Consider the following 144,179-nt stretch of genomic DNA (forward strand, 5'->3'; position numbering starts at 1 on the left):
AAATAGATGCAATTTTATTTGTCATTTATACTTTACTAAAGCTGAAAGAAAGAAAGAAAGAAAGAAAGAAAGAAAGAAAGAAAGAAAGAAAGAAAGAAAAAAGAAAGAAAGAAGTGAAAAGCAATCCAAAGACTGGAAGAGAAGCGTTGGAACATACATACATATATCTAGGCACATATCAAAGGAAAGGCCTAGTGCATAAGAGGATGAGAACAAGAAGTCAGTTTCTAAGTTTATGGAAAATACACATTGTACACTTCACAACAGAAGACATGAACACGCCAGGAAACATTTGAAAAGAGACTCAGCATCATTAGTCACCAGGAAAACACATGCTAGGAACCCAGTAAGATGTCGTATCATATGAATAACAAAAACTAAGAATGAGAAGTGGAACACAGTTGTAGAAAAAATGTAGGGCACTTTGAAAAGTGGTTTTGCAATTTCTTTAAAAATTGAATATATACTAATTAAATGATTCAGTAGTTTTTTGTTAGTATGTTTCCAAAAGAAAAAACATAATGTATAAATATTTAATGTAAAATAAATATTTTATATATATATATATATATATGTGTGTGTGTGAAAATGTATAGATGAATGTTCATAGCACCTTTAATGACAATGTCAAAAGGTTGGAAAGATACAATGACAAAATATATGCATTGATAAAAAAATAATTTGTAACTATTCATAAAATGAAATACTACTGACCAATATAGAGACTGGACTAATACAGTCAACAACATGGAAAAATTGTTGTAAGATTTTGTACAAAAGTATCTAAGTAGGGCTGGGGATTTAGCTCAGCGGCATAAGCGCCTGCCTTACAAGTGCACGGTCGTGAGTTCGATCCCTGGTACCGATTAAAAAAAAAAAAAAGTATCTAGGTACAAAAAGTACATACTGAATAACTCCAGTCATATGAAGTTTTAGAACATGTAAAACAAATCAAAAAGACAAAGGATCAGATCAGGGTTTAAATAGAACAGAGTCGGAAATGATTGTAAATGAGCACGAACTGGAGTGCTGGAAATGTGCACTTTAATTAGGGTGATGGTTGTGTGGGTACAAATACAAAGCCTTGTACCTTTAAAATCTGCACATTTTCACTGCACAGGATAGCACATGCCTGAGAGCTTTCACAGAGGCGGGAACTGAACTTAAGATGGCACAGGAGAAGGATTGAATGCGAAGGGAGAAACTGAACTTACTGGAGGAAGGAATGGGGACTCCAGCATGATCTGAACCAGGAGGAAACCATGAAAGGGAGTCCTAGAGGAGCAGCGACCTGTGAAGAGGAGGACCCAAGTCAGTAGTGGGCAGAATAGATAGGACTCCGTCACTTGGTCTGGCGGGACCTACAAACAAGAAATAGCAACAATGATAGCAACGGTGGCAACAACCAAAGTGCAACTATGTGAATCTATCCCAGGGAGTCTAAGAACCTGTAGGAGTAAGAAAAGCCATCTTAGTTAAAGTTACATATAGATGATAGATGGATGATAGATAGATGATAGATAGATAGATAGATAGATAGATAGATAGATAGATAGATAATATTGATGACAGATAGATAGATGGATGATAGGTAGATGATAGATAGCTATGTAAATATATAGATATATCTATCTATATAAAATTTTCTCTGTCCCAGATGATGGCAAAACTGGCAATCCTCTCTCCCTTTTTTAATTATAATATTTGACTTATTATGATTCTGTCACACTACTAAATTGGAAATTGTATAAAATATAGTAGATAGAAATTTTGGCTGAACCAATTAAAATATTCCTTAGAGAGTCTTTCTTGCCCAAGCAACATTATGAACCTCTGAATAAATTGGGTCTGGGCCTTGGTTTGTTATTTTAATTTGAACTAATGGAGTGGATATAAAAGGCTAAACTAGGAGCTTATTCAGTCACCCACCTCCTGGTCAAAACTCTTAACATGTGGAAAGTCACTGTCACGCTCACCATCTCAATTTTACTGTTACCAGTATTAGTCCTGTTCTTTCCTTTCCAAACATGAGAGCACAGAGTGCTCATATCTCGGCTTGCACCCACTGCATACCTTGGCTACTGTCTTTTTCTCTTATTCCTGTCAAAACCCACACTGTTAATGTGGATCACACATGAAGACAGCTCTGCTGTTGAATATATTGGGGACACATTGTGTTAAACATAGTCACGGGTCCTTGCTGAGAAACCCCACAAGGACTTTAATGTGTTCCTGAGCGCTGGGAATCTCCATGAGCAAGGTAAAATGTTTGATCATGGAAGCCCTGTCGTTCAAGCTTTACCTCAAATTCACTGTGGGAAACAATGGCCTAAATTGCAGTAACTGCTCCAAGCCCTTCTCTCTGCCTTCCGCCTCTCTTGTTCCAAATCATTATGAGTACCGCTGTGGGGAAATATCTCAGATCACATTTTTCTTTGGTTGGTCTTCAGCTACCAAAGACGAGGATCACACACAGTACCCATGATGCCACAGCCAACCCTTTTCCTGTGTGAGCTGCAAAGCTCCCCTCACTCAGCAGAGAAAGGTCTGTCCTGCCTTAGCAGCAGCAGCAGCAGCCACTGACCAGGGTGCTCACCAGAAGTTAGTGTTCCTAGAAGTCATTGGGTTACATTTTAAGAGGAGTCAGGAGTCCAGGTTACATTTCAAGAGCAGTTAATATGGACAAGTACAAGAAAGGTGCAAAAAGCCTGAATGACCCCTCACAGTTTGAAAAGACATCAGGCATACCCAATGATCACCATTCTGCTTCTAAATCCTGAGGCTTTATATGCAGCCTGCCAGATAGTTCCTGGGTCAGAGCCTGGACTGGTGAGTATCATTCGCCAAAATCTCAGCTCTCTTAGCTCTGTTGATAGTAGAGAGAAAACTCTGTCTCTCTCTATCTCTGTCTCTCTCTGTCTCTCTCTCTCTCTCTCTCTCTCTCTCTCTCTCTCTCTCTCTCTTTCATTAACCCCTTTATTTCATTCCAGAATATACACTCAACTACTCACTCAAGGCGAAGAAAGTTTCCACAATTAAGTCTTAGAAGCAGCACCACTAGGCCTTATAGCCCTCCAACAAAATAAGATTTGCCTTAACACTTCTTTCTCTGATTACACAATGTGCCGCTCTTCTTTTCAACACAGTGAGTTTAAAGAATGCTACATGTACCATGTAAATTACCTGGTATTTTGACCTAAAATTACTTGAATACATTAGATCAAAATGTCATGGATACCTCAATCTAGAAACTAAAGTATATAAATGGGTTTTTGGTTACAAGAGCATGTGACTGAAATAAAAAGAGCCTGTTTCTTTAAGTAGCTTTTACAAAGGATTTCTGAAGCTCTCTCCTGATTTGTTGATTTATTTTTTAAAGAAAGAAAGACATGTTGATGAATGAGTTCAGGCCTCTCCAGCCTCCCAGGAGATGAAGGAGAAGCTTGTGGGAGAGGGAGGGGTGGGCTGCTTTTTCCTCTGCTTGCAGAGGCTCCCAAGACTCCAGTCCGTCTGGATTACTCTCTAAGATGCTTCACTCACTGTTTGAATTGACTCAGTGCCAAGAAAACCCAAGCTGAGGGATAAAAAGTAAAGGAGAACAGAAACGTATAAATGGTAGGGAGGGAAAGAAAAAGCGAACAAGCAGAGAGAATGGGTACATTTGCAAACTAGGGGACTTCTGCATCCCCTGGCTGACTGGATACCACTGAGATTTAGAAATACAAGGGACAGTGCTAACATAAATTGTCCATCTCAGAAAGGTGACCCAGCAATCCCCCTGCCTCTGATTGGGAAAATAGCAGACTGCTGGGATACCTCATTAAGATAAAAAGTGCCCTTGTCCTAAAAAGACCAAGATTAGCGCAGTCACAACGCTGCTTTCCAGGAACCCATGGTCCCCAAGAGCCTTTTCTCAGGAGTGTGCAATAGGAGTTTTAAATCTGCCATTCAGGCCAACGGAAAGTACAATGGAATGATGTTATACAACCCAAATGGCAGGCACTAGGGGGCCGCAGGATGCTCAGCAAGATGGAAACATCAAAAAGAATATTTTTGATAGAATTTAATGTTGTTTAGAAAAAAATCAGCATGGGACACTGCATTGTGGTGTTTCAGGTGGCTTAAATTGACCCAGTTCTCCTAACCTTCCTGCTTGCTCCCAAAAATAATTATAAAATGCCCTTGAAAGTACTGTAGAATGCAACATCTTTAGTTAAGGAAGTGAGGAGGTGGTACCCAGAGAAATCTGGGCTCCATTCCAGTCCCTTCCTACAATAGAATACCCTTTGCCACTTTAGCACTGTGTGTCACGTGACCCCAAGGTATACCACTGATGGAAGAATACCTTTGGGGGTCCCTCACCTGTGGTGCCAGTGAGCCCACATACATCTGAGACATCTCTGGGAGTTACGTGAGTCTGAACACTGAACAAATCCTTGATTTCCTTCATCCTGTGCCACCTATCTCTAAGTAATAAATCCTCTTCATATAACCAGTTGGAAATGAGTGTGTTCAGTCTCCCTGAACTCAGATAAGTTTGTTATCCATGCACAAGGATATTGATTTACAGAAACTAGAAGAGAGTGTCTTTTATTTGTATAACTGTTTAATGTCCTGTGAATCAGCCTTTGTGTTTATAAGGGGGAAGGAAAAAAAAGTAACAAACCATACCAAAACTCAGTGACTTAAAATATCAGTGTCTGTGGGGCAGCTGGCCAGTGCCTCACCTAGGCTGGACTCAGCAAGGCTCTGCTCCAGGAAGGGGTGGTCAGTGCAGCTGCTTCACATGGTACAACTAAGCTGAGACAGGTGACTCTGCTATACTTTCTTGTCCACCAAGCCAGCTCAAGTATGTTTTACTCTTATCATTGACAGAAACACAAGAGAAGGCAAGCCCCAAGGTGGACGTTTCAGGTCTGCCTTAAGAACACAGTCGATTAACACGTCATTGGAGAAACCAAGTCATAAGCCAAGATTATGCACAAGAAGTAGAACCATATATGCCATGTTTTAGAGTAACATTGTGAAGTTACGTGGCAAAGGGCACAGATATGGGTAAAGGTAAACAATTATTACCAATAGTTATACCAGTCATGATGAACCAAAACTCTCTGCAGTTTTTAAGGCCTCTAAAGATCTCGAGATCACTGGTTCTTCGTCAGGCCATGGATAGCACTGCATATGTTTCTGTGGGACTTAGATTCCTCATCAGTAAAGTAGAAATAATATTTTGTTTTCCCAACTGACAGGGTTAGTGTGGAACCCAGGTGAGACCTGAATGGGTCTGAATGTTCTCAGCTATCAAGTACTACGCAGTGTAGTGCTCGACCATGCAGTAATTGCAATTATTACCAGATGGCAATGCTCTTTGTATACATTAGGCTTGTGGGTTGTACATTCTGTGTCTCATCTGTTTAAATCTGCTATGAGAGCAAAAACACAACTATGGACAAAATACGCACACCCTTCATTGCTGTGTTATTGCTGTACTTTGGACCTGGCATGTCCCCCAAAGGCACGTGGGTCAAAGGCCTGGTCCCTAGCCTGAGACTCTGTTAAGGCACTGGTCCCTTTTATTTTTCCTAAAGAAATAGCTGTTGCCTCTGAGAAACTTTTACAGTCCTTCTTGCTGTTTTCAGAATTGGTTTTGAGTTTTCATTCCCTGTCAGCCAGAGGGGACAGCAGTGACAGCTAAGAGCTATTCTTCACTGCAATCAGGTATAAGCCTCGCTCCAGTCAACACTCTTGGGAGACACATGTAAAAGGGAGACTTCTCATGTATAAGCCCTGGAATTCCAGTAGGCTTAACCTGGAAGGTGAAAATAAACACCAAAATAAGCTGGAGGAAAATCAAGAGTTGTCACACAAGTCCATGTTTTATACCTGAATTCTTTGTTATGCATTGGGAATGATCCACTATGAAAGTGAAAATACCCAATGAGAACATTACGGAGACTGGTGCAGGCAATTTATTTTACCAGAAACCAAACACCCAGACCTATCCATAAAATGTAAGCTGATTTCCTAAAAAGGCCTACCGTGAAAAAATTCCTTGTTCTAGAATGGACTTCTTCCCCAGCAATGAGGGCTTCAATCCTAACTATATTATATAAAGTTGCCTCATGAGTCAATGGAGGTATTCAGGACATTTTGGGTCATGGAGCTTGTATTTTCTTCCCCAGTATGAAGTTTAGAAGACAGGCACAACTCTGTATTGATTTTGTGCCATCTCGCCCACAGAGCTGGAAAGCTTCTCAGGGTACATTAAACTCAATGCAGGCATCGTGGGTGCAACCTTTGCAGTAAGCTGGAGCTTTTAAGGTCTGAGTTCCATTTATAGTTGGCAGGTGCCCAGGTTAAAGAAGTTGCTCTGAGAAGCAATCCCTCGTAGTGCACACCAGTTCCAAAGTGTTGGTGTTGGAAAGAAAGATTCCCTTTCCTTGCACTCACCTTAAATATAGATGTGCTGAAGAACCGGGTGACTGGAAGCTACGGCCCTTAGTGAGGACTCCCTTCACCAGGTAAAACCAGGCCTTTGTGACATCACTAATACACCCCTCACAGAAGAATAAGCAGGCCCGTTACTAATGCTCTGGGTGTACGAGGTATCTCCTGTCCACCCTTCTCTCTTCTCCTGCACAGGACTTCCTAGAGTTCCCTCCAACCTTTCTTTTCCTAAATATCCCCTCATGCTATCCCCTCATCATCCCCTCTACACCTTGAATCCAGTATTCAAAAGTCCATGTTTTCCACTCATATCCTTTCCTTACTCACATGTATCCTCTGTTCTAGCAACAGAGGCTCCTTGCTGTTCCTCAGAGTCACCACACGCTTCCCTACCACCTGTTTCTCTCCTGCCATTTTCTCAGCCAGAAGTGTTCTGCTGCACCTCTATCTACTGAAATATTTCAAGACTTAACTTATATATAGTTTCTTCTAAAAAAGAATTAAAATTGGTACTCTAGAGTCCCTTAAATTCTAGGTATAATTTATGTTTTTCTTATGTTATCCATGCTATTACTCATAAAGACACATCCTTGCAGCTTCCTTAGATTGGGAGCACTTCTATGTCTATGTCGTCTTCCCCCTCTCAAAAATAAGTCATAATAAATGCTCAGTTAATGGTTTTCACTGAATTAAATTATTTAGTACAAGACTTGAGACTTGACAGAAGTAATTTTCTTTCCTAAGTATCTAAAACATAATCAGGAAATATTTTAGATAAGGAATAGAAAAAAATATACGTTACCTTGTGTCTTTTATAAAATAAGAAAGGCATTTTACAACATTTTTACTATATTGATTATCAGATAGTTTTCTGAATCACATCCTGTAAATCTAAAAGAAATAAGTTAAATCTTATTTTCCCATGAAAGCAATCTTACAAAATAGGTTTCTCTTCCTCACCAAGGCCTTGTGCCCAGCTTCTTTTTATGAATGGTCTCAAACACTGTATTTAATCATTTATAAATGTTAGAACTGCATACTATATTACATAAAACTTTCTACGGTGTATGTAAATCAATTAAACAAGACAACACAGCAGCCTATAAAATAAAATTTCATTTAGTATAGACCATCATAAAGGGCTATCATATGAAGATTTCATCTTCTTTAAAATCCCATCTAAAATAAATCAGTAAGTAAAGATATCCCTTTGATGGTGTCATGGCTTCAGAACGATTTCTTTGAAGAAATTTTGTGAAGTATCTGAGGAAAACTTTGCAGGTGGTTAAAGACAGCAGTGACTTTTGAAGAAAATAATAAAAGTAAGTGGGTTTGTATACCCTTATTTCTCCCTAACAGTTTCCATAGAGCTAACACAGATATTAGCCAGAAAATTTAGATTTATCTCAATATGCAAGAAGAAGGTACAACAATTTTTGAACGATCTTCTCAATAGCTATAGCAATTTTCTTGTTGCTCGATTATGACTTGGCCATGAAAATTGCTTTGTGGTAAAATGGATCCATCTATTTATCCTCATGTGACGGTGTCTTATTATTTATCTGATAAAAACTTGACCTAGAATTCTTCCAATTTGATGACCTAAAAGTATTTGATGCCCATAGATATCCCTCCACTTTGCTGAATCCGAGGGATGCACTTTACAATTAAAGCTGATGTGTCTGCTTGCCATGAAACTATCTCTGACCCATAAGCACAGTCTTTTCTGCAGTCACTATGTCTCTATCAGAAGTACTTAACTCTGGCAACACATAAAAGACCTGATTGCTAGGTGCTCCTCTAAAAAAAGTTAATTAAATCAGATACTCAGAATCTTTGGGTATAAAATTCAGGCTTAACATTTTCTAAAGCTCCCCAGATATTTTTGATGTTGCTAGCAAGGCAGTAACTATCGGCCTCTGCAAACTTAAAACATCTATTTGATTCATTCAAAATTCAAACCAATTACAAGATCCTGGGGGTATTGAAGACTATTGGATTCTATATTTTACTTTGACAATAATGACAAGATGCCTGACTTTGGGGAATCATGGTCTCTCTCAAGTCGGAGAGTCCTCAGGTATTATATGAGAACAGTCTCAATGATGTCAAAAATTGTACAATTTTTTCAGTGAAATACTAGCAAATGCAATTCAGCAGCACAGCAAAAGCAATACACCATAACCAAGAGGGATTTACTTCTGCAAGGAAATTATGGTTCAACAAATGAAAATCATTGTGATAAATCACATAAATCACAGAGGTGTACAATATGAAAAATGTCGAATACAGAATGAAGAAAAGCACATGAACAACATAACAAGCATTTCAGGAAGTTTAGCATCTTTTCATGATATAAAGAATACTCACCAAACTGGGTATGGAATAAAATTAACTTAATATATCATGTATGAAATGTCAACAGCAAACATGATACTTAATGGTAAAAGATTGAAAGCTTTTCCTCTAAGATCACAAATAAGACAAAGATGTAACTTTCATAACTTTCTTTCAACATAATACCAGAAGTCCTAGCCAGAGCAATTTGACAGGAAAAACAAATAGAAGATATTCAAATTGGAAAACAAAAAAGTGAAATTATCATAATTTACAGACAACATGATCTTCTTTATATAAAACCCTAAACATTTCACAAAACCTATTAAACCCAATAAACACATTCAGAAAAATTGCAACCTACAAAATCAACAAGTAAAAAAATCAGTCATTTTTTATTTAAAGCATAATAAGTTAATTTGATTTAGTTTTGGAGTCATTAACAATAAATACAATTAATGAACTATCTCTAATTGAAATGATTTTCATTCTTTGCAGTAATAAAGCTGTTTTTCTAAATAGTGATAGCCACACAAATTTAAAGGCTTACACTTTTAAATAAGGTCTTGTCATAAAGCTACTTGACATCAGGAGTCTCTACTTTGTCTGAATGGAAAGTACTGATAGAGCAATACAAAGGACTTAGAGATCATTTCTACACTGAAACTAGCTTACCAACTGGGCTTTAAATTCAGTTTTTTCATCTACACCTAGAAGGATTTATGACACAGTTCCCTCCGAAAGACATTCTTTTCAAATGAAAGGAGACCATTGCTTAGTTCTTTGCACTAATGTACCATTCTCTTTTGCATTTTTATTTATGGGAAAGAGGTAAAACAAAATTTAATAACAAGATGATAGAAGAATAACAAAGTTAATACATTGCATATTGTTATCTTTAAAGTAGTTACTCAGAGTACTACATAAAAAATTCTTCAATTGACATTAACACAAACCCTCCTTTTCCAGGAACTAAGAGACCCTAACAGTAGAGCTAACTTGCATTTTTTGTCTCATTTTTCCCTTCCTTCTTTTTCCTTTCCTGCATCCTACCTAGTTTTTCCTTTTAAAATTTTTCCTATTTCACAATATCTCTTGTTAATTTTAGACCTTATTTACTCTTTAAATTTCTCAAACCAGGAGTACAACATGATGTTTATACATGTGAATCTAATTTATTTGACTTATGAGTATGTTCTCAAGTTGCATTCGTTTATCCTTCCTTATGTCTAAGTAGTTCTCCATTATGTAAAAATATCACAACTTTCTTATCTATTTCTAAGTGGATGGGCATTTGGGTTGTTTCCAGGACTTAGCTATTAAACATTGTGTTGCTAAAAATGTGAGTGCACATATATCATTGTGGTACAGTGTTTTTAGTCAAATAGGACCACTAATCCTAGCATTTTGAGCAATCTGCATACTAATTTCCACAAATGTTGCACCAGTCTGGACTGCCACCAACAGTGATGAAGGTTTCCTTTATCCCTATAGCCCTTCCTGCATTTGTTATTGGTTGATTTCTTGAAAGCCATTCTTTTCTGGAGAAAAATGAAATCTCCTCTGTGATGTTTTCATTTGCAACTCTAAAATAACCAAAGATGTTGAACATTTTTTATATATTTTGCCATTTGTATTTTTCACATGAGAAATGTATATACATCTCAGATGCCCATTTTTTAATGGTTCTTTAATTTAGAGGATCTGATTTTTTTTCAGTTCTCTGTATGTTCTACATAAAAGTCCGTGTGTGAGGAACACTTGGATAAAATTTTTGCCTACTCCATGGGTTGTCGCTCATTCTGTTGGTGATTTCTTTTGAGGCACAAAAATTTTTCATAGAGCAAGGAATATAGAACTGTGGCACAGAGACTGCCTGGGAAGCATGAGGTCCAGAGTTCAACTCCTGTTTCCACCAAAAAGAAAAAGGTTTTAATAAGATGAGATCTCAATTGTTGATCCATCAAAGTATTTCCCATGCAATTTGGGTTTTGTTATGAAGTCTCTGCCCACCTGTGTTCTCAACATTTCCACCTACTTTTTCTTCCAGTGGATTTAGTATTTCTGTTTGAATATTTAGATGTTTGATCCATTTTGACTTTAATTTAGTGAACGATGATAGATATGGGTTTAATTTAGTCTTCAGCATGTAGAGAGTCAATTTTTCAGCACTATTTATTAAAGAGGCTGTCTTTATTCCAGAGAACATGTATAGCCCCTTTGTCAAAGACAAGAGTGTTTGTAGTTGTGTCTGCACTTTCTAATCTGTTCTGCCCACCCTCAAGTCTATTTTTTTCCAGTACCACTTGGCTTTTACCATAGTAGCATTGTAGTATAATTTCAAATCAGGTATTATGATGTCTCATGCCTTACCTTTGTTGTCCAGAATTGCCTTTGCTATTCTACATCTCTTCTGGTTCCAAATAAATTTTAGGAATGCTTTCTCTAGTTATGTAAAGTATGCTAATAGTATTTTGATCAAGATTGCATTTAATCTGTATAATGATTTTGGGAGTATGGTCATTTTCACTGTTTGGTTCTTCTTATTCATGAGCAAGGGATATCTTTTCTATTTCTAATATCCTCCTTGATCTTCTTTTTTAGAGTACTGTAATTAATTTTCAATTACTAGATTTTTTGCTTCCTTTGTTACATTGATTCCTAAGTATTCTTTCTTTTTTTTTTTTTTTTTTTTTTTTTGGATGCTATTGTGAAGAGTATGGTTTCCCTAAGTTTTCTCTCAGTGAGTTAGTTGATTCTGTACAGGAATACTATTGATTTTTGAGCATTGACATTGTATCCAGGTATGCTGCTGAATTTGATTATTAAATCTAGAAGTCTTTTGGTGGAGTTTTGGTGATCCTCCGTGTAGAGTATCATGTTGTCTCTCAAGGGCAATTTAACTTCTTCCTTTGCTATTCTTATTCTTTTTATTTCTCTCCCTTGTCTAATTATCCTAGCTAATGTTTTCATAACTGCATTGAGTAGGGGCGATGATAGTACACTTCTTTGTCTTGTTCCTGATTTTACAGTAAAAACTTTCTGTTTTCATCTGTTCAGAAAGATGTTGGCTGTTGGTTTGTCATAGAGGACTTTTGTGAGATTGAGGTAAAGACAATCTATTCCAATTTTTGGTAGAGTTTTTTCATGGATGAATGCTGGACTTTGTCAAAAGATTTTTCTGTGTCTATTGAGATGATCATGCGATTTTGGGCACTGTTGGTATGATGTATTGTATTTACTGATTTGCATATGTTGAAACATCTCTGCATTCCTGCAATGAATCCCACTCGGTCATGACATATAATCTCCTTGATCATTTGCTTCATTCTGTTTGCTAGTATCTTATTGAGGATTTTTGCACTTATGTTCATCATAGAGATTTGCCCGTAGGTCTCTACTTCGGACCTTAGGGTAATACTTGCCTCGATGAACTCTTCCTATCTCACTTTCAATTTCATTAGCTGACATTGGTTTATTCAGAAATTTTATATTTTCTCGATTCAGTTTTGGTAATCGTACATATCTAGGAATCTGTGTATTCTGAGAGTAAAGATTCGCATGAGAATAAAGATTTTTGAAGTAAATATTGATGATCTGAATTTCCATAAAATCTGTAGCAATTTCACCCATTTTATTCCTCACTGCATGAATTTGAGTCCTTTTTTCTTTTCTTTTCTTTTTTATTTGATAAGGTAGGCTAAGGGATTATCAGTTTTAATTAAGCACCAACTCTTAATTCACTAGTCTTTGTATTGGTTTGTTTGTCTCCATTGTATTGCTTCTGCTCTGATCTTTATAGTTTCCTCCCTTTTGGGCTTTGGGCTTGACTTGGTTTTCTTTTTCTAGAAATTTAACTTTATAACACTAAGTTGTTTAATCATGCTCATTCTGTGTTTCTGAAGTCAGAATTCAGTGCTATAAATATTTTTCTTAGGACTGCTTTCATTGAGTCCCAGAGGCATTTTATCTGTATTTTTATTTAATTATAGATATTGTTCAATTTCTTCTTTAATTTCTTCTGTGACCCATTGGTCATGCAGGAGGATATTATTTAAGTTCCATTTGTATATAGAGTTTTTGCAATTTTTTGTCATTAATTTCCAATTTTGTTACACTACGGTTACATAATACACATGAGATAATTTCAATTCCTTTTCATTTACTTAAGCACGTTATGTGTGCTAGTATATGGTCTATTTTAAAGAATGCCCTATGTGTAGCTGAGAAGAGTATGTATTCTGATGTTGTTTGGTAGAACACTCTGTAATATCTACTAGGTTCATTTGTTCACAGGTATGGTCCAGTTCTGATATGTCTTTGCTGATATTTTGTCTAGTTAATATATCAATTTGTGACAATAAGTTTTCCAATTACAACTGTGTTATTGCTTATTTGATTTTTCATATCTATTAATATTTGTTTATATACTTGTATATGCCTGTATTTGTTACATTCATATATATGATTGTTATCTCTTCCTCTTGGAATTTTCCCCCAAAAGTATTACCTCTTGTCTCTGGGCCTTCCAACAAGGTTCACTGGATCCCAGCAGCCATGAAGAGTGGAGCCATTCTCTGGGCCTTTCCATGCTATTCACCTAGACCACAGTGAGGGTCAAAAAATTTTAGTTTAGTAGCATCCTAGGTATTAACCCTTTATCAGATCCATGATTTGATAATATTTGTCTCTATTCTCTAGGTTATTCTTTCACTGTTGAATATGCTTTTTGACACAGAAAAGTTTTAAGTTGTGTAGTCTAAGTAAATTTACTTTTGTTTCTCATGCTTTTTATATATTATTTAAGAAATCACAGTTAAGTCCAATGTCATAAAGCTTTCCCTTACATTTTCATCTTAGAATTTTATTGTTTTAGGCCTTATATTTATATCATTGATTCATTTAAAATTTTTGTTTATAGTATAAGGTAAAGGCTCAACTTTCTTTTTGCATATGGATGTACAGCTTTGTCAACACTTTTTGTTGAAAAGTTGTCATTTTCCATTTATTAGTCTTCATAGCTTATAAAAATTATTTGTTCATACATGTGAGAGATTTTTTCTGTAATCTTTTCTGTTTTAATTGATTCATATATCTGTCTTTCTGTTAGTAACACAGTGTTTTGATTGATGTACCTTTGTAGAATTTTAATATTGGAGATTTTTGAGACATCCAAATTTATTTTTCAGTTTGAACATTATTTTGGATACTTGATGGTCCACTGAAATTTGTTTTGAGTTTTAGGACAGACCTGTTCATTTCTGAAAAAAAATTTTGGGGGATTTTGATAGGGGTCTGCATTGAAACTATTCAATCCTTTGCTTACTACTGATAGTAATTTCAAGTCTTTCATGAAATGTTTCTCCAATTAATTTTCTTGAACCTTTTGTGCTCTCTGTGTGCAAGTCTTTTGACTCCTTGTTTAAGTTAACTTCTGAGTATTTTATGAGTTTTGATGCTATTTTAAATGGCTTTTAAAAATTTCCTTTATGGATTGTTCCTTTTTAGTATAATGTAATTACTACTGGGCACCTCCTATCACCTATATTTTAGGTGGATTATATCCATTACAACAATCTTTAAAATTGGCAAATATGCAATGATGACAAAACACTTAAAATTATCTAATACAAGCACATTGAGACTTTTATCACCTGGTTTAGCCTGAATTTCATGTGATTAAAAACTTTATATCTCTATAGTATCTCCTGTGTTCAGTGTAACATGAAGGGAATGCATGACAAATATCAGCTAGATTTTTATAAAACTGTTCATAATTCTCTCTGAGTGGTATCCTGAGTTTGCCCTGTGGATCCAGACAGATTCTTGCAAAGGAATCAGATGAACAAATGCAAGGAAACCATACTTGACATGACAGATATATCTGTAATAAGCATAATGTTTGGGGGTCACGAGAATTTTCTATCAGAACTGAGGAGATTAATGGGTCACATACAAAGGGCATGATGTGGTATAGTATGGAATCAGACAGAAGTAACAAGAAATTTAGGTGGGCCCTCTTTAGAAGTTCAAATAGACATGTGGTGACTATATTCCTGGAAGAAAATTACATGCCAGGAAGGATTCAAGAAATCAAGACAAAAACCTCAATTAAAAGAGTGGGAAATTTCTTTCAGAGTCTCAAATTCACTGAAGTATAAATTTTCAAAAATAGCTTCTTATACTCCTCTAGGTTTCAGTGATGTGTGTCAATTTTTTTTTCCTGTTTCATTTCTAATTATATTGATTTGGATTTTCTCATTCTATTAGTGAATTTGACCAACATTGTTTTGGTTGTTTTTGTTCTTGTTTTTAATCTTATCTTTTCAGGCGTCCACTGGGAATCTCTTTGATCTTTCATTTTATTTGATCTCAATTTCACTGATTTCCACTCTGATCTTTATCATTTCTTGCCTTCTACTTTATTTGGATTTGGCTTGTTCTTGATTTTCTAAGAACCTGAAATGCATCATTATGTTATTTATTTGAAATCCCTCTATTTCTCTAATATAGGCTTCCACTGCTTCCTTCTTAGTGCTTTTTTTATTGAGTTCTATACATCTTTATTTTTTTTATTTTCATTGTAATTTGATTGTAAGAAGTTTTTGAAATTTTTCCCTGAGTTGTTCTATGACCATTCACATGCATATTATTCAATCTCCAAGCATTTTGCATTTTCTGAAGTTATTTTAGGTGTTGCTTTGAAGTTTTATTGTCTTGTAATCTGAAGGAATGTAAGATACACTTTCAGTCCTGTTGTATTTATTGAGACAACATTTATGGCCCAAAATATGGTCTGTTTTAGAAAAGGTTTTGCATCCTGCTGAGAAGATTGTATATTCGGTTATTGTTGGATGAACTACTCCACAGATATTGGTTAAGCACTTTGTTCCATGATATAGCTTATTTATTGATTTTTAATGGACTGATGTGTTTATTGGTGATAACAGTATTAAAATACATCACTAGGATTGTATTGATTGATATATAACTCTCTTTTATATGGAAAAGCATTTGTTTTATGAAACTGGATATATCAACATTTGATGCATAAACACACTCATTATTTATTCTTGGTGTGTTGCTCTCTTTACCAATATGTAGTAGATTTCTTTTTCTCATAAGACAAGTTTTGCTTTGAAGTCAAATTCATAATAAATTAAAATAGGTATTCCTGCTTTTGTCCAGACTCCATCTGCATAACCAATATTTCTAATCCTTTTCCTTTTGGTGTTATTTCATTCTAGATGAGCAGAATCTCTTGCAAATAGCATAAAGTTGAGTTTTCTTTTTCAATATGGTCTTTCATTCTAAGTCTCTCAACCAGAAAATTGAAGCTATTTACATTGAGTGTAATTAATGAAAAGTATTTATTGTTTCTTTTCATTATATTTTTCCATGCTTTATTCTTCCTTTATCTTGCTTTTAACTAATTTCTCATATGGAAATATTCTTCATTTGGGTACTTTGGTGACATTGACCTTCATGATTTGTGTAGGGTTCCCTTGAATATTTTCAAATTTCCTAGATACAGACACATGATTTAATAAAATTGAACTAGGAAGATTAATAAAACCTGAATGGACAGTAAAAGACCCTGCAGCCAGGCAAGAAAACAAAACCCTCTGCCAACTAACAAAATTCCAAGACCTGACTGATTTACATTGCATTTAGAAAGAATTTCTCATCTAAAGATAGAAATGATAACCCTAATAATGGAGTTGCTCAGCATAGCTAGAGAAGATATAGATTTAAAAAAAAATACAGGAGCATGGGAAACTGAAACCCTGAATGAACAATATAGAAAATAAGTAGAATGCATGAAACAAATTCAAAGAGATAGCCAAGAAATAAAAAATTATATTGAAAGCTGGCAAAACCATTTAAATGAACTGTGGGTAGTATTTTGCACCTTGACAACAGGATCACAGCTAGCAATCATGAAAAGATAGAACTTTTAAAAATAACAAGGAAGGATGAAATGACAATTCAACAGGTTCAAGATGATGCCAAGAGAAACAATGTAAGACTAACAGGCATCAGTGAAGAAGCAGGAGTCAATGTGAATGATATGTGTAAACTAATCACAGAAGTAATAGCAGAAAATTTCCCAAATATGAGGAAAGAATCGGATATGCAGATAAGTGAGGCATACAATATGCCAAACAGTCACAATGAACATAAATCTACACCCAGACATATAATAACTTAAGATCCCAGACATACAGCATAGAAACAGAATACTAAAAGCTGTTAGAGAAAAGACACAAATCGCCTATCAAGGAAAGCCCACTAGAATCACAGCAGACCTTTCAGTACAAACTCCAAATTAACACAAGCTTGGAGTGAAGTATTTCAAGCCCCAAAAGAAAACAACTTTCAACCAAGATTGATGTGCCCTGCAAAACGTTCTCTCAAATTTAATGGAGAAATAAGATATTTCCACAACAAAGAATAACTGAAGCAATTCATGTCCACAAAACCAACCCTAGAAAGAGTATTGAGAGACATACTAGATGGAGATAAAGATGACTACAGTTTCCAGAAAAACAGAGAGAAACAAAAGACAAGGCAAGCAATTAAACAAGGTAAAGCAGAAAACCAACAGCAGGAAAATAATACGACAAGTTGAGCCAGTACATATCAGTTGTATCCATCAATGAAAATGGTCTCAATTCACCTATTAAAAAAATAGATTGACAGAATGGATCAAGAAACAGGACCCCATATAAGAAACGTATCTGATGTAAAAGGAAACTCATAGACTAAAAGTCAAAGGATCTAAAACAGTATTCCATGTGACAGAGACCCAGAAAAAAAATCAAGGGTAGCTATTCTATGTGCAGACAATGTCAACTTCAAACCAAAAATGATCAAAAGAGATAAAGAATGTCACCACATACTTGTCAAGGGAATAATTCAAGAAGAAGTGCTAATAATCATAAACATTTATGCAGCAAATACAGGAGCATTCAAATATATAATACAAATACTAATAAATATGAAAAACAGAATAAGCAACAACATAATTGCAATAGGGACCTTAGTACTCTAATGTCACAAAGAAATAGATCAACTAGACAGAAAGGCAGCAAAGAACTAACAACTGAATCAAATCTGTGAGCAACTGGATTTAGTAGATGTTTACAAAGTATTCCACCACATCGTATCAGAATACATTTTCTTATTATCTGCAGATGAGACATTCTCCAAAATAAACCATATATTACCCCATAAAACATTCTTAAGTAAATGTAAATTCAATTGAGAATCTTTGAAATTATCCCATACATATGATCTAACCATGGTGAATGGAAATTGGAAATCAATGGAAAATAATTGTAAAACATGCAAAAATACATGGAAATTAAATAACAACCTCTTGAACAATCAATGAGTTACAGGTGAAAATAAAGAAGAAATTAAGCAATACCTGCAATTCAATGAAAATGCATGTACAACATACCAAAACCTGTGGGATGCAATGAAAATGGTCCTAAGAGGCAAATGTATAGCAATAAATTATCATATTAAGAAAACAGAATGAGCAAAAATAATCTAATGCTACATCCCAGGCTTCTAGAAAAAGAAGAGCAAATAAAATCCAAAACTCATAGAGGAGAGGAAATTATAAAGATCATAACAGAAATTGATGCAACTGAGCCTAAAAAATACATAAATTAATGAATCAAAGATCTGGTTTTTTGAGAGAATAAATATAATTAATAAACTTGTAGTCAACCTTATCAAGAAAAAGAAAAAAATTCAAATTTATGCTATAAGGACTGAAAAGAAGAAATTACTACAGATTCCATGGAAATTTAAAAGATCATGAATACCTACTTTGAAAATCTTTACTCACATAGGGTGTGAAACACAATGTAAATGACCTCAATTCATCTCCTAAAAGAAATAGATTGACCAATTGCAGAAATAATGGCAGAAAATTTCCTAAACATAAGGAAAGAATCTGATATGCAGATAAGCACAAATGATAGCCTCAGAGGAAACAGACAGATCTTTAGAAACATATGAACTAACAATCAAAAGCATGTAACAACTTTGAATAACCCAATATCAGTTACTGAAATTGAACACATGATTAAACACTTACCAGCCAAGAAAACCCCAGGTACTGATTGATCCATAGCTGAATTCTACAAGAAATTTAGAGAAGAGTTAACACCAATACTCCTCAAACACTTCAATGAAACTGAAAGGGAAGCAATTCTCCCTAACTCATTCTTGGAGGCAAGTACTACTTTGATACCAAAGCCAAAGAAAGACTCAACCAACAAGGAGAACTATAGGCCATTCTCACTAATGAATATTGATGTAAAGATTCTCAGTAAAATACTGTCAAATAGAATGCAGCAAATCATCGAGAAGATTATATATCATGACCAAGTGGCATTTATATCAGGAATGTAGGGATGGTTTCACATTACACAAAACAGTAAGAGTAACACAACACATCAATAGCACCAAAGGCAAAAATCACATGATCATCCCAATAGATGCAGAAAAGCTTTTGATAAAGTTCAAAACTTGTTCATGATAAATAAAAAAAAAACTATAGAAACTCAAAGTAGATGATGTCTACCTCAATCTGATAAAGGCTATCTATGACAAACCAACAGCCAATATTATACTAAATGGACAAAAACTGAAAGCTTTCACTCTAAAATGATGAATAAGACAAGGATGCCGACTCCTTGTCATATTCCTATTCAATATAGTTCTAGAAATATTAGCCAGAGCAGTCAAACAAGAGAGTGAAATAAAAGGAATAAGGATAGGAAAGGAAGAATTTAAATTAGCACTATTTTCAGATGACATGATACTCTACATAGAAGACCCCAAAAACTCTATCAAAAGACTTCTACAGTTAAAAAAGAAATTCCGCAACATAGCTGAATACAAAGTCAACACTCAAAATCAATAACATTCCTGTACACAAACAACAAACTCACTGAGAGAAATTATGAAAATAATGCCTTTCACAATAACATCCAAAACAATGAAATACTTAGGAATCAACCTAAATCAACCAAGAATGTAAAATACCTAAATGCTGAAAATTACACCACTCTAAAAAAGGAGATTGAAGAAGATATTAGAAAATGGAAGGATATTCCTTGTTCTTGGTTAGGAAGAACCAACATTGTGAAAATGGCCATACTCCCAAAATTGTTATATCAATTTAATGCAATCCCAATCAAAATACCATTAACATACCTTACAGATCCAGAGAAAGCATTCCTAGAATTCATTTGGAAATAGGAGAAACCTAGCATAGCAAAGGCAATTTTGGGCAATAAAGGCAAGGCAGGAGCCAACCCAATTCCTGACTTGAAAATATACTACAAAGCTATGGTGATAAAATCAGCATGGCACTGGCAAAGAAATAGACCTGAGGATCAATAGAACAGATTAGAAGATGCAAACATTACTAATTGTCAAATATAAGGTGGCTAGCCACCTTATATTTGACAATTAGTAAACATGTTCACTCAAAAAAATGATAGCATCTTTAATAAATGGTGTTGGAAAGGACTGAAGACATGCTGAAGACTGAAACTAGATCCATGCCTATTACCATGCACTAAACTAAAGTCAAAGTGGATCAGGATCTAAATATTAAAACAGAAACACTATGTCTACCTGAAGACAAATTAGATAGCAATCTTGAAGACATTGGGTATCAAACAATTCATGAACAAAACGCAAACCACATAGTAAGTACTGCAAAGAATCAACAACTGGGATCATATATTATTAAAAAATGTTTTCAGTTCAAAAGAAATCACCAACAAAGTAAAAGAAAATCTACAGAATGGGAAAGAATTTTAGCCAGCAGTCCCTCTGTCAAAGGACTTAGATCCAGAACATATAAAGAATTAAAAAACATCAAGACTCCCAAATTCAAAGACCCTCTCCAAAAATGGGCATTGGAGATGAACACACATTTCTCAGACGAAGACAAACAAATGGCAAATAAATACATGAAGAAATGTTCACTATCATTGGTCACTTGAGAAATGCATATTAAAATAGCATTGAGATTTCATCTCACTCCAGAAAGAATAGCTGCTATCAAGAAAGAAACTGATAACAAATGTTGGTTGGCTGTGGGGAAAAAGGAACATTTCTCCACTACTGATGGGAATGTAGACTGGTGAAGCCACTGTGGAAATCAGTATGGAGATTCCTCAAAAACTGAATTCCATCCAATCCAGCTATTCCCCTCCTTGGTATTTTCCCAGAAAAATTGAAAATTTTATGTCACAGTGATATGTGTGCACCCATGTTTATAGCAGCACAATTTGTAATAGCTAAATCTTGGAAACAACCAAAATGCTCATCAACCACAGAATGGATGAAACAGATGCAGTATTTTTATACAATGAACCATTACTCAGCTATAAAAAAGGATGGTCTTGAAGCTTTTACAGGTCAGTGGAAGCAACTTTAGACTATTCTCATAAGTGAAATAAATCACTCAAATTTATAAATATCATATTGTCTTTCTAGTATAAAAATAATGATAAAAAACTGAAAGAGAAGTAAAATCCAAAATGTAAAACAGATATTGTAATAATGAAAGGGAAAGAAAGTGCTCTAAAGGATATAACTGTATGTATGTTTACATGCTCAAGATAGATAACCATACTACTAAGTTTTTGTTAGTTTATCAAACAGAATAGTTTGTACTGTTGTTGATTGTCCACTTTTTATGCTTTAATTTTGTAACTTAAACAACTACTTCTAAGATAATAATATGTAATTTATCAACTAGTGATTTCTTACTGTTATTTTTTTTAAATTCTGTACTTTCTATTCTTTTTTCTGTTTTGCTTTATTCTCTAAGTAAACAAAAAGACTTTAGCCAGATTATCAGAAAAGGGAAAGAAATAAAATGGATGTGTATAAGGGACAAATCAAACTAAGTTACTCATTCAGATAACATAATCCTTTACACAGCAAAGCCAAAATATTCCAACAAAAGACGCCTAGAACTAGCAAATTCAGCAAGATAAAAGAATACAAAATCAATACATAAAAAAATCAATAGCATACCTGTATAATAATAATGAATTTACCAAGAAAGAAATTAGGAAAACAATACCATTTACCATAACATCAATAAAAATAAATGCTTAGGAACCAAAGAAATGAAAGACTTCTATAATAAAAGCCATAGTAAGCTGAAAAAGATCAAAAAGGCCATCAGGACATAGAATGATAATATCTTGTTCCTGGATAGGCAGAACCAATATTATCTAAATGATCATACATCTGAGATTAACTCAATCCAAATCAAAATACCAACAGTGCTCCTCAAAGTACTAGAGGACAATCACAAGATTCATAGAAAATCAGAAGAGAATAGGAAAAGCAATCATGGGCAACAAAAGCAAAGCAAGTTGCATCAAAATCCAGAATTTCAAGCTATATTAGAAAGACCCAGCCATAGAAAGCAGCACAGCACAAAAACAGACACATGGATGACTACAACAAAATAGAGAGTACAGGAAAAGCCCCAGGTGTCTGGACACATTCGGTCACCTGACCTTTGACAAAATGAACAAAAATCATGTTTTCATTGTATTGTTTATTTTGGGGCCTTAATGTTTTTGAGTGGTTTATATTTGCTAAATGTTATTCCTCTGTCGAAGGAGAAGCTGGCAAACTTTTTCCATTCTATGAAAAAGATAGGCTCTAAAACAAATGGACCTGGAAAAACTGCTATTCACATGCAGCAGATGAAAACTAGACCCATATCTTTTATTGTGTATAAAATAAAATCAATATGGACCAAAGACCTCGGTGTTAAAACAGAAACAATGATTCTGCTGAAAGATAAAATATGTAAAACTCTTAATGACATACACACAGACAAGTATTTTTGAACAAAACCCCAATTGCATAAAAAATCAATTAATGAGATTATATCAAATTTAAAAACTTGTACAGAGCAAAGGAAACCACCAGCAAAGTGAAAAGACAACCTACAGAATGGAAAAAAAAAATTGCCAGCTATTCCTTGGACAGAGGAATACCACCTATAAAATATGAACAACTCTGAAACATTCATCTCAGCAAAATAAAAGATCCAATCAAAACATGGGTAAATAGAGACTTCTCAAAATACAAATGACCCATAAATACATGAAATACATGTTCAACATCTGTAGCCATTAGAGATGTTAGAGCAAACTAACATAGCACTGAGATTCCATCTTATTATAGAAAGTATAGCTATCATCAAGATTTCAAGTAGTAACAGACTCTTGTATGGTTGTCAGGGAAAAAGGAACACTTCTGCATTGTTGGTGAGAATATAAACTCATACAATCACTATAGAAACCAGTATAGAGATTCCTCACGCAAGTAAAACTAGCAATTCCATTCAACCTGATATTTTCCTTCTAGGAATTTTCCAGAAAGAGTTAAGGACTTCATATTACAGTGACATGTGCATATTCATGTTTATAGCAGCATAATTCATAATAGCTAAATGTTGGATCCAGTCTCTATATCCATCAACAGATGAATGGTTAAAGAAAATGTGACGTTAATGCACAATACAATAGTACTCTGCAATAAAGGAGGCTATATCTGAGTTATTTGTAGGAAAATGGATGTACTTTGAGTTCATAATGTTAAGTGAAATAACTCAGACACAAGGGCTTAAATATGAGAAACTTGAAATATAAATAATATAAAGAACCAAATAAAAGATAGGCGATAGGAAATAGTTAGATAGATCTTTTCTACATGAGCAGAAAGCCAAGAGATAAGGGAGGGGTATACAAGAGACACAGATGGGACAGTAAACAAGAATTAAAATGTGTTATGGACATGCACCTATCCCCACAATGAATGTAATCACTACATGCTGCAAAATGAACTAATAAAAATTTTAAATTTAAAAGTAACTAAAAGTCTATGAGATGGACTGAGAGATAGCAAAGAGAAAAAAGGAGGAGGAGGAGGAGACCTAGAGTAAAAGCAACAAAGCCGAAATCTACATTTACAAATGGACAAAGTAAAATTCAGTTCCTCAAGCCTGTTAGGTGTATTTTAACTGCTTAGTAGACACTCATAGCATGTGGCTACCATGAGGCATAAATATAGACCCTTTATTTCCCTGTAGATACATTGAATTGCACTGCTCTGGACAAGCAGTTGAAAGGGGACCAAGCACAATAACCTTACTTTTAAGAATTGTCAATTGTGTGGTCCTTTTCAAATGAAATATTAGTCATGCAAAGAAAAAATGGCTATGACTCTTTGAAGGTGTCTCACTGGTAAACTACATGCACTTAAAACACCTATCACCTCCTGGATACTTGATCTTAAACTGAATTTGAATTCATATATGATTATAACACTGTAAAGCAATGTCTCCTACAATGCAGAGTAAAGTGTTAGGCAGAAAAAGTTTCCACTTGAGGAATTTTCTATGAAAGGAAATTAAATCCATTAAATTCTTGACTTTGTAGTCAAAGACAATCACTATAGGTTGATATAACAGACTTTCAGGGAAAAAATTAAATTTTGAATAGCAGAGATACCATTGAGGTGAATTATTTTGCTCCAGGAGACCTCATGCTGAGATTTATTTCTTCTTCTTGGTAATGCATAACAAAGAAAATCTAGTGTGGGCTTGTATCAGAGGGACCATTTATGTTGATGAATTAGAAGGCTAGCAGTGGCTTTTACCTCATTCTAGCTATGGGCCTATTGATGTTCTCATTAAGAACTAATATTCTCTGTATTAGTTCATTAGATTACATGATTTGATTTGAAACTGATCATAAATATTTAAGTGGTATTACTTCTAAAATGATCGCTTCTCTGCCCTTTGTTCATAAAGGGGGTATAACCCATTCGTGACTGTTTCCAGTGAGGGATGCAACAGGTGTACCCACTATGTGGGTTACTCAACATGAACATAGGTCCGACACACCCTCTGTGACAATGAAACACACTAATCGTACCAACTGTACATGCCTTCCATTATCTTCTTTACACATCTAGATGTATTGAGGATTTATGGTTTGGCATTGCCCTTTTTTTGTACCATCTTCAGAATTTTATTTCAAGTTTGGAAAACACACAGGGTACTTAATTTCTGAAAGTTTGCATATTTATATGTGAAATGATTTAACAAGATCAGTGGTAATATTCATGTTAATTGAAGGAACAGATTCACTGAGCAAACCCACAATATGAGCCCACATTATTTTAATCCCTTAGAATAGATTGAGCTCATCAGGCTTTATCCTGGCTTCCTAAGGTGGCATCCTAAGTCTGACTGGACACCGTGAGTGAGCGTTACCCACTTTGAGGGGTAATATCACTGCTTTGATCACAGAGCTTGTGCAAGAGGCTTCCTGGCATGGTACCTAGTCCCAAACGGCTGCCTTTCCTGGCCTATTTCCCTCATTCAAACTCCTCCACTCCCTAGTGATATTTTTATTTTTTTATAAAATTGTTGACATAAGCTAGAAATACATATTTCATAAGTAGCCTCCTATGATTTTTCCATTCACCAGTTCACAGTAACTCTCAGTATAACCTCCAAGCCCAGCTCTGGTAATAGGCTAAGCATGATCCGTGCTGTTGCTGCAACCATCAGACATTCACCACTTTTTGTTTCACTGTTCTTGGTCTCGGTAGCTCACCTCCATGGGGTACTGTTCACTCCTTCACGGGGCAACGGCTGTCAGGAGTCACGCTCAGCTTTGGACCCCTGTGAGTCAGAGGCAATAGGATTAGGAAGAGAGGTCTGAACCAAGATGAGCCGGTCAAATTGTTTCTTTCTACGAATTTATAAGTAAAAGCAAGTGGTCAGCCTGACTCGGTTTTGGAATGAAAGAATTGAAAACCAGGAAGATGTGAGTTGCTTTTTATAGGAAGTAAGAGCAAAACAAAATGAAGTAAATTTTCAGAGGAAAAAATGAAATTTTGATAGTTTTTCAGTCCAAGCTACTATCTCCCCTGTCCCACACAACACAGCCTTCGTGGGCATATACAAATCATCTTCCTTCAAACAGGATTGAGTTATCCCAGATGCACTTGTATTTACCTCCTTTTCTTCTTTTAAATGATAACTTCTGTACATCCTTCACTTCCTTGTTAACTCTTCAGCTTTACTTGTCCTCATATTTTGTCCTCATATTTTGTCACTGTGATGGTTGGGTATGATTTGAGTGTGTCCAACACGGGTTCATGTGTCAGAGCTCTGGCCCTCCGTGTGGCAGCCTAGCGATGGGAGTGCAGTCTAGTGCCAGGCCATCAGATGCATGCTTTCAGAGGGATTAAAGTCCTTCTTCTGGGATCACTCAGTTATTTTTCATGAGAAAAAAATCATTATAAAGCATCATTAGGACCCTGGAATCTTACTCTGGCCTCCTGTCTGGCCATGTTTTCCGATGAGGATGCTCCTCTCAGTGCTATACTGCCCATCACAAGATTCTCAACAGAAATGGTTCCACAGCCATGGGCCTCCAACAATGAGCTAAATCAATCTCTTCTTTGGAAGTACTCAGCTTTGAGTATTTCATTAAAGAAACTAGAACTAATACAATGCTGTGGCTTTGTCTAGATGTCCTCCCAACAGTCATAGGTGGGGCTTTCTCATAGACGGTTGGATCTACAGTATGTGATGCTGGGATTGATTCATGGTGTGATGCCACAAACAAGGGCACTAGGATTAAGTGTATCAGCACTTCCTGCCTTAAGAGTGAGTAGTTTGGATAAAATAAATGAGGCAGAAAGGCAAAAGAGGCAGAAATGTCTCTTGCTTGCTTGCCTTCGCTATCTTCTGCCTGCCATGAACTTTTTCTCTATTAAAATGCCCTCTGCCAAGCCACTCTGTCCTGTAGTCAGTTAATAATGGACTGAAACCTCTATAAACTGTGAGCTAAATAAAACTTTCCTCCTTTCTCTTTGAGTATCAGGTATTTTGTCTCAGCAATGTGAAAAGTAAGGATGACATACAGTAATGAAACTCCTGGAGACACAAGCCCATACTTTGTAAACAGGAACTGAACTGTGGCCACTTGCAAGTCATGATGCTAAAAAATTTGTTTTACTTCACTTAAAAACAGCTCCATGTCATTCCCTTGAATGGTTTTACATTGTCTTGATATGTTTGGTGCTACAATATATGAAGTTATACTCAAAGATTTCAAGGAAAGAGACATTATGGTAACTACTTTTATGTCAGGATATCTTGTGGTGAAACACTATTTTGCTTCAATGGTTATGCTTTGACCTGCACTGTTTTGTTGTTATGCCCTCTTTTATCTCAGTCTCCTTTTTTTAATTATTTACTTTTTTATTTTTATCTTTTTAATTAAGGGAAAAATAAAAAATACCAGGATTATCGTAACCCACTTTGATTTCCTATTAACTTGATTTGAAACCCTGTATAGCCCTCACCATCTTGCTTTGACTGATTTTCCTCTATTCTGCTTTGCTTGATAGTACCAAGTTCGAAAGTATAGGCAAAACTGTGAAGACAGTAAGATTCATTATGACGCCCATTCCGGTTGACTATTATCTTCTTTTAAAGTCCTGTAATGTCTCCAATGTTTTGGTTTTATTCTTTACTGTTTTGTTCAATTTTATTATAACTGATGATATAGGCAATTCTTTTTAAGATAGCAAGAGGCAGTATGGTAACCATAGTTGATCACCTAGTATGTTGTTTTTACATTATCTATTATGTCCATCCTTTTGATTTGACTGACTGTTCTATCACATTTGGCTTTACTCTCTTCAAAACAAAAAAAGTAATAAGAACTGTGGGAGTAATAAAACCCAAAATGTGTAATCATAGTTGTACAAAAGAAAGGAAAAGAAAGTGCTCTAAAGAGTGTAACTGCATACATGTTTAAGTGTATAAGATAGATAACCATATTACTGAGTTTTGTTGGATCATTGAACAAAACTGTTTGCAGTCTCACTGTTTGAAAGTCCCCTCTATATGCTTTAATTTTGTAACTTGAACAACTATTTCTAAGATAACAATACGTAATCTATTAACTAGTGATTTCCTATTGTTTATTTTTTCTGAAATTCTGTGTAACTTGTACCCTTTTTCTATTTTTTTTCTTTTTCTCCTTAAATAAAAAAAAACAGCTCCGTGTATCTGCATGCTGCACAACTGCTTCCACTTCTGGTCTACTTTCATCCTTTATTGGGTATCTAAGGCTAATCACTTGTCCTTGACCTCTCTCCCAACCTCATGGTGGTTGTCATCATGTCTCCACTCATTCAAGAAATTAATTACACACAAAACTGAATTCATTATCTTTTTAAAAGATTTCTTCCCATCCTGGTACCCTGTTTCTTATACATGCCACCATTCTATCAGTTGTGCAAATTCAAAAATTCTAAATTTTCAATATTCTCATATTAAACCCCCTCCATCATTTAAAAAGTCTTCTATGTTTGTGCTTCCTCTTCATTATTCCTACTAACTTTCTGCAACATCAAGATATGAGGAATTCAGAATAGAGGGACCTAAATACAAAAGTTTAGCCATAAAGATGACATAAGAACCAGAAAACTAAATAATAGCGAGATAACCCAGAAATTAGTACAACAGTAAGTTTCTAATTTCATACCTTGGAGAAGCAAAATAAAAATAGGCTACCAAAGCTAGAGCCATAAAGCATTTGCCACAACTGCCAGAAGTCCTACCTGAGCTAGAGAAAGTAAAAGACACTGAATTTCTTTGACTTTCCCTCCATTCTTCCACCAGGCCTCTCAGTGACCACACCAGCAGGAAGCCAACAGCTGATATGAAGCCTGAGACACACAGACTGCACTAATCTACTTTCTTTAATGAAAGAAAGATAGAGAAATGGATGTGAAAGCATATGAGCTGTCAAGTGACATACTCACTCGAGACTCATCCCTCATTTCCTTCTACTTTGACTGATTGTAATGGTCTCTTAATTGGTCTCCTTGCCTGATGTGTCTCTTTATACAGTTACTGCCAAATTAGTCTTCCTAAAGCACTGGTACAATTATGTCACTTTCTTCTCCAAATGTTTCAATAGCTCCCTTTTACCTACTGAAAAAAAATCCTCATCCCAAAGCATAGTGTAGTAACTGACTTACTGTGGTAGACTCAAATGAATCAAATCTCAGAAACCACTTCCTTGTGCAATCTTCTGTTATACTAACTCTGGGCTTGACCAATGGGAAATTTGGCAGTACAACCAAAGCAGAAGCTTTATATACATTTGTACAGTGAGACTGATCCTATTATAATGCTTTTTCTTAGTGTTCAACCACCATTAATCTAAACTTGTCTGAAAGAATCATGTTGAGAGAAAGAGAGAGAGAGAGAGAGAGAGAGAGAGAGAGAGAGAGAGAGATTCTCTCAGATATCTTTGCTAAATATTAGACCTATGAGTGAAGCCACTTTAGCTATGACCTATCACAAGCACAGGAGAGATTCCAGGTAAGATTCCCAAAAGAACCATTCCATTGATCACCATTAAACTCAGAACTAGGAGCAGGTAAAATGGTTCTTTTTGAGCCTTTAACTTAAAGGATGATTTACTATATACCAATAGGAAATCAAAATACTACAGCTTCTATCATAACCACATGAGGTCCAATAGCTGTTATAAATCATTATTCCATAAAATTTGTTCTTATCAGAACAAACCTTGATTGTTACATCTGGCATTAAAAACTTTTCACTGTCTTGCCCCCTCTAGGCTTTACGTCACAGCTGACCACTGTCCTCAGTTACCTTTTACTGTAGCCAACCAAGTCATAGGTCCTCATTCATGGCCATCACCATCTAGATCTTCATTTTGTCTACCACTGCAAGTGATAAGTGCTGATTTATCAAGTGCAGTAGAGAATAGTATCAAAGCTCCACAAATAATGATCTCTTTTCTGACACATATTTCATGCTTGTTTGTACCTGTGATAGTGGGCTGATTGTGTCAACTCGAGTAACAAATGCCCAACTAAATTGGCTCAGCATGGTTCTGGATGAGGAATACCCAACCTAAGGTGGTTTGTCACCTGGATGGCATTAAAGGAAAAATGAAGAAGGATGGATCTGCTTCTGATTTTTTGGAGAAACTCCAGTTTTTACCTTCACCTTGCACATCATCTCCTAGCTTCCACTGCAGACTCTTCAGATATCAGTGCAGATTCATCAGTCTTCCATCACAAACATTGTGACTTACTAATAAGGACTCATGCAGGACACTACACTGAGCACCAGAGCTTCCACTGGATCCTTCAGGCTTCAATGTGCAGAGAGATCCTCTGCACTCTTCCACACCTGACTGTGGGTGGCCATTATAATACAATCTTGTAAATTCTTATATATCTTGCCTTATATATATTTCTCTGGTAAGCACCTAGTGATACCCTATCCTTTCATACTCTTAGATCCTTTTCAGAACTGGTAGTTCCCCAAGAATGGAGTTGGAATTCTTACTGCTTCTTTTTCAACATATTTGAAATAGAATCTTCTATAACAGTATATATGTTCTTAAATGTTTGTGCACTGACTAACTGGTCCAATTAAATATCAGTTAATCTGATGATTAAAGAAAATAGAAATGTTACCATATTTATGTGATATGTTATGTGAATCTTATCTTCCTTAGCGTGGATCTCAAAGTGTTTGAAATATTGAGTTATTGCAAATTTCCCTTCTTTTATACAATTAATTTTCTCTGTCTTTCATTATTGCATCCCTTCCTCCAGGTCCTGCTTCTTTTTGCTTGCCGGAAGGCAGGGAACCTTTCAGTCAGAACGTGCTGCCCAAACCTCCCTGCCCCTATCCATGGAGATGTAGGGGTCAACACAATTATATTAACCTGACCTCTCCCTTTCTGTGTAGGTTCATTTCCATGCTTGAAAGCAACAACAGTGGTATGTTTCTAAAGTCCTAGCCCTCCAGGTGTAAATTTTAATTTAATCATTTAAAACAATAAGAACAACGATATTCTTGGATAGTACAAAATACCTAAGGGATGGCTGCAAATACTTGAAAATATTCACTAAACAGAGAGGAAAGCATACTAGGCCAACTGGTTATAAATGAAAGCAATCTTCATTGAAAATTAAAACTAGGGCCTGACAATGAAGATGATAATTTCTACAAGTGCCATTTAAAAGAATTCACCTATCACAACGTCTTCCTTTTCTTTCCTCTTTACTACTATTTTTTGACAAAAATGGGGCTTGTACAAAATTATAAACCATGTATGTTCTGCATATAATGGAAAAATCCAAGGTTTTGAATTGACACACAAGTTTCAATCCCAGTTCTATAAGGCAATTGCTGGATAAGTGCTTTCAATTCTGTCACCTTCCAGGGTCCCTCACTGGCAAACAGGGATAGCAACCCTTACTGCCCAGGGTTGTTGTGAGAGCTGCTTGTATTAACACTGAGAAGTCCACCGCTTGGCATATTACAAGTGCTTAATCACTCAGGAAATGACAAGGTTGAAATTTGTAATGTATCTTTTTCATTCACCAGCACCCAGATAGGACCTTAGCCGTAGTGGGTGTCCTGTACCTGACCCTTCTTCAGAGGTGCAAAGGAATCATTTCTGTGTTCACTTTCTATCACTAAATTGGTTTCCTGTTGTCTTCCTTATCCAATGACAGTATACACTTACTGAAGTTTGGGGATTTGTTCCTTTCAGATTAAAAAACCCTCACTCCAGTGCATGCTCAGATTGGCAGGCAGATACCAAACCCATGCTCACAATCATCTACATACTAAGAAAAACATGTAAGAATTCATATTCTCTAGGAATGGATAATCTGTGGATACTGCCTGCATTGATTAGGGTCCAATAGAGAAAGCAATAGAATCAGTACAAATAGATACAGATATAGATATATAGCTATGTCTTACCGTATCAGTAGTGGGAGAACCTTTATGGCTAACTGCTCACTGGAGAGCCTGAGGATTCAGTAGCTGCTCGGTCCAAGAATCTGAAACCCACAGAACAAGAGAGATCAACGATGTAGCATTAGTTAGAGACCAAAGCCCTGGAAAATGCTGGTAGGAGTCTGTGTTGAAAGGTTGAAGAATCTCCAGTCTAATAGTCACAGGTGATAGAAGTAACAAAAATAGCATACTCAAGGAGAATGGTGCTTTTCAAATGGAGGCCAGCTCCCTCCTAATCGTCCCTTCCACCTCAGCTATTGGCATTCTAGTAGCTGTCATACTATGGTATCTGTTATGGTTGACACGCTGTGTCGACTTGAGCAGTTTAGAAGTTTAAGAGACAAGTAATAAGCACTAAGGAGTAATAAAATCCAAGATGTGTAAATTTTGTTGAAAAAAAGAGAGGGAAAAAAAAAGAAAAGGAGCTCTAACGGATATAACAGCAAGTGTGTTTGGGGGTGTTAAATAGCTGACTTTATCAATGTTTTTGGAACATTGAACACAGCTGTTTGCAGTCTCCCTGTTTGAATGTCCACCTTGTGTTCTTTGATACTGTGATTTGAGGAACTATTTTCAAGAAAATAGTGTGTAATCTACTAGCAGGAAATTTCTTACTGTTATGGTTTTTTGTTTTGTTTTGTTTTGTTTTGTTTCGTAGTTCTGTATTGCGTGTACCCTTACGCCGCTTTGGTTTGTTTTGTGTTTTTCTCTTTTTCCTCTTAAATAAAAAAAAAAAAAAAAAAAAAAAAGAAGTTTAAGAGACTCAGCAGGAAGCCAAGGTTCTTACTTTGTAAATATCCTCATCCTGTGCAAGAGGAGGATAAGGAGATTTTGTGAGTGCTACACGTGCTCTGCCTCAGGGGTGGCCTGCTTACAACATAAGGGACGAGAAGAGGTTTGCTTTTCCCTTCTTTTGGCTCTGGCTGCTACCTTGAGGTATTGCCCCAGTGCTATGCCTCCCTGTGTTGAAGCCCACTGATTATGGACTAAAGCTGCCAGAAATTGTAAGCTAAATAAACCATTCTTTGCTTCACTTTGGGCAAACAGGTATTTTGTTTCAACAATGAGAGAAAAGTAACCAAGACAGCTACATACCTATTGGATGATGTCACTGAGCCAATCAGGCTGGGTCTTACCCTCTCAGTTTTCTTACCTACACACCAGTCATCTCTGGAAGCACCTCCTGAGACTTACCTAGACATGTGCTTTACTAATCTTCCAGGTGTTTCTTTATCCAATGAAGTTGACAGATCATAATTAATGATCACAGAGCACATGCACATATGAAAACAGAAAAAAAAAAACTCCACCACACATTCTATGGCATCATTCTAATCATTTCAGTCCTTTCATATCAAACATTATTGTGTCTCCTTCCAAGCTTCAGTGGCCCTGAGGTAGGCAGAACAGGTACTAGAATGCCAATTGTAAAGCTGAGCAGAATGATACTCAAAACTGCCAATCAACCTCAAAATCTCCACAGGTGCTTAAGAGCTAAGCCCTGTGTCCCCAGTGCTCCTTCCAATAGACATTCATCCCCCTGTATATCCCCAACACACACTCTCTAAGTTCTTTCTTAATGGCTATTGTCTGTCATAGATTACATCATTATCACACCACTTATTCATTCATTTGAAAGCACTCACTAAGCTCCTGTGGCATGCATGGCTCTATCCTGAATGCTTCATAGGGTACAGAGATGGCTCCATGGATCCACAACACCTGTGAAGATAGGAAGTGGCTTGCAGAAGGAACAAGAAAGTATTTCAAATATCTCCTTTTATAAGAATTCAGAAAGGCTTAAGGGAGGACACAGCTTGTAAGAGGATCCTCAAAGACTGGGAGAAGCGCAGGTAAGTGAATTCAGGCTATGGTTTCAGATCTGAAGAAATTCAGATTAATTTTTTTATATTTCAATTGAATTTCAGGTTTTAGCACCTTTTAATCTTTGAGAGGTAAATACTAATTTCTGTCTGTTACATGGTCTCAGTACATTCAAGGTATATTGATTATTTTTAGGTATGATTTTGATAGAACCAGGGAAAGTCTGTGTATTTCATTAGACATTATCTCTAAGTGTTTCGGTGTAGCATTTCTGAATGAAGATTTGAATTGGGAACCTAATGAAGGCAAGTTGACCTTTCCAGGAAGAGAGAACTACATTCAATATATAGAAGGCCTGGGGAGAATAAAAGGCAAAAAAGGGGTTTTATTCTTGTTCTTGACTTGTTTCTAATATGGACATCAGTCTTTTGCTTTTGGACTCAAACTTAGATTGAACTTACGCCATTGGTTTTTCTGAAACTCAAGCCTTTGACCCAATCATACCATCAACTCTTCTAGATCTCTTGTTTGCTGCCTATAGATCTTGGAATTTTCAGCCCAATGGAAATAATGAATGAAATTATAGTAGTGCCTTTTATTATCTATGAACTCTGGGAAAAATATTTACCTTCTATTTTAGGTCCCAATATGTGTTGTGATAAGCAGAATTTTAAGCCAGAATTGCCTTTGTATTCTAGGTTTCTTCTGTTTCCAAATGAGTTTTAGGGATGTTTGCTTCAGAGAGAAACAGGATCAAAAGAAGAAAACAAAAAAAAAAGGTAAGAAACCTAAACAATGAAAAAAAAGAAAGAAGGAAGAGGAGAAAGAAGAAAACAAAAAAAAAAGGTAAGAAACCTAAACAGTGAAAAAAAAGAAAGAAGGAAGAAGAAATGAAGGAAAAACAGAACAAAAAGGGAGATCAGGGAAAAAGAGGAGACGAAAAAAAAGTCCCAAAAACAAAAATAACTACAAAATACTAAACAACACAAGATGATATCCAACCAAACAGGAAAGGCATGTCTGTAAGGCATGTCAATGGTATTTTGATTGAGATTGTATTAAATCTGTATAACAATTTTGGGAGTATGGCCATTTTCACAAAATTGGTTCTTCCTAACGAAGAGCAAGGAATATTCTTTCATTTTCTAATATCCTCTTCAATTTCCTTTTTTACAGTAGTATAATTTTCAGCATATAGGCCGTTTAAATTCTTAGTTAGATTGGTTCCTAAGTATTTCATTGTTTTGGATGCTATTGTGAAAGGTCTTATTTCCATAATTTCTCTCTTGGTCAATTTTTTGTGTGTACAAGAATGCTATTGATATTTGATTGTTGATTTTGTATCCAGCTACACTATCGAATTTGTTCATTAACTGTAGTAGTCTTTTGATGAAGTTTTGGGGGTCTTCTATGTAGAGTATCATGTCATCTACAAATAGTGATAGTTTAAGTTCTTCCTTTCCTATCCTTATTCTTTTTAGTTCACTCTCTTGTCTGATTGCTCTGGCTATGTTTCCAAACTATATTAGAAGAGGAGTGGTGATAGTGGACATCCTTGTCTTTTCCTGATTTTAGAGTGAAAGCTTTCAATTTTTGTTCATTTAGTATAATGTTGGCTGTTCATTTATCATAGATGGCCTTTATCAGATTGAGGTCAATGGCATCTATTCCAAGTTTCTATAAGGTTTTTTTTTTTATCATGAACAAGTGTTGGATTTTTATCAAAAGATTTTTCTGCATCTATTGAGATGATCATATGATTTTTGCCTTTGGCTCTCTTGATGTGTTGTATGACATTTATTGATTTGTATATGTGAAACCATCCCTTCATTCCTGATATAAATATATTTGGTCATAATGTATAATCTTCTTGATGATTTGCTGCATTCTATTTGCCAGTAGTACACTGAGAATCTTCCCATCAAGGTTCATTAGTGAGATTGGCCTATAGTTCTTCTCTTTGGTTGAGACTTTCTCTGGTTTTGTTGTCAGAGTAATACTTCCCTCCAGGAATGAGTTAGGGAAGATTGTTTCCCTTTCAATTTCATTGAAGAGTTTGCAGGTTATTGGCATTAAATCGTCTCTAAATTCCTTGTAGAAATCAGCTGTGAATTCATAAGGACCTGGGCTTTTCTTTGTCGATAAGTTTTTAATCATATTGTCAACTTCAGAGCTGATATTGGGTTATTCTAAATTGTTATATCTTCTTGATTAAGCTTTGGTAGTTCATATGTAACTGAAAATCTGTCCATTTCCTCTGGGTTTTCCACCCACACTGACACAAGTCTGCTGAGGTCCTCTGTTTGGATGAAGCATTACTGAGTCTCTCATCACTCCAGCAAGGTTAATCCACTGCAGTAAAAGGTCCTGGGAGACGGAGGGGCAGCCAAAGATCCAGGGAGGATGAAAGGAGATCCACCAACCCCTCAAGTCCATGGAGGGTAGAGGCAGGTGCAAGGCCATTGTCAGCCAGTCCCTAGGTCCATGGAGGGTGAGGGCGAGGGAGAGGCATGGTCTGCCAGTCTGTAGGTCTGAGGAGGATGGAGTCACGAGCAAGCCCATCCTGAGCCGGCCCCTAGGTCCATGGATGGTGGGAGTGGGAGCAAGGCCATGGTCTGCCAGACCCTAAGTCCATGGAGGGTATACCACATACTTGTATGCAGTAATTTTTCCCTTAGTGGAGTTATTTTACCCTTCTGCAGGAGGTGGGAGAGGAAGTGCGGGGGACAGCTTAAATTGACAAATGAGGTCAAGTGTATTAGAGTCAAGGTTGGAGACCAAAGGATGATCATCAGAATTTTGTGGAACTGGATGACCCAGAAGGGAAACAGACATAGAGTGTGGTAGAGTAATCAGAATTGGAGGCGACAATGTTTACTCACTTGAATGTTTAAATTTAAGAAATAGTTGAGGAAAGAGAGAAACAGGATCAAAAGAAGAAAACAAAAAAAAAGGTAAGAAACCTAAACAGTGAAAAAAAAGAAAGAAGGAAGAGGAGAAGGAAGAAGAAATGAAGGAAAAACAGAACAAAAAGGGAGATCAGGGAAAAAGAGGAGACGGAAAAAAAGTCCCAAAAACAAAAATAACTACAAAATACTAAACAACACAAGATGATATCCAACCAGACAGGAAAGCAAAAATAGTAAAATATCTCTGGTGTTTACAGTTCTGTGATAGTATCCATGTCAGATCCCAGAAATGTGCTGTGTGCTCCAGCTAGGTTTGCCATGGGTGTTCTGGCCTCTGTGTGTGAGAGTGGGACTTGTCTTGTGTTGGTGAAGTTCTTTACAGCCCAACTGCTGGCTTCTTGCTGCTACTTTCCATTTTGCTGGTCTTTATTTTGCAAAATTGTGTTTGTATGTCCATGTGCCCAGGGCCAGCCGTGCTGGGTCTCAGGATTGTGTTAATTATGAAAAAGAATGACCCTAAATAATAGCTTCCAAGAACTGTATCTTGGATCTTCTAAGGGGAATTCAGGCACATGGTATCAATGGTAACCAGACAAAGTACCAAGTGTCTCTTGTACATTGTTTTGATCCATGTCCTTGAAGAGACATTTAGAAAGACCTCTTGGCCCTGCACTATCAATAGACACATTTCCCAAGACCTCTCAAGAGAATTCTCTTGTTAGAGCTAAAAACTTACTTTAATGCAACAATATGAAAAGCAGTATGAAAATTACTAAATCTCTTAGATTATATCTGCCTTCATATTTTCAATTCAAAGGTGCTGAAGCTATAACTCCATATATAATCACTTTTCCTACTGACCTGCAATAAGTTCTACTTGGAATTTCTTGATTCATTTTAGTTCTCCCTTATTGGCCAGTGTAAATTAGCATGAACATGAATGGTCCATACATTGAATGGTCCATACATTAAGTGGTGAGAACAGAGATGCTCCTGCCTTTGTGCAAGGGGGGTTCCTAAAAGAACATGGAGACAGCCAGTAAAGTGAGGTCTCATTAGGAGAGACTTGGAATCTGCTTGGGACTGTTAATCACATGTGTATCTTGGTTACGGCTATTTGGAGTTCTATATGCCTCATTTATCTGTATATCTTATTCTGTTCCAATGCTTGAGAAATTTTCTATTACTTCTGCAAATTGTGGGGGTTTTTTGTCATTTGCATTGACTTCTGCATTTTCATTGACACCTATCAATTTTATATTGTTTTTCTTTGCATCATCTTGGAGCTGTTTAATTGTTATTTCATGATCCCTTGTTATTTTAAGAGATCTTTCCTTTTATGATAGCTAGCTGAAATCCTGTCTTCAAGGTCTATTTTCAGTTTTGATCATTGGTTTAACCAACTTTCAATGGAATTTTTAATTTCCTGGATATCTCATTGAATCTGTTTCAGGCATTCTATTTCTTTCTTATATTGTTCATTTGGTGGTTCCATCATTTTCCTATGGCCCTGTATTTTTTTTTATCTATATCTTTTCTAGCTATACCGAGAAATCATACTTCATTAAAGAAGTCATTTCTTTTTTATCTGAGTGATTATTTCTGATCTAATTTCTTCTGCAGCCTCGTGGATTTGTTGCTTTGCTTCACTTGCTATCTTTTCAGAAATTTCAGGTGCGTCTCATCCATTATCTTCTATGTCGATGTCTCCTGTACTTTTTCCAGATGGGCTGGAGGTCCGAGGTTCTTTTCCTTTTTCATCTTGTCATCTTCACTTCTCAGTTTGTGTTTTAGTCTTTTCAATCTCACTAGTCTCATCTGTCCACTGAGTGCATCTTAGTCAGTGTCCTATTGGGTGGCTGGCATTCACTCAGTTGCCAGGTCCCACAGTTTAGAGGAGGGGTCAGTCATCTGAATTCCTCCTGCAAGACCAGTTGGGTGAGTTATGGCTTCTTCCTGGACTGACTAGCCTAGACAACTAGACTGTCCATGGTGTGCCCTCCAACTGGGGCCCTACTGCATCACTGGGAGTCTTGTAGGCCCACCCTGTTCCCTCTGATTGGAAAGAGGCCTCAACTGTGCTCTCACCAGCCTTCCCAGGATCCTCTGGGTAGAAGAAAGGCTCACTCACACTCACTGGCTCACTCAGGGTCCTCTTGACAGAGGAGGGCTCACTTGTGCTCTCACTGGCCTGTCAAGATGCTCTGGGTAGGAAGAGGAGTTATTAAGGTCCCTGTTGCTCCACTGAGGTCTTCAAGGTGGGGGAAGAAGTCACTGATACTCTTGCCAGCCCACTCTGTCAATTGAATATATTAACAAATGCTTAGCCAATTAGTGAAGCCCAGTTCTAGATGTGTCTATGGATGTTGGAATGAAGGCAAACAAACTGACAGGAAGACTCAACCAGGATGTGGTTGATTACAACAAATAGGCTTATTACATGGATGAAATAAAAAGGGGGGAAAGAATGTGTTCCTGTTTTTGAACAGGAACTTCTAAGTCTTTCTAAGTCTGTTCTTTGCTGTTGTCATTTTTGGACATCAGTCTCCAGGTCTAGAGTTTCTTCTGTCTTCCAAAACAGATTTGTGTCAGTAGTCTTCTAATGAATTTCCAGGCCTTTGACCTTGGACTGCTGCCATATCCTCGATCCCTCTTGTTCTGTGGCTTTTTTATTCATTGCTAAGAAGTTATTGGCTCTTCTGGCTCTCCACCACACTGACAGCCATTGTGGATTCTTCCACCTCTGATTTTGAGAGCTACCTAGTAAGTTCAGTTGATTCTGTTCATCCAGAGAACCTTGCCTAGTGCATTGTTTGTAGCTTTACCTCATCAGACACTATTTTTAAAAACTTTTGTTTCAAGATAACTTAAAAATCACAGATTTACAGAGTTCTTATGTAAATTTCATTCTGTTTCCCCTGATGCTATCATCATACATAACCATGGAAGGATGACTTTTTTAAAAAGAAATAATATACAGTTTTCCCAATGTCCCACAATGGAACTTGTTTACTATAAACTTCTAATCCCCACCAAAGCCAATAGTACTTAGGGTGGGTAGAACTCAGGTGTGGACAAGAACTGCTCAGAGAACTGGCTTTGTATAGAAAGTGAAAGAGTGTAGGGAGCACAGCTTCTACCCTTCTACATGATTGCTTATGGCAGGGAAAGAGGAGACAGCTACCTTGTCTTCTTAAGGATAAAAGGTCACCATAAGTTTCCAAAAGGCAGAGACAGTGGAGAAGTGGCCTCCCTGCTCACTTTCTTTGAGAACTGAGGCCCTCGTTCACTTTCACAGGACCTGTAAGGCCCCAGGAAACCTGAATTCACCTTCTTGGATGGGAGCAGTGGTGGCTGCAGAGAGGATGGAGGCTTTTGGCTGGGTGCCATCACCACTCAGCACCGTTAAATATCCGTCTACATCAATGGCATTTTTTTATATTTGACATGTCTATTCTGAAGTCATACATGACAGCTCCCATCTATGGAAATAGGCAGAATTTCTCAAAGTTCCCCATGCTTCACAGCATTTGGGAATCAAAGGGAGCATTTTAGAGCAGAAATGAATGAATCAAAGGGGGGGAAAGAGCAACTTGCAGCAAATTACCCTGGATAATATTGGTCAAAACAAAACAAACTAAAACACATTGTTTTATCACCACTGAAGAATTAACAATCCAACCTTCATATCTGCACTGGGGCCTGCGGGCAAATACGCAAGTTACTGCCAATACTTTCCAGATCTCTGTGAAAACTGGAGAGCTGCATCTAAAGGAGTACCACAATGTTTTGTAGGAAATGCATTAAAATTGGCTGTTCACCCTTCAACCTCCATTTTAAGCCTTAGACAGAAAGAAGCTGTTTAATACATCAGATTTCCCAACCTCTGAATCAGAGAAAGCATCTGCTGAATTTAGTAGTAAAGATCCCTCAAGTTTTCTTGAATGTGGGTATTTTGGTGGACAGAGGAGGAGTAGAAAGAATAGGAAAAACAGAAAATAAAATTTCCTCTTCATTAAGGAAAGAATTTTCTGCCTACATAGAAGGAAATGTTCAAGCTGAACATCTTAGATGCTGCAAGGATATGCATGTCTCTTCATTGATAAATGAAATGAAACTTGAATCTGGATGACTAATTCTGTAAGCCACAATTCATTTGCTTTTAGTGTTTGGTATTCTTTCATGTTCCACATTATATGGGGTAGAACTTTTAGGGTCTAAAGCAACTGGTTAAATAAGCATTTAAATTTTGAGAGCTATTTTTTTCTTAAAAAATAATATTGCCTGTACAAAATGCAATTTCAGGTAAAGGTATGGTCTTCTCTCTGGGTAAGATGAAAATCCAGCTTTTAAATTTACAGTGAAAACAATGCTGGCTTCTTTGAGAGGAAAAATACAAAAAGAAATGTATTGTTTGGCATATTCCAATTCCCTATGCCTAGAAGCTAACATTATTAATTATAGTATGACATTTGAAATATATTCTATACAGTTATAGACTACACTGTGTCACCCCCAAATTCACAAATTTGAAGCCCTAATCCACAATAGAGGCAAGATTTTTATGTGGATAAAGTTAAATGAAGTCATAATGTGGGGGTCTTAATACAGTTAAGTATTTATGAAAAGAGGAAAAGACACCAGGGAGCCCTCACCTTGCCCTCTCTTCCTACCCCAGGATTAGAGAGGAAAAGCTGTGTGAACACACAAAGGGAGGGCAAAATCATAGAAGCCAAAAGAGACTCCCTAACAGAGACCAAGTGTGCTGCTACCTCAGTCATAAACTTCTATCTGGGAGAAAAGAATTTCTCTTGTTTAAGCCACCAGCCTGTGGTATTTGATTACAACAGCCTAAAAAGATCCTCTCTCTCTTCCTCTCTCTCTCTCTCTCTCTCTCTCTCTCTCTCTCTCTCTCTCTCCTTCATCATCTTCATTTTCTTTAATTAGTGAAGCATAACACACACATCCCTGAGTTCTTCAAGTTTTCTTTGACTTAATATCATGTTCTCCAGGCTTAGCATGTTATCACAAGGGACAAGATTTCATCCTTTTAATAGCAGAATTTTATTTCATTGTATATGTGTACTGTCTTTTCTCTATCCATTTATTTGTCAATGAACATTTAGATTGATTTGATATCTTGGCTCTTGTGAATAGTGATATGACTAACATGGGAGGAAAGATACCTCTTCCTTAGACTTATATCTTTCAGATGTATCCATGGTAATTGGGCAGCTGGATCATTCAGTAATTGTATTTTTTATTTTTGAGGAACCTCCATGCTATTTTCCAGAATGGCTCTACTAATTTACATTCCCACCAATAGTGCATAACCATTTTCATACCCTCACTTGTATTTCTTACTTTTTGACTTTTTTGTAATAACCATTCTGAGATGAGATAATATCTCATTGTGGTCTGGCATCCATTTCCTAATGATGAGCATTTTTCATGTATCTGTTGACCATTTATATATCTTTTGAGAAAGACCTGGATATCTATTAAGGCTTTAGCCATTTTAATGTGATTATTTGGGGTTTTTGTTGTTCTTGAATTGTTTGAATTCTTTATGAAATTTTACCTTTTAACCCTTGTCAAATTTACAGTTTACAAACACTTTGTCCAGTTCTGTAAATTGCCTCTTCACTGTGTTGAAAGGCTACACACAGAAAGACAAACATCCCATGATGTCATTTGAATATGAAATATAAAAAATACCGTCTCAGAAAAGTTGCCAGAATAACAGCTATCACAGGCTGGGGAAAGACTGAGGGAGGAAGAAAATGAAAAAGAATGTCCAATGTGTGCAGTGTAACGCTGCAGATAGGAATGAGCTCAGACGCTGCATCTCAGAGCAGGATGATTAAACACTGATGCACTGCATATTTCAAAAGAGCTAGAACAGACCTACGTGTGGAGGCACCTGTAATCCCAGCACTCCAGGAAGCAGAGGAAGTAAGAGAATCCAAGCCCACCTTGGACGATTTAGAAAAATCCTGTCTCAAAATAAAAACTAAAACAGGGTTGTAAATACATCTCAGTATAAAGGCCTTGATTCAATCCCAATATCTAAAAAAAAAGCTAGAATAAAATAACTTGCATGTCACCACTACTGAGAAATGATAAATGTTTAAAGTGATAGACATTAATTAGCCTAATTTGATCATTCCACAACTTGTATTTGAAATCAAACATCATATTATATCACATAAATATGTACAGCACAACAAAACCATTCTTCAGATTTCTATATTAATGATTATCTAAGATTTTATCCTGAATATATTAACGTGGTCAAAGAGTATACCTTAAGGGGCTGGGGATTTAGCTCAGCGGCATAAGCACCTGCCTTGCAAGCAGGCAGTTGTGAGTTCGATCCCAGGTACCCATAAAAAGGAAAAAGACCAAAAAAAAAAAAGAGTATACCTTAATTCTCTGCACTATTTTTATGAGTTCTTCTGAATCTAACATTATTTCAAAGTTTTAAAGTTTTATAAATGACAAAAAGAGATTTTCTTATGAAGACATAATGATCTCATTCTTTTTGTTTCATTTTTAACACCAGAGTAACATTTCACTGGATGGAGGCAACATGATTTATTTTATTTGTCCCTTTCCAAAGAATATTTAAGCTGTTTCCAAACATGCCAGCACGAAAAAAAATGCTGCAATAAACTAACACTTACATATAAGTGATGTTGCACATACGCAAGCTTTTTATAGGAATTACTTGTCAATATTTAGTCCTCAAGAGCTTTCATATGTAACTATTTTTGAAAGATGAGGAGACCTGATGGTGCTGGTCCACGCTGTCTCCTGGCTCTGGGGCCGAGGAGTGCTTCCCTGTTCAGAGATCGCTGCTTTCCCGCGTGGCCTTTGCCACCACCAATCTGTGCTCATGGAGCAACACTGGCCGGGGCCCGACAGGCACAGGGGTTTGTGATCCTAGCATCGTGGGTTTCATTTTACTAAAGGTTCAATATTAAAAGCCATAAGAGCTGTGCAATAACTTAGTTCATTCTAATAGCTTTCTCAAGAAACAGAAAAGAAAGGGAGATGGAGGGAAATGAAATGAAGGGGAAGGGAGGAGAGGAGGGGAGAGAAAAAGAGGATGGAAGGAAGGAAGGAAGGAAGAAAGGAAGGAAGGAAGGAAGGGAGCAAGGAAGGGAGCAAGGAAGGAAGGAAGGAAAAAGGAAAAGAAAGAGAGAGAGAGAGAGAGAGAAAGAAAGAAAGAAAGAAAGAAAGAAAGAAAGAAAGAAAGAAAGAGAGAAAGAAAGAAAAGGGAAGGGAAGGCCTTTAATAAAATAGAATTTAATGTGCATCTTTAGTCAAAATAAGAAGTTGTCACAAGAATTGTCCATTTGAGCATTTATAGTGTCTTTCTCAAAAGCTGTCACTGAAAATGTTGTCCATGGTGTCACTCAAAGACCTTTACATAAATTCTCATTCCATTAAATATCTATCTGGTCATGATTCATTAAAGAATTTTCAAAAGCTGTTTGCCCCGGTGGCACACACTTGTAATCCCATCACTCTGGAAAACTGAGTCAGGAGGATCCCAAGTTCAAGGCCAGCCTGGGAGACTTACTGACTCACCGTGAGAGCTTATGCCAAAATAAGAAAAACAATAGAGCTAGAGATGTTCTGTGTGAACACCCTGGGTTCAATCCCTGGTAGACAGACAGACAAACAGACAGACTGACAGATAGTTGCTAAAAGCTCTCCTAGCATTATCACGTATTTTTCTGTCAAAAAATTGAATTAAATTGAATTGATGCACAAACTTCTACTCTTAGGAAATCAAGGAATATTTTAATCAGAGATTTTTCAGCTGGTGCTTGCTGCCAGGAAGTTTCAACTTCTTGCCTTTTGTTTCAGTCTGAATAGTGGCGCTCATCCCTCAACCACACACAGTCCATCTGGGTTCAAGTTCCCGTGCATTGTCCAACTTCGAGATGAATTTATTTATGCTTCAAAATTAACATCTTAATAGCTAAAACTCAATGCCATTTATTTCATTGACATTTTCTTATTCAATAATGTAGGTAATCTAATTTATAGAAATATAATTTTCCCCTGAGGGACCTAAGAAACCTATTTTCATTCTGAAGGAAATAATATTTACATGGAAATGTGTATATTTGTCTTAGATTAAATTTCACAGACAAAAAAAATGGAAGCTCAACCATTTACCATTGAGCTAGGAGAGCTTTTTTTTAATCTCTAAAGATTTTGTTGAGCTTGTGTTTCAACTGGAATCTACATTATGGTAATTGGTGGGGTATAAATTTAAAATAATAAAAGAGCAATGTTTTTGTTCTTTTTGTTTTAAAAAAATATTAATTACCACTAAGTGCTAAAAGTACAACCTAGCATAAAGATTAATTTCACATAGTTAACAATTTAATATAGCTCTTTTCCATCTAAAAGTTCAGATTACAAATCTAAAGTCTTGATTCTCAGATGTGATGTTTTTTATGTGTACTTGTTATGTAGGTGACTGCCATTTGAGACTCTAGCACTTTCCTATTTCAAGATCCAAGAGGATAAGGGTGAGAACACATTAGAAAGAGCCCTGGGGACCTGCCGCAGTGCTGCCCTTTATTAACTGTGTGAGCTGGAAGATGTGGCGGCAGCCATCAGGTTCCTTACCTGTAAAATGTGGCTGCTACAGCTCAGGGTGGCTGTGTTGATGGTCAAAGAACTGTAAGATGTAAATATTCCTTGAAAAGGTCCAGGTGATGTCATAGTAATAATAATAAAAACTACTATGGAGCAGACAGTCTTCTAAGTCATTTATATATATTAACTCACCTGACCTTTACATCTCTAGGGGGTACTATTAGCACAACTGTCATATTTTATAAATAGAAAAAATGAGCCACGCACAGTCTTAGGGCTTGTTAACGGTAATGAAAGTGCAGGATTTCAACCTAACATGTCTGGTTCTAAGGCCCACCCTTAACCACTAAGCTGCCTCTCAAATGTTAGAAATTATTAAAATCAATAAACTCTTATGGACCCCAAAATGATATAAATCTCTTTGAAATACTTTTCTACTTTATTTGCAGGTGTCAGCTCAGCCTCAGGAAAGGAGAAATATACTTACTTTACCCACTTCTTCCAGGGCTGGCTCCTGCTAAACAGAAGTGAATAAAGGACTAAAAATTCTCTAATTTAAGCAGCTGCATGCAAGATAGATAACCATCCTGCTAAGTTTTTGTTGGTTCATCAAACAGAATGGTTTGTACTGTCATTGTCCACCTTTTACGCTTTGATTTTGTGACTTGAGCAAGTACTTCTAAGATAACAATATGTAATTATCAACTAGTGATTTCTTACTGTTTTAAAATTCTTTTAAATTTTTATTTAAATTTAAATTTTTATTTAAATTTAAATTTAATTTTTTATTTAAATTTAATTTTTTTAAATTCTGTACTATTTCTACCCTGTTTTCTGTTTTACTTTTATTCTTTAAATGAAAAAAATAAATACAAAATAAACAGCTGCATGTGTTCAGCGAGTTGGAATTTGTGATGTACATCCACATCCATTACCATCTTTACTAGAGCAAAACAAAAAAGTAAACATCATTCTTTTCATTCGTGGAGGAAGGTAAGATACAATGAACATATAAATGGCTGCACAAAATGTAAAGTTAGGACGAGAACCCATGTCTTCTTGAATATAGCCCTGAGCCCCACCGCCAAATCTACACAGATTTCCATCAAATCGTCACTAAGGTACAGCATGGAAAAGAAGTAATCGGAGTAATGCAACTGAATCTTTTGGTCTCAGTGTTGACATTTTTCTTTGTGGGGAGCAGGTGGCATGGTGGGGACAGTAAGGATGTCATGTGGTGGTTCTCCTCTGTGTCCTCTGTGTCCAGCGCCGAGCTCTAGAGTCGTTCTCTGCTCAGCAAATTCTGAGACAAAGACACAACACTGCCAATCCGTATGTGTGCATGTTTGAGACAGCAAGGGCATGTGTCTGTGCATACTTAGGAATAGGTTCTCCTGCTCTGATTCACCACTGAGTGAACCTATGAATGGCTTTCCTTCCCTTTCCCCATCCCTTAAAACCCAAAGGGGAACGTAGAAGGGAAGGAAACGCCAGGTGACTGATGGTGTCTTTCCAATCTTGCTCCATTAATGATGGACTCTTTTCTGCAGGCTGCAGTGATGCAGCCTTTATCCCTGTGTTCCACTCTCCCATTGTAGAAGACAGCTAAGAGATAGGAATTAGAAATAAGACAGAGGACAACAAAGGAAGAAGGGCACTAACCTTTGAAAGTAACAATGGAGAGTTACTACAAAGAAAGCAGCGAATACTTACTGGTGTGGGAATTGAGGCTAATGGGAAACACGTGATTCTCTGGCAAGTCTTTTGAATGCAACAGGAAGCTCCTCACACTGTACATCTCTACTGTTTCACAGGCAGCTCAGTCCCACTGCCTTAAGCTCAGAGAGAGAATCAAAGGAAGTTATTAAAAATTGAGAAAGATAACAAAATTGATTTGCTACAATTGAGGAGAGGAGAGGAGAGGAGAGGAGAGGAGAGGAGAGGAGAGGAGAGGAGAGGAGAGGAGAGGGGAAGGGAGGAGAGGGGAAGGGACAGGAGGGGAGGGAAGGGGAGGGGAGGGGAGGCCTCAATGGCCTCAGTCAAGTCAGACATATATGAGTGGCAGGCAACCCTGTGCCAGTACTGTCACTCCTCATCCAACAAGCACAATCCTTCTGAGCACTTACAAACGGTCACAAAATCCACTAACCCCAATATCCACTAACCCCCTCTCTGATACAGTTCTTGAAACTGTGTTCCTGATAACTTGAACATATTTACTTCAGTTGCTATCCTCGGACTTTTCATGATTGCACGCCTCCCTGTAAGTTCACCAAATGGAGGGTTTCAGTTTAAATGATCTACTCATCCTACCAGAATGAACTGGGATCCTCTGCAGAGCCACACCCTTAACCTGCAGTAGCACTTGGTAGAGTTCACAGAGGGAGGCCAAAGGCCAGTGGAGAGCATGGGACAGGGGGAAATAAACAGAGGTATAGACATCAGAACTGGAAGCCATGCCCACTGTAACCATTTCTATCTGGGTGACCTTAGCAAAGTACCTAACCACTCTGACTCCTGCTTTTCACTCCATAAGACAAGAACAATATCTTCCTGCAAAGATTTTTAATTAAAGCAAATTAAGACTGAGGGCATAGTTTAGTACTATGGTGCTTGCCCAGTATGCGAACTGGACTCAGTTCCCAGTACTGCAAGCAAAAAATAAAATTGAGGGGGATTCAATTAAATAACATACATTGATTGCTAGAGCCAGTGTCAATTATATAGGAACTCTTCAAGATACATTAGGGAACATCACTGTTGTAGCCGTGATTGTTGTTAATCTCAAAAATTAGAAAAGTGGAGATCATGTATCTGTTATGGAAAATGAAATTTTAGAGCATTCCATCAACGTTTCCTACATGTTCCCAAAACTATTTGTTTATCCCTATACAGCATGATAACAGTAAATATCTGTCTCTTGAACTATAGTGTGAGCTCTGAGAAATTAAGTTTTGTTCATCTTTGCAATTTAACAGTTTCTCTTGATGCCTAGCAAGAGCAGGAATTAATAAATATCAGATGAATGAGTGAATAAATGAATGAATTAAAAAGCTGTCAACAATAACAAAAACAAAAATTTCCCCAGAAAAAGAAAATTATCATCCAAGTTGATTTGGAGATGGAGAACCAAATGAGTTTATAATGCTTCTCTAAATGTCACTAGGAGGTAGCCAACCTAAGCTATAATTAATTAAAAGTAATCTGTGAACTCGTCAACTGTAAACACTTACAAAAGGCTGCTAAATGAAAAAGGGGGAGACGAAAACAAGAAGAAAGGCAGTGACAACACGGTCATCAGGCAGGAGCAGAGAGGCTGAGTGTATCTCTCTGCCACTCTGGCCAGGCGCGAGGGTGCTCACACTTGGAGATGTCCTGGCTCTTCAGACAGCAACATCTCTCAGGAGGAGAGAGACAATTTATCAAGCTACCTCGGCTAGACAGGCCCGCCCCTGGAGGACGTCCAGCTCGGATTCTGTATTCACCAAGAAACCTTCTGAACTGTCATGCTTCTTTCTGAATGAACTCACAGTCTCAGGCCGTTTTTCTCCCAGTGTAAATTAATAAACCCGCATTCTGCCTCGCATATCAGAATGGGTCGGGGGAGGAGTGTTGTTGTGAACCAATTACTCAGTGCCTAATCATGCCAGGGAAAAAAGAATGATTAAAATCAAACTGCTGGTGCTACAAAATAGTGCGTTGGGGTTTAAAAGGACTTAAAAGAAAGTATCGAATCTGCTGGCTTTAGCTATCAGGTAACTTCAGTGAGTAGAGCAGAGATTATAAGGAAAACTACCAGCTGGGAGGAAACCCCACTCTGAGTGCTATTAATCTCTTCAAGGTCCTTCAGAATCCAAAGAAATATTATATGGACTACAACAGCAAAAACAATTTCCTTCCCCGTATAGACACTAGAAGATCAAAAGGCAATGGATGCATTTCTAAGATGACAATATGTAATCTATTAACTAGTGATTTCTTACTGTTTATTTTTTTTTGAAATTCTGTATTACCTTTTTCTGTTTTGTTTTTCTTTTTCTCTTTAAATAAAAGTTTTTTTAAAAGGCAATGGATACACGTTATAGACAAAGAATTTACCAGTTAGCTCAAAGGAAGAACTTCTGACAGGCAAATGGATATTAGAATTGTTCTAAAGTATAGCTATAAAATCCCAATTCCCAGGCTCTTTATGTAATAAGGAAAATGCTTGTCTACTTTAACTTACCTTCAGATCTGTCCTCTTAGTCATATCTAGGCCTTGACTCTTCAAATATACTTACATGGCCTCAAAATAATTTCTTAGCTAAGTGAAAGTGAGAAAAACTAATCATTTCATCTCCTATAGACAAATGACTTCCTGGAAGGCTCTTTAACTTTCCAACAACTTGATTTGGCATTGATTGATTAGGTATAGATAAACTGAAGTCTATGAGCCAGGAGAAAGTCTCAATTTATTTTCATCTTGACAACATGAAAAGATCCAAGAAGTAGTGTCACCAACGTTGCTCATCGTCCCAAACAATGCAGCATGGCTTTAAAAACATTTTGTACTGAGAATTATTAGGTTCTGTAATATTAGAATATCTCTCTTAATGTCCCACTTTATCTGCAACAATCCCCAGCTGCCCCAGCTGTCTGATTTTCATCCTATAGGTGTCCATGTGCCCATTTGCCTATGTGTCATATTCTCTCTCTCTCTCTCTCTTTCTCTCTCTCTCTCTCTCTCTCTCTCTCTCTTTGTTTGGCGCAGACCTTTACCTAATTATTACCCCTCCATATTTGATTCTTCCTCTTTTTATTCTAATTCTCCATTTATTTTTTAAAATCTCTCTAGTGCTTTCTAATAAAAATTCTCACCATGGCAGCCATGGTCCATACCTGCACTTTCCAAACTGTAGCCATCAGTCACAGGTAACCACTAAGCCCATGAAATATACAGTCAAAGAAATGAATTTAATTTTCACTTAATTTATTTAATTTTAAGGAGTCACATTTGGCTAGCACCTACCTGACTGTACAATATAAAAGTCTATCCCACCAAATTCATGCAGTTTTTAATCATGATATGTGTAATCTTTTTCTCTCAAAAATATGGAATTAAATTTGAGTCCATGTCAAATGATGTCTCCTTTCAACCTCTCAACAAACCCGTGGTCCCTGATAAATTTTTAAAATTGTAATCTCTAAGGATTATAATCTCTGAGGGTTTTAAAGAAAAATAGACAAAAAGCAAGCAAGAAAATTATATTCAGGCTATAAATTTGAACAGCAATGTAAATCCATGAGCCCACTCCTGTGAATTTGTTTTGGCCCTGCCTATCAATAGAACATTAATGGCTGATTAGCAAATACTGAGGATCTGTTTATTTGGTACGGAGAAAGCTGCATCCCTCTTCGATTAGGTGTCCACAAGTACAGATTTCACAGGGCTGCAAGCTGCCCGGCCCTGCAGACAGGCCTGAAAGCAGCTCCCGCCTTGAACCTGCAGGCGACTCACTCTAGAGCAAAAGCTCCGCCTACAGGCCACAGCAGGTAACGCAGTCTCGCTGACACAGGGTCTTCATTCATCGTGACAAGAAGCCTATACAGTGGAAAACCTCATCTCCAAATCCTGCCACAAAATCACATGTTCATCGGGTGTGAGGAGGTGGATGAAATGAAGCATTTGTCAATTCCATCTCACCAAAACACTACCTCCCTGATTCCACCACAGTGAAGCACTTCATCTCAGAACAAATAGCAGTTCATCGCCAGTCTCCTGGCCGGGTGCAGCTCAGCTCTGCAGGAGGGCTGAAGTTCTTTTGGGCTCACAGTTCTCTGCCAAGTGTACACACCACACTGTATACTCTTCCCTTTTATTCGGATATTGAACAATGCAAATGATTTCACTGACAATGAAGTACTTATTAAGGAATCGGGGAGACAGAATTAGATCCTCCTACCTTCCCTTCATTTAGTGACAATGGAATAATCTATTGTTATATTAAATGCGTTAAAGTTGAACATAATAACCTTGCTATTTTAATCACCTCACCACCAGCTTTCCTGGATTTGCACTTTATTACAGACGATGGAGAGCTGTGAATTCTGCTTCCCTTTTAAGACTGCTTCCTTGTAGCATTTTTATCCAAATTACCCTGGACATAAAGCTCAACCTCAGTCCACTGAGGAGGAGGCTGCCCTGCGGCCGTTTGAGGTTGCTGCCTGCTGGGAGTCTGAACTCCTATGAAGTAAGCCTGTCTCAGAGTTCAGGAATTGGGGCAATTGTGGGATTAACAGCAGTGTGGATGGAATTCAGGATTTTTGATCCTCATAGGATGTTGAATCAGTCACTGCAACTAAGATCACAGTCTCTGCTGGGTGCTTCCGGTATGAGCTCCAGTTCTCAGGCATGTGGGAGACTGACTAAGGCAGTGAGGCCACGGAGTTGGACCACAGGGTATTTTCTTTCACTAGAGCCATTCTGGGGCCAGTATTTGTCTATTCATTCATTGTTTCTTTCTTTCAATATTTATGAGGCTTCAATAAAAAACACAATACTAAGACTAGCGAGGGGTGTGTTGGTTGCCTTCAGGCCCCACACTCTGGTGGTGATCTGAAAAACTGTGCTAGGACAAAGTTCATATTGCCATTGAACTACAGAATTTATTCTGGGAGACTTCCGCGAAGTATATTTCATATTAAAAATATTAGAACCAGAATTCCAGTGATAGCCTTGTTAATTCTTTCATTTCATAACCACTCTAATGTTGTTTGCTATCCCAAGAGCTTCATTTGCACTCCTCAATCAAATATTTGAGGAGCCCATGTTGTGCAGGAGGCACTAAGCGAGGCTTTGATGAGGTATGTGAAGAATGAAGGGCTCACGACGATTTCACAGGTCAAAATGGAAAATTACACTGTGCTAAATTGAAAAATTATAAAGCAGCATAAAAACAGACAGACAAAATGCTAGGTGAGAGCTGGAGCTGGCGACATGCCAGGGGCAAGAAGGAGAAGGCACAGAATTCGACCTGAGACTTGATGGTAGGACTGTGACATGCAGGGTTTCTGCACCATAAAATCAACGAAGAACTAAATTTTCCAAAACATTAACACCCTTTAGACTGCTGGCAGGTGTGTGGGGTAGGAAACTTCGCAATACTATTACCTTTGTTTTTTAAATGATGAAACTGAGCATTGGATAATTTAAGTGATATTCCTGTAGTCACTGGGTAAGCACATTGCTAAAAAAGATTCATGAACTAATCAAGAAACAGAATGTGTCAGTCCAAGTGGGGTAAACAGAATTCTAAAGCGAGTATTAAGATTTTTCTATCAGCTCTCCCATTAGAATCCCCAGGCGTTTGGTTAAGTTATGTTAAATGGGACAGCTGACTTTTAAAAGGAGAGAACTTGACTTCGTTATTTGAGTATTTAAGGCAAGGATGTTCATGCAGCAGGTCTTCCAAAACAGAGTGACCTTGAGAGAGATTTTCCATTGCTGAGATGAAGACCCAAGTGACAGGGGCCTGCAAATAGCCTTGGGGAGAGGAGAGAAGCCCCTAGGCATGAGCTAGCACGACAGAAGGGAACTCAGTGTTGGAGACTTCCACACGCCTGCGGGAATTTACAAACAGGCCACTGTCCACAGGTAACAATTTGAGAAGCATTAGTGTCAGTTCTTCTTTAAAGATTTGCTAAAATTCTCCAATGAGTCAGTTCATCTAAAACTGGATTTATGTTTATTGGGAGACTTGGTTACTGATTCAATCCCATTGCTTGTCATTATTCTGTTTAAGGTTTTATATTCTCTAGGTTTGATTTTGGTAGGTCACATGTGGCTAATTGTTTTCTGCAGGTTTTTCTATATCTTCCAACTTATAAGAATGTAAGTTTTCAAAATACTTCCTAATGATCTGTGGTCTCTTATGAAAGTCCCTTTTTTTGTCCTCTATTAATTTCAATGAAATACATTATTCTATATAATTAATACACATCAATTTTAAAAAATAACTCTGGTTTCTTCACTCTTGTGAAGCCCTCAACAGAGGACCCTGCTGAAATATGATGGACTTTCACCTAAAAACAATGAGATAGTAAATTTCTGTTGTTTCAAGTCAATAAATTTGTTGTAACTTAATACCCAGCGATAGGAAATGAATACCAACATCTAGAATTTTGCTATAATGTAGCTGGCGAACTTCAGTACCCTACACTCTGCAAGACAAAGTCATGATTCTAGATGAGGCAATCTCTCTTCTGTTTTCTAAGTACATTTATTCCTTGCCACCTCCCTAATTCTCTTCAAACAGTTCACAACAAGTTTTATGACCGTATGCCCTCTCTTCTCATATGTACATGACTTCTGTAGATTAGCAAAGCATGTTGAACACAAGGATTTATACCTAGTTGATTGGATAAAACAGTGCAGCAGTCTGTATTTTTCAAAAATAGCCACAATAATGTTTTTGACTTCACACTCACATTTACAATCTGACATTCTCCTATCAAAAGGTAAAGTCTCTGTCCTCTCCCTCTGAACCCAGGAGTACAGTGGAAGACCACTACATGACTTCTGAGGCTGGACTACACAAGGTGTCACTGAGCCTGCCTGACACTGTCCTTCCTTCTGGAGATGCTCATCCTTGGAACTCTGTCATTACCCTGTGAAGAAGACCAGGTCATGTAGAAAGGCTCCTAAGGGAGAGATGCTAAGGTTCAAGCTGTTGATGCTGAGCCACTGATTAGTGCATGAGTGTGTGTGGAAACCTCTAATTTGCAGTCTTCGCCAATTTCCTTGGTGTAAATATTCCTACCGTGATTGATTTCAAGCTATAAACAACGTGATGTCTCTGGATATACATTTGAGAAATAGATGTGTACGATCCACTTTAAAAATTAATATTAGTTGGCTCCAGCACACTACTGCCCAAAGCCAGCAGCCTTCAGTGACTTATCAGCCATATGTGAGTGTATGCATATTCCAGCTCCACTTGAGCTGCTCCAACTGACTCCATATGGAGCAGAGATATTCCTTTCCCCCCATATCCTCCCCAAATTTCAGGTTTATGAGCAAAAGGGCTAACATCATAGTCACCAAGGATTGTGGTGGAAATAATACTTTTAAAAGATAAACATGAAGAAAGGAAGACTCTAAGATGAATCTGACGTCTGAAAGATTTGTACAGCAGTCATAAATCTGAAAGGAAGGAATCTACAGCTAAAATATATGTTTGAAAACCACAAGTATAGACTAAAAGAAATTGAATAAGTAACAAAGCAGGTGATACTAGTGAGACATTTGTTATCTGATTAAAGTAATTCACACTAAGATATCACTGGAGCCCAGCTCAGCCTCTGCAGAAACTGTTTAAAGGGGATTAACAGAGCAAACCAGTTGTTCTCAATAATGATGTTCTCAGCTAATCTGAGGCATTTTGTTGCTGAAGTCACATAATGATATTTACTTATGTCTGAATTCACATTGCAAGATATTTTAGTACGTTTTTCCCAATTTATTTTTTATGAGAAAAGTAAAAGTGCTCTTAAATCTTTCAGTGACTGCTACAGTTGTTGATGAGTTTCAGCAAATGACCTGACGAATTATTAAGTACTACATTAAAGTTAACAAAAAAAATAGACAAATACTTACTCTCAGGTCTGTGTGATTATAAAAGTGATTTCATATCCAGCATAGGACAGTCATATTTTCTGTTGGTTAAGTGTTCTTAGTTTCTAAGTGGAATAAGCATATCAGTATTTTGTGGAATCCTTCTCAGGATTCCCTACTTTCTCCAGGGATTTTGCCCATTGAATACGACTGAGGACCACTAACTTAAAGGAATCTGTCACTAGTGGGCTGTATTTTTTTTAACGGAGTTGGAAACTGCACTTGGTACCACTCCTGCTTGCAGAGCTGCCTCGGCTTCAGCACAGGGCAGAAGGAATAGCAATCAGCAGATTGGCACCCTGCTTCTGAACAGTTACCACCCTGGCCTTAAGGCAGCTGAAAGAAACCAGAGGCTTTCTAAAGGCAGATTTAGTCTGAAGATACCAAACCATATGGCGGTCCAAAGAGACTTGTGATTATAAGATTAGATTGCATAAATATAAAGTGAAAATTATAATCAAAGCCCAAGGATGAAACCAGGGTGCTTGAAAATAATTAAGGAAAGCGAGAAGGGGCCCACATCAGCAATCCCAGTTCTATCATGCTTGGCTGCTTTAAAAAAATGTGTGTGTGTGTGTGTGTGTGTGTGTGTGTGTGTGTGTTTCACACTAAAATCCTAGAAAACTGTTTGTCAAACAAAACTATTGACAAAGACATCAGTCAATTTCAGAACCAAAACTGCCTTGGTATGAGACTCACAAACAAATGTTACAAAATGAAAATAAAATGTGCTATTCTGATTAGTGTTATAGACCTAAATATAATACTAAAAATTGTGATGGTGATTTTTCCAATATTTAGACCTCCTAATGAAAATGTAAGTTAGCCAAAAGATTCTGAGTCTATAAGAAATACAAAGATAATTACTTATGGATATTCTCATAGTTTACATTTCACTTGTTTACAAATTGTATTCTAGGCCATACTCTTTTTCCAGACCCTCTGTCTCTGCCTCGGTCTCTCTCATCAAATTATCGATGGCTGCTTTTTTCTGTGTTTCCCTTGATGCTTTTGTGTAAGTTCAGACACTGACACGCCAACCTCTGAGCTTCCTTCCGCTTCATTCTTAGTCTAGCCCACGTTCTTGCCAGTCTGCTCTCTTCGTTCTAACCTTGGATTTCATCGAGGGCTCTTTTTCTCATATGCTAAGAAGGACTGACTTCAGTCCAAGGCTAGAGAGCAGAGGTGGGTGATGAGGAAGGAGCAGTCTCAAAGAAAGGCCGTGGCAAAGACTTAGAAACAAGATAATACCTTTTCTGGCGAGGCAGATATACATACACTCTGCTACTGTTGAATCAGTCACCTCAATTCAAGGAATGTGGTCAGAACAAATTCTCAAAATATAAAAAAGTATAAAAATATGTTCATCTTATTGCTGCATAAAACAAATTTTTAAAATGACATGTTAACACAAGAAGTTTCGATACACTTTTGTGTTTCTGTGTGGTATGATAATCCGCAGACCTCAATATGAGGCTTGTGCCAATTGTGGGCTGGTGTGTGTGTGTGTGTGTGTGTGTGTGTGTGTGTGTACCCTACCAGACAACACATGGTTGTGGCTGATCTTTTTTTTCAGGGCTCCTGTCCCAGCACTGCTTGCTCCTGGGACTGCCTCCCGCTATGCCACAGCAGGGCACCAGACATAGGTGGCTTTCTGTCTTTCACTAACACTGCTGCCCTGTGCCTATGCTTTTCCATGGACTGTGTAATCCAGAGTACTTTCTCTTTCTCTCCTCTGTCCAGGCCTGACCATAGCAAACATACTGACTTTAATAATGATTTCATTATTTTTTACTGTTAGGACACTTCCAAGAGTCATTATCCGCCTTTGTTCACATGCCAGGAGAGAGGGGCCACCATGATTACTTAAGAAAAGACTGCCTGAACTCTGAAGCTTGATCATGATCATACTTTTTGTGCTCATTTTTTGATTTCTCTATGCAAAGCTCTTTAGCAAAACTGAGATAAGTCTTTTGTTTTTGCTTTTGTTTTTGGTCTCTTTACCTCATGTGTATCAAGAAACCAAAAAACTCATACTCGTTGACGTTCTATTCCATTTCCGGGAATACGGCAAAAAGAAAAAGCTAAAACTTGTTGAGGGTGATGATAAATATGTTATAAAATAATCATCAAAGCATACTTATAATAGCAAAAGTTAATAGCAACTCAAGTGACCTACAAGTGGGAAATAATTTCAAAAATAAGGCACACCTCTAAAATATTTTTTTCAAATTATAGCCATTAAAATTAATGATTGTGGGCTTGGGGATACAGTCCAATGGTAAAACACTTTCCTAGCCCTTGTGAGGTTCTGCATCCATCCCCAGTACTGGAAAAAAAATAATGACTGAGACCAGGCAGTATGGTTAAATATTTAATCATAGCTTTAATGAAAATAAAATCAGTGTTTAAATAACTTCTAATGTAATTTAAAGGGTAAGAAAGCCTAAACAACACAAGCAGAGACTGTAAAGACAGACATCATTTTTCCTGCAGTTAGTTACTTTCTTCAGCTTGGAACATGTTAAACTTCAAACAAAAAGTCCACTTAGGAGTTCTGAAAGAACTAAAGAATCTTACCACCACTTGTAGACTGAGGCGAAGTTTCCTTATGTCCCTAACTTCCACCATGATGACTTCCTTCTAGAGAACACAAAGACCGATCCATAAGAAATGCAGTGAAGCACCCCTTTGCTTCTCGTCCAAATGCTTGGAACCAAACAAACTGAACAACAAAATTCCCACCAGCAGCGTGTGATCCAGGGCGACTCCCTGGATCTGCCACACCTCCCACCTCTCTGCACTGTCTGGTGCAAGGTAAGAGCAAGTCTGCAGGAGCCTCTGCTCTCCTTCCCAGAAGCTGTGCAGGTAGGGGCTCCTCTGCCTCTCCAGGCTGGTGTCTCTTAAGAGGCCACCACTAGGAGCTGAGTTAGGCTGCACCAAGGTTGTGTTCTCCCAGGGCTGGGGCTGCGGGAGGGGAGTCTTTGTTTCCCCTGTCATCCATATCCCTCTTGTCAGAACTACTGCCTCTAATCTTCTCCCTCTCATTAGAAGTTTCTTGGAACTTCTCATTAAAGCTGCTGATGCTTTTTTCTATTTCTCAAGGTGTGCGTACTCAGGAAAGACAAAAGCACTTAACATCCTTGTGGAGGCTTCCTGTGACTGGATGATTAAAGAAAATCAAATCATTCATCCTGGTAAAAATTCAGGATTTGTGGAGTTGTTACAGTGTTCTCTCTCATTCCCATTCCATCAGTCTATCAGACACTAAAGTCCCACAACGGGTACCAGGGATAAGTGCCTGCCCGGCAAGCACAAGGTTGTAAGTTCAATCCCCAGTACCAAGTAAATAAATGTCAAATGAAGTTTACCTGGCACACAACTCATGTGTATCATCCCAAAGTCCTTTTGCTCTGTTGCACAAATTCTGCAGCCTTCTAGCAAGAGGAAGGTTTCTCATTAATGATACTATTTAAAACTCTCAGGCAATTGATTGAAAGTGCCTTAACATCATTCGTTCTTAAATGTGCTTACCTTTTTCCAGGGCAAACAGCCTTCTGTGGTTCTGCACTAAAGATATTCCTAAGGTCCTAAAATGTTACTGAGCCCAAGTTCGATATGTGCACATTCTACTTTGACCTTTAGAAACTACACATGCATTTTTAAAAAATAAGTTGGAAAAAATACAACCAAATGATCACAAAAACTTGTTAGAATGTTAGAATCATAAATGACTTATTTTCCTAAAGTTTTATTCTCCCAATGTTTACATTGAATTTTTTCAATTTAAAGTAGTAGGAAAGTGTCTCAGGATCTTTGCCCCATTGATCAAAACTCCCTATAAAACCACAATATTTCTTCTATTTGATCTTTGTTTCATTTTCTTCCATTCATGTCTTTCTCCTGTCTGGTAAAGCTAATTGTGGTTTCATGCATTTGTCTACCCATCGATCAATCTGTCCAACTATCCCTTTTCCATTCCTGCCTGAGAGAAGCCTCGTAGGGAAACCATGAGCTGCCTTTAAAAAAAAAGAAAAAAAGAAACACTCAGTAACAGCCACAAGATCTAATGTGAGAAGCTGGAGAAGGTGTCGTTTTTCACTCAAACTGACATTTAAGCTGTTTCATAAATATGAAATCAAACTTGAGGGTCCAGATGGGCTGCCACCCCCTCCGCCTTTTGCTGGAATGACATGCTATTTACCAGCCTCAGAAAGAAGGGTTGAGGAATGAAAGTTTCCGATGATGAGTCACTGAGGAAAATGATTGATGAGTGATGAATGAACTGGTGATTTTTTTCCCTACAAAAATCAGTAAAGAGTCTCATCATACTGGACAGTGATCACCAGTGCACACCATAGCCACAATCAGTGCACGACAAGGAGCACACACTGTGAACATGTTTCCCAGGTGCGGTGCAGAAAACAAATCATAGCTTATCACACACCCACATGTATGTGAGGCATCTCTAAGTCAGCCTTTTTTTTCCTGGGAGATCTGGAAGTAGTTGTTCTGTACCACACATCCATCATAAGGAGACACACAATACAAGTTCCAAGGGCAAGACATTTGTTCTGCAAAGCATGGCGTGTTTACAATTTCACTACTCCATCAATTATTCCCCGGGGTCCTATTTGGAGATAAGCAATGATGAACATTGTCTATTTCTTCATAGCCCTGTGAGTCTGGAATTGGTGAGCAAGTTAAGGACTTAGGGAGGCCCCACAACTCTTGTAGCAATTCCAAGCCATGCTCTGTCCAGGTGCCCCTTAGTTGTGCTGCAAAGATTCAGTGTGCTCCCAAATTAAGGGATGACATGTGGTTCTCCATTATTCTGGAGGTATCTGCAGTATGCATTGGCATTGGTCTGTGGTTTCTCTTTGGAGTCCCAGGTTTTAGAAAAGCAAAGAAACAGCTTTGATTTATTTTATAGTGACTGCTGCAAGGAATCACGGGAATACTTTTTTAAAACAAAACATACTTCAATTAAAGAAGAGAAATTTTATGAAACAGGTCCATAATCTCATATTGTCTTCGTTATTTGAAACACAAGAACTTGGGAGTCATGTAGGGTGCTTTCTTCAGTGAAAATGGGATAACAACTTGCATACCTAAATAGTAGCTTTCAGTCATACATTCCTTTGAATGTTTAAAACAAACTTTTTGCAGCAGAAGAAATTCCAGCTCTTTTGACCCAATTCATTGATGAGACCAGGTTGATACATACCTGAGCATGCAGAGGAGAAAAACCTTGTGATATTTCAGTAGAATATGACTCAGGACTAGCAACAGCAGAAAGCTACTCTACCTAAGTCTTCCAAGAACTTTCCCACAAAATAGAGCCCTCTAGATAGAGCCTGAAAGTTACCACAATGTTAGAGTCAGAGAAGTATCTTTCTGTTCCTCTCTGGACCACCAACACTGCAGTCTTTGTCCAGGTGGCACCCATTTCACCACCCTACGCTGCTGATGGCCACACCCCATGCCACTCGGGAATGTAATCAGAAGCAGCATACAAACTGAGACGCGTGTTTGTGAAAAGGTAGGGCTGCATAGCTGCTGGATCATCCACAGAATTAAGAGGATGCACAGCAGGAACGCACTCTAGCATAATGAAGAAACTGGTAGGAAAGAAAGGAGACAGAGCTTGAGGATGAGGATAAGAATATCTGGGCCAAGCCCATGGCAAACTTTGTTTCTCTCTTAGTCTCTGGCAGTCATTTACTATAGTGGCATGCAGGAACAAATGTATCTTCCCACAATTAATTCTAGTAAAAAAAGCAATTTCTCACCACTATGTATACTTTTTAAAAAGGTGACTCAGAAGATCTTTGTTTTTTAAGTTGATCTGATTATGGTTTATAAAATTGGAAATCTCTAAATAAAAATTTCTCTTGATGGTGCCATCAGATTTCTGGCCTCTTGAGATTGTGAACTCCAGACACGTCGCGTTATCCTCATGCGCAAAAATTTATGGCAGTGGGCTGGAATATCAATGAGGCTCCATTGCAAAAACAGGAAAATGCACATGAATTCAGGACACATAGAATCAAAATGTAAAGCTGGTAAAAAGTAAACACTTAAGGGGGCCTTGTCCCACTCCTGCTATTTAGGATCCTAATCATTTCATTGAGATACTGGACCATTTGCTGGCAATTCAAAGGTTTATCAAAAACCCTTTTATTTCAGGGGTAAAATTAATATAATTCAATGTAAGTTGAAGAGAATTTCTTAACTGCACACTATGCCTGTAGCACTAGATATTGAGTAGGGTTTTAAAAATCTGTTTCCTTTTTGTTTTCCTGTTTTCTTTCTATATCTATTTGATTAGGCAGTAAATAATTAAGTTTTCAGATCATATTGTAGCAAGTTTTTTTCCTTCTCTTTCATAGAGAAGGATCCCTTGTAAAAGGCAATATAAATGAAGTGGGGACAAATGGGCTGAATTTACTATCATAACTGCAAATGACTAGAAAATGTCTCTGGTCTCACCTGATGCTCCTCCTTAAGATGCCAGGATTGGTTGCAGTCAACAAAGGTCTAATGTTAAGTGCTCCTGGTGGGTAGCATGAATCTATAGAAACTACAGTAATGGGGGAATCAATTGTGGCTTCAAAATTATTATTCCAGACATGATGGGACAGGAGAACAATCCTGTGATACGGTGAAACACAATAAGCAGCATTAGAAAAATCTTAAGGTTGAAAGCAAAAATTTAGCCTTAGGGCTGGTTTACAAGTTTCTGTTTCCTAAATGTTTTCCCAAAATTTGTGTGTTAGAAATATAATCCTCACATTATAATGCTGGGAGATGGGTGCTTTGGGGAGGTGTTGGGGTGATAAGGGCTGTGCTCCCTGAACAAATTAATGCCACTAAAAAAAGGACTTCTGCCTTCCACCACATAAGGATGCAGCAAGAAAGCCCTCCCTAGATGTTCGTGCCTTAATCTTGAACTGCTCAGCTTCCGGAACTATGAGGGGATAAATTCCTATTGTTTTAAAGTTATCATCTTCATATATTCTGTTATAACAGCACAAAATGAACTAAGCCATGAGGTCTCTGGATTTTTCTCAGGAAAAAGCTAAGGTTTTAATAATAAGAAATTGGGTATTAAGTCTTCAAAACAGGGTATGAGATTTTAAAAAGGGAGACAGAGACACAGACACAGAGAAAGGGGTTCAAAGGTAGGAGGTGATTTCAAGAGCAGGACAGTCCAATCTAGTGACCAAACAGAGAGTATTAGAGTTAAGATTAGAACTAAACTATACATAAATAGTAACTAATACTTACATATCGCACTGTATAATTTTAGAAATTTCCAGGCCATCCAAATAGATTCACCAAGCATGTGCCAGGGAACTATGGCAGAGATGGTCTCATGATTCCAACATGTAGGGGAGAATGTTCAAGTGTGAAGGACGGACAAATAAGAGAAAACAAAATACAAGAACTCCTGAATATCACAGAGTTCAACAGAAGAGAGGCCAACCTCTTCCTGCCTTCTTTCCCTTATGTTAGGCTTTGAAATTGATATAACACTCACAGGCACCAGTGTTGAGCTCATGATAATGACATTATCAATGCACATACCCCAAACCTGGAATTTAAATTTCCCTCCAAAGAAGCATTCAATTTCTGCCCCATGAGGCTGCGTTTAGAGAAAGGGACCATCTTTAAATTCCATAGACTGGGCCCTAGGAGGTGGTGCACCAGAGGACTTGGAGGTGGATGAGTGCTAGCGAATTACAATGCAACTGGCGAAAGACAGAGTTCTGCAGAAATACTTCACGCAAATGCTGGATGATGAACTAAAGAAACAGAAAAAAAGATAAAAGTTTCCACTTACGTGAACTCAGGCAGGGAAAGACAATAAACACATGGGGTTGAGGGCAAAGGGTACCCTACAAACCTGGGAACTTAGAGTATTTTGAACCCAGTTCCCCTCCATCCCTAACCCTCCATCCAAATGCTCTGTTGCTAAGGCAACAAGATGCTGGCAGGCATATGCATGTGGCTGCTCCCTGCATGCTGTTGCCTAGCAACGGTACTCTGCAGAGCCTGGGCTCACACTCTTTACACCTACTCTGCTCAATGCATTGCCTTGACTTGCTAGTTCCTTTCCCTACACCCCAAGGCTAAGAAACAACAAGTAGGAGAGTGCAAGAGGCTTAGGATCTGACCTTGTCAACAGCTATTGTCAACAGGATGAGAAAACCCAAGTCTAGTTTCCCTAGATTTAACCCGTACTGTCTAAAGTTATTAAATGTAAATAGACAATTGCAAACGAATGGAAATAAAATGATGATTTGAAATACTTAGTAGTTGAAATCCAGTTATGGGGACCTACTCTATAAAAACCAGAGGTATGGTAATAAGGAACATATTGACCAATAGAGGTAAAATTAACAGAACTATTTTACCCTGGGACTGCAACAATAGAAGATGGGAATTAAAAGAGAGAAAGGAGGGGAGAGAAATTAAAGAGGAGCTAAATGGTAGGAAAGAAGAACAATAAAGACAACAGAAACTTTAAGTCTTAAGAAACAATTATACCCTTAGAATGTGAGTCGAAAATTTAAAAAAAGTCAACCTTATGTAGATTAGGATCTGACACCTAAAATAATAACAACAGAGCTTTTTAAGCTTCTTTTAATACCATGCATTCAATTAAGTGATTTAAAAGATTATTTTCATCTTTGCAATAACCATGTAAGATAGATCCTAGAGCAGTGATTTTATAACAAGGGTTTAGAATAGTTAAATGACTAACCCAGGGTCACACAGATGGGCAACACAGCAATGCTGGTAAATAAATGTAAGTAGCTTTGAGACCAAATTAGTCTGGGTCAAAATTCTGCATGTTTTCTTGACATGTACAGTGATAAATATCTAGGAAAGTGTAAGTGAAGCTCATGAAATCACACAGATTTGTTAAGCTGGGGACCTTTTAAAGGAGCAATAAATATGCTTTATGTAATGTTAAAGGGAATAGCTTTTTCTTCAAAGCTTGAATGCAATAATTTATGAAAAGAAAATCTTCTTGCCAAATGAAAAAGAGAAAGTTGCTCCTTTAACAAAATGTTGAGGACAGTTTGGAGCCCTTAAGAAGGAGTTGGAGAAAGAAGCTCCAGGACTATTCCCATTGAAGAGAAATTGTAAGTTTGGAACTGCTTATGGAATGTCAGGAACCTGCATGCAACAACAGGTATGTCCAGAAAAGGAGTTGTTCTGGGAGTGAGAAATATAAACAAAATATAAGGTCCCTCTGAAACCTTGATGATTTCTAAAAACAGACAGCTGCCAAATGTCAGCACAAAGCCCTTGGTCACTAAGCACGAAAAAACATGGCAGCAGGGATGGACGCATGAATAATTGGTACACTTCCCTAATACATCCATGCAGACAGAAGGGCTACAGCACGTTGACCCCACGTTCACCTGACCTAGTGTTTAAAACCAGAAATATTACCAAATACATGTATTTCTAATTCTAAAATGTGAGTTCAGGCTTTGTTGGCAAATCATTTTATCATATCACTAATCCCTAAGATAGAGGACCCACTCTAAATATTAAAAGGGATCAAAAACACCCCATCTATTTGTGTCAAGATCCTGTGTCCAGCATGTGTAAAACTGGATTAATGGGTTAATGGCTCCAGAGGTCCCCAAATGAAAAGTGTTTATTAATATTACCATTATTATGATTATTATTATTGTCATGGTTTATGTCTGTGGCCCCAGGCCTCATGAGTTTGCATTGTGCATTTGTGATGGTTCATTGTATCGTGCTTGGATTGGTGCTGTCAGTGCTACACCCACATAGGGGTGGAGCCAGGATGTGATGTAATGGCAGGAAGAAGGTGTGTTTTGCTTTTTGCTGGTTCCTCTTTGCTGTTGGCGGCCACCATGAACTGCAGTCCAGCCATGCCCGCCTGTCTTGGAGCCAACTGAGCGTAGACTGAAACCTCCAAAAACTGTAAGGAATAAACCTTTCCTTTCCCAACTTTGGGCTTCAGGTATTTTGACTCAACAACGAGTAAAATGTAACTAAGACAATTATTATTATTATTATTATTATTATTATTATTATTATTATATCATTATATATGCTAACAATTTTCCAGAAATATAACTTTTCTTAGAAATCAGGGCCAACTACTTCCCTGTGCAGGGCATAAAACATAAAATAGCTTTCCAGCTTTCGTACACAGAGCTATATGATGTAACTTTGTTGGCAAACTCTAAAATAATGTAATATATAAAATAATTCCTATGATAAGTAACAAGGCAGTGTGAAAAAATTACCAACTGTCTTTCAGTGTGTATTTTTTCTCTAATAGCCCCAGAAATTTTAGCGAGCAACTTGGCCACTCAGATTAAAGTCCAGTGAATCAGTGTAAGTGGAATTGTGATATGGCAGTTTTTAAAACACTTTATGAACATCTACTATGCAACTTTGCATTCTCTTTTTAGATTTTTCTCTTCTATACATACTGCAAGGTAGATGAAGTTATTTCAGGTTATGAAAGACTCACAATAGGGAATGAAAAGTAGGAGCCCAAGTTCACGAGAACATAGAACAAGGCCACTGTGCCAACTCAGACCTTCATTCCAGTACATTCTATACAGAAGAAAAGCAAACATATCTTTTAAAGCCTTTATTTGTTGGATTTCATCATTAATTACATCGAAGTCCAATCTTAAATAATACAGGGAGATTATAGTATGGATCTTACAGCCTAATTTACTATTTAGCAAGCAATAATTAGAATGACCTTCAGTAGAAAAGAAATCCTCAACTAAAATAAGAATCTGAATTGTCTTAAAATGAGACTCAGATTATCCTTGTTGGTAATCTGAGGGACTCTTGTTATTTTTATTAAAAATATGATTTTTGGGGGCTGGGGATTTAACTCAGTGGCATAAGCACCTGCCTTGCAAGCAGGCAGTCGTGAGTTCGATCCCTGGTACCGATAAAAATTTTTTAAAAATATATGACTTTTTATGAAGTATATAAAATAAGATGTTCTTTTACAAAAGAGAACAATATAGTATTCACAAGTTAAAAAATAATGTGTCCTTTAAAGATCATGTGGTTCTTCCTCGAGGACAGAGTCCAATCTCCTTCTCTAAAACACATACCCAAAATGAACACCAAGGAGATGCTATTTCTAAGAAACGACATCCCTGAGGCTCCGCCATTGTTGCCTTTATACTAATGGTAAAGCACACCTAGATGGAAATAATGAAACTCTTATAATAAGACAGATGAATATAAGATAAGAGTTAATGCCTTTTCAATCTAGAGGAAATTTCTAATTTGGAAATTTGCGTGTTCTGCATCAACACTGTCCAGTAGAATTATAATCTCCAGCACAATATCTGAGCCACTGATGTCCATTTCTAGATTTTCTAGAAACTATATTTTAAAAGCAAAGTCCTCACAAATGACAATGATTTGCCTAATGTACTCTATTTGGCTAAAATAGTGTAAACATGCAATAATGCAATCTATAAATATATCAACTTTTGTACAGTCTTTAAGATCCAAAGCATATTGTCTCACATAGTTTAATTCAACTTTGGGTAGCACATGTTATACAGATGCTCAGCAACCTTGGGCAAGTAGCTACCATACAGAATAGTATACATCTAGATTATGTTGTCCAGCAGTTAGTAGAAATAGTAGCATGGTACTAGGGATGTAGCTCAGGGGTAGAACACTTGCTTAGCTAGCATTTATGTGTCTTAACTTTGATCCCTAGAACCACGCAAAAAGAAAATAAATCTACTGATTAAAAAAAAAGAAGAAGAAACAATAAAATATCTTGAAAATAAAATATCATTGAAATATCTTGAACCTCTAAAGTTTGCCAAGACCACCTAAGGGTTCATATCTTCATCATGACTTTAACCATAAAATGTGAAGATAATTATTTGTAAATAGTTTCACAAAATCATTTATTCAAATCTTACCTATCAGAGATTCTTCTTGTGCCCTAACCTTATATATACTGCTGCATTTAACTCTACTCTGGTTCTATATTCTAAAGAGGAGAGACACAATGATCCGGATCTTCCACATGATGACTCCCCATGTTAGGAATCACAGATTGACAAGTACATTATCACTTTGACCAAAGAGCAAAGATGGGGGTGGTTTAGAAGAATCAAATCCAAATCTCTAAGCACTGAGTTTCCATTTCCTTCTGACAACACAGTCGTAGATACTCCCATTTCTTAACATAGTTCCAAGGGCATAGACACTGGAAAGCTTTCCTCTCACCACAAGGAGATACTGAGTATAACTTCTAACCCTTCGTATGTCCACTTAGACATCTGAAAAAGAGGAATTTGGAGAAAAAGAGAAATAGGAGGAGGAAGGATAAGAGGAGGTGGGAGGACAGAGAATAGAAAGAATATGCTGTGTCTGTGCTAGAGGCAGTCACACAACTTGAGGGCTGACATTGGAACAAGATGCTGAGAAAAATATCTGCTGCCCCTGCCTGCCAGTCTGCAAATTCAAGCATCAGTGATCTATTCCTTTAAGCTAACCCAAGAGTCTATGCATATCCTGTTAAAATGCAAATAACCTTAGAACGTAAAATATCAACTTTCAATTCTTACTAGATTTTAATTCTTTTAATATAAGCAAATTGGTCCATTCAGCTGGCTCTAAAGAGGCAGACACAGGTTCTCATGTGCAAACTGGGGAGATCTGGCAAAAGGGAACCCCAGTCCAGAAAGTCATTAAAGTGATGGCGTGAGAGTCCTGGAGTGAGGGTCATCTGAAGCAGCAGAGAGTGATGACGGAGACCGCCAAAGCCTAACCTTTCCACCGTCCCAAGCCAGCCCTCGCCCAGGACCATGTGATCTTCTAGCCAGAAAATGCATAACAGTTCCCTCTCTCCATTCATTACAAGCTCCCACTTTATCACTTTCCTGTGAATTTTCTACTTTGAGCTATCTGTACCTCTTGCAGAGAAAAGAATGTGACAAGTCACTGTCACTTCTGTTTCCATAGTTTATTAGGATCAGCTTTTCTTCCTCAGACCCGGTAAGCTTCTAACCTTCCCGTTCACTTGACCCAATAAAGATGAAGTAAAACAGTAGCTCTTTGTTTTTTGACAACAAAGCCCAGAAATTTATGAAAGTCAGGAAAGGTGCAAATGTGGATTTAAAAACATGAATGTTGGTCACTTCATAGTTCATAAGAGGTTCTTTTTTCAGTCATTCAAAAGCAATGGATGAGTTACTACTGCATACTGACCCTGTGCTCAGAGAATAGCTGTAGATAATAGATACAATGCCACACATCTGCAACACAGCCATGTGTCCCTCTCATGAAAAAGGGAAACAAGGGAACGCATTGGTTCAGAAAATGTAGCTAGTTAGGGTCTTGTCCTTGTCTCTCTTTTCAGGTCCACATGTCTCTCTCCCCATGTGCCTTCTTAGGGGAAGAATTTTTATCACCATTAATATGGAAATTTTGCTTCCCTGTGAGAAAGTAAGGAATAAGGGGAAAAGGAAAGAAGAAAGAGAAAGAGAGAGAGAGAGAGAGAGAGAAAAGAAAGAAAGAAAGAAAGAAAGAACTAGAACCAAAGTTGATTCTAAGTCCCCTTTTCCACTTATAATCCCTGAATATCCTGGGACTCACACAAGATTAGTTCAGCTTTCTGGTGCCTTACACTGTATATTCTTATCCAGGTAAATATAGTGGAATAAATAGAACCATGCTTGGACACAGTGCCATATCCAGGCTCAGAACAAACTCAGTGTCATCCTCAAGAGCACCTGAAGCCTGAGGCTCCAGCAATGACCTCTGAACTAACATCTCAACGTCTCAAATGTACTTATTAGACAAATAGGTCTCCACTCACAAGTACTGCTTCTGGACCTATTGTTTTCAGAGATTTTTCCTTCATTTCCAACATATGCTTGTAACAAAAGTAAGGAAGAAGGGGAAAAGGCTTCAGCGTGCTGCAAAAATCACATTTGAGAATGCTAACATCCACCTCAAGGTATACTCCTCCTTGGTAAACATGCAGTCTGTTTGCATTTAATTCTTCCACACAACCCCTGCAAGATAGTTAGCCAAATTGATAATCGATTCACATGATCTTTGCTCACTCACTTATTAAAACACACCAAACAGTTAATTCCCTTTTCTGTTGGGAGCTCTCACTGATTCTGTGCAACCTGAATATTAAACAGTCACTCGTGGTTCCAGGAATACAGCAGAGCCATTAAATATAACTGTTTCAAATCATTCAAAACAAGTCTCAGTAATTAAGGACCTTACTGTTCCTGTAATAAAATTGCTTTGGTGACTCTTTATTGATCTGACTGAAGGCAAACACATGATAAAGAAGTCCTGAAAATCCCAAGGGAACTAATTTAGCTGACCAATGCACACTCTCCATCACACTCTAGACTTATGAATAAGAGGAAAGAGAAGAGATTTTGGGTACCCTGAACTTTCCCAGCAATGATATAACCTTTACACATGATATGATACATGATATGATCTTTAGACAACTTGGCCAATACCTTTCTAATTCCCTCCTGAACACTACTCTCTCTCTCTCTCTCTCTCTCTCTCTCTCTCTCTCTCTCTCTCTGTCTCTCTCTCTCTCTGTCTGTCTTTCTCTCTCTCTCTCTGTCTTTCTCTCTCTCCCTCTCCCTCTTGTTTCTCTCCCTCCTGTCTCCCTTTCTCTCCTTCCATCTGTGTGTGTGTGTGTGTGTGTGTGTGTGTGTGTGTGTGTGTGTGTGTGTATTTACTCATATGTTACTTGTGGCATTAGAAGAAAGCCAACATGTTATAAAATTAAATAGGCCAATAGCTTGTCTTTCTACATGAGGAAGTTTGGCAGGCAAGCTTTAATTACTGGCCAAGTTGTCCAGATTTTACAGTGTCCTACATCCCTTTGTCCACCCTCTGAGACATTTCAGTTTCGCAAGCTTGGGTCAGTTTTCCTATCTCAGTGTGGGGTAAATATTAAACTCCTTAACACTCAAGTAATTTTTTTTCACTCATTGGGCAATAACTTAGGGAGATCTCTTTGCCATGTACTATGATAAGGACTCAAGAAGATCAAAAGTGAAAGAAACCCATTAGTATGCTGAGCAATAGAGATAGATAATTATAAAACTAAATGACGAATCAATAAGTGGAAATGGAAATGTTTACAAAACAACAAAAATGCCCAGGTATCATAACCAAACAAGGAAAGACTAAAGCATAAAGTAAGCGTACAATAAACACCAAGTTCATACACAGTTACCAAATGCTGGCTTATAAACCAACTGCCACAGGATTTTCTGGGAAGCTTTATTAATCAGCATCTTTATTTTTAATTGTTCACCAGAATGTCCTAATACACTACATAAGTTTCAAAACTCCAAGCTTGTATTAACATAAAACAAAACTTCTGTGAAGCTTCATGGACTATACCAAGGAGTTCGTATTTGAACTAAACGTTTAAAGATGGTTAGGGACTTTACACAATGAGGCTGGAGGTCACAAGGTTGAAAAGAATTATAGTTTTTGGTAGTTGTTAACATGGTAGAAATAGAGCCGTAATTCAAGTTAATATTCAATAAGCAACTTGTAGGGAGCTGTTTTAAAGTGTATGGCCCACTATGAGAGAGACAGAGTGGCCCATGATTGGAAGTTTTCAAGCCGAGTCAGTTGACTAAAGCCCCTGCTGCCTCCCCCTTGGCCACATCTTCCCCATCTTTCACTCTGCCATGGGCATTACTGGTGATCCAGTAACACATATAACAGAGTGCACGTAACATATGGATACGTGGATAACCATATACAACTGATTATTTTCTTCTACAGTACTGAAGCCAGACTTCAAACCTACCCCTTCTGATTAGGGAACTGAGATCAAGAACTAGATCTCATGTATTTTTTAACTTAATTCCCAATTAGCTTTTCCTACAAGACATATTAAAATATTTACAGACTGCCAATTGAATCGTTACCAGATATTATCTTGTTGCTTTTGCTTATTGTTTCTGGATTTGGGGGCTCTTTTTAGCTCAGTTCTCACAATTCTATAGAGGGCAAATTTAGAGGAGTCAAATGATAAGATCTCTTCAGACTCTGAAATTGCTGGTACTTTGAATGGGAGAATTTCTGCAAATATAATGAAAACAAATTGGGATTACCAAAAGCACTAAAGCAGTTCACTTGTCTTGGAAAATAAGCTCCAGGGAATAAAGAGGAAGTACCTTTCATGGCACTTATTTCAGCCCAATGACCAGATGGAAGCATCTGCTGTGGTACTGGAATGAGGAATCACAGAGTTGAGCAGAGCATGGCTTTGTCAACAAGTTCCCCGGCTACTATCAACTACTGCTCTCCTCCATTGAGGATCTACACCTCTAGCCAATCAGAAACAGACTTTCCCCTTTCAAACTAGACAAAAATTTCTTCTCTTTCTAACTTCAGGTTGTCTTGTACCCAGAATGGTTCATAGAATAGATGAAGCAACAAAAAAATACACATTTAATGTTATCTATACCCCCCAAAATAGTCTTTTTATCAGTGCTTTTAAGATTCTTTAATCAACCCAAGATGTACAAATCAAAATAAAAAGAAACTAAGTAAAAGAGAGTGGCCCATTCTGCAGAAGATTTAAGAGTAGAGATATAAAAAGTAACGGGGGTATTTGGAAGAAAAGCATTAAGAGACTTGGGCTCTGCACTCCCCATACCCAGGCAGGAGGCTTCAAACTCCTAAGGAGCTCCTTAATCACTAAAGAAAGCCACTTAGTATCTTCCACTTCACCTCCCCAGTTAAGCATAGCTACGTCATGGCCCATAATATCATCTCCCATCGGTTGTATTTTTTTTGACAGTTCGTGTATTTTTTTTCTGCAAATAAAGAATTAAAAGATTTTGATCTTCCCCTTCTGCAGGTATCTACCATCCACCTGAGCACAAAAGTACATAACCTAAAATTCGAGTATTTGTTTTTCTATAAGATATAAATGACCAAGAAAAAGTACAAAAGAACTACATTTCCTATTAAATGAGAAAGACAAATGATTTTTTTAAACAAAATTAAGTATTTTCCAACCTTTTATCCTTTCTTCTTGAACCTCCTTCAAGTTCAGATCTAATATTTTTTTTAAAAAATCTACCAAGTTGATTTTAAGAGAATAATTGCTAAGGCGTGAAGTCACCACAAGTATCTTAGAAACAGGCTGTGCCAAGGGTCCTTCCTTAATTTTCACCTTATTAGGGTCACTTCCTGCCACCGTGGGGTTTCTTTCCTGCAGCAGATCCTACATGCTGGCATCCTGGCTCCTTCACAGCTGCTTTGTCAAAGTGGAAAGAAAGGAGACCATTAACATCTTTGCATAAATAGATGCAACAAATGGCACTGTTCCATTAGCCTGCAACTCGGTGAGGACAAGGACTGGAAACAAAATCATGGCCTGAAAGATAGGCTCTCTCCCAACAATTTAGCCACTGCAACTATTTTACCTGCGATGACACCATTTTTAAATCTGGTGTCCTAAAAGCAAACAATTGACAAACAAACTGGAAAATACAATATGCCAAAACATTCAGCCCAAATTAATCAATAAACTGTTAAATTTAAAAAGGAAGCATATGAGAGCCATTGAAATTGATAATTTTATATAATCCCAATAGGATTGTAAATTTCAACAAATTTTCTGGAAAGGAATTTATTTGTGGCTTGGGGGGGAGGGGGTTCTGTGTGGTTGTTGTTGTTGTTGTTGTTGTTGTTGTTAGAGACAGGTAGCCCAGACTGACCTCAAACCCGTGGCAATCCTCTTGCCTCAGCTTCCCAGGTTCTGGGATTATAGGTGTGCACCATTATGTGTGGCTGGAATACAATTTAGCAATAAATACTAATGTCCACAAAAATATTCATGCCTCTTAACCCAGTAATTCAACTTATTAAAATCTAAGTTAAGAAAAACATTTTGTAAACAAAAGTAGAATAGTGTATATTTATACATGAATGACTGAAAACTATATTCCTTTTACTAGAAGGAACACTAAAGAAATTCTAGATCAATGACCAGCCCATAGGTGCTAGGTGCTGAGTGTATAGAAATATACAAAAGTAGCTGTGAAATAAACTTTTAAAAATCTGACATAGCTGGGGATTCAGCTCAGTGGCATAAGCACCTGTCTGGCAAGTGTGAGGTTGTGAGTTCGATCCCCAGTAAAATAAATAAATAAAATAAAAATCTGATATAAAGATCCATGCATGCTTGTGGAAACTAACAAATATATGTTAGGAAGTTGTCAACTGCCTAAATTTTTAATAGTTTAAAATTTTCATGCTGTGGTAAAAATATGAAAATTAATGGACCAAATTATTTCTCTGGATGGCAGTATGCTTAATTCACCCCATACTATAAGGTGTAAAAATTTATTGCCTTGTATTTCTCATTCAAACCAGCATCATGATAAAAAAGGAAAAAGATAAAGGTCATAAAAATAAAGAAAGAAAGAACCCATGGGTTTAGGGGCACACCTGGACAATGGTCAATACAAAGGTTTTGCCCTGTACGTGGACAGGACAAAGATTAAGCAGAACCTACTGTTGGACAATTCCAGTTTTGAAACTGAGATGCCAGTGTAGACATGGGCAACTCTATGTGATGCCATCAGTTTTCAAAGTAAATGTTGACAGAATCCTTCCTTTGGGACCTCAGAACCATTCTAGAAATGAGACACCCACGTTTGTTTATATGAAAACGTGTCTTTTAAGATCTAATGAATATCTTTATTTCTAGAGCTTCAATAAATCATATTACTTCTGTCTGAATCAGTTTCCTCATCAATAAATGAGCACAACAAGCCCAACTCCACCTAATCCACAATGCTACTAATGAGGATCAAAGGAATTAGTATACTGGCTTATGATCACCCTGTGTTAACCATGATAGGCCATATACAGATAAGGAAGAGCTACTTAAAAAGTTGTTCAAGAAAAGAGAACATTGAAATTACCACTTGATGGATTATTCAAGAGTTGCCAAATGGGAGACCTTTGCAATCAAAAATCACAGGAATTTTTGCCTTGGGGTAATACCACAAGCCCCCTTCTGTACATCCTTATTGCCCTGTGCTGTTTACAAGGAATATTTTATGAAATAATAAAATTCACACCAATATATAAGTAGTTGTATTATGAACGATAGTTTCAAAAGTCAAAAATCTCATTTCTCTCTGCCTTAAATCCAAAAAACCTCAGTGCCACTACAGAGCTATTCTTTTCTAACAATGACATCAGGACCCAATAGCTCACTGTTAATGGAGATGAGCAAGTTCAATGATGAGTTCCCAGAGGAATGACCACGAGGAGAGATATGTTATATCTGAGACACAGGAAGTAACATGGAGTCAGCGACCTACACTTAAAGTAGGCACCTTTCAAGTTGCTGTCCTTAGAAATGTGTTCTTTTCTCTAAAAATCAAGGCTGTCTATAAAACTCACCTTCCCACAACCTCCAGAGGCAGCTGAGAGACAAAGGACACTTTAAGCAGTGTAACTCCAGGCTAGTACGAGGCACCCAGTTGTGGAAAACGCACTGCCAAAGAAGACTTTTTAGAGCGCCTATGCAGTACTGGTGCACAGCACAGAGGCAACAAACAAGGGCCCTAGACAGATTGCTCCCTGGAGGCTAACATCCTACCATCTGCATAGCAGCAAGTTAAGATCACAGAAGCATACTTTATCAAGTATTGCATTTAAAGTCTAAACTGTAAGCAGTCATGAGAGACTGAAAATTCTTTACTGTTAGAGTAAAATTACCATACAAAGAAGTGTCCATTGTGAGATAGGGTAAAGTAAATGGAATAAATATAAATGAACGGCCACAAGCTTTTCCTGCAGCATATTCCCACTTCCACTGAAAATGAATGAGAACACCCTTCATCTAAGCACCCACTTCCCCCATCCTGGCCTGGGCACTGTTGATGAAGCTGACTCCAACTTCACATATCAAGCAATAGCATGGGACTGGGCTAAGCAAGCAGGCACCATCTCCCAGCTACACTGGTTCAAAGATGTTCACTATGCCCGTGTCAAGTCCATCAAGGCTAAAATTTAGTTAATTCTAAGCATTCACTTGGAAATATCCAATGACTATTTCATTTCCTCTAGAAATCATTAAGACAGAGGCTTGATGAACTTAAGAATGGGAGAAGGGCTTAGAACAAAATGAGGCTCAAGGAGAGGCGGGAAAGGGGAGCAAACGCCCCAGAGAGAGTGACGCCAGCGGAGCTTTGGGTCCAGCCGCACTGACAGGCAGTTCCTTGTCAGTGTTTAATTACATAGAGCGACACACTGGAACCAGGCACCGTGTCACTCTCAATAGAAAGCACCCGAACAGAAACTGAGACGACTTGGAATCAGATCACGAGTTGGAAAAGAAGGTACGGCAAGGCCTACAGAGAGATTTTACTTAACTCTTGTTCAAGTGTTTTCTCAGTTCCCTAAAAAAGAGAACTCGGACTTGAATAAATTTTTTGGAAAACTTGAGTCAATGCTAGTTTAAATTTACTTTTCCCAAGCAACACCTCCTATTGCATTGTAACAGTGATAGGAAATCTTTCAGAGCCCGAGTGTCAAAACTGCAACCAAAACCCAGTTACTTATCACTGAGTGCCAATACTGTGAATAAACTTGAATACTGAGGCTTTAGTTCAGAAAAAACAACTCATGCGCTTGCCTTACATGCTGACAGAGAAGGCTCTGCATGTCTGCTGCAGCATGCATTATACTATGTTATAGCTCTGCAAAATAATCCTCTTCTGCTCTGATTCAACTGAAATAGGCAGGTTTCACTGTTGAGTATCATTAAAATTGTGATGGTCATAGATAGCTAGACTCCATGAATTGATCTTTATGAAATATGACATCTACTCCTATGTGCTATACAATAAATTAGCAGAAAATTCACCCATCAGTGTTTTGACTATGAATGTAAAAAATTTTTAACTGATGCATTTAATTATTGATACCTAAGTCTCACTTAAATATTTCATATAAAGCTGAGATATAAAAAACAAAGCAAGATTCAAAAAGCATCCATTCTCTACTTGTGTGTAAAGTTCTCTACTTTACATAGCAACTTTTAAGAAAAAAATCTCTTTTCTTTCCTTTTTCTATGTAAAGTTCTTTAATATTTTGAAAAACCTACATCCTTATGACTTTTGAGAAAAATGCTTGGCTATTAAACATCCTTTATGATATCTCATATGACTGTCTAAAATCTGGCCCATGCCTTTAAGACGTGTACAATCTAGTTGAAAAGCAAAGATTCCCAAGAAACAATAGAGCAAATTGATTCTAAAATGGAGATCAGAGACTATAAATTCTGCCAGAGGCCAAAAGAGAAAACATCATTGAGACGAGACATTTTGGGAAGTTTTGCAAAAGAGATAAGAATTTCTGTTGACCTTAAAGTAAAAGGTTATAATTAGTGGAGAAAGAATTTCAGAAGGAAAGAAATGGTTGAACAATCAAGGGGAAGGAGGGAATAGCCAAGGCTCATAGTAAGGACAAAGGAGAAAAGGGAATTTGTGAAGCGATTGTAAGTATGGCTAAGTATTAACCTTATTAATGTGTTAAAAAGTTGCAATTAAACCTCTAGAAGATACAAAAATAATGTGAATGAATAAACTGCATTAGGTATTAGACTAAACTTTATTGGCAAGTTTTGAATTAGACTTTCGAAGAAGAAAAGGGGTTGATGTCGACCATCACAATCCTTATATTTGGGCAACCAGATAGGAATAAACACAATTTCTAGGGCCAACTGCAAGCATGAAAGCAGCATAGAAAAAACAATGGTCATAATTAAAATTGAGTTTACTGCTGACAGGTACATTGCTAATCATACTACATATAAATAGCATCTCATTGAACAAACCATCAAGGTAAAAACTATGATATTCCCTGCCTTAGAATTGAGGACATTGAGACATAAGGATATTAAGACCCATAGTCTACCACTAATAGCTGTTAGAACTAATATATATGTAGTGAGAAAGAGACAGAAAAGATAGAAGAAAGAGGAGAGATGGAGAGACACAGAGACAGAGACATTACAAAACATTTACAGTTATGCTTTTGACTATTCTTCTAAATATATACATATATATATATATATTAGATTGAGGTGCACACAGAACAAAAATAGAATAAAAATAGAATAAATTAGAATAAATTCTAAATTCTAAAAATAGAATAAATTAAGTCCTAAGGTCTAAGCAGGAAACTTACTGGTTGTAGAGAGGTAGATCAAGGGTATGCAAGAGTTGACACACAAGAAGCCAGGATGGTAGATGAACAGGCAAGTTACATGTTAAGGAGCTCTGAACAGTAGCTATATGTCAACTAGTACAAAAATATTTCCAAATTTAAATAACATGCACTACCATTTGAATGCATATCTGGGAAAATAAAACAGTATCCAGCATATGTCCCCACCTATCTCTGCCACATGCTTCTCCTTGATCTCCTTTCATAGCCACAAAAAAAAAAAAAAAAAAAAAAAAAAAAGCAAATCCGCAGGTGAGACAAAAAAAGCACCAGCTGGATTCAGGGCCTTTGTTTATTCTCTGCCACATGGCCACCTGTCTAACACCTGGCAAGGAAAACCTGGGAACCAGAAGAGGAGATGGAAAGGGGAAGAGAATTTAGAAAGACCAGAGTCATTAATTGTTTTAAGTTATCTTAAAACAAATCAACCAGACTTTCCTGCTCTACTTCCTGGCAGGCTGTCATTCCACATAAGAATAAGCATAGTGAGACTGTGATAATGTCACTAGAGCAGCTACTTAAGCAGGAAAGGTTATGTTACACAGAAGTTAAAAGCAAGATGTGCTGTGAGTAAATCTCAGTATAGATAATTAGTTCTTGCGAAGTTAAGTTGAGTTCTATTATATTAATGGTATTTCGACATTAAAGTGTAAATGATGAATTCAGATACTGAAAAGGGCAAAAATAAGCCCGAATGCTCAGACCAAACCACCATACTTCCTGAAAGTTGGGGAATTTAGACTAGTTTTGTTGCAATTATTTTAAATCTTAACAATACTTTGTAGGACAGTGTAGGCTTTGGGCAGTAATATCCTAATGGCGCAAATAAAATTCTTTTATGAGATTTTAAGTTTGATATGCAGGGTAAGGATTTTTTCCAAGTGCATTGATCATTTGAACTCCAGAGCTTCTAATGCTAAGGGCACATATTTTGTTTCTCATTAACTACCAGAAAGTGAAGATAGTATAGTACTTATTTTAAAAGCATTTTCTAAAGGTTGAATATTTAAAAATGGTCATTTTCTTCAATTTGGGCATGATGTCTTCTATTTGCATATAATTTCTTAAATGGTAATTTTAGATAGTTCTGCTTTTAGTAATAACCTTGTATAGGGGTAGAGCAAAATGGGAGGGGATTTGAACACGGTAAATTTTTATGGTGAATTGGACTTTCAACCAAAGAAATTAATTTGAGTTTAGAAATGACATCGTAATCCCTTGCAACTAGCATGGATCTGTGCAAACCTCAGTGATAACATCAGAATGATTTCATTTATGGAGTCTTTCTTAGCATTTTTCTTGTTGATAGACTAATTGTTTTTAACTGAGAACTGTCTTTATTGTGGTTGATTTCAAGCTACTATCTGATGTCACTGAACACTGAGCTGGGAAAAAATACAAACAATTAGTTCTTATGAGCCACAGCAAGATGCCTCTAACATACCACCATGTAGAGTACCAGCTTTGGAAATAGCATTCATTTACAACTTATGTAGGCACTGTTATTGTGTATTAAGTAGATATCTCTCTTAAACTCCATTATCTGTAAAGTTAGAATCAAAACTTATAATTTACCACATGGGGGTCCTGAAAGGGTCAAGTAAGATATAATGTACCCTGCACAATGACTAACTGTGGATGATCAATTCATATCAGTCATTTGCTGTCATTGCCACTGTTGTTCTGATTAGTTTTGCTGACCATGTGTTTCAGTTTTGGATTAGAACATAAAGTTCCTGCAATTACTATCAGTTTATAGAATGATCTTAAATGCATTGCCTGGTCTTTATATAAGTTGATCTCTTCACCACTAACAGAAAATTCTAAGTTGTATTTTTTCCTTCAAATTCTATAAGAACATACAGTGCAGACGAGAGGAAGAGACAGAGAAAAACACAGAGTCAGCAGAGAAAGGAGGGATGGAATGAAAGTGGTGATCCTACAGGGTTGGGCCACCTCTTTAAAAGTCACTCAGGTGATGAAGTCAGAAAAGGTGAGGCCCCAGGACAAGTTTCCCAACCCTCTCTGCTTCTAGCAGCTTCAAAATCACATAAACTAGGACTTGGGCTCACCCTGTGCATTTTTTTTATATTATTTAAAAGGAAAAATAGTGGGGGAAAAGCAGAACAAAACAAAACAGTGTAAGGGTACAAGTAATTCAGAACTACAAAAAAAACAAAAAACAAAAAACACAGTAAGCTATCACCAGTTAATAGATTACTCGCTATCATCGTAGAAACGGTGTTTCAGGTCACAGGATCAAAGCACACAAAGCGAACATTCAAACAGTGAGACTGCAAACAGTTGTGTTCAGTAATCCAACCAAAAATATTAATATGGTCTTAGTGAATCATTTCATCAACTTGATGAAGAGTAAGAACAGAGATTTTTAAAAGAATGTTTAGAACTTATGAAAAGAGGCTGATGTGTTTTCCCTTTGCCATTAAGTCCAAAAATAAAATAAATGGGTAAGACTGTCGTTGGCCCAAGGGCTCCGAGCATTTATCTGGCATCCTGAAAAGATAGTGTGAGCAATCCCAAACTACTGTCCTTCCCTGTTCTTTTTTCTCTAATATGGAGACACACACACACGTACACACACACGCACGGTCTTAGCTCATACACACAAGTGGACAGCATACTGATGAAATGGTACATGACCACACATTTGTTTGGTGAGTGACAGAACAAGGAGTTAATTTTAAGTGGAATCTTAAATCTATCTAGTTCGCTCCAGGCTACTATAGTAAAACCATGTCCACTCCTTCTTAAGAGAAAAGTGGAAATAACTGGAAGGGATATGAGAAGGGAGTTTGAGGACCAAAGAGAAGCACCACCCTAAAATGGGTGGGAAAAGAATACAAAACTTGTCATATTTTTGAGGGATTTTTTTGAGGGAGGCTTGTCTGTTTGCTTTAAGAAAAGCAAAGGTAATAAAAACTTTAAAAAGAAAGACAAGAGAAGTGATTATGAATTATGAAAAGAGCAGCACAAGGAGAGGGAGGGAAATGGACAATAGGAATTAATGATGGTTTAATTTTTACTACACTGTTACTACAGCCTCCAAATGCCAATTATGAGACTATCAGGAGACACCCAGCAACTCTAAGTATGGGACTTGCTATATCTGGTAAGGACTGAGAAATAGAGACATTCCTTTTTTAAAAATAAAATTGGCATTCAAATAAACCTAGAAGGCAGGATAAAGACAAGCTGCATGCTATATCCCATTCATAGTCCTGAAACTTAAGAATTAAGTACCCAGAATCTTCTGGACAGATCAATCTTTGCCAGGGTCTATATAAAGATGGGAAATGCAAAATTAAAGTGATTCTGTCACTTAAAAATAAAGAATAATTACTTATGGGGGTAAGGAAACCAAATAAAGTGCCAAGGGAATTCTCTGATTTAGTGAAATGCATAGAAAGAAAAAGATTTTCTATAAGATCTATTATATAAGCAGTAAGTCTCCAAGACCCCAGACACTACATTTGATCAGGCCCTTTGATCAACTCTTGTTAAGCTATCATTGCTAACACAGGATAAACCTTCTACCTCCTGACATAGTCATACAGAAACACACTCCACTTTATGAAATTGGGTTCCAGATATAGCACCAGATGATTTAAGCCTCATCTAAACCCTATCGTTGGAGTCTGGAAGGTAATATTTGTTTACTGCTTAAAACACACCATTTGCAAATAAAATTATCATCTCTGAATCACAACACTATAAAAATGTTCTTCCTCGCTAAAATCAAATGGAAAATTAAGTTCTGTTTCCATCAACCTGGGACTATCCTTATAGTTAACTGATCTACTTTGGTGAAGTGAGAAAGCACACACTTAAACACAGGTAAAATTAAATATATCTTTTGCCTGACTTATCCCCAAACACTCCACTACTGAGGTTTAGCCTTCCTACTCTACTTTGGCTACAGGCCCCTAAACTGTTCAGGCCTGAGTTCATACCAAGACACGGACCAGTTAGAGCCAATGGACGACATCAGAATTAAAGAAATAGAGATCATAAAATTAAGGGGATCAAAGTAAAAAGGTCAAGGGCATAACTTTCATGATAGCCAATAAATCCATGGGCTCAGCACATCTGCCACAGGAGCTGAGCTCTAGGAAAAGATAAAAATGAGGGAGCATTTCTTCCCCCTTCCTTTAAAATCAGATTACAATGTGCATACAAAAGAACCTGCAAATAGAAATTTAAAAAAATTCCATTAACATGATAATGATATCCTGAATGACCTGAACAAACAAAGGAGATTGGAACTTTGGATGTAATTTGTCTATTGCTTCCTCTTCCAGATTTTCTGAGTGCCTGACTTGAAAGGTTTCAGAAAAGGCTGCTCGATCCGTTTGAGTACATCTGTCAGAGAATCCCTACAGGAAAAATTAATTCAATGGAACATTGTTTAAATTGTGCTCTTAGATTGTTTTTACTTTCCATTAATTAAAATATGTGTATATTAAAAGTCAACCTCGGTGATATCTTATGAATGTAAGGATAGGTGTAAATTGAAAGGCACTGGAGAATGTGGCTCTAATTTGACCCTCCTGGAATGTGTTTCCTGCCTAAAATAAAGTCACCATTAAAATGCTCAGGTACTAGGGCAGGAAAGAGGTCATGCTAAGAATTAACAATTTTGCTTGAGTGAGACCCTCTATCTACGCTGCTTGAGATTACAATAAGTCAGAACTGGGTTCGGTGTGAAGATTTCTCTGTAGTGGCCCAGAATTGGAAGAGTCACTAGACAAATACACATTGTCATGACCAAGGATCAAGAGGCAGATGAAAGGAGCTCATGTTTACCGTCACATCCAGAGGACCTGCATGAATGTAAAGACACGGAGTCAGACCTTGAAAAAGAAGCCAATAGACGATGGAATGTTAAAGTGGGTAACAGGAAGAGGGGAGCTGAGTGACAAGTCCCCAGGAGTCACAGAGAAAACAGGGGGACTGTGACTCCTGTTCATTTGCACTGGACCCTGCGGATCAGGAATCCTAGTTTATTTACAGATCTGGGATAAAAATTTTCCAAATAGGGATGTTCCAATACTAAAGAAGAAGTCAGTTTAATAAAGCCATGGATGTGCTAAGGTCTGGACACAGGTTAGATGTTGAGTCGGTAGGTGGGATGCAGTTGGAAAATTCTCACATGTAGGCACAGACCAGGAAAAGGGAGTTCTGGGTAGTTTCCTGATTTCCTGGATATAGAGGGTCTCTTCCCTGCACAAGTCACAGGACAACTCAAAACTAATCACTAGAGGAGAAACCACTCTGCCCTAAGAGTCGGTGTGCCACAGACCCCTGAACATGAGGTCACAAAAGAGACTGGGATTTGAACTTTGCCTCTGATGCTCACCAACTCAGAGGTCATGGGCAAGGAGCACGTATTCCTTGCTTAACAATAATACTGCTGCCTGCACTGACACATTCTCATGATGATTAAATGAATTATACCTATACATCATAATAATGTGAGATAACGCATGTTAACTTTGTTGAGTTAGCCATTTAACCATGTAAACCTATTTCAAACCATCATGCTGTGCACCATAAGCAGATAAAAATTTTCCTTGTCAATCAAATAAGCAAAGCCAAGCTGAAGAGATTGAATAAATTAGTAACTAGCTAGAACTGTGCCTGGTACACAGTAAGCACTCAATCCATGCTGATAATATAATTTCTCATTAGTACAATTGAATCTATATTGTGAGAGACAGAAAAGAACCAGCATTAGAACAGTATCTACAGGAACTAAAGTTTTGTTTTTTGTTTTTTTTATAATCTCTAATAGTTGTGTGCTTTCCATCTTGGATCAGATATATTTGCTTTTCTACTTCTATTTTTGCGTTCTAAGAATAAAGTAGAATCTCTCAATTCAAAATAATTTTAAAAGATAAATTATGATTTACATGTGATCTCTTGGAAAGTATTATATTATTCAAGATTATCAACTGATTTGATGAAGAATTCCATATCTACTTTAAAGACTCAAAACTTTTGCCCTTCACTAACGTTACAAAAGTTGTTCTGCATGAATTTAGTCAGTGAGCTCTGAAAGGACAAAGTATTATAGACAAACTCTTCCTCATATCACCGGCCTGGGTTGAGAAGGAAAGCATACTTTCTGGCCACAGGATGCCCTTAGTTAAGTAGCCCCTTGAGATTTTAATAATGATGGGTCAACTCAAATGAATTAAGAAACACCTAGCATATTAACAAAGTCCAATTCTGAGAGTTTCTGAAGTAGGCCAGCAAACTGAGGGAAGAAAACCTACTCCAGACATGTTTGGCACAAACCAGTAGTATGTTAGACTGGACAGAATAAAGAGGGAAAGAAAAAGGAGACCGTACCATTTCTGGAGAGCTGTGGTATTTGCCATTGCCTTTGGATTTGGTTTTTTGCTTGCTTGTTTTTATTTTTTACTTTCATAGTATATGTTTTCAGCATGTAATGATTACATTCATTGTAGGAAATTTCCAATTCTTCATTTGTTTGTTTGTTTTTGTGTTGAGACAAGGTCTCATTATATAGTCCAGGTTGGCCCTGAACTCACTATGTAGCCAGGCTGACCTCAAATTCACAACAATCCTCCTGCCTCAGCCTTCAGAGTGCTGGCAGTATAAATGTGTGCTACCGTGCTCAGCTTCAATTCTTTGTTTTCCCTTTCCCTCCACTACTCTTTTATTTCTCCAGCATCAGATTCACTTATTCATCTTACAATACCACACAAAGTTAATTATACATTTGTATTTAAAACTCAGAGTAATAGGCCAAAAACATGTAAATAACGTAAGACAATTGTACCAAGTCAAGGAACACTTTTACAAATATTGTTCATGCTGGACAACACTACCTTTTTCTCTCTCATTTTTCCTATTATCTGTCTTTTATTTCATTCTTTATTTATATAGTAAGTTTTTATGTAAGAGAAACCATGTGATATTAAGCGTGTCTAATTTACTTCACTTAACATTATGATCTCAAGATGCATCCATTTTCCTACAAATAACTCAGGTTTAAACTTCTTTATGGCAGAGTAATACACTGTGTATAAATACCACTTTTTTAATACATTCACTTGTTGATGGACATACAGGCTGCATTCAAGATTTAGCTATCATGAATTGTGCTACTATAAACATGGGTATGCATGCATCACTGTGGTATGATGTCTTTAACTTTTTTGGAAAGATACCTGGAAGGGGCGTACCTAAGTTGAATGGAATTTATATTGTTAAGTTTTTAAGAAATTTCCATACTGGTTTCCAGTATCAGTCTGTAGTCCCACCAACAAGAAAGGAAGGTTCCTTTCCTCACACTGACTTGCCAGCATTTGGTATTCGTTGATTTCTTCACGGTAATCATTCTTTCTGGGATGAGATAAAATCTCAATGTCGTTTTAATCTGTATTTCTCAAATGACCAGCAATGTTGAACAGTTTTTCATGTATTTATTGGTCATCTGAAAAGTGTCTATTCATTTCAGATGCCCACTTTTTATTGAATCTTTAAATTTGGTGGACCTAATTTTTTGCTGGATTTTAACACAAGTTCTTTGTTTAAGGAGTAAATTTTCACCATTTTGTAGGTTTTCTCTTCATTACATCGATGGTTTCCTTTACTGTGCAGAGCTTTTTAATTTGATGTAATCTCATTTTTCACTCGATATTATTTTTTATGCAACTGGAGTTTCGTTCAGAAGGTCTGTGCCTATATCTATGCATTCAAGAGTTGGTCACCAGATTCTCCAACCTTCCAACACAAATTTGGACCAGCAGTGCTACACTGAGCTTTTAGGCCTTCAGCTTTCATCTAGGGCTGCATCCTTTATCTCTCTTGATCTGTACCTTCCGTGCTCTTGAGCTGAGCAGCCACTGGACCTGCTGGCTCTCCAGTGGACAGATAGGTATTATGCACGTCTCTGTTTCTGATCCTGATAGACTACTTAATAATCCCCTTACATAATTATACATCTATTCTCTATTGATTCTGTTCCTCTAGAGAATCCCAACTAATGCTCTCCTTAGAGCAGTTTATAACTTAGTTTCCTGCCATATTCCTGTAGGTAGATTATACCACATGGCAACCACATATTCTCCCCATCACAACTGAAACTGGCCTATGAATAACAACAAGGACATGGCAGATGGCTGCTGTACCCATTCTCACTCCAACCCAGACCATTTCTGTTTTAACAAGCTCCTGAAAAACAACCTGGTGCTTAATCTCCAGGAGGAGGGAATTTGCCCAAGGTCAAGGTCGTATGGCTGGGGATCAACTCAAGTTCACAGAGGCATTCTTACCAGAACACTCTCCTGATTCTCTCTTCCTTGCGCCATCTTCAAAACACAAAACATTTTTTTAAATAGCCTTGGAAATAAAATTATAAAAAAGATTATCAAGTTCTATTTTAAAGCATTTATAGTAAAAATGGCAATTTTCTACAACCTAGCATATTTTGACTCCTATATCAACTAATCAAGTATTTCTTCAGAAGCTTTTCCAATGCATAAAACTACCAGATACAATCTGCCTTCTTCTAAGAAAATTCAATACATAAAATTCTGCTTACAAAACAGATAAATCAGAGCTTTAACTTTACAAAAGAATTTGCCACCTAATTTTTTTCCTTAAAAAAACAGATACCTATCCTTCCTGATACCTTTGCACAGTAATTCATTTCACGAAGATTTTAATATACATGTAAAATTTAGGAAGCATAGCAATCGAGATTGCATTCAGTCTCCTATAGAGTTGCATCTTTCATAATCTTTCTCATTAATTCTCTGTTGTATTCATGATGCTCCAAAAATGAAAATTGCACTTCAAAATTCCAGGCAATAGCAAAAGTCACCCCAATCTCTTAGGACAGTGCTTCTCAACCCTAAAAGGCAGCACAAGTAAGTTTTGCTGAAACACGGCTTGCTGTGTTTTATCCCCAAGGTTTCTAATTCAGCAGATCTAGGGTAAGGACCAAGATCCAATATTTCAAACAAGATCTAGGAACCATATTTTGAGAATCATTGCTTAAGAAATTACCAGGCTAATCATAAACAAATGTTCCCCACCAATGTAAGTTTCAAACTGTGCTGGAGTATATATTCTACTGACACCTGGTGAAGATTATGGTCAAGAAATAGTTCTTTCTTCAACTACATACTTTATAAAAACTTACTACCAACAATTGTGAGACTAACCACCCATTCATTCAGAAACAAAAGCAAATACTGGCCTCCCAGTTCCTGGTAAATACCAAGATTAACTACAAGAAATATCCTTAGAAACAGAAAAATGGATGTCTTTCCCCTTTGTTTGGGAAATTTTAAGAGGCTACCCTGAGTCCATTCTTCCCATTAAGTCTAAGGAGGTTAATATACAAGCTAAAAAATCAAAACTATACAATTTTAAAAGAAATGCTGAAAATCTATTATTAAAGTAAAATAAATGCCACCTTTATTGAGCACTTACTATACAGCACATAGTATCTCATTTCATCTGCATGATGCTCTTGCATAAATAGGACTAAGCATGTTTCACGAATACAGCAGTGTGACTGGGGGGGGGACCAGGTAATACTGTCAATAAATGGCAGATCTAGGCCTAAACCTATGTGTGAAACCCAAAGTTCAAGATATCTCCCTTACTCTATGTTGACTGGCATATAACATGAGGCTTCCCAGAGAACAGCCCGAGTTCAGAGGCAGAAAGCTCTTTGCTGTCTACCTTTTCATGGACTTTGATGGTGTATCATTTCCATTGCTTTACACCAAATAAGCATAAATCTAGGGGGTTGAAAATATTATCCATTTATTAGCACACAGTTCTGTGCATCAGAAATGTAGGTGAGCTCCATTGGACTCTCTATTTGGGGTATCACAAGACTGAAACCAATGTATCAGCTGAAATCTTAGCTGAAACTTGGGAAAAATTGACTTCCAAACCCATTCATGTTGCTGTGGTTTGGGTAACTGTTCCCCAAAAGTCTTTGTGTTCAAGGATTAGCCCCCAGCCCATGGACTACTGGGAACTGATGGATCATTTAAAAGGTGGAACCTACTAGGAATAAGTAAGCCACTAAGCCCTTGAAGGAGACTGTGCCACAAGTTCCTTTTATTATTATTATTATTCTCATTATTAGTTTTTTAATGTTTCCTAGCCATTAAGTGGTTTTGCTTCACCACATTCTCATATCATAATGTTCTGTCACCTGACCAGAGATCTAAAACCAGTAGGTCTAGCTGGCAATGGACTGGAACTTCTAAAGTTGTGAGCTAAAACAAACCTTTTCTTTTTATAAGTTGATTACCTTAGTATCTATTATAATAACAGAAAGCTGACTGAAATACATGTTGTTGGCAGAATCCAGCTCCTTAAAGTTGTACTGAGCTCCACATCTATTTGCTGATTTTCAGCTGAGTCATTTAAGACTTCTAGAAACATCTGCCTTTGCTGCCACATGGTTCACTTCATGTTTTACCCAGCAACAATGCATCAAATGCTTCTTGCACTTACATCTTTCTGACTTATTTTGATGATGGCCAAAGGAAAGTATGTTTTTAAGGTTTCACATAATTGAATTGATTTGACTCCAGTGATCTTTATACTCTAAGGTCTTGAGACTTTCATCACATCTGCAGAATCCCTTCATAGTAGTACCTGGGTTGTGTAACTAGTGGGCATAAATTTTTCAGGGAAAGATGCTTGTATATGTCATCACTTTCCTCTGCTGAACAGCGAACTTAGGGACAATTTCTCTACCTCAGAAAATATACTGGGTTTCCACACTCCCGTAATGGCCATATCATCACTGATAAGCATGGCCCCTAAGAGGAAGAGCAGAGGTCACTTTCTCTCATGGAAATTCATCCATATTTTCAGCCTTAAGATTCAGCCAATAAAGCAAACATCCAAGTTGTACAGAAGAAAATTATTTTTTCATGTAGCATGCCCTTGAGCGCACACTGTATCTGTTTCTTCTATGGATATAATCTTACTCCCATACTACACAGGAGATACTTCAGGAAAGAACTGTATCTTTATCATCTGTGTGTTCACAAAAGTTCCTAGCACAGCGTAATTATTCAGAAGATATTCAGTACCTATCTGATAAGTGAGTTTGTGATTTGGCATTTTAATTAGACTGTAGACAACATCACTCATTCTCCATCTAGGAGTTTAATACATTTCATATTCCTCTTTTTCCTTTTGGGTAAAAGCTAAAAAAGATTTTCTTCTAAAAAATCAAAACCTATATAAATATATTCATTTAGAGTATAGGATGAGTAGTACTTCATGCTTATAAAAGAGATAAGTATATAATAATATTTTCTTTACAGTTAATCTATAAGAAACTTTGGGATTACCAGCTCAAAGTTTAGCAAGAAAAACTTATTCATTTTTTAATTGTAGAAAATGTAGAACTTATTCATCTCCATGTTAAAGGGTTTAAAACATTTAGATGAAAGCAGAGTATGCTATGTAATACGTCTGCGAGACCCCTCCTCGCAGGTGGAAAAGAAGAGCTCTGTCATGGCTTATATTTAGAAAGCCTCGTGCACTCATATGTGTAGCTCTTCAAATGTGCTGAATCTAGGGTATGTGAATGTATATTAAGAGTTTGATACTAGAAATAAGGATGTGTGATAACTAGATTGACTTAGCATAGCTCTGGGTATAGGTAATGGGTAGGCCTACCCTGGGTGTGGGTTGCATTACCCAAAAGGATTATGGCCTAGATGGCAGAAAAGGGAAAAAGAGGCTTGTTCTGTTGCTGCCTGCCTGGCCTTGCAATGGACTGCTTCTTCTTTGCTATGCCCCTCTGTCATGCCACCCTGCTTGAAACCAGCTGACTATGGACTGATATCCCTACAAACCGTGAGCTGAAATAAATCTTTCATCTTTTAATTTTGTATTTCTCATATTTTGTTTCAGCAATAAGAAAGCTAAGAATTTTGGGGAATTAGTGAAGTAGGGTCATTTCTGTGACACTACCAGGCCATGCAGCTCATAGAACTGACTAGTGGAAAGAGTTTGGCAGATTTAGAGATGCCAATTGAAGAAGCCCTGGAATGCTGCAAGCTGAAATTGATGGGAGATTTTAGTCAGAGCTCAGAAGACCAGAGTGCTTAACAGAAATGCAGCTGGTAAAGATCAGGTTCAGAAATTTTCAGTTAGCAACTAGATTCCATTAGCAGTTGAACTCCAACTCATATATGTCATACTCTGGCAAAAAATTTGTCTGCATTTTGCTCTTGCATAGATGTTTTGTGACACTGTGAGACTGTGATTAAGTATGGCAGACTATTCTGGCAGAAGAAATTTCAAGGCAGCCTAATGTTGAGGTGGTTGCATAGCTACCATTGGGAGATTTTAGTCAACCATACTTTGAAAATAAAGAGCATGCAGTCCAACAGGATGATTTAAAAATTTTTTTAATTTGGGCAGAAAGGAAAGTTGTGGACTGTAAAAATGGAACAAAAGGGAATCAATTGCTATAGAGATTACAAAAAAAAATTTGGAAAAGGACAAATAGAAAAGATAGCCTGAAGGTATCATAAAAATCAGCATAACTCCACTCTTTGCAGTCTTAAAACTGCAAAGGTAAAAGGGTTTGATTTGAGAAGAAAGCCCAAGAGTAGCATGTCCCAAAATAGCAGCAGCCTAGGAAATTTTTTCCTCAGTTCTTGATTCATAGAGTTCATCAATACAGGCACTCAACAGCCAGGAGGTAAGTATGTCTACTGCTCCAGCTGGTGGCATTTCTTATCGTCCATAAATATGGTGCTGGTTTTGGTACATGCAGAATTTAAGAGTTGTGGAGTCAAGAAGGCTTCCACCAAGAAGAAGGCCTCAGAGGCCAGGTGGTGTGCTTCCAGGAAGGCAGTGTGTAAAGTTGTGAGTGAGAAGGTTGGAGACCCAGGAACATGAAATTGTCAGAGGAACCTGCAAGGAGAGAGCAGAGCAGGAACAAGAGAGAAACCATGGAAGCTATGACAGCCAGAAGTTAGAGTTCCAGTCTTGCCACAGATGACCCCAAGTGCTGAATATGGAACTGTGAGACTTAATGTTTGCCTGCTAGATTTTGGTCTTGTTTCACCTCATTCTTGTCTACCTTCCTATTTCTACCTTTTAAAATGGGAATATTTACTTTTTTGCCATTGTATGTGAAAGTACTTAACATTCTTTTCATTTAACGGGGCTCACAGCTAAGAGTTTGCCTGATATCTCAAAGGAGTCTATGGACATAGACTTTCCAACAATGCTGAAGCCGTTAGAACTTTGGTAACTCTTGGAGATGGACTAAATGCATTTTGTATAAAGGGACGCACATGACATTCTTGGGGGCAGAGTGTAATGTTACATCTTGTATCAGGATGCCCCTCCTCACAAAGCCTTACGCACTCATAGGTGCAGCTTTTTGAGTGTCACTGGATCTAGAGTGTGTGAGTGTGGATTAAGGGTGTGGTGCAGGGATTAAGAGTGTGTGGTAACTACACTGGTTTAGCATAGCTTTGGGGAAGGCCCAATTTGGGTGTGGTTGGTACCACTGAAAAGGTTTCCAGCCTGAATGAGATAAATAGAAAATAGAGGCTTGCTGCTACTGCTGCTGCTGCTGCTACCTTACTGCTGTGAAATAGACTGTTTCTCCTCTGCCAATGGCAACCCTGTCTTAGAGTCAGTCATCTGTGGACTAAACCTCTGCAAAACTGTGAACAGAGTGAGTTGAAATAAATCTTTCCTCCTTTAACTTAAGGTGGTGACTATTTTATCTCAGCAATGAGAAAAGCAGCTCAGGGAAACACTTATTTGGAGACGTGGCATAGCCCATGAAAGAACCAATTTTTTCTAAACAGAGAGTTTAAGCTTGCAGAACCTATAATGCATTAGGCATTTTTCTGGATTTCAAAAATTCTCCACAATGTGCCTGACATTGCACTTGTTACACTGCAGGGTGGTGGAAGCACATTTCGCCATGGTCCTTGAGCCCCATGAGTCATCCCATACTGGAAAACCCAGTTCTGTATACATCTTACCTGTAGGCAATGCCTGAGAACTTAACACTGCAGTGAGTCAGTGTCTTCATCTGTAAAATGGGCATAGTTACATTTAACCTTTTAAAACTATTGTAAATACTAGAGAGGATGTAAACAAATCATGTGACACAATAGTCCACTAAATGATTGCTACAGTTATTGTTTTTTGTAGACACCTATCACCGAGTGTTAAAAATTATTCTGTAAATGTGAGCTAAGTTTTCCCACTGTCTCAGACCTCATCATTTTCTCACCATTTTTTTCCATATTCACTTAAATCTCTGAAACTTCATAATTGAAAGAAAAAATATGAACTAGGTGTAGTGGCTCATGCCTATAATCCCAGAACTCCGAGGCTGAGGCAGGAGGATCATTTATGGGTTTGAGACCAGCCTGGGCTACAAAGTGAGCTCAAGGCCAGCCCAAATTGCATAGTGAGACCCCATCTCAAAAGACCACAAAAGAGAGAAAGAGAAGAAAAAATATAAGCCAGGATAACTGTGCTTGAGGGATATTCCTGCAACATTACACACAGTGTGTGTGTACGTGCACGTGCACATGTGCGTGTATGTGTGCGTGCATGCATGTTTGTGTGTGTGTGTGTATATTGTGTTACTCTGCAATGGAGTGGGGACAATGGGAGAACACTCTTAGGATCTTTCTGTCTCTTTTTGGTATTCAGCACTTGTGGAGGAATAATAATTGTCATCAGTACCATTGCATATATATTCTACATAAAAGAAAAATCCAGTTGATGTTACAAACCTCCTGGTCTTAGAATCTCTTTCTGCTTCAGCTGATATATAGTGTAAATCTAAAACTTATTTAAAAACCTGTCTAGGTAAGACAGCATTTAATTAATCTTCTCTTAGTTTTTATACTATATGGTACCTGGAAGATGCAAGATCAATCACCACTATATTGTAATGTCGAATTGTGAGACAGAAAGATAAATGAGCTATCAAGTTTAGCATTTTGATAGCTAAGTTAATTTAACTAGCTCCAGAACACACTCTAGATTGGTGGATAAAGTTGTGAGCAGGGGCAATTACATGTTATAACTGAGAATGTGGTATGTGATTAAGAAAACAGAAATTTTCTACTTACTCTCTGTCCTTTATGGAAATTTAAACTCAAGATCATCACAGAGGTATAGCTAGGTGATAAGTTCACATTGCTAGTTTTGTCAGACTAATTAAGACAGTTTTATTAATTAAAAATTTTAATTGAAGCATGGTGACAAGGTCTGGATTGATCTGAAGTTTTCCTTGAAGGATCCATAAGGAAAAGTGTGGTCTAGCAAATTAAACTAAATTCATACTTCAAAGGAAATCTTGAGTACACCTTGTTTCGTGTGGGACTTCCGAGAGTTTTTAAATAAATTATATTTCAAATTGTGTTTTATAATAATTGGAATTTGGAATTGCTTCTTGTCTTTGGAGGAAAGATACCCCCCCCCCCGCCATCCCTGGATCATTGATTTACACAAGAATGTTTCGTCAGGAAGAATAAAAAACTGCCTGCTTATTCCCTCAAAATTGCCCGTCTAGGGTGTAATAAAACTTCAAACAAAAGAAAAATGCTCCAGAAGTCATCAGAAAAGTATTTAGATGTGTTAATCACTGCTATTAAGGAATATCAACTTTGGAATGTCACATCTAGTCAAATAAGCAACAGTAAAAGGAGAAGTTTTGAAAGTTTTCTTTCCCTTAAGAGATAATGAAATCAAATTGCTATGAAGCAGAAAAACCAACCTCTACCCAGCTTCTACATTTACTCTTCTCTAACTAATCTATGTTAGAGTACATGTCACAATTTCTTTCCATCATTTGTTCAATAACTCCTTAATAAACATAATAAACAAGTTATTTCTCTTGTTGCTGGAATAAAACACACAAAACCCATAAGTTAAAGGAGAAAAAGTTTTTTTCAACTGAGTACAGTTTGTAGAGGATTCAGTCCATAGTTGACTGGCTCAAAGGCAGGGTGTCATGGTAGAAAGACATGGCAGAGGAGAAACAATCCATGGCATGGCAGGCAGGAGGCAGCTGCAGCAGCAGGCTGCTTTCTATAATTCATATTCTATTCAGATTATAAGCCTACTGGTTGGTGCCAGCCATACCTAGGGTGAGACTTCCCATTATTAGGACCCAGAACTATGCTAAACCAATCTAGTTATTACACACTCTTAATACATATTCGCACACTGTAGATCCAGCCACCTTCAAAAATCTCCTCCCACGAGTGCATGAAATCTTGGAGGCACATCTAGATAAAAAACATAACATTTCACACTGACCCCCCCCTAAAAGATTCTCATGCATCCTTTTATGCAAAATTCATTTAGTTGCCGTCTCTAAGAGTTGCCAAAGTCCTAACAGCTTCAGCATTGTTGAAATGTCCAAGTCTAACTTCTTTGAAATTTAAGGCAAACTTTTAGCTGGAAAAGAAAGTTAAACACTTCTAACAAAAATGGCACAGATTAAACATTCCCATTCCAAACTGTAGAAATAAGTGAGGCAGGAATGGGACCAAAGCAAGACCAAAATCTAGCAGGGCAAACATTAAGTTCCATAGTTCCATGTTCAATATGTAGTATAACCTGTGGAAGACAAACATTCAATGGGCTTTGGGGGCTCCACCCCAGCAGTAATAGGTCTCATGGATTCTCTCTTGGGCTGGCTGTTGTTCCTTTTTGCAGTGGTCCTCAGATGACCCATGTTCCTGGCCTCTCCAATCTTCTGGTTTGCACTGCATCCTCCCATTGCACCTTTGACTTCACACTCACAGCTTCAAACACTGCAGTCTCACAAGCACACTATCTTTCCTACTGGGCCTTCTGAAGTGAGTTTTATGTGCCCACTTGACTAAGTGACAGAGTGCCCAGTTTAGGGTTAAAAATTCTGAGTTTGCACCTGAGGGTATTTCTGAAATTAGATAACATTTGAATATGTAGACTGAGCAAAGCAATGCCTGCACAGATGGGCCTTTTCCAATCTAGTAAAGATTCACGTAGAAGAAAAAGGAAGAGTTGAGAAAGAATTCTTTTTCTCTGTCTAACTGTCTTCAACCTGGAATACCAGTGTTCTCCCTGCTTTGGACTCAAATTAAAATGGAAACTAAAATATACACATACAAAATGGTGTGTTTTTGTGTACATACATGGCATACACATGTATGTAATCTCCTATCAGATCTATCTTGCTGGTGAAGTCAGAGCACAAAAGAATAAGTAAAAAATAGAAACCCCTGCATGTAAGTTTTAAGTTAGAGTCACAGAGTATCTTACAATTCACATAATTCTTCCTTCTTTGTCCAGAATCTTACCTCTCTGACCCAAGCCATTCCCTTTAGAAATAAAGCAATTCTAAGTCTCTCACTTTGATATTCTCCCTTAAATTCTGAGTCCAATCATAAGCAATAAAATGTATTACTTCTCTAACCTGCCATCATTTCAAAATTGTCTGTGTGACATTCTTCTTTCTTACAGTATCACTAAACTTTAGTATATTTCTATTATGACTATTTTAAGGTTTCTTAAAGAGAGGATTTTCTTTGTATATTTTATGGTAGTTATAATTATTCTCACAATCTATGGATGTTTAAAGATCAAAGTCACCTTGGAGGTATTGTAACACTACTTTCAATGGTAAATTAATAGACCTAAAATCACACATCACAACCATAGTTGGTAGCATAGCCAGAAAACTCAAATTTTGAGATTACACATACCTCCCCGCTTTCATATGAATACTTAGAAAATGCTAGAAAGATCTTATCAAGGTGAACAAATGAAACAACTCTTTCTAACTGTACTTTCACAAACAAGAACATTTATTGTTTGCCAAAGTCTTTCCAGACAAACAGTTTACAAATTCATACACACACACACACACACACACACACACACACACACACAATTTATCTTGGCAAAGGCAAAGACAGAAAACCTCCTCATCTGACTACACACATACATGCACCTGCAGCTATGATTATAAATTCCATTAAAGTTTTAAAGCATAAACATTCATATAATTTTCTATTTTACTTTTACTTATAGTCAGTGAGTAAACATTGGGTCTCCCAGTTCTAAAATCTAAAATTTAGCGAAGCTAACAAACATACATAATCACTCTGGAGAGGGTGGAGAGGCAAAGAAAATAATGGTTAAGAACATGGACTCTGACGTTAGCTGGTTGTCAGAGGTAACATCAGAGTGGTAATATTTAAAGCTAATACTCGGAGTCAATATAGTTTTAAGATTAAAAAAGAAAAGATGACTGCAAGAACTACTTGAAAGATTGTATAGTTCCTAAAGGCCAACAAGTTCTATCACTAACAAAAGAACAAAATGGCTGAGAAAGTAAAAGTGATTGTCCCCATTTTTCTACTAAATTTTGGCAGAAAAAAAAAATCTATTACAATCAGCAGCACATGCTTTCCTGTGGCAGCCGCCCAGGACACAGACCAGCACTGTCCTGCTTGGTGGGATGGACTGGAACGTTGGAGGGAGACGTTGCAAGCTGGCTGCTGAAACTGGTCTGACATGGACTGCGTAAACGTGTGAAACAGATTCATGTACAATGACGACCAGTGTGTCTGCGTCCAGTGAGACAGTGCACCCACACACAGGCATAGGAAGCAGATTTTTCTCTCACAGATCAACAGCAGGGATAAGAGAAGCCTAAAAATCAGAACAAAGCAGTTCACAAGTGCTCAAGTTAACGACGCAGTGCAGAATTATCTCCCCAATGTTGAAGGCAGCGGATTTGTGGAGAGGCGTGAAAGAAGGAACACCTCCAGACACAAGCTCCTCTTGCTCTGTAGCTGAGGGACCCTGGAAAATGACCCTCCATGAGTTTCCTCCCCAGGGACAATAAGATTTATTAGGCTACCACTCCAAAGTCATCCTGTGAGTGTTTTGGATCTAAACAGATCCCAGGCCGTGCCACAAGGCCCTCAATGTCCTACCACACTCGTCATTCTTGAAAACTACAAATAAAGAAGAAAAAAGAACTGGGTTCTTCCAAGACCAGAACTGTCCTGGAGTCTTACATGTATAGATTTTCACAGCTCAGACCACCTCTGAGCCACACAACAGATCTCTAAAAATTTGGGACTGCACTGGCCAAACCACATTCTTAAAAAGGCTGAAAATATTACAACTGCCACAAGTATCTGTTTTCTCAAGGAAAAATAAGACCCAGGTAGAGAATGTTTCTTGTCCTCAATGAAAGGATGAAAGACATGCACCACTTCCAAAGTTGTTCACAGTATTAAACAAAGGGCCTTTCTTTTTTTCTTATAGTATATGAGTAAACTAGTGGCCGTTAAAGATTGGCAATTTTCTAAACTCTGGGTGTTTGGGTATGTTATGGACCTCTTTGAGCTTCAGTGACTATGTTTTCAAATCAAAGGGATAAAGATTAAATTAGATAATAAATATGATATAGGTAAAGTGGGGCCCAGGATATATAATATGTTCAATAAATTGAAGACATTATTATATATTTGTTTTCTCAAAAGATTTCTACTTTTTATGAAAACATATCTATTTTAAAGATTACGTATTATTGCTAAGGATGATGTAAACCAGGTGTTGTAATTATAAATACACATTTAACCTCAGAGCATGAAAAAGATGAGGATAAAATGGGATGAAAGGAGTATTTTCTCCTTTGACCCTGTTTTAAGGTACTAATTGCTAAAAATCTTTTACTGTATCACTTATTGTACAGTTAATTTAATTACTGAGTCTTACTGATTAAGAGCTTGCTCTTCTGTCTATCTTTGTTAATGACTAACTAATTTCAAGTATATTGGGAGTAAAGTTTACTTTATGCTCTGATTTAATTGATTAGTATCACCCTAAATTTCACATACTGAGCTGATGATATCAGAAGGTAGGACCTTCAGGAAGCCTTGAGGGCTCCATCTTCATGAATGGGAGCAGTGCCTTTACAGAAGAGGTCCCAGAGAACCACTTTGCCTTTTGCCAGGTAAGGACACGTCCTGGCCACCACCTATGAGGCTCCTACCCTCACCAGGCACCAAATCTGCAAGCATTTTCATCTTGGACTTCTCCCCCTCCACAACTGAAAGCAATAAGTTTCTGTTATTTATACATTATATAGCATAAGTTAGTTTGTTATAGCAGCTAGAACAGACTAACCTACTTTACAAGTCTGCCAATATCATCCTAAATTCTAATCTAGGCTCTGGGCATCTCATTCTCCATGGCATGCTTTCGCTTCTTTGAAAAGAGGGCAATCAGCCAAACTCAAGGGAAACTGAGTCTTCAACCTCTGACTTTCTGTTCCTCATAATCCTGACAATTTAGGCCCATACTTCAACACTCAATAAAGTAAGTAAGAGAGACTTGTACACCATAGGACCTGGTCATGACTTCCATCTCTATGCCTCATTAATTTAATGATATTCTACAGTTGTAGACTTTCATAACTCAGGCTAGCCTGCCCTGCTCTTATGAAAAGGATCCCTAGTGTGGTTGCCTTTCTGTGTATGCAGGGATAATCCCTCCCACCTGGTGAGTGCACTCATCAGTAGCTATGCAAGGCTAGGCCTCCCTCTGATGCAGGTACTCCAGAGGGAAAAAAATGTTCAAAATCACTTTATTCAGACTTTTGAGGAAAATGCCATTCAAATGCCTAATCAAAAGCACAATAAGCACCAAGCTAAATTATAACTTTCATGCTGTTGTAGAAAAAAGTTAGATTAGTTTGACAAGATTAGTTCTTTTAAGAGTCATTTTGATTTTCCCCTACTACCCAGTAATCCCTCTCAGACTCTGAAAATTAATCCTCCTATTATTCTCATATTTCTAGATATGAATGTTATGCTACCTGGTTTACGCATCTGGCTCCGTGGGCCCCTCAGCAAGCATATCAGAGTTTTCAGAGGGTTTTGTTTCAGTTAATTCCTTAAGCATCCCAGGATTCCAGTCATTGTATCTTATAATTTATTTTATTAATCCTAAGGGTATCTTAAAAGAAAGGAAGAGAAATTAGTGAAAATAAATTAGCATTTTTGATTACAAAAGATACCTTCAAGGGCACTGTCATTTCTTAAGTGATCTTGCATTGCCTGGTAATCCTGAGGCGGGAAGGGGGCAGAATGACCTAGATTCCCTCACAGATGCACAGTGCCATAGATGGGGCCATGTTACCTGGAGAGTGTAGGGGTTCGAGCCACAGATGGTCTAACTTAACTGTCTGAAATAGCCCATCAGCAAGATCTGAAGGTCATCCAAGAAAGCCAAACAGTAGCTTACTTCTATACACCCCTTTCCAACCTTGGTCCATTCACCCTAGTCTAAATCCATGTAGTCTTTCACGTGTACCATTACAGTAATTTTCAGCTAGTCTCACTGGCTCAGTCTTTAGCTCTTCCTATAAAACACATCACCACCAGATCACATCATATTGCTTCTTTTCCTAAAACCTTCTGGGAGTCTCACATTACAGCCAGGAAGATAATACATGTTATTTCACAGTGTATAAGGCTGCATCTGAGGATCCAGTGCCTGCCTACATTCATTCTTCCCTGGTAACCCTGGTCAGTTCTGCTATAATGCAACTGACACATTCCTAAAACACCATTGTGCTGTGCAATATCATGCAATAAAAATCACAAAGCTGATGGGAAGAATGAAGCTAGCAGAAAAATACCCAAAATATTCATGAGTACCAAATTTTAAAAAGATAGGGACCCCATATAAACATTTGCACAGTTTAACTCTTTAAATGGTTAAAGAATATAAAGATACACAATCATGGTCCTTAAGTTTGGAAAATCTTCAAGTTTGCTACACAAGTTGTGCCGGAAGGGTTGTAGTTTGTCAATTATGAAGACAGGAAAAGGTTAGCTGAAATTAGAAAGTTGTAACAATGGATGGGTGGGTGAGTGTGACTCACAGGCAGAGTACACAAAGTAGGTGGCGGCTATCTGAGGGACAGGATGCATGCCTGCATCTATTACATTCCTAGCTTAGTGGGGCACAGTTTTCTGTATCAACTATTGTCCTTTTCAGAAAAAGTCACATGTAAGTACAAGCAAAAATCCACATTATACTGAAGCTGTTCTTATCAATCTGGTTAGGAAAAAGTCTCATTTTAAAAGCAAGCATTACAGTAGAGCCAACGGAAGCTCTCAGCACACCATCCACACTGTTCTGTGTTCAGCCCCTTCACCATGCCAAGTTACTTCCCAAGTCCAGGCGTATGCATTTCCTATTCCCTCTCCTGGATTGCTCCTAAGAAGTTCTGGGTGGGTTTGGTTTCCTGAACCGTTTCAGCCTTCTTCAATGTCAACTGATGAGAATAGGCAATGCCAGGAATCCCTCCCTAACCGAACCTCTACCTCTACTCCTCTCTCACAATGCTTTTATTTTCCATTTTGTTAAGGGGTTCTGTTAAAAGAATCATGTAATTGATTTTTCTTTGTTTTTATCAATCACATGCTGGAAAGTGTATTCTATGAGATTAAGAGCCATGCCTGCCTTGACTTCTTAATTTGCAGATGCTTTCAGCTACTGTGTTCAATTCAAGCACAAAATGTGCTCATTAAAAATGCATTTCCTTGGTGAATAACATAATAAACAAATGATTATATCGAGGCAAATACCAAATATATCCTACAAGCTTTTGCAGAATAACCTTATTGATGCTGTTGTTATACTCAGTTGGGCCCCTTATAATCTAGCCCTTGGTCAGATTTAATACTCTCATTAAAAAGGGCTTGAAGGGAAACAGTACAAAATGAAATCCAAAAAGAGAATACAAGAGAAAGACTTCAAACGTTATAAGAAGCATACAACACAAAATAACAACAGAAGAAAAGATTATACTGTCAAAATGACAAACAGTTGACTGCTTCAGGTTCCTTGTGAAACCAGACTCTAATCCCAAGTATGGTTACAGAAAAGGGTATTTGGCAACTGATTAAGGATTTGTTGGATGCTTTTTAAAAAACTGTAGCCCTGTATTTGAGAGCTTATTTGGAGGTTCTAGCAGGGAAGCACAGCTAACTGTATTCCCTTGATCAAGAAAACAGTCCTCCTCTATCCAGGGTGGTTATGCCCTTGGACCAAGCACATGGCTTCAGGACATGGAGTGGTGCAGAGCAGGGGGACACTCACCTCACCAGCCTGATCAGCTGAGTCAACCCTGGCGATCAATGGGGTGACAGGTGTCACAGCCAGATCTCCCTCACATCCTTGGCTTATATTTGAAGCCCTTGTTTTAAGAGAAGTTGGGAGAAATTTTGAAGGATTTAAAAAGGACCACATTGATAGGATTGAAGTCACCGTGAGCAACCTAAAAGCTACAGAGAGCCTTCATTTCCTCTTCTCCAACACAGTAAAGAAAATGTGATTCAATTAGATTAGATTAGACTAGATTAGTTGAATGCTTCTTTCTTTTCATACCAGGGTATGGTATAAAAGGCTCATGCTTTAGTTGGGCACACGGTGGGAATAAGAATTGCATTCCGCATCCACCTTTCTAACTATGTGAATGCATGTGACCACGGGGCTGACTTCTGGCTAAAGAGATAGGAATGACTAATTCTAGCCAATAGGTTGGTGGTTTCTGTACAACTTTTGTAAGAGAAAATTCTTTGTTACTTACTCAGTGCCTGCTTTATCTGTCATCCTCTCATCTTGGAATGCAGATGTAACAGCTGGAGTCCTTGTGCCATAGTGGGCCATGAGGTGAATTTAGGAATATAGGTCACAGCCAATGAAACAATAACATAGAAACAATGTAGGTTTTTCCACAATGGGGGAAAGCAGCTACTACAGTAATCATAAACTACCTCTTTGCAACATTTTAAGAGGAGAAAAAAAATCTATCTGGAATAAGTAAAGATTACTTTAGATTCGCATCTTAACCAGTAAATTGGAGAGACAAATGTGCTACAGCACACACAAATGGAAATACTGATTAGTTAAGGAAGACACTTATCAGTCTTAAATAGTTGCTTTTGGTAAAGAAACTCTGCTGAGGCAGAGCCAGGTGAGAATGAGAAAAATGTTGAATTCTTTTAACAAACTCCTAGAAACTTGAGGACTTACCAGGGAGGTTCTCAGGAAGAATGATGAGAAGCAAGGTCCTACAATAAATAGTGACCCCTGTGATCTACTTTTCCATGAAAACTCTCTAAAGGCCTCCCCTGTCTCGAGCTATAATTGTCCTCCGCTGTCCTCAAACCTTCAGTAAAAGTTGTCTTTGCATTTGTTGTCTTTGCTATTTGCATTAGGGATGTTTGCAGATGAAAGGAGGGGAAAGATGGGCCTGGTAGGCAAAAGTGAAGGAGAAGGTTAAGGCAAAGTTTGTTTAAAGCAAAAAAAAATCGAAGCATCTTCAGTCTGAAGTAATTCAGAAGACAGTGAATGGCTCCACCCAGTACACAGACACACGCATGCGCGCACGTACTGTATACTGCAGGGAAGCGAATGGCAGAGCTCGGAAGACCAAGAAACCTCCGGAGGAGACTACTGAATGCATAATAATGCAAAAGGTCTCTGTATGCCACCCACAGAGGCTCTTCACCCTCAAAATCAGGCTCCAGTTTCATTTTTGCAAATAGATCTTCCCTAGCACATGTGGATAGCGTTCATCAGCTCTCTTCCTCAGTAACTCAGTGTCTGGGACATTTATTTTGGTTGTATTTCTCCACTATGAGTTATTTGAGAACACGACGTCTTACATCTGTCTTATCTTTAGCGTCCGACATATAGTTAATACCAAAAAAAATTTAGAGAAATAAACTGAATCATGAGTTTTGCAATAATACCACTGGTAGAAATCTTAAGGGTGATCGTAGTGAATCTTTATTTTGCTGGGAACGAAATTAAGGACTGAAAAGACTAACTCATGCAGCTACGAGGAGTCAGAACAAGGACTTAGAACCTCCATTTCTAGATCCCAAATCGCATGCTGTCACCACCATATTGTATTTTCTGACATTAGAAAAAACACTTTGGAAAAACTGAGGAAATGTTCAGGTGTTTAACCTCTGCTCAAATCAAGCACTACTTTGATATATGTCAAACAAAGCCACTTCTGTCTGCTTTAGTTTGAGGAAAAAAAGAAAGAGATTTGTACTTCCTGTTTTGGGGGTTCGTTGTAAGTACTAAATATGAATATTAAAGAGATAGACTTAGCAATGCACAGATTAAGTGCATAGAATTATCAGCCATTCTGGGGCTCATAAATTGCAGAAAAGTACATTTTTCAAAGGCAAAACTGTTATACAGCCCTGGACAAAAAAAGAAGGGGGATGAAAAAGGGTAAGAAGAAAAAAGAACTTGAATAAAAAATCAAGCAACACATGGCATTTACGTTATTTCCAGCCCAATATACTGCAGCAAGCTGGAGCTGTTCTCCAAGGACCTTGTATTTCATCATAATGTCCTATTTTATCTCCCTTATTTTGTTCTCCTTCCCAAATCCACTCAATCATTCATTGGCTCCTCAGTGCCATAGGTTGCTACTTCTCTGCTTTACTGTCTTCTTTTCACTGATAAACACCTCACACCTGGGAAACAGATGCCTATAATTAGTATTAAAACCTGAAGCTCATGCCTGCTTTTCATGTTTCCTAGGGTGCATTTGTAGCGACTAACAATATCCTCAATCCACACCATTCAACACTTAATCAAAATCAGTTTAGTGAAGATTCTCTTGCAGGGACTCATTGTGCCCTTGTCACACATGCCTGTACAGTGAGGGAAAAGAAGTGGATCCCAAACTCTGAAGACTCTTTCAAAGCACTCTTTTCTGAACTGATGCTTTAGAGAAATGGGGACACTCATTTTACCAAATCTTCATAAGGCTTTAAACTTTGAAGGCAATCAAAAGTTGAGGATAGAAAAATCTGAAAAGTGGCAGCTGCTGTATTTGCTAAAGGATGCTGATTCCTTTGAATGACTTCAGAAGTGTTTCTATTAGGCCTGTTGTATAACTTGTCAGACAGTAAGCAGGAGAAAGTAGCATACTCAGAGCCCCGAGAGGATAGCACCGCGGGAGAGTTTATCCAGGAGGCAAAGTGGCTCCTACACTTCTGACCACTGCAAATGTAACATAGAAGTCTTTCTTCCAATCCAAAGAAGAAGGCTGATTCTCTTCCTCAACAGTATGGCTTTATGTCACCAAACACAGAAAAATAAAGAAGACACAATACCACACAGATACAGAGGAAAATATTGCTAGAGAAGTAAGTGTTTGGTTGAGACCACTCAGTTTATGGAGCTTTTGAAGACAAGAAAACAAAACAAAAACCGAGGCAGGAAACTTCTGCAAAAATAAAACCGGATTTAAACTGGGGCTGAAAAAGCAGGTGGAAAGGAACCTGATTAAAGTATTAACTGGGAGCTATAACAACGAAAATGTTATGTTAGTGTTCTATGAAATTGATATGAAGTTAGTATCAAGGCTCATGAGTGACCACTCAAGTAGTTAGACCACCACTAAGCAAAATGGACAGAGGATATAGAAGAAGATCAATAAATCAAGATATAAAAAAGATACAGATAGATACAAACACAGATACAGATACAGATGCAGACAGATGCAGACGTAGATGCAGACACAGATACAGATAAAGATAAAGATATTCCACGACAGAAACAATTTTCTTAACCATAATATGTTAAGAGGTTTTCAACTTCTTTATGTGTAAGCTATGGAAAACTCAGAATGCTATATGATGTGGTACATGTATTTGTACTTTTTTATGTCTGTATTAACCAAGCTAGGCCATTATGCTGTGATAATACTTGTTGTTTAAGCTATTTGTATATCAAAGAATGACCAGATTGCTGCTCCCAATCTCAGACTAACAGAACAATTCTCATCTGGAACACTGCTGTGATTCATGGCAGAAGTTACAGACAAACAAATGTGTCAAGCTACCTTCCAGCTTCTGCCTGAAAGTGACATGTATGACTCACCGTGAAGGCCCAGACAAGTCATAGGACCATAGCTGTGTTCAACACAGTGGAGGCACATGGCTCTGAGGCTGAATCATATGATCTACCACAGTATGCTCAAGACAACTGTATAAACCATCATGACAACTGTATACACCACCATGACAACTGTATACACCATCATAAATCATACAATTTTGACTCCATAATTCCAAAGTGACACTGGAATAAATTATAAAATCTTCCAGAAATTAATATAAATGGCAATCTGGACAGGGTGGTTATAGCCAGTCTTTGGTAAGCTATTGTCAGCAATTTCCATTTCATAAGGATGTCTTAAATTTTAACTCTAGCTGGGTACATTTATGGTATTTAAGCCTAAAGTATTTAATGGGAAAGAACAAAAATCAGACTGTTTTATTTACTTGTATGTGTATCCCAAAAGCTAATTTCATAATTAAATAAGCATTTGAATGAGATTAGTTGGGAATCTGCACATGTGAATTTTACATATTTACCACTTCCAACCAAGAAGCTAGATCTTCAAGCAGTACACTGCAACAAGGCTTTTAATAAAGTCAAATGCATCTTTAACCACACTTAATTTTAGAATAAAAATATTTAATGGCTGAAGCATCAGTCAGGATTTTATTCATCATTTTTCTAGGATGCAAGCTTTAATTGGCTTGGTAAAGATATTGAAATGAACGCCACTTAAGCAGTTATAAACCTAACTATACTCACACACATATAAAAGTGGCATAATTACCAAAATTTGAGCCACCCTTTTACATCTCTATTGTAAATTGTCTCCTGGAAAGTTCTAACAGTGCCCATTTGACTTGGATCCTTCTAACTTACAAAAGATTGACTGATATAACAATTTTTCTTTAAAGCCTTGTTTCTCCTTTGTATCTGCTCCTCAGCAATATTAGTTATTCCTTCTTACATGACCTTAAAATACTTAATTCATGAATTTATTGTGGCATTTTTCATGTTACAATTTTAGTTCTGTGTCCTGTAAGAGAGCAGACTCCCAGGGGCAGCATTAAATCTTGTTCATCTTTACATCTGTGATGCCAAACAGAACATGGGGTACACAGCAGGTGCTCAGAAGATATTGATGGATGAATAGAAATTTGGTTGAGGGTTTGCATTGTGAGTTAGCAGAAACTACCTCCAGAGAAACAATGTGAGCTACAGAAGAAAGGACGTGGGTTTTAGCAGCAAAAAAACCCAAGGTCAAATACCAAATCTGCACTTTCTAGTGACGCAACCTTAGACAATGTTACTTAATCTCTAGAGAACCTTTTCCCCTATAATGTGGAGAAAATTATCTCACTCTGGCTAGAGTATGGTGTGCATTTCTAAGGAGTATGTGCAGACCAATTGCTGGAGTGTTTCAGCTAAGCAGAAAGGGTCTCAAGACTTGTGAAGCTAGTGTGCCAATGAGTAAGTGGCTTGAATATAATTGCCCAGTTCACTTGACTGTAAGACTAATTCTGGATATAGACTGGGCACCTAAGCTCCCTGGGTGCTACCCTATCCTCTTTTCATCTTGTCCTGGAATTGTTAGCTTAATAAAATATTTGACACAACCCTTTATCTTAGGGTCTGCTTCTGGAGACCTGGACTACAACATGAGCACCTCAAAACAATGACCATTATTAGAGTCTAGAATGATTTAAAGGATGATATTAAAAATTACCAACCTAAACTTTCTATTATTACACTATTTTCCCTGCCTAACCCTAACTACACTTCACTTCTTCAGTGTGTTCTTCTTAAGGGAAAGGAGAATCAGAAGTTTTCTTTTCTTTTCTTTTCTTTCTTTTTTTTTTTTTTATAAAACATATGTGTGTTCATGTTCTTAACTGGGTAGCTGCCTCTTTTTAGCTGGTTTTCTCAACACTTAGCATCTTGAGAGTGATTAACAAATCTAAAAATTCTGCTCAGCAATGTCTCACAGGGATGAGAAGGATGTCTTCCACGAAAATCTTGTCCAGGGCACCCAAGATAACAGATGGGTCTATTCTGGGACTAGCAGTTTCTTTCTTATCTCGAGGATATTTTACCCAGAGAAATGGGTGATTCTAAGGGGTAACTTTATTTTTTAATGTGCCATTTTGCTGAGACCATTTTTCAGTTTTGTGTCACAGAATTTCAAAGAAAAACTATTGAGCTCTTCTAAGATATTTTTTCTTTCACCAAAGCAGGCCTGAGCATTGCTATATCCCTTAATTATAACACAATTATTTCTGAAGTTTGAATGCTAACTGTGCTACTAACTGAGATGGGTAACTTTGGATAAATTAATCTCCTTAAGCCTCAGTTTCCTTATCAGGAAAAAGAGATAGTTTTTCCTTTAACAAGGTGGTTGTGAGGCTTGCAGCAGCAAGCACAAAATGCATGCAGCACAACTTCCCGCACAAAAAAAATATAATCTCAAAGTTACAAATTCTAGCTTGCTACTGTAAGTTTCTTGTTTTAACAATTTCTTTTCACTTTCAAATGAACCAAGGAAATAGACTTAATTTGATAAACTTGAGATACCTATCCTGTGTAAAGAAGGTTTAGAGGATGAATTAGTCATTACTGAGAAAGCTTATCTAACAGGAAATGAAATAGACTCTCTTTAAACTAGCATAGAAAACAATAACACTGAAGTCCCCATTCTGGAAGGGCCAAATACGTCACTTGAACTTACTGGTGTCAATTGGTTGCAATTACAAGGAAATTAGGCTAAGGGAGGATTTACCATAGGTTGCAGTTACCTTATTAAATGGCTGAAGCTCAGAAATGTTGACAGCGAAGGCCTCACAAGTAGCCTCAGAAGCACATTCCTCTCTGATCTTCTCTTGTCCTCCTGTCTGTGGTTCCCCTTTTTCAGCAAGCCATAGAAATTGTAATTTCTCTTCCCCAGGGTAGGTCATGGAAAACAGAATCCATTTTCCTCAAAGCAAACTATAAAGCTCAAAATATTATTCTAATCTTTCCCTGCCTTAGAGCCGGCCATAAAGAAATTCTGTGATCTACCCTAATAGCAAATCATTAGATCCCTATTTCTAAAGAAGTTCTTGCCTCACACCCTGGAGTAAGGAATGCTGCATAGAGATGCCAAGAAGGTTTTGAACAGGCAACCCTTGCTGTATTTCCTTACATAATATATTTCTTTTTTTCTTTCTTTCTTTCCTTTTTTTTTTTTTTTTTTTTGTCTTTTTCATTTTTATCAGTACCAGGGATCGAACTCATGATCTAACTCAAGGCAGGCACTTATGCTGCTGAGCTAAATCCCCAGCCCCACATAATATATTTCCATTAGCTTACATTTTTTTTATCCAATCCTATTTCTACATGGAGGTCATGATGCATCAAAACTAAGTATAAAATAGCCTCAAGTCCTTTGGTCTTCGATCTGAAAGATCTTATGTCACATAAACCTATGCTCAAGTGAATTTGTGATGTTTTGCTCTTGCTAATCTGTTGTTACAGGGATGCTAGAATGCCCCTGTACATTATGCAGGAAAGAGATCATCCTGTTTTCTACCTCTACAAAGCCCTACGTAGAAACACGGACAGAATCCAACGCTGTTGTGTATTGACCCATCCGTAGTCTCTCTACCCACAGAGAGGTTCCTCTACTTTTCAGTTTCCAGGGCAGAATGTGATCACCAAAGAGTCACAAATTTTACACCTTACAAGACTGAGACTCAAAATGCTAACTGGTACAACGCTTTCTGATTGTCACAACGCACAGTTCCCCTGGAAAGAACATCCTCAATGCACCTACAATCTGGACAAATCAAATATGCTCAGGGAGGAACCCACTCTAAGAACACTGAACTTCCCACAATAGTCGCTGAGGAGGATGAAGAGAGGAGACAGGAGAACACAAGGCCTCAGCGTCAAAGGCAGAGTTTGCAGAAGTGGGAAGGAGGAAAAGATACTCAAGGGCAAACAACAGAATGGTTCTTCAGCATGCTCTAGACTGGACGGTGGTGGAATCGTTTTCCTCTTTCTTCACACCTCCAATTCCGTGAATCCAGAGTAAGACTTTACCAATGGACTTGAATTAATGAGTTGAAAAATCAGTTTGAAACATTAAAAATTATGATGTTCATTTCTTTAATAATGAAAGATTTATTCATATGAAGATATCAACCACATTTCCCTGAATGACGCACATAATTTATTAGAAAATACACCATTGTCTATGTACTGCTGAGAAAGACAAAGCAAAATAAATGTAGTTTATAATATGTTAACTGTAAAAAATTCAGAGATATTAAATTACCTATGTATGTGTATCTTAGAATCAATGAGATACAAAACATCAGTCTGAACATTCTGTTTTCTCTGACATAGATGCTCTACTTTCCTTCGTTTAGCAAATGAGATATGAACTAGTTAAGCAAACATTTAATTTGCATATTGTAAGTATGATGTTGGGCACGAGGCATGCAGAAATGCTTACATGCATTCATTCATGGGTTTAGATGTAGTCCTTATCTGGTAAATCGAATCAAAAAGACCTCACGGGGATACAGCACTTGAGCTATGCTTAACGGATCTCAGCAGAAAAGGCATTCTAGGTAGACATACTGGAATGCCTCAGGGCCAGAAGTAGGAAAGATATAGAAACCTTCCTAGAACAACTATTAGCAAATTTAGGAAACTGGAAAGGTAGGTTGAGGATGAATCCAGAGAAGAGATAGATACCATGCAGCTAATAAAGTTAAAGCCTCAGGACACTTCACTTGAATGACCACTGATAAGGCTGGTAGGTCCTGCTCCAGCGACAGAAAGACAAAGCAATAACCTTACCTGGAGTTCTACCTCGGTCTGGAGGTCACCTCTTGGTTTCCTCGAGTGTCACTTCAGTGTGCCTCCACATCCACCTAGCTCTCTGTAAAATTTGTCTAAGAATTGCTTTAACAAGCAAGTGGACAATACCATCTTTGCCCTAATAAGGATGCAAAGGAGATAATGCTCTTTGAAACCCAGAAGAGAAGTATTGGTAGAATGGGTTATTGAGTCCCTAAGGATCAAGACCAGATGCTGCAGCTACAGCCATGCAAAGAAAGAGCCAAAGAACTGGAGTTTCCAATGTTTGCCTTCGGACAGGTAGAGGCTCCCCAGTGAGATCCTGCAGAGTTGGTCATGGGATTCAGCCTTCCCAAAACAAAGTTCTTAATAGGATAATTATTTTTTTTACCCAATTATAAACAGAACTTTGTGAAGACAATATGGAGGAAAACTGGATTTTCTCTATAGGAAATCAAATTGAAATGATCCAAGAGTATGTAACCAAATATGTAGGGGAGGAGTACTATCCAGTTGTAGCAGGCAGTAAATTAATGATGACGAGGAAGATCTATTTTTCCAGCTTTTATGAGGATTTTGGTATTTATCATCTGTTCAAAAAATTATAATTGGTGTTATTTCCTTTATCACTTAGAGTAAGTCTTCATCATTTTACCTAAGTTTTGAATTTTGTCTCTGAAAATATATCCAAATTCATGCCCTGTAAAACCTTCCAGCAACCCTGGCTAAGAGTCTTGCCTCCCAGTCTCCGGGCTGAGACAATAGTTGGTCAGGAACCAAGGAGCAGGGCAGAAGTCAACCAATCAGTTTTCACGCTAATTTGGATGAGAATGAACATGAATCTTTATAGGTTAGTGTTGTGACTTTATCTTCCACAGACAGTGTTAATAATTACTTGGAAATTAAATGCCTCCTTTAGTTTTTATTTTTAAGTTTTCTTTCTACTTTTCCATTTTGCTGCAGGAATTTATCTGCTGATTCTCCATTTTGAGACACAAAGTCTTGCCTATGAAGTATGACTATTTTGCTCAGATCGAAATTCCTTTCCTAGCATCATGATGTTATTAATACATCACATCCATTTTATCCACATCACTTTTCCTGGTTTGGCTACAGGCACAGATTAATAGTTGTCTTTGCATTATGCAGTGGAACTTAATTTCTAGTTGAATGTTTAACACAATTGTAATGATTTTATTGCAATTAAGAGTGATAAATGTTTCCCTCCCAGTCTCAAAATCAATATTCACAAAGTGTAGGAGATAGACGGGAAGAATGCAGTTAGTGGCACTGGGGATTGCCAAAGAACTAACATGAAAGAAAGCTGAGTGGCACTCACACTGGTAAGCACCTACTATGTGTTGCATACTTGCTAGGTGCTTTCTACAACAGAAATGGCAATATCAGAAGTAATAACAGAAATAACTAACATTTATTTCACACTTATTGTAAGGTAAGAATTTTCCATACATATCTTAAATATCCCCACTCCTTCTATAAAACAAATGGTATTTCTCTTTCTGCTCCTCCTTGAGGATAGGAATCTGAGCTTCCAAGAAGTAACTTTCCTATAATTATAAAAGTGGTGAATGGAAAACTTAGGACTTAAAGTCAGGTTCATGCAATGCCAAATCTCCAAAAATTTAACATGCATTTTTACTAGCTTTTTATCACCTCCTAACAAATTACCACAAATTACCCACTCATTTTTCACAGTTCTATTGCTCAGGATCTGGGTAGGCTCAACTGGATTCTCTGCTTAAATTCTCACCAGTTAATTCAAGATGTCAGCCATACTGGGCTATCAGAGAAATTCAAGATGAAACACTGATTCAGTTTGTTGGCAGAAGTCAGTTCCTTGATATTATAAGATGAAAGATCAAATTTCTTTGCTGGACATTATCCAGGGTCTGTTCTCAGCTTCTAGAGACTTCCTTCTATTCCTTGATACAGAGGAACCCCCACCTTTCTGACATCAGTGGTGAGCTGAATCCTTCCCACAGTTGAAATCACTTTGAATTCTCTTTACATGACCTGCTGACAATCTTTTTTGCTTATATACAATTCATGAGATTCTCAAAAGAATATCACTTTTAATAAACTCAAAGTCAACTGAAAGTAACCATAATGACATCTGCAAAGTCCCTTTGTAATATGAACTAAAACACTCGTGAATGTGATATCACATCACCCTTCCAGTTCAGGAGAAGGCAAAAAAAAAAAAAAAAAATCTTGAAATTCGATGACAATCTAGTCACAAATTTGTCAAGAAAATAGTTTTTACATCAAAGTAATGAGAAAAATCAGGTTCCTTATGCAGAATGATCACTGGAGAAGAAGCAGTAAGGTGTACAATTCATCACATGATGATAGTGTCTTGTATATTAGTGGACTTTGTAACTCTCCTCATTGGACCATGCTATAGTCACAGTGGTGCTAAGATGCACCATGTACTCACCTGCAGGTCTTGGCAGGTAAATACTTTTCTCTGCCTAGAAAGTCCTGCTCTGTGTATGCTTGGCTAAGACTTATTTTTTCCTTCAGATCTTACTGAGAACCCTGTCGTTCAGGAATCACACCCCATTCTAACCACAGAATGTATCTTTCCTTAACCCATTTTAACAGCATGTATTAACCTGTGCTAAGGGAACGCCTGTCTACTTACCTGCCCCTGCCCACTGATACAGACTGCTTTGCTGCTGGTCTAGCTATCTTTACATAGCTTTCAATTCCTTTATGGTTTAGGGTTTTTGAGCAAATCAATTTCTTTTGGTTAAAAAATAAATAAATAAAAATTCAACCCTCAAAATGAGGGTGCTAAGGGAGTATAAAATACCAGCACAAGAGCCCTACTTGTCTCTACAACACTGCAAAGATCCTCATTAATGTTATGACCTTCATAGGAAGAACAGACCTATGGCTAATTACATCCACCTTTTCCTTCTCACCTATCATTTTGATGCAAATTTGACTAAAGACATAATCTGTAACAGAAAAGATATTTAGAGCACCAAGGATTCATGGATCATTTGTCTTTGGACTTTGTGGGTTGCTTTTGTTAACAAACCACACTAAAAATGAAAATTTAAGAGGAAACTTTGAGAATCCATGTACAAATGTATGTCATGAAAGCAAATATTGGAGAAAAATATCAAATAAAAAAATAAAACTCCTAACCAGGAGAGTTGAACTCCTACAAAGAAATTATATTTCTAAAAGGTTATTATCAGTTTGAGAGCTAAAAACTGAGAAGAATTATTAGACTGAAAGTAAAAAAAAAGATTAGCTATCTAGAAGCAAAATGATTGCAGTAGCAAATCTTCACAATTAAACATTCAGTCTTTTGGCCACAGTGATGAAAAGAAATATCCTGGAACCATCTGGACACATTTTTATAAAAATATAAAGATATAAAAGCATTAGGAAATTATTAGGATGCAAGCTTTAATTGTTTGAGTGCTGACATCTACAGAAGGAATAAGTCCTACATAAAAGTTGGTCAGAGAAAAGAGAAGAAAAAAGTCTGATTTCTGATTATGTTTTCCTCTCTAGCCCCTACAGAATTACCTCTGCTTGGAGATATCTAAAATTCCTCAATGATCTAATAGTTAAATATGTAAATTAGGTAAGATAAACTTGGGAAGTAAACCAAAACTTCATGTGGGACAATTTGAACCAATAAAGCATAGAAAAAAGTAAACATTAACAGTTTTATGGCTAATATGATTCCTCAGTGCAGCTCAAATTGAAACTTAAGATTTAAAATGAATTATTGCTTTTTCTAGTATTCCACCAAATGCCAGTAAAGACATAGGAAAGGACTAAGTCAGAAAACAATACTACCGGGCACACTACAGCCAGCCTCTGGGATATTACGTCACTAATTGCAAGGTTGATGGTGGAGACTGAGAGAGATCTCCACGTCTCACCTGGCCAGCCCCTGTGCAATGACAGAAGGTACCAGGTGCCTCCTTGCTTGGTTTGTGTCCTTTGCTTCAACCAAAAGATATGTGTTAGAGCTAATTTTGAGGTTCAGAGAATCAATGGAAGATTAAAAAGCTACCCTTGAAAATGGGCAAGGCCCAAACTGGCACCAGAACACATCTGATGATGAAGAGGGATGCTCATGAGGCCAACAGCTGAAGGGAGGGGGCTCCCAGGCGCTCCGTTCAATTCCTCCTCCTGCTGATTGGCCTTCTCTATCATTGTGCCTGTATGTAGGCCCAGGAGGAAAAGCCCCTCTGACTACTGTCCTATAAAATGATCTCCAGTGTCATCACACTGAAGTCAGACTAAAACCCCCAAATCTTCACGTAGCTTTCAGGGAATACATGAGCAATCTTCCCATCCTGATCTTCTGTTTGCTCTGTTCCCTTCACTGGGGGCCGTCACTCATTGTCCTGCCCTAGAACTCACCTACTCCCTGCTTCCTTTGCCCCGGAAATCCCCTGGCTCACTCCACAAGCAACCTGAAATCCTTGCTTCAGTCTCTGCACAAGGATACTGCCTCCTCGCCTTATCTCATTCTCATCCTCACGAGTTCTCTATCACATATTCTGTTTTATGTTTTTATAGTAACCATCAATATCTAGAATTACCTTAATTACTTATTTGCTTACTTCATTATCTGCCTGGGCTTCCTTCACCTGTGTGTCCCGTTGCCCAGAACAGTGTTCCTCCAAGAGTACGACCCTCAGCAACTATTCATTAACATGGACACAGCTATGGATTCCTTTTTATGAACTGTGAGGCAGGCAGGCTGTACCTAGAAGAAGCTCTTTTCCAAACTGATTGCAAATCAACTATCATAAGATGATAACAGCTAGAATGAAAAGTCCTTTCCATGAAAGCTCTGAAAACAGTACAAACATTCTTAAACATTTATAGCCCTAAAATTTCTCTGGTATCTTTCTCCAACAACCTGAATAAGTATTGCTTTAAAGTTCATTCCAACTGTCACCAGGGAAGCTAGGAACTCAGATCAAGGGGCTTTTCCTGGACAGTCCGTCTTTACGAAGGGTGAGACGGCGAGAAGCATTGCCAAAAAGATTCTCCCAGGAAACTTAACGAATATCTCCCCTGGTAATAAATAAATAGTTCAGCTGGGGAATTGTAATTGTGTGTATAATGCAGCTCAGATATAGAGCATAATTACAGTCCAGAATCCATACAGTAATAAAAAGCTTCAGTCAGGGAAAAGAATGCTTGTTTGCCATGGTTTGACAGGCAAGCAACAAACAAAAACCACTTTTTCACCTTTTATTCAATAAAAATCAGCATATTAAATATTCAAACTGAGTGTCTCCATTAAGCACCTCACTCCTACCTCTCCTCCCTCTTCTCTCCCTACCTCTTCTTGTTTTGTTTTGATCAAGTCAGGGAGGGGGAAAAAATAAAAGCAAATCCGTGATGTGATTTTTAATGAAGCTTCTGTGCGAAGTGCCTCTGCATTCAGGACAGCCTCACTGTCCCCAGGGGTTCAGAGACCCAGGACCCTGGCTGCAGGACCCTTCAAGAGGGAACACAGACAGCAGGAAAAACTCATTTTCAATCAAGAGTCCTGAAGATAACATTACTGGTGGGGAAGGGCAACTGCGTACCGGAGAAAGAAAGGTGAAGTTCCTTCCACGACAAAGACCAGTAAGAAATGGCACCTGGCCTGGAAACATATTTAAGCAGATGCTATGCACTGTGAACTGTGGCTAATGCAACAGCTGCAAATGCAGCGTGGAATAAAAGAACCAGGGCAAAGGGGAGAAAGGTTAAAAGGCTGGGGAACTAGATCAGAATGATTAAGTGAGAAACTGACATACATCGTGAGCACAATTGACTAGTCTCTGAAAGACCCTGAGAGGAAATTAGAATATTTTCTTGGACAACCAAATTGCCACCTGCCTCTTTCATTTCCTCCCACTTGGAAGAAGCCACAGACCTCTCTATTTTAATCTTCCTCGGGAAGAAGAGATTACAGGCAGACAAGAGGAAGAAAGGGCTTTGGAAATGTCACTTTCCCTGGCATAAAGGCAAAACAATAAAAAAATTACCATGATTCTTTCTCAGTCCTGGTAGCAGCAACAAGCATTAACCCGGACTCTGCCTCTGATATTGATGGGCAGAGGCAAGGGGCATGGATCCGGCAGGACCGTGGGAGGCCCGTCCTCTCTATGCAGGAGGATGAGGTCAACGGTAATGAGCAATGGCGAAGCGGAATGGAAGCTGCAAAAATTTATGAAGTTGTTTCTGCTCAGTGAGCAGATTCCAGATAAGTGGAGTGTTAATAAGGCAGGCGAGGTTTTCAGCTGTGCCAGCTGTTACGAAGACGCTGGCATGCTCTTAACCCAGTATTTATTGGATGCTACTCATTGCTGTGACAGCACACATGCGTACACAAGCGTGTTTATTCACAACATGCATAATCACTCTGCCACAACACAGACGCTAATCAGCGGCCTGGCTCACAAGCAGAGGGGCATATCTAAAACCCAGGCCCCTAAGGGAAACTTTCAAGAGAGCTCCCTTTCACTAGAGAGAGTGGACCCTGCTGCGGTAATGGACTATGACTTCTGAGCTGTAAAGAAATGGGGGAGAGGGGCACGCTGTTTTACCCAGAGCGGGAATTTATGAGGAATTCAACCTGAAAAAGCTGCGTAATTCAGTCACAGTATCCTATAAATTTGGAAAGGTAAAACTGAATTGTTATTACATGCGATTGTAGGGCTTTAAGGAGCTTTAGTGGTCTCCGAACACCATGAGAAATGTATCTTGTAGAATTAGTGACAGAGGGGAAGCCAGGCATCTCAGTGACAAACTGAGCTCCTCTGAATATGTATGTAAACTACTGAAGATTCTGTAACACGAAACAAAATGACTCTTCACACATACGTAAAGAACAACAGGAAAATTGGCTGAGGAGAAGACTGGAAAAACCATAGGCAGGTTGGAATGGAAAAAAGAATTTTATTCAAGAAGACTATTTATGATGAGGATGCAGGGAGGAGTGGATGCCAACTGGTTACCAGCCAGATACCAGCTACATCAGATACTCCATCTCTTAAACATCCTGACCACCTCCTTTCACAGAGAAGGGGCCTGGGGTCAGAGAAGTTAAGATGTGCCCAAAGTCAGAACAACTTGGTAAGTGGCAGGACAAACTGTCCGCCACAGCTCTGGCTAAATGCCAAACCCACGCTCTCCTGAGTACCTGCTCCAAACTGTCCAGGCCCCGGGCAAGAAGAAATTTATTAAAGAGTCAAGTTGAACCTAATGTGGGGTGACTTTAGAAATAAATTTAGAGTGAACAGTCTACTAAAGGAGAACTAGCCCCACAGATGAATTCGTGATATAAATTCTATGAGCTATGACTACAAACTGAAGTCAAGAGGCTGACTTCACAAGCCTTCCCTGATGGCCAGTACTTTACACCCTCATGTCCCCCTAGCTGTGACCACATCACTCACAAAGACAGCCTGTATCTGAGCACAACCACCTGCTCCAGCACCAGGCCAGGCCTCCATTTTCAGTTGTGCTACCAGAGCTGAGCCCCTAATTCATCTTTTTTTTAATCCCTGATACCTCCTATTCTTTCATTATGTCTTTGTCCTGATATGTTTAAGTTTCTAAGGAAACTCTGTGGTTCTGTAATATGTCAAGCTTCCCAGTACTATTTGACACTGGTAGAGATTTCTGGAAACACAAAACTTAATCCCAAATGAGTGACCGTGTCAGTGAAATGACATGTGTGACAGAGGTATGGACCACTTTGCACAACGAGCTGTAGACATATTTCTAGATTTCGCGCTACCAGCATTGTACTGTGCCTTCTTAAGCAAGTCATCTAATCTCTTTGGGATTCTATTTCCTACACCATAAAGCAAAAGGAGGTACTGGAAGTGTGCACTGCTATTAACCAGATGCACTGCTATTCCAGGGACGGAAGGAAACATGAAGGCCAAGGTATTTCTGCTTATCACAATTACTGGGAGAAACTAACCCATCTCAAATACCCAAGCCCCCGGTAGAGGATCACTGGTCTTGATCTCTTTAACTTCTGCTCCACTCTGACATTCTATTGATCCACTGGGAGAAGGACAATTGGATAGCAATATCATTCTCTGATTCTTCCCACATCTTATCAGAAAGCATCCTAAAGGCAAGGTGTCCTATTATCTTTTATGGTCTAAAACCAGGATAGAATACTGTAAATCAAATACTAGTCCAATGTACTCCCCGGACAGAGACAGCTCAGATACCCAGAAGACAATCCTTTTCTAAATCACTGTTACTGCTGCTGCTGCTGCTGCTGCTGCTGCTGCTGCTGCTGCTGCTGCTGCTTACAAAGATTAGCATTTTTCTCTATAATTACCTCTGACTCCCCAGTTTTCTGCTCTCCTTTCTGTGCATCCTTTTGTATTTATAATCGGCTTTCTTCAAATGTTTGGAATCATTATAAATGGCAAGAGGGTCTTTAGGTCTTTCAGGAACAAGCAAATAGATGCTCAAATCTTGGTGCCCTGCACATTTTATGTCTTTCACAGATCTGTGTCTGCCACACAGCGTGTAACTTACAGGAAGGAAACAGAACGTGTGTTATAGAAACAATACAGATACACAGATATTCCAGTCAACCCAGGCACATTTATTCAGCAAACTTCTTTCTAGCTTTTTCACTTATTGCCACCAGTGAATCCAAATTAATGATCTAGCCAAAAATCTTACGCTGTTAGAATCATAATTATGTTAATCTTTGTCTCAAAGCCATCTTTGATTCTTCATAGTTATAGAAATTTTCAACTTTTCCCTCACCCTATCTTTTAATTTCTGAATCCTCCTGGTGTTGGCGTTCCTGATCATCTACATTTCTAACTAGCTGGCTCCTCTCTCTGGGCTTCTCCCTTCAACTATTACATATATTATACCTGCAAAACACTTACTATCCACTCATTTTAAGGAGCTTCTAAAGAGTAGATAATCAACTCAGGAGACCAAACCATGATCACAGCATCTTCTCATTTATCTAAGCCCATCTGGCAAGTCAAGGAATCTGCCCCCCCTTCACCCTTAGCAGTCTATGAAGGAGAGATGGAATGTGGAAGAGTTAGCATTACAACTGGGGAAGAGTACTCCTGTGGGCTAGTTCCCAAAGATCATGCGTTGATGGCCTGATCCCCAATATAAGCGTTTAGAGATGGAACTTAAGGAGGTGATTGGGTCATCAGAGAACTAACACCGTTAATGCATTCATGATCTCATAGCTGAATGAGTTTTTCAGAAGTAGCACCTAGCTGAATGAAGAAGGCCACTGGGCAAGTATTTTTGAGGTGTGTATTTTTTGCCCTTAGTCTCTCTCTGTCTCTGCTGTTTTTTTTCTATCTCTCTGTCTCTCTCTGTCTCTGTCTCTGTCTCTGTCTCTGTCTCTCTCTCTGTCTCTGTCTCTCTCTCTGTCTCTCTCTGTCTCTCTCTGTCTCTCTCTCTCTCTCTCTCTCTCTCTCTCTCTCTCTCTCTCTGCTGCTGTCTCGCTCTCTCCCTTGCCATGACGCCACCAGGAGAATAGTTTTCCTCCACTATGCCCTTCTCCCATGTCGTCTGCCTCACCGTAGGTCTAGAAGCAGCAGGTCAGCTGACCATGGACTGAAGCTTCTGGAACCACGAGCCAAGACAAACTTCTCCACTTTTCAATTGCTTTTCTCAGTTATTTTCTCACAGCAACAGCAAAACTAATGCAGATAGCAATCTAGGGATCATCTTGTGCCATCTTCTGATCTTGCTTTTCCTCTGAAGGTATTTTTTTTACAGACAGAAAAAATAAGTAAACAGTGGCTTTAAAATATTTCTCTGATACAAGGATACCAGCAGCATTACCAACACCCAACACTTATGATAAACCCAGCTGACAGAATAACAACTTGGAACAACCTCCATTTAGGTTGGAAGAGAAGAAAAATAGAATGACTAAGCAATTCAGTGGCATTTGGGAGCAGGAGGGCCTCTACAAGAAACTTTACTGAAAGAATAGTCAGTGTACTGGAGTTGGGTCCTTTAGTTAAAGTCCCAAATGCAATAGCCTAGGAGGAAGCACCTGTCCTTCAAACAAAAAAGAGCTTCCAGTGTTGGTCACATAATACGACAGGACTTGGCTAGGGCTCTCAGGGATCATTCCAACATTGAAGTGAGTTCCTGGGAGAACACTATCTAAGCCATCATTTGTACATAGAGTCAGTATATAGATCTGAAAATATTCCTCAACTTCTATTAGTACTCATCAAAGACTTAAAAATCTATCAGAAAACTCCCCTTCTTCCTCTAACTAAAATTGTTTCTGTTCCACCCCCAAATCCATTTATGTAGGGATTTTCATTGCTCAAAAACATCTCCCTTCTAGTTTGCCTAGTAATGTAATTTTCCCTAAAGGGTCTTCCATTTAACATTTATCTCCTAGATTTCCACATCCCTTGATATAAGAGATAATATGGTAGCTGTGGGAATCAGAACTCCAAAAGGAAGAGAGTCGTTTGTAGTAGAAGTGGGAGTTGGGTGGGTGGAATGAGGATAAAACGCCATAATGAAAAGCAAGTTTGATTTGAAGTTGATGCTCCACTTCGGTCTAGCCAATTTAAAATTATTTGTCTTGCAGAGGAAATGCAGACAAACCAAAGACTGAGTCACCATTACCTCAGGCAATGTTTTAACTGAGCAACCACAATTATGAACACTAAAAATGACTCACTTGTGGATTTCCTGGAACTTCATTCTATGAATTGTTTTCTATATATAGAGAAGTAGAATTTTGAGTTGGATTAGAAATTGTTTTATCTGGGGTCCTTTCCTTAGAGAAATCTGACTATACTCCCAACACATAGATCTACAATCCTTGGCTTTAACACCATCTGAGAACACAATCAATTCTATCCCAGAATAAATGCAATTATTAAAAAAACAAAATTTCCTTGATCTTGATCGGAGATATTCATATTCTCTCTCAAAACTTACACTATTGGCCTTGACTACCCTGGAGTAATATTAATACAAACTCATCTTCTGCCTCCTGGGGCTTGTCAATGTTTTTTAATAACTGAATCCCTCTTCAGACCATTCTGGTGAAATATGCCATATGGCTGCAACTATTTCTCATACTAATGATTTCCAGTCTTCATTATTTCAATTAGTATTCTCGGGGCAGATCTCTGTGAAAAAACAGTGCTCCAAGATGGTGGCCTATAAGGCCCTTGTGATCAAATGTTGCAACATTTATGATAGTCATTTTCCTATGTTAATTCCATTTCTTTATTACTAGTACATACAAAGTTATCATGAAAAGTAAGATGGTTATGAAAAAGTAATTTTCAGAATAGGAAACAGGAATGACCAGGAATCAGATAAAAAGATGTTCAAACTCATTACTAGGCAGAAAAATGCAAATTAAAACAAAAATGAAATATCATTTCACACTCGTCAGATTGGCAAATTTTAAAGGTCTGACGATAGAAGCGTTAGCAAGGATGCAGAGAGATGGGAACTCGTATGCTGCTAGTGGGAGTACAAATTGGTTTAACCACTTTGGAGAGAAATTTGGCAATGTATAGTAATGCTGAAGATGCTCACACCCTACAATCCAGAATCTCCACTTCTATGAGCTTTATTATAGAAACTTGCACACATGCTCACAGGAAATTTTACTCATGATGTAATCGTAAAATTATTACAGCAGACAGAGAGGAAAAACAGAAAGAAAACAGCAAACCCTTTCCATAGAAGAATAGTTATTTTCATTATGCTATAAATATGCAAGAGAATACCAGGTAGATTTAAAATAAACACAGCACAGACAAATCCTAATAGTTATTTTGCATTGTTATAACTATGCAAGGGAATTCTAAGTGACATTTTTTAAAAAGAATTTAGATAAATCCTAACCACAATGCTGAATTTTTAAAAAGTTATAAGAGGATATTTATATGGAAATAGTATTTACATATTTTTAAAAACTCACTGTGGGGGTTAGGGATTTAGCTCAGCAGCATAAGCACCTGCCCTGCAAGCAGGTAGTCCTGAGTTCGATCCCTGGTACCGATGAAAAGGAAAAAGACAAAAAAAAAAAAAAGAAAATTCACTGTGAAATGTGAAGCATTGCTTGTAGACACATGTATTATACATCATCCATATCAGTGGAAAAATACATCTGATTTTAGAATAATTTTTGACTCTAAAGACAAAGAGGAAGTTGACCAATGACAAGATGAGAAATAGTCTATTATCTTTGTAACACATTCTATATACCATGAAAAACACTAAACTAAATATGAGTTTAATAGTTTAAATTGTATTTAAACTATTTCATATTTTCAAAGAATAGATTATTGAAAAAATAATAAATACAATTTGGAAGCTAAAATAGTATAATAAAATAAATCTATAATATCACTTCACAAAGAGAACAGTTAGTATTTTGGGTTTCTATCAGGAATTTTTTATCTTTCAACTTGAAATACATTTGAGTTATAGAAGAACTGCAAAATTAATGGAAAGGTTTTATGTATGTCCTTCACTCAGCCTCCTCTAAAGCCTCATCACTTTATATAACCTTAGAACAATTATCAAAATCAGGAAATTAGCATGGTACAGTATTATCAACACAATTATAGTGTCACTTGAATTCAACTGTTGTTTTGTTTTCTTAATTGCTGCTTTCTTATTTCAGGATTTGATACAGGATCCAACACTGAACTTGGTTGTCTCATCTCCTTAATCTCCTCCAACCTGGTATGCTCTCACAACCTTCACTTAGCTTTCATGGCTTAAGCATTTATGGCCACATCTCTTGATTTGGCCTTCTCTAGCATTATCTAATGATTAAATTGATTCTATTAAGATGTGCAATTTTATACTAATGTCAGAATGATTTTGCATCATTTCAGGTGTGTGTGGATGAGAAGAAGTCTTCTTACTGATTATGTCAACCTTGATTACATGTTGAAAGTGGCATCTATTGTGTTCCTTCACTATAAACTTAACCACTTCCTCTTTGAAAACTGGTAATTAAATTAGTTGAGATACCTGAATATTCTGTTTTGTCCCAAAGTTTTAACCTCTGTAGATAGCATGCATCAGTAGATTTTGCCTTCAACAATGACTGTGGTGGTTGCCTAATGGTTACCTTATTTTAAATATTCCTCATTTTTTCTGTATTTATTAAATTAAAATTTTCCTACAAGGGAGGGCTGTTTCCTCACATTTACATATATTTACTTACATAATTGGTCATAGAAATATATCAGTATGACTTCATGATATTTTTTTTATCAGTACCAGGGATCGAACTCACAACTGCCTGCTTGCAAGGCAGGCACTTATACCGCTGAGCTAAATCCCCAGCCCCGACTTCATGATATTTTAGTCTATGAGCCATAGAACAGCATTATCACCATTTATTTTATTGATTGAATTGGTTCATCTTTGACCACTGAGAATTCCTTCTGGTGGCACCTGTGTCTTTTTCATGCTCAGCCCCTAAGACTATTTTTCAAGCAAATCCTATCTTGTGTTTTCTTTTTCCCTGGCCTGAAATCAAATACTTACTACTGAATTCTGGCTTCTTTTATTTAAAAAAAAAAATGGCATTGAGTAAACAACCATCACAGAGCAGTGTAATCATGTCTACAAGGGAAATGTGGACCTCAGTGGACAACACAGGAAATGCCCATATGTATATGCTGTACTCTAGAAAAAAGAGCTTTGTTATATTTGTTTTATACCAAAATACCTGTAAACTTAAAGGTGACCCTAACTGTTCTATATATGTTTCCCTTCCCCCTTCTCCCTTCTCCCTCTGGGTGACCTAATTGATATGTTAATCAATGCTGTCCTCTAGAATTATAAATCCCCGGGGTCCTAACTAATTGATATGTTAACCATTGCTGCCCTCTACAAATAACAGATGTGGTGCTAAAATAAGGTAACTAAGGTTGTAAATTGCTGTTAGACTCCTCTGTTCTCTGCTGAGGAAAACAGGATCTTCCCCTTTAGCCTATCTCCTGATCTGCACCCAAACCTCTTACTTTGTAAATTGTGAGATATACTTAAAGGCTGCAAGTATAGGGGGCGAGACACACAGAGCTTTTGCAAAAATTGCAACTGTACTGTGTTGCTGGGCCCAGGATAAAATAAATCAGTGCTGCTTTTTTAAAACAAGTTTTGCCCTATTTTTGAAACTTAAGGTGGGGGCTGGGGATTGTTTTGGGTTATAAGAGTATACACATTTATGTTTATAGCTCTTTGAATATATCTGCAAGAAATAGGTTGACTAAGTATCTGCATATAATTGCTTTATCTTTAGTCTTAGGTATCTAATCAAAATACTCTTTTCCAAACTTATTTGTGTTTTTTCCTATCCCAATCACTATGATTTTGCTATTTGTTTATAAAAAAAAAAAAGTAAGGTTCTTAAGCCAGTGTATGTTCCTTATTTTGCCCCTATCCTGATCCATTGAGTATTCACAGAGATGGCCTCCTCACACTCTAGGAAGTTTGTATTTACAATACCATTGAAATTCCAATAAATTAATCCCAATCTACCACTTCTAAGGCAACCCACAGTTAGAATAAAGACACTGAGACATATTTATAGTTATGGAGAACCAAGGGGTCCTCAGTCTGGCCAGGATGAAGGTTCATTGGAACAAAGACCTTGACGCAGATTTTATTAATTTGTGAGGAAGGGAGTGGTTTGAGGATGAGTGACTGTGAGAATGGTGGGAAATACTGATAGAACTGTGGGGGAGGACCGGCGGCGGCTGAAAAGATAAGAAGCATGAAATATAAATGATCTTTATTTTGAGAATGCGGGGAGAGACACCCCTGACCCCCCTAGGGGCATGGCATCTCTGATAGGATTATTTCCAAAAGATGAAAAATATTTCCAAAAAATGAGAGTTATAAAACAAAAGAGGCCTTTACTCTGAGAACACAGAGAGATGACTGGCACACGGCCGCTGAAGTCTGGCGATCTCTCTCTCTCTGTGTCCTGGGGGAATATAAGTACCCTAAGCTTAGGGCAGTGCCCTAAGGCCACTAGAGATGCACAGGTATTTCATTGGCACACATTTGGCGCCAGGGGCAGATTCCAAAGGGTGGGGGGATATAGAGTTACAGGTAAATCTCTAGGGGCGGAGAGACAGGAGCTTTTTGATTCTGGCTGAGGTTTTTTCTGGCTACAGTGTCCGGTCTGGGCCAACAACCCTTTCAATCTCCACCCCAGGGTCGGTGATCTGTCCCGTGGACACGTGGAGTGAAGCACAAAAGTAGCCTCAGCTCGGGGTGGAACCTAAGGGGGGCATTAGAGATGCACAGGTAGCCCATTGGTCTTAGTTTGGCACCAGAGGTAGATTCCTAAGGGTGGGGGAGATAGGAGCTCTTGGCTTTACCGGCTACAGTATCCAGACTGGGCCAAAACCCTTCCAAATACAAGAGTACTATGAGCTGGGCGAGGTAGGAAGTCTGAAAGCACCTCTGCAAAATGCGGAGGAGACGACATGCAGAAAGACCAATCTACATAGCACGGTTCAGATAATATTTAATGTTATGAGGCCCATGCTTCAGCTCTAAACGTTTCTGCCCTGGGAAGTCATAGCCTCTCGTCTCAAGGCTCAAACCCAGTTGACAGCCCTGCAGTTATGGATTCAACACATCTTTGGGATTTGGGGTGCAGAAAGGGCAACTGTCACCTAGCTTCAGAGATTACACATCAGCACCTCAGTTAGCCCTGTTTACATTGCTTAGAGCCAATGAAAGGGAAAAGGAAATGGCCTAGTCAGCTTTGTACTTAGTACAAGGAGACAGGGCCAGGTTTAGCCAAAGTAGAGATAACTGCTCTTTGTTCAAGGTGAGTTATTCAGTTGGTCCTTCAAAGGTATTTAGAGGAAGGAGTGGAAATGTGAACTAGCACCATGGAACAACAACAACAACAAAAACCTATTTAAAGTATACTCAGAGAAATGATGTCCATCGGCATCTCTGCCAGCTCATTTCCATCAGCTGCTTTTGGGCCCACTTGCTCCCTGTAAGTAACTAGTTTCTAACTCTTTCTTCCTATGCTTTATTTTGGTTTGCTTGCACAAATACCCAGGTATTTGTGTGTTTTGTCCTCTTCTTTATACAAAAAGTAGTGAATAATTTGGTTTTGTGTGTGTGCCTGTATGTGAATGTTTATATGTATGTGTTTCGTTCTGGTTTTTGTGTCTTTGCTCTATCATTATGTCTGCTTAAAAGTGAATTATAGGAATCACCCTGAATCAAATCTTAAGATTTTTTTTTACAGCTGTGTAATACTCTATTAGTTAAATATTGTTGGGGCTCTTGCATGTCTTTATTTTTCTTGAGCAGTCCATTTACTATCCTTTATTCCAAACTATCTTTTTAGATGTGTTTGTATAACCAAAAGCTTCAGAAACAAAGAGATAGTATCTTCCTCTGAACAAAAGGTGGTCACGCTTGCTATTTGCTATAAAAGCCCAAAGTCTTTAATCTGAAGTTTCCTTTGTGTACCATTATTTGGCACTCTGTTTTGTCCTATAGAAATTGAGACTCAAAGAGCTGGTGTCAAAATGTAAAAATATGTAGATTTGCTATGCTTGCTCTAAGTAATATACTGTTTTTAATCTCTGACTTAGAAGTCTTGTCTTCTGCTAGTCTCCATGAACCTGTGAAAGAGTAACTTACTGACTTGCAGGTAGGTTAAATCTCAGATACATCACAATTCTTGACAGATGTAGCACAATAAGTTTACTTACCATCATATACATGGGTGTTGAAATGCTACAATGGCATGGATGGTTCTAGATGACTCAAGTTCCCTAGATGAAAAACAAAGGTTTTATTACTCAAAGTACAACAAATAGCATGAGGTTCATGTTTGCATTTGTCCTCCAAGACCATGGAGATGACATGCAATGGCATGAATACATGCTGCATTCATACAGTGTCGCACTAAAGAAACAAGTGTGAAAAATATAATGCCATGTTGGACTTTAAGCATTTTTGCCAACCCGTCTCGTAGAGTACCTACTTCCCCACAATGTCACCAGAAGAATGTTGCTATACTTTCTAATTTTTTGCTAGTCTTATATATGCAAATGATCTCATTATTTTGTGTTTCCAATCAAGGAGTTTGAATATTTTTGTATGATTCAAAGACATATGCATATTTTTATAAATTGTCTGTGCATGTCATGTTTTCTTCCTTCATCCCTTAGGTTTTAAAAGATCCTTATATACTGGGAATACTAGATTTTTTTGTGGTGTGTGTTGAAATCTTTTTTTCCCAGTTTGTCAACTGCTTTTGACTTTATGTCTTGCTATGTACTCTTACAAAATTGATATACTCAAATTTATCAATTTTTTGTTTGCTTTTTTGCTTCTGGATTTTGAGACATAGTTAGGAAAGTTAAGAGATCTACTTCACTTGATCATGGGAACTAAGAAGTCCCACAGTCTGCCATCCAGCTTGTAGACATCGAAAGGCCACAGGGAGAGGGAAGCTGCAGTGTAACACCCAGCCAATGCTAAAGACCTGAGGGCCTAACGAGGCCTCTAGTATAAGGCATGGAGTTCAAAACACAGACAGCCTGGAGTTTTGATCTTCAAGGGTAAAGACGAAAGTATCATTGTTCCCAAAGACAGGACAAGAATTCTCCCTTCCTCTGCCATTTTTTATTCTGAGTTTCCAGCTGATTGGATGGTGTTGCCTGCACTGAGGCACAGTCTTGCCCACTCAGCACACTGACTACAGAGACTGTCAAATTCCTCCTTAAACACCCTCAGAGAAATGTGGGCTGCCCTCGTCCTAATCAAGTGCCAAACACCTGGGTTTCCTCTTCAGTAAAAGAATCATAGTTTGGTGCCTCCTGAAGCAAAGAGAGTAATTAATGCTATATCAGTTATCTGGTTATCTTTGATCTAGTTAAACTGACTCCCAAATCCAATCATTTAAGACCCTAACCCATTTGAAATTTATTCTTATATATGTTAAGAGATACAAAGCTAACTTTATGTTTTTAAAATGGCTAAAATAATTATTTATTTAAAAGTTTATCTTTGCTCCACTGATTTGAGTTGACACTTTTATCATATTATAAATGTTCTTATGTATGTAGGACTATACCTGGATTTTGTTTTATTGCACTGGCCTACTTTTTGTTCAAATAATATACTGTGTCTTCCAATTGTATTAATGCCATTTTTAAACATAATTGAGATTGTAAGACATAAACAACATTGTATACGGATTTTTTTACTTTAGATTATAGCAGAAATGTTCTGCAATATCACTTAAATTGAAATCATTTACAAAGTTTCATAATGCTTCATATTATGAAAATAATTGAACATACCTCATCTTTGGACATTTAAATTGCTTTAATCAAAATTGTTTCAATACTTTGCTATTGTAAACAGCACACTAATGAGGAAATACTATTTGCTTTATTAAACTTTTAATTTTATGATAATCATAGATTCACACGCAGTTGTACTAAGTAATATAAAGCAATCATATGTGCGTTTCCTCAAAGCTGTCAACTATGATACCTTACAGAACTACAGTATAATATCACAACTTGCATCCCTGGAGTAAATCTGATTGAAATCTGTGTTTTTATATATTGCTCAATTCAGCATGCTCATATGTTGTTAAAAGATTTTTGCATCTGTATTCATCAGGAATGTCTTTCAATAATAGTTGAGAACTTTGTTTTCAGTAATTTTTCAGATGTAGTTGTCAGAATAGTACTGATTTCATAAAATGAATGAATAATGTTTCCTCCTTTCTATTTTCTGGTAGAAATGGGGTAGCATTAGTGTTACATTGCAATTTTTCTGTTTTATTTTCCAAAGAAAATCATGTAGGTCTGGAGAATTCTTTGTTGGCACTTCTAAAATCATGTATCCAATTTCTGTAAGAGTTTAAGGTTAATGAACATTCTCATTTTATATTGAGTGAGTTTTGATTATTGGTCAAATAAAGTTTATGTCAGCAGTATCGGCAACAACATTCCTTACACCGTTCCTGCTGTTGGTAATTTGAGCCTTTTTTGTTTCATTTTTTAATCTTTCCATAAGTTTGTCGATTATATTGATCATTTTTTTAAAATGACCTGACTTGTTTGTTTAAAACGTTTGTTGCAAATCTCATTAACTTCTTTTATATTTATTTCCTTCTTTACATTTAATTTAGTTTTATTTTGTTTTCTATTTTTTCTACATTATCAAAGTGGAAACACACATTACTGATCTGAAATATTTCTTTTTTCTGGTTTAAGGAAGGGCTTTAAATCTCTCTCTGAGCACTAGGTCAGCTCTGTTCAAAACATTTTGATACAGTGTAATTCATTGGCATGCACCTCACTGTATTTTCTCAAGGCTAATTTCATTTTTCTCTTTGAAAGGGCTTATTTAGAGATATTTTGTTAATTTTCCAAGTGTTTGGAATTTTTCAGCTATATTTCTGTTATTGATTTCTTCTTTGATTTCATTATGATCACATAACATACTTTTGTATGGTTGCAATCCTTTAAAATATATTGAAGTTTGCTTTATGATGTAGAATAGGATCTCTCTTAGACTGTATTCTATGAGCACTGGAAAAGGATATGTACTATGTTACAGAAAACAGTGTTCTATAAACATCAATTTGATCCTATTGGTTGACAAATCTGTTGCTGAATTCTTCAGCTTTATTGCTCATGCTTCTCCTACCATTGGTGGTTCAGAAGATAATGTCCAACTGTACTTGCGGCTTTATCTTTTCAGTCCCACCTATTTGTGGTTTACATATTTTGTAGCTTTCTTGTTTAGTGCACACACTTTTTTATGTCTTCTTTATGGATGGAATCTTTCATCCCTTAATGTCACTTTCCCTCTCTCTGCTAATTTTCTGGCCTTAAAGTCTATTTTGTCTGATATAAATATAGTCATTGAAATGATGTTTGTACAGACAACACATAGCTGGGTCAAGTTTTTTAATCAGGCCGGCAATCCTATTTTAATTGATTTTTATATTTGTTTTCTGATTTTTGGTTTTTTGTTTGTTTTTGTTTTGTTTTGTTCTGTCTTGCTTTGTTTTGTTTTGTTTTGTTTTGTTGGTGCCAGGAATTGAATTCAAGACTTCATGCTTTCCAGGGAGGCATTTGTACTGCTGAACTAAATAAATCCTTAATTGATGTATTTTAATCATTTGCATTTAGTGAGATTGTTACTTTGTATAGAATTAAATTTTCCTTTTTAATTTTAACTTTTTCTATTTTTCATCTCTGTTTTTTTCTCCTTCCTTTCTTGTGGGTTACTTCAACAATTTCTAGAATTCTGTTTGAATGTATATATAGTTTGTGAGTCTATTTCTTTGTGAAGCTTTGTTAGTGAATACTCTAGATATTATATTCACATAAATTATTATAGTTTACTTATGCTAATAATTTTTCTCTTAAAATTACATTTAGAAGGCTTACTTTCCTTGGCATCCTTTTCCTCCCTTTGTTTAGGTTATAACTGACTTAAACACTTTCTCCACATACATGTAGAACTACAGCAGAAAGTGCTTTAACTTTGACTTTAACCATAGCGCATAAAACTCAAGGAAGGAAAAGTTATTGTATTTATGCATGTTTTTCTCTTTCCATCATTTTCTTCATTTCTCACACCCTAAGATGCCTTTTGCCAATTTTTGTTTGGAGATTTGTGTTCATTCTTGTAAGGTAATTTTTTTAAATTTTTATTTTGAAAAGAATAAAGCCAAATGAGAAAAAACACAAAAAGGGATCATTCAAAACAAAAGGATGGATGTAGTAAATGATTTATAACCACAATACAAGGTTTTATCTACAATGATTACATGATGTCTCTTGCTATCTTCAGTAGAATTGCCGATATCATCAGGTACAATAAAATTGAACGTAGCAGGACAGAACAGAATCAATAAAAACAAAACACTAAAGAGATTATAGGACTTCAAAAGAGGGTAATAGTCAAACCAGAATGAATTGCGGTGAACCTTAATGTCTTCAGAGTAACTCCCTATATTCTCAGATTTGATACTATCAAACATAACAGATTCAAATAAAATCAGTCAAAACAAGGCAGTGAAGGCAATACAGGGTTTTAGATTAAGTTAACAGGAAATTAAAAATGGTTACCAGAGTATATCCTGCTATCTTTGGAATAACTATCTATGCCCTCAAACAAACTGGAACAGAATATAACCAAACTAAACAGAGTGATGAAAGCAATGTGATTATTAAATCATGATACAAGATTAACAATGTCCTCTACCTTCCCTATTTAGACAGTTCCTCCTCTTCACTTTCACAGGGTGCACTGTACATTTTGTATCCCACTAACTCCTTTAGTTTTTACATAAGGGGAGGCAACCTGCTATTTACCTAAGTGATCCTGAACCTTTTTACCCCTGAACTTAGTTTCAAGTTGTATCCACTTACCTACAAGAGCCTCAAGGTTTTCCTTCCTTATAGCTGAGTATTTCTCCATTGTATAAAAGTGTTATGTCTTTCCAACCAATCTGCAGCTGATGGGTAAGCTACCCTCACTTTTTTCTGGTTCCCTGTCACATAGAGCATTATTTTCTTATCTTTGATTTTCAGTCCATAACCCTCTTTCAGGTTAAATATATTTCTTGTATAGAGCATCTTGATAGACCCTATCTCCTGATCCACTCTGTTTGTGTTTCTTTTTATAATGTATAGAGGCCATCTATGTTTTTGATTATGACTAACCCTCTCTGCCTCATCACTGCCATGCTATTTTTCTGCCATTGGTTGTCTCCTTTTCCCCTTCATTCCACTATCAGCCCCATTCAGTGAGCCCCCTCTGTCGCTGTTCTTGAAATCATGGTCTTTTCTTCCTGTCTCTCTAGAATGTCCTTCAGTATTTTTTGTAGGGTTGGATTGGTGATCACAAACTTCCCCAGTTCCACTTTGTCATGGAAGCATCTTGTTTCTCCATTAATTTTGAGAGATAGTTTTGTAGGGTACATCAATCTGGGTTGGAGATTATTTTCTTTCAGGGCTTGGAATACTTTACTCCAAGCTCTTCTTGATTTAATGGTTTGTGTCAAGAAGTCTACCATGATTCTGATAGGTTTTCCTTTATATCTGTTTCTTTTTTCTGACAGCTTTTAATATTCTGTTTTTGTGTTAAATTTCTGGGATCTTGATTATTATATGTCTGGGTGTAGATCTATTTTGGTTATAGCTGGCTGGAGTTCTGTGTGCCTCATATATCTGAATATCATTTCCTTTTTCCTATGCTTGGCAAGTTTTCTTTGATTATTTCTGTAAACAGGCTTTGTATTTCATTTGTGTTTACCCCTGCTTCTTCACTCACATTTTTTACTCTTAAGTTATAGATCCTCTTGTCGTCTTCTAGCCTTTGTACTGTTACTCCCTGGTTGCTTGTTATTTTAAGAGATCTTTCCTTTCACAATCACACATTGCAAACCTGTCTTCAAGATTTTATATTCTATCTTTAATTTCTTTCAAGCAGTTTTGCCATGAGTTTTTAATTTCCTGGTAGTCTCTTTGAATCTAATTCATGTATCCTAGATTTTTTAAATATTCTTCATTGAAGGTTTCTCTCCTTTTTCTATGCTTCTCCATTCTTCCATCTGTGTCTTCTTGAGAGGTATTTAGCATTTCTTTTATTAGTTTTCTTATATCTTCTTTTACATGCATTAGTACTTCCATTTTGAGTTCTTTTATAATGTCATGAAGATAATTATTTATGTCAAATGCTGCTTTTTCCAAAACTGCAAGTGTGTAATCCCTGATCTCTTCTGTGTTTACCTCTCCTGGAGGGTTGGAGGCTGGAGAGTTCCTTTGGTTCCTTTCTGTTGTCATGTTTTTGATTTCTTCCAGACAAGTGGATAGTAAGGGTCCCCAGCACTTCCTGTATTGGCTACAATTACTCTGAAGCATGCTGCCTAGGGAATGCTGCCCTTCTCAATCTGCTGCTGGCCCCTGAAGTACAAGCAGGGGCAGCAGGTCGGCCCCTCTCTTTTGAGCTGGACAACCATTGGGAGTCTTTACCACATTTGTGTGTTAGATTGGTAGTTTCTTCTATTTTGTATTCCAGTATACTGATCTTTTCCTTAATTCACACTTCTGTTGAAACCATGCATTGATATTTTTATTTAACCATGTATTGTGATTTTTATTTAAGTGCTTTTCAGTTCTAAGCCTCCGTTTACTTATTAATGTTTTATACGTCCTTGTTGAGATTATTCTGTTTGTGTTAATGTGTTCACTAGTACAAGTATTTTTTTATAATGGCATATAAGATAATTCTAACATCACTGTCATCTCAGCAGTGGTGTCTGTTCATTATTTTTTTTGTTAAATTCAGATTTCTTTCATTTTAAGTATAAGTGATTTTTCTATTGAAACCTGACATTGTGGATATTGTTTAAAACTTGTGTCTGGTCATCCACAAGCTTGCTGACAGGGCCCTGCCTGGGAGAGGTAAAATTACCTTGCTACAGCTCCCCAAGTGCCTCCTCTGGCATCACAGGGGGCAGTACTGTTCCGTTGGAAGGCAATGACAGTCCAAACTCTCCACTGCATCTCCTATTGCAGCATCCTGGTCTGCAGCAGGAGGAATACTGTGGTAATACAAAGTGAGATGGAATTCTTGACTCCCAAAGAGAGAGAGAGAGGTGTTGGTTACCAGCCTACTCCCTCCCTCCCTCCTCCGGGCAAGGAGGCCTCCGTGGAAGAGCAGAAATACATATTTCTCGTTTGTGTAGTTCGTTGCTGGTACAAGGAGGGTGAGGCTATAGTTCTTACTGTGGTGTTTGTCCAAATTTTTTGTCTTGCTAGGCTGACCTGTTTTTAGTCATTTAGCTGGTGAAAGTGGGCATCTGTGGAGGCTTTTCTCTGTGTGTATCTGTTGGTCTTTCTAGTCACTGGCGTATTTATTTCCAAGTTTGAGAAAAATATCTCCGAACTGCTTTCTGAAAGCCTGTATAATTATTAAATTTATATATATTATGAGCTACTTTCAGGTTACTGTACTCCCTAGCATTTTGTCATACTGTCTTAACTTCACAGTTGCAATTCAGTATTGCATAATTTTGTCAAATAGCTATTGTGAACTTTATTTCTTCGTGTGTGTGTGTGTGTGTGTGTGTGTGTGTGTGTGTATTACTAAAACTTGAATCCAGGGCCTCTTGTATATCAGACAAGCAGTACACTATCTTTCTCACTCCTCTCAAATTTTTAACAGGTATTTCTAATTTCCCTCTCATGAATTTTTGGCTCATTTATATGTTTAAATCATTTTATTTTATTATAGTTTATAATATTATATTATACTTTTTGTTTTCTTAGTGTTTTATGTATTTTAACAATTTTATATTTTATACATATGTTTATACTTTTTGTTTTACATTTTTATTTTTATTAGTATGTTTATAGTACATGGTGGTCACACTCATCATGGGGTGTTCATACATGCATACTACACATGTTAACTCTTCTGTCATACCCTTTTCTCCCCTCTTGTCAAGCCCTTCCCTTCATCTCTTGACCTGGTTCCCTTTTGGAAATGGTCTAGCTCCCTGTTTCTTATCTATCTTTTGTCTTTCTCTTCTGTTTCTTCGTATTTTGGACTTTTGTATTCAAATAGTTTCTATCCATTATATTTACTGAAGTTTGTAGTGAGCCTTTTATTGCTGTTTTTTATGTCTGCAAACTTACATACTTTAAAATTACATTAGTTAATTGTCAAAAGCTCAAGTGAATCCTCCAGAGTCCAAACAATGTCATCAGTGACTACAACTTAGAAGAACTCCTACTTAAGAACTCTGAAGAAATGCCTACCCCTCACCAGGGAATGACTCCTGACATTCTGAAGGAACTTAGTGCCTCTGAAGGAACCTCATATAGTGTTAGACTGAAGAAAGTATTAAAGCATAGAATTTTGCAATTGGAAGAAGATGGCTTTACTTTTATAGCCCACCAATACCAAAATCATGAGCTATTTATGACTGTGTTCAGAGGACATTTTATACGGCAAAACTCAAAGTTATTTGAAGCCCATTCCATCAGATCTCCACTGCGTGAACAGAATGATGAAATTTATCAGCTTTATGCTCCATGATTCAGACCAACAGGGGCAGAACTGAGATCCATTTTAGATGACATAAGCCATGCTTAAGAAAATGCTAGCTGCACTCTGGAAATAAAAAGAAACTCAGAGTTTATAACCCTGTGATTTCCACAATTTCTTCATCTTGTCTTTTCCTGGGCTCTTCCTGCCTAATATTTGTAAAGCATGTCCCTCTAGTCTTGTCTTAATTATCCAAGCCCTTCTCTCAAGTCATGCTATTCCTTCTCTCCCAACACTGCAAATTTCCTTCCCTGTACCTTTCTGGCCACCAGGATGATTCTATTCTCAGGATGCAACAACTTGTTCACTGGCTTCTTAAACTGGCAGAACACCCATATTCCCAATTATGGGCCATAATATACTAGTACCCAATCCCAAAAAATCATATGCTTAAAGAATGGGCCCATTTCATATAAGAAGATGTGATGAGATAGAAATCAACTTGTTAGTATTCACAACTTTTGCCTTCACTGCTTAGCTTTTTCACATCACTTTCTGAAAAGAATCAAAGCTGCTTAGCAGGATTTTCACAGAAAAAGCAATTAGGAAAATAATTATAATTTCCAGGACAGTTGTGTACCACAAAATAGAGAAAAGCCTGAATAAACAAGGAGCATAATAGGGATGGGGTACATATAGAGCTTAGAAAAGAGATGGAGTCTCCTAGTTCAGGGAATTGGAGAATAAGATGGAACAAAATATCCTCATAGAGGTTGACGAGAAATGTTCTTAATGTTTAAGAGAGATATTGAATAAACATCACAATGTAATTACAGGCCTTGAATTTTAAAATGCAAAAACTACTGTTAGACCAGAGCTCCACTATTGGAGATCACAATCTTATAAATACTGTATATTCGTTAAGTCAGCCACGCCTCCAAAGCTTGGTGGAGATGGGTGGGGGAAATGAGATAGGATCTGTCTTAGAACACGGAGCATTAGGGAGCCCTACATGCCACTGCTATTATAGCAGTAACTCTTTGAAGTCAGGAATAGTGTATTATTCATAATTACACTTCCAGTTCTAATTACAGAGCCTCAATCTCTGCCATACAGTGTATGTTCCATAAGTACTTGGAGACTGAATGACATGAACGTCATGGGCTACCTCTAGGCTAAATTTATCTGAATGGTCTCTGACAATTGCCTCCGTCCATTCTTTCTGGATGATAAAAATCTTAACTGTACCACTAGAGTCTTTCTATAAGAAACATATAACACGAGGCTACAAAAATTACAATTCATCTGCAGTTCAGACTACACTAACCATGATGATCATCTCTGATTCTCAGAGGAGAGAAAAAAGCTCCCCAGATAGGAGTCAATTTAGAGATTTCAAATTAAATCGGCTAAGACTTTTTAAATAGCAGGTTTATTATAACCCTAAGAAAAGAGGCTTCAGAACTGCCTAAAAACTTAGACATGCCCAAAGTTCAGATAGATGAAAGCTTGGCCTACAGGAGTGAAATTGAATACAATAAAAAGACTTAAAGATGGAAACAGGGCTCACTTACACAGTTCATATTCTTGCAAATAGGATTTATTTTATAAACACCCAGAAGGAAAGTTTGTGTATAGTAACTTATGATAATTCTCCCGTTCACTGTAGATATAATAATGAATCAAGCACTATACTTTGCTAAGAGGAGTTAGAGTATTATTTACACATAATTTGATAACTAAAAAACCTGCCAAACATTGCCGTGAGGATAACTAAAGCCCATCACCTATACAGAAGGCTTTTATTCTTGATGCCTCCTCTTTCTAGGATAAGACTGACTTTGCAGGCTAAGAAGACAAAGGAGGGAGGGAGTGAAGGAAGGATACAAGAAGGGAAGAAGAGGAAGGAGAAGTGGGAGGTGGAGGGCAAAGAGGTACAAACAGAGCAGAAAGGAGGAAAGGCATCCATTCCTGGCTTCACTGCAAACTACATAACTTGAGTGATACTCTGCATAGAAGCAACTAAAGCACTGATAATAACGTACACAAATGTATTTTTAAACTCAAGCCTGAACTGACATGGGTAACTGCAGTGAAATGAAAAATCCTAGAAAATAAGTGAGCACCTAAGCAAGATTTTAAACTAAGAGTTCCCCTTGGACTCTGAATACCTTATACTCCTACTTCATCGGTTACACGAGTTCTGGGTGTAGAAACAGGACGAATCTCGCAGCTTCCAGGGATTTCCCTCCAGACACAGGACAAGGAGGAAATCAGCCCTGCCACAGGGAGGGCCGTCACAAGTATTACCACCACTCTCAATTTTGGTACTGGGAAGAGGTGAAAAAATATTACCTGGTCATTTTTAACAAGTCAACCATAATGGATTTTTCATTCATATTCATGTTGGTTTAAACCATTTAGTTTTATTATAACAATACTACATTGCGGGTAAAAAAAAAAAAAAAAAAAAAAAAAAAGATGTTTATTTGCTTCACAATTCTGCCAACTTGGAGATCCAAACAGCATGCGTCTGGCATCCTGACAAGAGTTCGTAGGCTCTGTTAAAATAGCAGAAAAATAGAAAGGGAGCCAGTGACATGTAGAAAGGGTCACAATGGCAAGAAAGTAAGAAAGACAAGGATCCAAGATAGTCACGTTAAGTCAGTGAAAACCAGTCTCATCCTAGGAGGTCTGACCCCTGCCTACAAATGGCAATAGAACATTTTGAGATCTGAACTCCCATGATTTAATCACCTTTCACCAGGTCCCAGCTTTAGCTGCCCAACCCCTCTCAATTCTGCCCCCTTGAAAACCAAAACTCCAGCACATGAAACTTTGCAGGAAAAATCACATCCAAAGCACAGCACATGTGACCTGGAAAAGCTCGCATAGAGGATTGTAACCCAGGCCCATAGACACAGAGGTCCTTGGTGGGGGGGAGAATGCAAGGAATGTGCTTTCAATCAAAACCTAAAAATATACCTTAAGGAGAACGTTCTAAGAAAGGATTACAAGCTCAAAGTGTAAAACATACAAAAGTTTTTAAAGGCTCCTTGACAGAAGACCAACACAAAGCAGCAAGATTCTGGCTACAAACATACCAGCACAGGCTTGAGATAGAGTTTAAAGATAGAATATAAGTTACTTACATTTATTAAATGCTTAAATAAGAGAAAACTGAAAACACAAGCAGAAAAATAAAAGAATAAATAAACTCTAAGATTGAGAAAAAGATACCATTTTGAGGACAAAATAGCAGATTCTGGGGTAGTGGATGTTTTATTAGATTAGACACTAAAATATAATCCATGATGAAGAGAATAATAAAATATTTCCCTCATATGTTACTTCTGTTATGCTAGGTACCATTCTCACCATTTTATATGCATTATCTCATGTACTCCTCCTTGACCCATTCAGTAAACACTATTTTTATTCATATTTCATAGATGAAGAAACCAAATCCTTGGGACACAGGAAATTGACCAAAGTCAAACAGCTAGCAAGCAGGGGACCTGGGATTTGAATGCTGACAATCTAGCTCTGGAGTCTGTGCCCCTAAGTTAAGATTTATAAATTTCATTACAATATGTTAAAAAGTTTTCCACTGAAGGACACTAGAAGGAAAGCTAAAAGACAAAACTAAAATGGCAGAAGATATTTCCAACATACTTAACACCAACGCCAACACGTTCGAACCCAGATTCTAAATCTCTCAACCAAAGCTGACACTGAACTATCGTATATGTGTGTGTGTGTCATTTTTCTTCCATATAGATACCACAACAAGTTGGTTTCTACAACCCCTTCTTTCAGACTCAGTTTACCAGGACCATGACTGTGCTATTGTGTATTCTGTTCCCTGCCAATACCCTTCATCCTTGAAAAGCCCTATCCTCAAATTTTCTTTACAATTGACATAATGAACAAGTTTTCAGAATCCTGGAAGGCTCTTTGGAGACAGAAAAGGTACATAGTAATGTTTTAAATTTTGGGATCTAGCTCTAACACTCACTTGCTCTGTGAGTGTTGGCAAGTTACTTAAATGGGATCATCGTGCCTTAGCTTTCCTGTGTATAAAATGAGACCATCTGTAACTCTCTCATCAGACCAGGCAGCGTCAAGACAGATGATGTGGGTAAAAGACTACACACTGAGAGTTCCTCAAAAGCTTATATATGAGGAATGCAGTATTACTCAGCAAGTCTACTTCTAAGTATAAACTTAGAAACATGAAAATAAGCCAGCATTATAGTGTACCCCTTAATCTCAGCACTCAGCAGGCTGAGTCAATAGGATCACTGTGAGTTTGAGACCAGCCTGTGCTACGCAAGGCCAGTCTGAAATACATAGCAAGATCTTGCCTCTAAATAAATAATTAATTAATCAATTAATTAAATGAAAGAGAAAAAAGAGGAAAGACTGATCAATGCAAACAAATTGAGGTTTACCAAATTAGCATATAATGAATATTACTCAGCAATTAGATGAAAGGAAGCTCTGACTTATAATACGTGATTAACCTTGAAAACATCATGCTAAGTGAAAGAGGCCAGACCCAGAAGGTCACACATTATATGATCCTACTTATGTTCAAAATGTTCAAAAATAGACAAATTCATATGAACAGAAAATATATTAATGGCTGTTGTTGTCATCAGGGACTTGAGGATCTCAAAAATGCAAAGTAACTGTCAATGAGCATAGAGTAGATTTGAAGATATACATCTTAAAATGTATATATGGGTCTACTTCAGAAATTCTGTACATATATGAAAATTTGCTTCATCGTGCACCTTAAAAGTGTGAGTTTTATATAATGCAAATTATATCTCCATGAAGTTATTTAAAAAGAATATCTCCAAAAAGTACTTGACACATGTAAAGTCCTACATTGCCACTGTTATTTTGAGACTGTTTAGCAATCTTTGTGCCTTCTGGTGTGCCTACATTGTTTTGACCAATTGAGATATTTTTTCAATTAAAAAAACCACATAATTTCGGAAAACCATATGCAAAGAACAGTGTGGACGGGGGAGAAGGCCTGCAAAGAGTCTTGTGCAGAGAAATGAAGAGTGTGCCACCCGCTGGACTGGCAATGTGGGAGGACCGCTCGGCGTGGCACACGCTAGAGCTGTCTGCAGACTCTGAGGACTGTCTTGAGGGTACAAGTGCCAAGGATCTGCATCCCAGATAACCTTAAAAGCAATATAAATTAGCTAGCATTCATTTCCAGCTAGGTACAAGTCGGGCTCCACACTTTGTCTCCTTTAAACCTCACTAGCCCTAGGGGCTGGGGAGTTAGCTCAGCGGCATAAGCGCCTGCCTTGCAAGCAGGTGGTCGTGAGCTCAATTCCTGGTTCGGATAAAAACGAAAAAGAAAAAAAAAAAAACCTTACTAGCCCTGTGATTTGGACTGTATTCCTGTAGAAATTTTACAGATAAGAAGAATAAGGTAAAGAACAGTTATCTCACGGACTGTGGAGGGACAGAACTAGGCCTCACCAGAAAGTGACCCCTGCCTGGAAATCAGCACCATGTGCAGGCCACTGCCAGAGTGGGGACAGCCAGACCCATGCCTCTCTCCATGAGTCAGTGCCATTCGCAGACTGCAGAGGGAGAGAACCAGGCCCCATAAGGCAGTGAACCCCACCTAGAAACCATGTTATTTTCATTGTGTTCTTGGGTTGGGTTTTATTCCCTTTTGTCTTGTTTGATTATGTTAAATCTGATGGCATGAGCAGCTATTTAAAAGATAGCAGGACATATCATGGTAATCATTTTAGATTTACGATTAGCTTGTGAAGTCCTTTATTGAATTCATTGTTTTGTGCTTATTGTTTCTATTTCTCTGTTCTGTTCCATTTTTACTATGTCAAAAGTATCTGTAGCTTTTTTGAAGACAACAGAAGGCATTATGGTAACTATTGCTGATTTCCTAAGGTTTTGAAGTCCTATATCACTTATAGTGGTTTATTTGGATTGGTTTTATTCTGCTTTATCTCTTTGGTTTTATCCCCTCTTTAAAGTTAAAAAAAAAAAAAAACAGCTATCTCCAGCATTAATGCATTCACCACCATCATGTCACCTCCCATGCAATGTAGGGAGCAAATTCTTCCCTTTCTTACTTAATAATCATCACAATAACAATAACATCCATACAATTACTGGGCTTTTGGCAGCTATATGCACATATATATATTATATATGCACCTAATCTTCACAAAACTCAGACGTAGCTAGGGCCATTATCTCTGTGTTCAGATGTCACAGATGAGGAAGAGCGAGGAGGCGAAGTGACATGGTAGGGAGGTGGCGAGCTGTGATTTGAATCCAGGTAGTCTGGCCACTGGTGTCCCCTCTGCATCTCTCTAATACATTGCTCTCCTGGGTGTCACACATCGTGTTAACCACATACCAAAAATTTGCCTCAGCTTCCTACGTCCATTATTTATGCTTTCAGCAAACATGACCAAATAGCAGTTATTATGAAAAATTAAAGTAGCAAGAAATAGGTACAGAGGACTAGCTCTTCTGCTGGAAGTTATTTGATGAACAAGTTTCAAAGCTATGATCATTTGATTTATACCAAGTGACTTGGCCTGGGAGTCCAGATACTAACTACTGCTCTGTTATAGTCAGATGTTACAAGAAAAACAATTTAACACACGACACATAATGTATAGTATTCTTTTATAATAGTCACCTGAGTAAAAAGAGTTGCATATAAAAAAGTGCAGGAAATCTGTCCACACACAAAAGACCCCAATAAAATCCAGCTGAGGGCCCAGATCCCACAGCAAGGTCCTGCATGAGTCCAGCTGTAGACTTAAAACCCATGACAATGTCTCATGAAAGTCTGTTTCATGTATCTGCGCTGGGATGGCCCAAAGGCCAGTGGTAGCACCTGGAGAGTCTGTGCCAGCAGAAGGAAGGATCTGTGCCAGTCAGCCAAGAGTTCTGCACTGGAGCCAGCAAGCAATGCTCAACATAAGGACTAGAGCTCCCCCAAAGGGTACTACAGCCACCCTCAGTGACAGTGAGGGCGCCAGCTCCACTGATGATTAGAACAGTCAAGTTCATATTACAAATAGGCAAAAACTAAAATAACTTTTATCCTGAAGTGGCATGGAGTCATTGAACAAATCAGAGGATTCAGAATTGGAGTGGGAAGCATAGTAGATTCTTCAAATCTAACAACTATGCGTTGATCATACCCTGAAATCCTTTTAGAATTTATTCTGCACTCAGGTTGGATCAATCACTTGGTTCAGTGGTGAATGCCTGTAATTTGGCTAACTGGGAGACGGAGGTTGGAAAATCACAGGTTCAAAGCCAGCCTGGGAAACTAGGCAAGCTATTTGAAATTTGAGAGTATTTTAGGCAAGCTATTTGAAAATTTTAAAAAATAAAATTTAAACGCCTAGGGATGTACCTCAATGGCAGAGTGCACAAGACTGAGTGTATCCCTAGTACTGAAAGAAAAAAAGATGATTGTTCAATTTGAGTCGAAAACAGGTTTGTCAATTCCATTGTCCTCTCCTATCCTCCATATTTTGTGTCCCCAAAGATAAATAAAATCTGGTCTGTCACCAGCTTCAGATCCTCTCAACTGCCTGGCCCTGCACACCCACAGACTCATACTCTTGGGAAATACCCTATGAATACCTCATATGAGATCAGCAGACACCTGTTTCAGAGAGGTAGAGACGTAAGGTCCCTTTCCTGGCCTTGGCACTCAGAAGATGCCTTCCTTCCTTTGTAGAGTTGTGAAGCAATATACGTAGGGGCATCACTCTCTTAACCAGTAACCCAAATGGAGACACGTGCAAGGCCAGCAATGCTTTCTCACCTCTCCTCACTGCTGCCAGTATGTGGCTATTATGTGGACCTTCCATCCCAAGGCAGAGTATGACTAGAAGAAATACATAAAATGAAGTGTGGTGGTTTCTTTTTTAGTGCCACAGTTTGACTGTCACAGGACTAACACTACTGATTAAAATGAACTCTTTGTGTTATTTGCAGGTATTATCCAGAGCTTTGAAACACAGTATTTTGCAACTTGCCAATTTATGTTCATCCTAAATACATTACAGCTGGTATATTTGTCCTCACTAACTGCCATTTATACTCATGTGCGTATACATCCTGTAAATAAAAGTATAATCTCAGAGCCACAAACATTCTCAGCAGGTGGCGCGGAATTACACACCAACATCAGCATCTTTGTAAGGAAATTTTATCTTTCTCCTCAGTTTTTTCTTGGAGCCAGCAGAGATTCACAAGTAGCAGTCAGCAGCAGCACTATCAAAATGTATTTTTAAGCCCATTGGGTTGTTTTGACAAGCTAAATGATTAATTAACAGCAATCTAGCAAACAGATCTCTACATACAGCTTAGAATGAGGGAATCACACAGATCACCATAAACGTTCTGTAGTCACCAGTACTGTAGAAAAATACAGCCTAATTAATTATAATTGATCACAAAGATTAGATTCAAATTCCACCAGCATGGCAGAAGAAGCCCAAACACAAGAAATAAATCAAAAAACTATTCTCCGAATCCATAATGCACCAACAAGCTTTAGAGATAAACAGATTTATTTTAATTATATTTTTTTACATAATTTAAGAACATTTTCAAGACTTTAGGAAAAAAGTACAAAGCAGTAGAAAGGGTAGAGCTAAAGCCAGAGAAGCACTGATGCAGTGACAGTGAAGTCCTGGTCTCAGTGTTTCAGGATGCAGGGTGTAGGGCAGAGGTGATGGTGTAGGTCAGTAGTTAGCGTATAGGTCAGTGGTTAGGGTGTTTGTTTAGAATGAGGATCCCCAGAACATACACACACACACACACACACACACACACACACACACAGAATGCAAAGTGTTCCCCTGAATAGAAATTGGCACAGTGTGTGTGTGTGTGTGTGTGTGTGTGTGTGTAACATGATGACTGCAGAGGTGGCCTTGATGGATGCTTCTCATTAACCACACTCTCTTTAGTAGCTGATCAGCTTTCACAAGGCTTTCTTTTTTGTCAGTTATCATCGTGAATGCCTATTCTTCCTTCTCAGAACCCATTTCCCCTCCTGCTTAGAGAGCGATCCCTCCAGTAACCATAGGCATGGACACAGATCTAGATACCACAACTGCCCACTCACAGTTGCTAACACATTGCATGAGCCAAAAGAAGACTGGACCATCAAATTGGGCCCTCAGAAACCTTCTGAGTCTCTTAGAAAATTAGGTGAGGAGAAAGAAACATCTCCCATTCCCAACCACCTCTCTTCTTAGGCCATAAGACTACAAAGTGGTGCACTGAGTAAGTGACATGGCCCAGTGACAGGGAGTGTGGTCCCTAGACTCCGTCACTGTGTGCTCAGCTCAGTCCTGGCTGCTAGCTATCTGTGAAATCAGTCTTCATAGCCCTGTTATTGCCCCAAGTAGTTCACAGTATGTCAGACAGCCCCAACACTCTTCTAAGGTATCAAAGCCCAGAAATTCCTCAAATAAAGAGGTGTCCAGGATGGGGATAACCAGATATCAAACTGGAACAATTCTGTATCGCAGGGAACCTTTTCACATTCTTGGCATGGCTGCTAGAATATTTATTTCCTATATGGTGTACACTGCATATGTTAGAACAGTGATCAGGAGATGGAGAAAACTTGAGCTTCAAAGGGAAAAAATAATCAGACTGACTCCAACATATACTCCTTGACCTTGACCAAGTGTCCTAAATTTTCTGAGAAACAGATTCTGCAGCCATAAATTTAGTAAAGTAATCCATCATTGCTGTGAACTAAATGAGGATACAGGAAATATAAATAAACAATAGCAGCTAAAACAATGCAGAAGGACTCCTAGTTTACATGTGACATCACATTATTTCATTATTGGTGCTTTCCACTTTTTTGACAACTCACTACTACAGTAACACAAATTCTCTTTATTTTGGAACACGAACTTGGCAAATGAGTAGTTAGGAGCTGAAATCCTGTCCCATAAATAAAATATTAAATCTGATTTTAGCTTAGAGCCCATTGGATGTAACAGATATATAGAAAATGTTCATGCATTTATTAATATAGCTGGTTGTGTTAATAGCGACCTCACTAATTTAAAATAATTTTGGAGATGGCCCAGCCCAATTATGGGAT

General features: G+C 37.7%; 1 long non-coding RNA gene across 1 annotated transcript; it reads right to left on the reverse strand.

The window, feature by feature from the left end:
• Positions 1 to 13,292: 13,292 nt before the first annotated feature.
• On the reverse strand, positions 13,293 to 115,106 carry LOC134470582 (uncharacterized). The gene is made up of 4 exons (XR_010039521.1): positions 114,955 to 115,106; positions 31,712 to 31,791; positions 25,479 to 25,546; positions 13,293 to 13,384 (listed from the first exon to the last, which is right to left on the reverse strand). It is a non-coding gene; the product is annotated as an uncharacterized LOC134470582 (long non-coding RNA).
• Between the last annotated feature and the right edge of the window lie 29,073 nt (positions 115,107 to 144,179).

Source organism: Cavia porcellus, unplaced genomic scaffold (genome assembly GCF_034190915.1).
Source record: "Cavia porcellus strain 051 isolate PalLab524CR breed Dunkin Hartley unplaced genomic scaffold, mCavPor4.1 scaffold_15, whole genome shotgun sequence".
Taxonomy (NCBI): domain Eukaryota; kingdom Metazoa; phylum Chordata; class Mammalia; order Rodentia; family Caviidae; genus Cavia; species Cavia porcellus.